Here is a 144,179-nt window from a genome sequence, read left to right as displayed (position 1 = left end):
TCAAATTATCTTGTATTTACTTATCTTTTTATTTGTTTGTGCTCCCCAGTAGAATCTTAGCTCTTTGAGAATGGTTTTTAAATTTCTGTCTTTCTTGTCCCCAGTGCCTATCGTGGTGCCTCACACATAGCATTTGTCCAATATGTTCTCTTTGAATTGAATTTTATGTTAGAGATGGAAAGGGCTTTAGAGATAATCTCATTCAATCCTCTCAATCCAACAATTACCAAAGATGTTTTAAGTGCCTACTGTGTGATAGACATTGTGCTAAAAGCTAGATACAAAGAGGAAAACGGAACAATTTACATATGAGAAATAATAAAAGCTTTTTCCCTTCCTTGAATTATGTTGTTTAGTTGCTGTCATTTCAGGTTTGTCCAAGTCTTAGTGACCCCATTTGATGTTTTCTTGGCAAAGATATTGGAGTAGTTTGCCATTTCCTTCTCTAGTTCATTTTACAGATGAGGAACTGAGGCAAACAGGGTTAAATAACGAGCCCAGGGTCACACACAGCTAGTAAGTGTTTAAGACTGGATTTGAATTCACTTCCTTCTGACTCCACCATCAGTGCTCTATGTGATATCTAGCTGCCCCTTGTTGTTAAGTACAAGTTATGCAGGAAGAAATTTATTTGCCTATTTTGTATATAGTAGCCCCTTAATTTAATTTAATTGAATGAGTTTCAGCCTTAATTAGTCAAAGTTGGAGCAGAATATCTGTTCTGGTTTCTCTGATGACTGGTTTAAATGTGGCGAGTTGCCATGTCTCCCCCATCAGACTGAGAACTCTGTGAGGGCAGGAACAAGTGTCCTCTTTTCTTTGAAATCTCTCCACAGCCTTGCCCGATTCCTCCCTGAACCAGAGCCTCAAACTGTCCATGGTGCTGAAAAAAATGAAGTCAAATTTGTCCAGAGACAATAGATTAGATATCTCTATTTAACGTTAGGCTGGAAGAAGAGTCTGAAACTGATTAGGATTCAAAGGAATTTGTCCTGAGGACAGAGGCCTAAGGAGACAGCCCTGAGCCCTGGGTAAGTGAAGGAGATGGGGACTGAAGTGGGGAGGAATGGAGTCCCTGATAAACACATCTTCCATAGGGAAGAGATATAATATGACACGATCATTGTCGGGCACTGAGCTGCAGAACACGGAGAAGCCTAAATATTTCATGGTCAAATTCATCAATAATGAAGACAGAGACTAAATTACATAACTGTCACCTTTCTGTTAAATAATATTTCCTACGGGGAGGGGGGCTAAGATGGGGGAAGGGAATAGAAGCTTTTATTACAAATCATAAATGATTTAGGGCAGCAAATAAAAGGGGGTTAGGAAGGAAAGAAAGAAGGATTTCCCCTTCCAGGATCCCCTACTGCTCCAGGCAGGAGACCCTGGAAAGCATTTTTTTTTTTTTTGGTGAGGCTCTCAAGGGAGAAGTTCCAGGTGGTAAAATCCTAGGACTCAGAATTGGGAAGGCTCCCAGAGATCATTTTGTTTAACCTTGGCATCTAACCCAGAGAGGGTAAGCAGCTTGCCCAAGATCACACAGCTAGTAAGCAGCAGAGCTGGGATCTGAAGTAAAATCAATTGTTCTTTTTATTACACCATAAGAAAGTGACAGATACAATGGGAATTGAGAGACAAATATCTCTACCATTCCCTTCCAAATTATATTGATTAGCATATTCATTTGCATTTTATTTTCATGTTCATTTTGCATCTAGATGAATAGGAATGCGTACAGGAGCTCCCTGAGAGAGGGGCTTCCATTTCCTCCATCAGAATGAGAGGGAGATCCTTGGGATCAGGAACTGTGTCTCCTTCTTCAGACCAGGGTTCTCTGAGGTCAAAAGACCATTTATTGGAAGCTTCCTAGTGGTGATGGTTATGCCTTTTTTCTTCCATCATTTCTTTTGCTTAGCACAGGGCTTCATACGTAGTAGGTGCCCAGAACAAGAGGGTGACAGATGGATTGGCCCATTGGCTCATCTCAGCAGCACATTTCCTGCTGCCTCCTTCTCTCCTGCCACCCCCAGCTGTTGTGTTTTGAGAATGGGATTCTGTTCTTCTCTTCCTCCCTGGACTAGATAGTGTGGGCGAGTGTGCAAACTCACCCTGCCTTGCTCGAAGCACTGCGTGGGAAGGGCGAGGGCTGGGGAGCACCGTGCCCGCTAAGTGTATAATTACACAGTACTTGGGGTAATTTTCCTCTTCCTTGAGAAGCACACGTTGGCCCTGATTTTTCTATCTGCAGATTGTAAGCTCGTAATTAGCAGCAAATTACCCACACAAGTGACAAATTTTTGTGCTTTCAAGTAAACAGACAAAATACCCACGGTTCCTAAATTGCCTCTCGGTGCAGCAGGCACCTGGTTCCTCCCGATGCCCAACCAACCCACATGTGGTGGGAAAGGGAGCCAAAGAGGGAGGGGCAATAGGCTGAAATTGCAACCAGAAGGAGTGAAGTCAGACTCAAAGTGGTATAATGTGATGAATGAAGGACTGGGCATTAGACCTGGGTTCTAGCACTCAATCTGCTGCTTTTTAGTTGTGTGACTTTGGACAAGTCATTTCATCTTAACTCTCTGAGCTGTGGTTTTCTCCTTTATAAAATAAGGTGGTAGGACTAGATCAAGACTAGGTTTCTTCCACCTCTTGTATCTGGTGACTTCTCAAAGTTCAGTAAATTTACTTCTTGCTCTATAAAGGAGGATTTCTGTTTACTTAATCTAAAGTTATTTTGGGGGAATTTCAAGGAGGAGAAGGAGTAAGTATGTTTCTATATTTAGTAATGGTGTTCCCCTAACCCCATTCTCTTCATAGTTTTATTATAGAATCATAGAACAAGATCCCTTTAAGTCTGTTTATTTCAGTCTGTTGTTCAGTCATTTCAGCCACATCCAACTTTTCATGACTCCATTTAAGGTGTTCTTTCTTTCTTTTTTTCTTTCTTTCCTTCTTTTCTTTTTCTTTTTCTTTCTTTCTTTCTTTCTTTCTTTCTTTCTTTCTTTCTTTCTTTTTTCTTTTTTCTTTCTTTCTTTCTTTTTTCTTTCTTTCTTTCTCCTCCTTCTTTCTCCCTCTTTTCCTCTTTTCTTCTCTCCCCCTCTTTTTAAAAATCTTTTTCCTTCCTTCCTTTTCTCTCTCTCTCTTTCTTTTCTTTCTCTAACTCTCTCTCTTTCTTTTAATAAAGACACTTGAGTATTTTACATTTCCTTCTCCAGCTCATTTTACAGATAAGGAACTGAGACAAACAGGGTTAAGTAACTTGGTCACAAGGTGGCCTGGTGTTCTACTGTGCCACCTAGCTAACCTAGGTTTCCCTATCCCTATCTTTAAGTGTATCATAGAAGAGGATTCCTCTGAGTCTGATATTTTAGTCTGAACTCTTTCTTTTACAGAGAGAACAGAATCCAACAGAAAGGAAACAACTTACCCCAAATCATGCAAGCTATTCAGTAGCTTAACTGGAAATCAAACTTCATGGTGCCAAACTTCCCTCAGCACTCCCTGATTCTTACCCTCAAGGAGCTTACTGTCTAATTGGGGGAAACAAAATTAATGCCTGTAGAACAACTAAGTGACAATGCAAGACTATATTATAAATTAATAAATATGAGATAAGATTTAAATCTGTGGTATAGAGAGCTTTTTGGAGTATGATTCCATGCTCCATACCATGCTATCTACCATCTCTGCAAGGTAAAACTCATACTTAAATCAGTCTAAGTTTTTCCCAACATTAAAATTGATGACTTTGTTTTCTCTTCAAGGGATGCTCTTAGTGTTTGACATAACATGATTTTGAAGGATCAGAGCTGGAAGAGAATTTTTGAATGATCTACTCCAGGGGCATAGTAAATAATTTTCAGCAGGCTCTCAAAAATAAAAATAAAAAAACAACTGTGGGTAGGATGCACTTTTAAATTTGATCTTCATTATTAACATGTTCTCGGCCAATTTCTTTTATTTATTTATTTTATTTTTTTGCTGAGGCAATTGGGGTTAAAGGGACTTGCCCAGGGTCATGCAGCTAGGAAATGTTAAGTGTCTGAGGCCAGATTTGAACCCAGGTTCTCCTGACTTCAGGGCTAGTGCCACCTAGCTGCCCCACTATCACTTTCTTAAATGTAGAAAATCAACAAAATAATAAATTAAACCTTTATTTGTAATGTTTGCTGATATCTGAAGTGTAAATGCCCACACTGAAAATTTAATAATCAGCTTTCCTGATCTTGCAAGAGTTGGCTCCAGCATACCTTCATCTGTTCCTCTCTTTTCCCTTTATAGATGAGAAGAATGAGGTTCATGGAGATTGACTTGTTCAAGCTTACTCTATAATAGGGATAGATTTTCTAACCTAAAAACCAATTCTTTCCTTAATACAACATATCTGCTCCATTTAATTGGCTGAAAAGTAGGAGTTGGGCACATTGTATTTTCTCTTCCCCACTTCCTAATCTCTTGAACTCTGCCATGTCTAGGCCACCTGAATCCTGAAATCATAGATTTAGAGCTGGGGGAATCATAGGATTATAGAATTACAAATTTAGAGCTGGGATTTTCGAGATTGTCTATTTCAGCCTCTTCATTTTACTGATGAGGAAACTGAGGCCCAGCGAGATTAAGTGATTTTTATCTTACTTATAGTAAGTGACAAAACTGAGAACTTCTTATTTCAAATTCAGTGGTCTTCCTACTGTATTACACTGACATCCAGAACTATATAAAATATCATTTTTATAGTCAACTATAGTTTTTACTGAGAGTTATAAAGGTCAAATGACTCACCCAAAGTCACATGGGAGCTGTGGTTTGAATACAAGTTCACATAATGGGGCTGGAGGAGAAGGTTTGAATCCATTTTTTGAGTCCCTGCTGAGTCCAGGATGAAATCAGGATAAGCAGATAGAAAAGAAGGGGAGCATTTTTTTTCTGGGAAAGGTGAAAGAAGGGTAGGTGAAGGAAGAAATGCCCTCCTCTTTCCTCCCTGTTGACATTTGAAAAGAGCAAAATTAGGAGAAAGGTAAATGTTACTCTTCTATCACTAGAATCAGGGAACAAGGGGGTGGAAACAAATACTTATTATTGCTCAACATTTGTGGGCAGGAGAATCCCTGAAGGACACTGGACACAGACAAAAGCCTGCCTTTCATCAGGCCAAGCAGAGATATAAGTCTCTCTTTTCTTGTTGTGATTAGAGTACCGCTGAATCATGCTCCCTTCTGTCTTATTGGGGTTTTTGGTGTGAAGGGCTGAGAGAGATAGAATAGGAATCATACCCTTAATTGGTGAGAGAGTGGGGATGCTCAATACCTTCCTTCCTCTTTCTAGGCATGCAAAGTGGTGGGAAATTAGCAGATGGAGCGTAGCTATCCTCCCACCAGACACTATGAGGTCTGGGTTGTACTATTGGAGGGAGAGTAGGACAAAGATGTAGCCTTAAGTATTCAGACAACTTATAAGATCTAGGAGGTACTGCCAATGTTAATGAAAGCCTTTCTCATGTCTTAGCTCTTAGCTCAGCAACTTACTACAACTCACTAGTATTTGGCTCCGATAGGCAGCCTGGTTGAAGACAAAGGTGGCAATAGTAGTGGCAAGAAGAAAAATTTAGAATCTTCAGAAAATCTTCTCAGATTTATCAAGAAAATATCTTTTTAGCTCTCAACCTGCTTACTCATGAAGTTTCTTCCCTTTCTCCCCAAACATTCTCCAAATATTATAGACCTATTGGAATACTCTTCACCTAGTGTGGTGAAAAGTATGATAGTAATGATGATACTAATCATTGAGATTACAATATTGGCAAAGTTAATGATTGTGATCATGAAGAAAAGGATAAATGGGTATTTACCAGTAAGGATGTTGATAATAGTTATGAGGATGATCAAGAAAATAATGGTGATAATGGTTATAACAGAAATGGCAGTGATAATTTATTATGGTAACGGGGATGATAAGGGTTAAAAATTAGAATGCTAAATCAGTGATATTGATTTTGATAACAATGATGATGATAATGGTAGTAATGATTAAGGAGGTGAAGTAATGCTAATGATGGTTATGCTAATGATGATAGTCATAATTCTGATAATGGTGGTGGTGATTACAGTGATGACATTAAAGGTAATGGTAAAGATAAATCAGTGCTAATAGTGGTAATAAGATTGATCATGAAGGTGATAGTAGAGATACTGTTGAGTCAGTGGTGAAGACAGTAGTGTTACTCTCTTGCTTTTCTCTTTCCTTCATTTAATACCATTCTCTAGAGAAGATAGAAGGTGAGAAAAAAAAGAAGTAGGTAGAAGGCAGGAGGGCTCCTCATTCTCAATACTTATTTAGGAAATTCAACCAGAACCCTATTTCAAATCTCATACTTAGAATATGGTGCAGTGGATAGATGCAATTTGGAGTCCGGAAGACTTGAGTTTGAATCCTTAGACACTTATTAACTGTGTGATCCTGGGCAAGTCATTTGACTTCTCTTAGATTCAGTTTCCTTGTCTGAAACATAGGGATAATATTAGCACCTATCTCATAGGGATAGTGTAAGGATCAAACAAGGTAATATATGTAAAACACTTTGCCAACCTTTAAACACTATATAGGGGCAGTTAGGTGGCGCAGTGGATAGAGCACCAGCCCTGGAGTCAGGAGGACCAGAGTTCAAATCTGGTATTAGACAGTTAACACTTTCTAGCTATGTGACCTGGGCAAGTTACTTAATTCCAATTGCCTCAACAACAACAACAAAAAAGCCAAAACACTATATAAATTCTGGTTAATGTTATTAGGGAACCCTCTTTAAAGAAAATAATATTAGGAAGAAGGAGGAATTAGGAGGATCCTGTCCAGTCTACTCTTGCCCTGAGTATCAGCAGAGGCTTAGTCCCCCCAAAAGACCATCATCATCACTGCCATCACCATCCCCAATATCTCCAGTGTCATCATCATCATTAGGATTAGCAGCTTCACTATCATCTTGTCAACATAACCATCATAACTATTATCATAGTCATCCCTAGTACCACCAAGATCATCATCACTCTCATGACCTCTATACTTATTACTATCATCGTTATCATTACTACAATGGCCATTATCATTCTACGCATAACAACTATTATTATCACCATCTGCATTACTATCACTGCCACTATCTTAACTGTAGGCATCCTGACCACTACCATTATCATCTCACCACAGTTATTATCATTATTACTCCTACCATCAATATTACCATCATCATCACCATTATTTTCATCTCTTTTCACAATCTTCACTGTTGTCATAATTGTTATCATCATCAACACTGATTCCAAGTTGTATGGGTCCTCCCTTGTCTCTGATCCATTATGTGTATGTGGATATGTATCTGTCCTTTTTATGAGCCCTTGATCTTATTCATGATTATCGAAAACATTTACATAGTGCTTTAATGTTGTGCTTTAATGTTTGAAAAGCACTTGACATGGTTCATTACTATAGTTTCACTACTATAGCTCTCTGGACAATCTTATCTTGTTCCATTACAATGGGAGTAGCAAATGGTGAGAGCTGATATTCAGAACTCTACATTTCCCTCTGAGTTGCTTTTTCTGGGATTTTCACTGAAATGCTGAGTCTAAAACTGTATTCTTTTATAAAACCCATAATGATACCTAATTTGTTTTCCTTGTTAAGCTTGCCCTCCATCCCTTAAATCATAACAAAACAAGCATTAATTAGTTAATGGAGGAAAAAGGAACAACTAGCTCTGGAGCCAGGGAAGGTAAAGCATTTTTAGAGGAAAGAGGGAAATAGTCAACTATGTGTAGCAGGCGTAGATTGAGGAAGTTGCCCCTTCTGGGGGAGGAATAACTGAATAGAATTATTGTTGGCATAAGGTAAGGTCTGGGCAGTGACTTCTGCTCAGTGAGCTGATCAAATTTCTATCCATACAACTTAATCCTGGGAAAGTTTCTGGGTATATAACTTCAATGGAGAGGGTAGGACTTCCCAGGAATGATATTATCATCTTCTGTAATGTCACTAGGAAGATTTCCTTCCATACCTCACTTCCTACCATAGGATGAATACTATGCTGCTCTTATAGGGAGAGACTTGTAAGAGATAAAAGAGTAGAGCCACAATTGTAGGGCTGGGCTCTGATTTTAGAATGAAGAGTTTTGGACTTATTGACATTCATAGAAATTAGAGTTGGAAACTTTAGATCTTCTAGTCCAACTTTCTCATTTATCTGATGAAGCTGGTAGAACTCATTCTCATAATGATATTTCTAAAAGTCTAATGCAAAATAAATAGGATTACAAAGCAAACATGATTCTCAAGCCTACCTTTTCCTGTCCCAATTTTCCACTGATCTCTAATCTTACATCTTCAACTACCTTTCAGAATCTTGAACTGAAGATATTAGTTCATTAGATATCTAATCTAATTAGATATTTTAAAGTCCATATATTCAAAGCAGAACCCAATATCTTTCTTCCATGCCATCCCTCCTTCCTTCCCTATTGCTATAGAAAACAACACTATTCTCTCTCCCCAATCCTTTAGGCTCCTAACCTGAGTCATCCATGGTTCTTCACTATCTCTTATGCCCTATATCCAATCTGGTTGCAAAGGCCTGTTGATATCACCTTTGTAACAATTCTTGAATACTCCTCTTCTCTCTTGACATTGCCACCACTCTAGTGCAGGCCCTCATCACTTCGTGTCTGGACCACTGCAATAACCTGCTGCTGGAGCATCATGACTGTCCCATTTCGGTCCATCCTACACTCAGCCACTAAAGTGATTTTTCTAAAGTACAAGTTAGATCATGTCACTCCCTGCCCTCCCCATAAAATAAACTTTTGCTTCAAGGATCAAATATAGAATGTTCTGTTTGGCATTCAAAGCCCTTCATAAACTAGTTCCCTCCTGAACCTTTCCAGTTTTCTAACACCTTACTCCTTGACTTCAATTAAATGACACTGGCCACCTGGCTGCTTTACAAATAAGATGTTCCATCTCTCAACTCTCAGCATTCTTTCTGATTGTCCCCATGCTTGAAACTCTCCCCTCTGTTTTGATTCTTGACTATTTTGGCTTCCTTTAAATTTCAATTAAAATCCTACCTTCTATAGGAAACTTTTAATTTAAGTGCTTTCACTCTCTTAAATATTTCCTATTTATCCTATATAACCATTGGTTTTTCATATTTTATTACATATTGTTTCTACCATTGCATTGTAAGCTCCTAGCCTTTTTTTTGTATCCCCCCTTTTAGCACAGTGCTAAAGCACATAGAAGGTACTTAATAAATGTTTATTGATTGATTGATTAAAATATGCATTTTCTCATGTAAATTCATGATCTCTGAGTATCTGGGGGCTTCAAATTAAGAACAACTATTCTAAAGGCAATTCAGTTTTCCTGCTGCTAATCCATAAAAATAATCATTCACGTATACACTTCCATATAACATATTCATTCATATAGATAAATACCTTCATTCACAACTCTGCACATATATTCAGTGTGAGTATAGGAGAGTGTCTAGAGTAAAGAGGATGGCTGGTACATACTGAAGCATATTAGGATCTAGATATTGGAGGGAAGACAATATTCTGAACTGGGCTGACCCTACCTTCTTTCCCTGATTGTCTTCGTGACCCTTCTTCTGTTCCCCCAGGGCATAGAGGAAGGAGTATATTTCCCTAGAAGGAGAAGAGAGCTTGGAGCCTGGTGGAAGGTGCCCAGAATTTCTGGGCTCTGGCCCAACCAGGAGCAATGCAGGCTGCTGTTAATGGAGTTAATCAAAAGGACAGGAGGCTTTTCCCATGTAAATAAATGAGAGCAGGAGGAGCTCAGAGACATAGCTCAGGGAATGATTCCCCCCACCCTCTCCTGGACCCCTTCCTGATAGTACAGAAGTGTGCAGTCTGTGTGCAGTCTCCTGCCCCTCTCAACACTGGCAATCCACACATTAGCCAATCAGCTGGGCACATTCCCAGGGCACAGTTCATCTTCACAGCATATACTGGGGGAGATGTAAAGGGACTTAGGGGACACTGGAAAAGAGATGGAAGGCAAGAGACAAGATACTAGAGATTGGAAGGAGCTGGGAGAAGAATGGAGAAGATATCTGAAAACCCTTAGGTTTAGGGAGGATGCTGGAAGACTTTAGAGGAAAAAGAAAAGAAATTAGTACTTTTTAATACCCATCACATATCAGGCACAATGCTTTACAAATATTATCTCATTTGATCCACAAAACAACCCTGAGAGGTAAGGGCTATTATAACCCTCACTTTACAATAAGGGAAATTGAGGCAAACAGACTTGGCCAAGGTCTAGTAAATATTTAAATCCACATTTAAACTCAGGTTTTTTTAACTATCCACTGTGCCATTTGTCTCTAGGGAGGGATGGAATTGGTGATTCCTATGTATTTTGCATGTAGGAATAAGACTTCATGCCTTTTTTTTGAATTAGAATTGTAGACTAAGAGAATGCTATATACATAGGATAAGAGTAACTAGGTAGTGTAGGGGATAGAGAACTGGGCTTATAATCAGTAATATTTTTTTTCCTGAGGTCAAATCTGGCCACAGATACTTCTGAGCTGGCCAAGTCACTTAACCCCATTTGCCTCAGTTTCTTGTCAGTAAAATGAACTGGAGAAATACATGGCAAACCATTTCAGTACCCTTGCCAAGAAAATCTTAAATGGAGTCATAAAGAGTTGGACATAAATGAATTTACTGAATAACAAAAACAAGACCTCCTCAGAACTATATGGAGAATCAGACACAACTAAACAACAACAGAAATGTATAATGCCATGTACATATAATGCCTTCTTAGACCACATACTATATTTAGTTGTTTGCTTAGTTTTTTTTTAAGACTGGTCTCCCAATTTGGGAATACAGAAGCCTTTCATAAGCTCTATCCCACTAATTACTGGCAAAGAAGCTTTGATTTGTTCCAATTCTGACCTGGGCTGGTTTGTCTCTCCTCATGCAGTCTGGTGACCCTTCTGCCCTTAGAGGATCATCATATTGATGCTAGATTTAGTGCAGATGTCCAATTGGCTTAATCCATTGCAATTCAGAACTTCAGAAGTCCAGGAATCTATATACTTTGTGCCATTCCAAGAAATAGGGATTACAGGCATAGGCCCCCATGCCTGCTATATTCAATTCTAGGGACTCCATTTAAGGAAGGATATAGATCCAAAAGAGATCAACTTAGCATAATCAGGGGCCTGGAGACCATTCGGTACACAGATGACTTGAAGGAACTGAACATGTTTATTCTGGAAAAAGGAAGACTTCGGCGGACACATTGATACCAGTTTCAGATATCACAGGACTTAAAATTTTTCTGTTTGGTCTGGGAGGACACAACTGAGAAGAATAGGTGGAAGGAGTGGGAGATGCAGAATTAGGCTATAGGACTAACTCCTCTACCAGTGAGCTGTCTAAAAGTCTAATGGGCTTCTAGGGGATGTGGAGGCAGGAGCGTGTAAGTCTTAAAAACCTTCATTCAGATTCTGGTAGATGATGACTTGCCAGACATATATTGGAGGGAATTCTAATTTAGGTATAGATCGCATTAGATGGTCTGTGAGGTGCCTGCCAATTCTGAGTCTGTGATTCTATGGTTCTGTAAAGTTGCCAGACAATATGAAATCAGTTAGTTCTGGGAATGGAACCAGCAGAGGGGGCAGCTGAGTGTTGTTCTTGAGAAATCAATCAATCAATAAACATTTAGATAATAATTTAGAAAATAAATTAGAGGCAGCTAGATGACACAGTGGGTGGGATGTTGGGCCTGGAGCCAGCTAAACCTGAGTTCAAATTCAGCCTCAGACACTTATTAGACAAGTGACCTGCTTTGTCTGCTTTGGTTTCCTCAACTGTAAAATGGGGACAATAAGAACACCTACCTCCTAAGGATGTTGTAAGGATCAAGTGGGAGGTTTATAAAGTGCTTAAGAAATGGTTGTCTTTCCCTCTTTACTTCCTTTACCATAGCCTAACAGGTGGAGGGAATTTATAAAAAGATAGCATTTTATTCGATGAATCCTTTCTTGGCAGAAAGGGTGTGTTAGGAAACTCAGGACCCCCAGACATTTGAGTTCTTGCCCTTTATCTCTGCTCTCTAGGCCCAGACCTTCTAGCCTTCTCATAGTTTGGATCTCTGAGATTCTCTTTCCTCCTCTCCCCTCTCATCTTTAGACCCTGGCCCTGATCCCAGTTTTGCTGAGCTTTTAAACATTTGATCTGCTTTCTCGCTGAGCCAGAAGTGGGGGAGAAGGTAAAAAAGAGAAGACCTCAGCGAAACTGGATCTCACCCCATCAGTACAGGGTGGGCAGGAACAGACGGGGATGAGGGGGGTGGGAGATATCAAGTAGGGCAATAAATGAGAAACAGTGAGACACAACCTCCTTCAAAAATATCCTTGGTCCAAACTGAGTTCATTTCAAAATGACTTGGGATTAATTTAATAAATTTTGATTGATCAATTGATTGATTAAATGCCCAGACCTATCTTTCCCTTCAGACTCAGCTGAGTGTCCACTATTTTCAAATTGTCTTTGCCCTGAACTTCTATCACTTTCACAGGAAGCCTTTCCAGATCAAGGGGATAATTTCCCTTACCTTACCTGTTTAAAAGAGAATTTTTCAGGATTCAGCCCCAGTCTTCCCTCATTTCCCTTCCCCACTAGCTTGTTTAAATAAAATGCAAACATTTACTGCATTTTCTGTATTCATTATAACAATCCTGTCTGGTCTTGATGGAAGGCAATTTCTTCTACCAATGCAGATGAACAACTGTTTTGTAACTTAGAATATTAAAGAGGTGTCCAGGCAATCAAGGAATTAAGTGATTTGTCCAGGATCAGAACCCTAGAAGTCAGAGATGAGAACTGAACCTAGATCTTCTTGATTTCAAAGTGACTGACTCATTATACAGTAACTCAGGGCCAGTCATTTTACAGATAAGGAAACGAAGGTTCAGAAAAAGTGAAGTGATTTGCTTAGGGCTACATGGTTAGTAAATGACAAAACTAGCCTCAAACTTAGATCTTCTGAATCCTTCGGGCAATGGATTTCCTACTAAACCATTATTTATTTACCTTGTATCTAAATGTACAAAGTGCCTAGAAAGTTTTTCATTCAATTTCTGGGTAATTCAGGCTGTGCCCACTTTCAACTTTCATTTTTGAATAATTCAATAAGGAAGCCAATGGAAAGAGACCAGAACTTGAAGTCAGGGGATGTAAGGCAGTTTGCTCTTGAGCTTGTGTGACCTTGGACAAAGAATTTAATCCCTCTAGGTCTCAGTTTTCCCTTCTATAAAGGGAGAGAGCTGGATTAGATAATCTTAGGCTGTCAAGCCTCTTCCAGCTCTAAATTTCCTTGTTAATCCATGAACAAGACATTCTACCCCTCAGGTCTGGGGATTTTTCTCTGGCTATTCCCCATGCCTGGAATTCTCTCTCTCTCTCTCTCTCTCTCTCTCTCTCTCTCTCTCTCTCTCTCTCTCTCTCTCTCTTCATCTCTGCTTCCTTTAATTTTCAATTAAAATTCTATCTTTGGGAGGAAGTCTTTCCCAAAATTCTAGGATCTTCTCTACCTTAATTATTCCTTATTTTTTCCTTTATATGGCTTGTTTGTATATATTTATTTGCTTGTTGTCTCCCTCGATAGATTGTAGATTCTTGTTGTTTCCCTCAATAGATTTTTGAGGGCAGGCACTGTCTCTTACCTCCTTTTGTATCTCCAGCACTTGCAGCAGTGTCTGGCATATAATAGATCCTTTATAAATGTTTATTGACTGACTATGATCTATGATCATGTGATTATAAATCTATGATACTTATTAAAGACAGACTTAGATGATTGTAGAAATATTAATTGCTCACAGGTAGGATGAGCCAATATAATAAAAGGACAATAATACATGAAATAATTTACTTGTCATGTCATGTCAGTATCATGTCAAGTTTTAAAGCCAGAAAAAATAAAAACAAAATGAAGGAACAAAAGTTCAAAAATCTTAAGGGGAATAATGAAAAAAAAAGATAGGAAAAAGATTTAGCATTAGTAGATTTTAAACTATAATACAAAGCACTAATCATTAAAATAATTTTGTACCAAGTAAAAAAATAAAGGCCCATCAGTGATAGATATATGTATGTATATATATATATATATATATATATATATATATATATATATATATATATATATATATATATATATATATATATATATATATATATATATTAGATACACAACACACAGAAGTAAACAAATTAGTCTAGTGTCTGATTAAAACTTCAAACCCCAGTTACTGAGGTAGAACTCACTATTCAACAAAAGTTGTTGGGAAAATTTGAAAGCAGTCTAGCAGAAACTAAATATAGATCAACATCTCACATTATACAACAAGATGAACTCAAAATGTGGGCATGACTTAGAAATAAAGGGTGACATCATAAACAAATTAGAGGAATAGAAAGAAATGATCTTTCAGACCTATGGAGAGAAGTAGAATTCATGACCAAATAAGTGATAGAAAGAATCACAGTGGACACAATTAAAAAAAAAAGGTTTTGTGGAAACAAAATTGATGCAGCTAAAATGAGAAGAGAAACAAGCAACTGGGAAAAAATCTTTGTAGCAAGTTTCTTTGATAAAGATTTTTTTTCAAATTATATAAGGAATTGAATCATACCATTCCCTAATAGATAGTCAAAGGACATGAACAAGCAGTTTTTGAATGAATGAGCTATCAATAGTCATATATAAAATATCCAAATCCCCAGTAATTAGAGAAATGAAAATTAAAGTATCTTTGAGGTTCCATCTTATACTTATCAGAGTGGCAAAGCGACAAAAAAGAAAATAACAAACGTTAGAGGGGCTTTGAGAAAACAGTGAAATTAATGCACTACTGATAGAGTTGTCAACTACTTCAGCAAGTCTCTAAAGATGATCAATCATAATTTCAAAACATTTATGATGAAGCATGCTGCTCATCTCCTGACAAAAACGTGATGGACTTTGGGTACAGATGTAGACATACATATTTTGGACATGGCCAATATGAGTATTTGTTTCATTTGACAATATACATTTGTTTACAAAAGTTTTCTTTTCTTGTATTTCTTTTCTTCTTCTCTTTATTCTCCACCCCACCCCCTTTTCAATGAAAGGGCATACCAGTTAAAAGGAGAGGGAATAGACTCACATGATGAAAAAAACATTTAAAAAATCTATGATCCTTTTATCCTATGGTCAGTGCCAGAAGCAGAGAAAGAACACATGGTTCCCTGCCCTTGAGTTTTTGGGTTGGAAACATGGGAGTTGTACTTGGGGAAATAATTAGAGGAAGGTCAAGTGCTGAATGGTATAGGACCAGGATGAAGCATTATGTTTGTGTTGTGGCCCCTCAGAATCAGGACTCTGTGAGATCAGTTTAGTAGAATGTAAGCTCCTTGAGGACAGGGACAGTTTTAATTTTTGCCCTTTTATATCTCGTGTCTAGAACTGAGTTAAAGACTTGTTGGATTTAATTGACTTACTTGAGACAGTTGGGGCTATGCCCTGGGTGTTCCCAGCTTGTTTAGTTGTGGTGGTTCTTGTTATTTAGAGGGAGGAGGATAAGAATTAACAGAGACAGTTAGATGGTACCTTGGATAGAGTATTGATTCTGGAATCAAAAGGACCTGAGACTCATACACTAACTAGCTATGTGATCCTGGATAAGTAACATAACCCTGCTTACTTCCCCCCAAAAAAGTTAACCAGGGAAGTCTTTATAAAGAATGAGGGATTATGGAATCACTTGATCACAGATTCAGAACTAGAAGGGAATCATATAATCCATTCCCCTTCTTTTACAGATGAGGAAACTGAGGCCCAAGTGTCAAATAGGAATTTGAACTCTATATCCAGCAATTTTCTTTCTTTAGTATCAGGATATGCATCTTGGAAATTAAAATATAATTGGTGATTCCTGGGATCCAGATAATAAAGGTGTGGGGGCAAAAATTTTAGGCTTCCTCAAGGCATTCTAACAGATCTCAGGATGAGGCTATTGAAAATGAGGTGGAAATGGTAATTCTTGTGGGGTGAAGTGGTATCAAAAAGAGAACTGAGTTGTCTCTTTAGGGGGATTATAACCAGTCTTCTTGTAGGTTTTCCATTTCTCTCCCTGCAAACATTCTTGTTTCCCAGAAGCACATGGAGACATTTGCATTAGAAGAAAATATCCAAATGAAAACAACAGTTTGTTCCCCCTGGGTCTAGCTGCAACTTGGCAGTCTAAAGTCAACCAGATTTGAAAAGTATGAAACAGTTGTGTGAATAAGCACCAAGAAATGTGAACAGTAACAAGCTCAGTCCTTGGCTTCTAAGTCCTTCAGCACTTATGAATCTAGTGGACAACTAATCCATCAATCAGGGAATTGTGTTTATTTAGAATTTAGCACATGCTAGGCCCTGTGCAAGACAAGCATGCAGAGACAAAAGGGAAATAGCTCCTGCTCTCATAGGGCTTTTAAACCAATGGGAAAGAGAAAAAAAATATATATATATATATACACACAAATATATATACAGAAGGAATACAAAGTTAATACAAGGTAAGTTGACCAGGGAAGGCACTAGCCATTGGGGGAATGAGGAAATATTTCAGGTTGAAGGTAGTGTTTTTAAGTAAGTCTTGAAGAAAGTAAGATACTCTATAAGGCAGAGATGAAGAAGGAGTGCATTTCAGGCATGGGGAACAGACAGTCCAGACAACTGCAGGAGGAGAGGAGCACTACAGTAGAGGAACAAGAGAAGGACACTTTGGCTAGACCATTGAGTACAGAGAGCAGAGTGATGTATAATGAATGAGCCAGGAAAGGAAAGTTGGGTTCAGATTGTGAAGGACTTTAAAAGCTCAGCAGAAGAGTTTATATTTTATCTTAGAGGCAGAGCCACAGTAATTTATTGAGTGGGGGAGTGAAAGGATCAGACCTTTTGCTTCAGGAAAATCACTCTGGCAGCTGTGTGAAGAATGGATTGGCAAGGCGAGAGATATGAGACAGGGAGACCCATCAGGACACCACTGCAATAGTCTAGGTGAAGGCCAAGTAAATAGTGAGAAGAGAGTAGATGTAAGAGATCTCATGGCAACTTTTGTCAACTGATTGGGTATATGGAAGAGCTGAGGATGACATTCATATTGCAAACTTGTGAGCCTAGCAGGGTTAGAGATGCCTTTGATAGAAATAGAAGCAATTAGAAAAGAAATGGACTTCAGGAAGGGAAGATGCTGAGTTGAGTTTTATTTATTTATTTATTTATTGCTTGTTTTTTGATAGATTGAGGTTGTGTTTCTGGTTCAACCATTTCTGAAATGTGCAAAAGGTAGTTCCTAACTTGGGATTAGAATTTAGTGAAAAGACTATTTGGATATATAGATCTGGAAGTTTTCAAAATAAAGATCATTATTAAACCCACAGGAGGAGATGGGCTCACCAAGTGAGATAATGTAGGAAGATAAGAGTCCTTAAACTTGGTTTAAGTTAAAGGAACATGATGAGGAGCTAGTAAATTAGGATGAGGAGGAACAATCTGACAATTAGGAGGGAAACTAACAGAGAATAGTATTACAGAAATCCTGAAGAGAGTGTAGTCAGAAGGAGAGAGTGGCCAGTAGGGTCAATTACTGTGGAGAGCTCAAGAAGGATGAGTATTGAGAATAGATGTAAGACTTGCCAGTGAACAACTCATTGGCAACCTTGCAGAGAAAAGTTTCACTTGAGTGATGATGTCAAAAGCTTCTTTGGAAAGGATTGAGAAGTGAAAGAAAGGGAAGCAGAAACAATCAATGTAGATGACTTTTATAGGAGTTTGGAGAAAGATAGGAGAGATATAGGCAGAATTGTATTATAGCTCTCTTTAACCAGAAATTTGAAGTGTGAGAATTTATACTTCAAAAATGAGCAATTGCTACAAAGCATGGCTTAATTTATTATTTTGATGATTGTATAGATTTAATAAAGAATTAATAAGGCATCTTAAACTTAGAAGTTTGTGTACATATACATACACATATGAATTGGGAGAGTTCATTGTTAAATGTTTACCTTCACATCCTGTATTACTCTATAAATATTATTTGAACTCAGCAGAAATGCAATAGAAAGCTCAAAGAATGAAATTATCACCAGACTGATACAATTATTATTATAAAATGATATATAATAAAGTACATAATAATAATAACTTGTATTTATATAGTACTTTAAGGTTTGTAAAGTGCTTTAAAACACAGTGTTCAGGGGGGCAGCTAGATAGTGTAGTGGGCCTAGAGTCAGGAAGACCTGAATTAAACCAGCCTTAACTATGTGATGCTGGATAAGTCACTTAACTCCAACTGCTTCTCCCCAAAAAATACATTGTCTAATTTGAGCCTCAAAGTATACTTGTATATAGAACAATAGTGCGAGGGAATGGTAAAGTGTAATGAAGATATTTTAAGAATTGGAGAAAATTTGGACATGTTTGTAAACAGTAGGGAAGGAACCTGTAAATGGGGAGAGATTGAAGATTAGAATTGGAGGGAATGATTGAGAAAGCTATCCATTGAAGAAGATAGGAGGAAAAGGAACCATTAGGTTGGCTTTGTAGAGCAGAAGGATCACCTCATCATCAGAGACTTGAGTAAAAGAAGAGAGAGTAGGGATGATCAAGAAGTTTTAAGATGACAAGAAGAGAAAGCTCATGGGAAATGGTCTCTGTTTTTACAGTAAGTATAAGGTAGCATCCTCAACTGAGAGGGTTGGAATGAGGGAGAGATTTGCCCAGAGAAGTTTGGAACAGCCACTGTGGAGAGTTGGGGAGGAACTTGTTTAGGGAAAAATGCCATCATTATTGTTCTTGGTTTACATCAGAATCTTGCATCAGTATCTTCTTTCTCTTGCTATATCAGGGATTCCCTAAGAGCAAGGATTGTGCTTTCTCATCAGATCTAAAGTTGACCAAAAGCAGGAGCTTTTTCCCCCTACCTCATCAGATTTTCCAGTCAGGTGCTATTGAGGAGCGGGGCTGGGTCTTTCCCACAGACTAGGAACTCCCTGGAGATGTGAACCATCTATGCCTCTTCATCCATTGCTCTGCACAAGGAGGATGCATATTATGGCATAGGCAGAAAGTTTCCTGACTTTCATAGTCTGTGTCCACTTCCTAGATATATAAATAGTAACAATAAATAATGAGAACAGTTGTGCTGCTCCATACTTGTAGTGGGATTTAAAGATTTCTGCGATCTTTTGTAGACATTGTCTCATTTAATCCTTACCCTGGGAGGTATGTGAGACGGGCATTATTTGGTCTCATGTTATAAATGAGAAAATTGAAGTTCAGAAGCACTAAAACCACAAAGATAGAAAGTAATAAGTTGTATGAGTCAAGATACAAACGGAGAATCTGACTTTCATCTGGTTTTTCTACTTACTGCATTGTGCTTCCTCTAAGTAGGAATGGTGATGCAATGTACAGAGATCCAGACCAGATTCAAGACCTGAGTTAAAATCCAGCCTTGGATATTTATTAGCTGTGTGATCTTGGGCAAGTCATTTAATGCCATTTGCCTTCTTTTCCTCAACTGTAAAATGAGCTGGAGAAGGAAATGACAAACTCTTCCAGTATCTTTGCCTCCCCCCAAAATTCAAATGATGTCAGGGAGCCAATCAGTCACTACTGAATCAATTGAAAAACAAATTCTCCTTACAGCTGCCTTGTCAATTGACATATATCTGCCGATTTCAAAAGCCAATTTGAGTTTTAAATCTCTGAACAATTAACTATTTTATTTAAAATTTTTTATTTTATTGATTTTTTAAATCTTAGATCATCTTCATCACTGAGTATAACCTTTTCTCCTCCCCATTTAACCATGCTTTATTACACCGATATAAAAAAGAAATCTCTCTCTCTCTCTCTCTCTCTCTCTCTCTCTCTCTCTCTCTCTATATATATATATATATATATATATATATATATATATATACACACACACATACATATGTTTATTTGTATATATATAAACACACACATATATAATATTATATAGAAATGTAAAAAATTTTAAAAAGAAGTGGTTTGGCAAAACTAATCAAAACATCAATTATATCTGACAGCCTTATATTCCAAACTTAAAGCCTTATATCTCTGCAAAGAAGGGAAAGAGATACATTTTCTTGATTTTTCTCCAGCATCAAGTTTTAGGTCTTTTGCTCTTTCCATGTATATTGTTAGAGCAGACATACACATTGTTTTCCTGGTTCTGCTTACCCCATTATTCATCAGTTCATATAAATTTTCCTATATTTTTCTTCTCTTCAAGAAGCTGTAGCATGCACAATGGCCCACAATCTGGGAGTAACTGACAGACTTCCAAACCGTTGATGAATTAAAAGTATGTCTCCTCTAATCAAGCAAAGACTTTCTGTAGCAAATGGGCACGTGAAAACAATTTGTTCCAAGAGCCATGCAGGTGGATGAAGTAGGTACTTTGGAGCATTTAGAGCTTGGTCACTTTTGTGTTCCAAGCCATCTATTGTGTTCCAAGCCATTGTCAGTCATCCTGACTTTTGTTCTGCCATCAGATTTTGATAACTCTGGAAGAGAGAATGAGGCTGAAAACTTTGTGCAACTCTATTTCACTTAAATTCAATTCACTCACAAGTCAAGATATCACCAGTGATGTTATTGTTCCTCTTTAAAAATGAAGGACAAACAACAACAGCCATATTACATAATTTCTTTGGCTAGTCCCCAATTAAATGATATCCATTCCAGTTTTCCTCCATAAAAAGTGCATATGTTTAACAACAAAACATCAACAGAATTGTCCCCAAAACAAAAAGGCACAAAGGACCAGTGGATATGGGAGAAGCCCAGAAAATTTCAGAGATGAGAAAAAAATGACAGAATAATTAAACTTTAGAGTCAAGTCATCAAGCATTTATTAATTTTATTATGTGTCAGGCACTGTGCTAAGCAGGGAATACAAAGAAATATCAAAGTCCTTGCTCTAAAGGAGTTCACTGTTTAATGTGGGAGACAAAAGGTAAACAACTATGGGCAAACAAAATATACACACAGAGTAAATTAGAGATAATCCCAGAGAGCTTAGAGTGCAAAAGGGATCTCAAAGCAAATCATGACCCAGAACAGTTGTGACTTGTTCAAGGTCAACCAGCAGATTTGGTGAGTAGTGTGATTTAGTTGGAATTATAACAACTACAAGAAACAGAGAAGACCTCAGAACTAGTCTTAAAGTCGGGGACTACAAAGCACAGATTCACAGAATTGGAAGCATATCACTAGAACTGTTTTGGACCTATTGGAGATTGGTAAATTTTTAGTGAGAACAGTTACATCTTGGAAAATAGTTAACAGCTACAAATTAGAATTAAATTTATTATTTTGCTGATGCTTTAGACTTAAGAAAGTGATGGAGGAAATGTTAATGAGGCATATTAAATTTAAAACTGTGTCTTGCATACATTCTCCTGGAGCTGCTTATCGAACATTTACCAGCACGCCCTTGATAGAATGGAGCTTTGTTGTTATTTAGTTGGGCCTGATTCTTCTTGATTCTGTGGACTGTCTATGGGTTTTTTGGGTTTTTTGGGCAAAGATACTGAAAGGAGTGGCTTGCTATTTCTTTCTCCAGTGGATTAAGGTAAATAGAAGTTAACTGATTAGATTAAGATCTTTGTGACTCCAAGCCCTGTGCTCTATCCACTGGGCCATCTAGGTGCCTCTTGGAATAAAGCTTAGATTCCATAAATGGAAGTAGTTTTAGATATCATCTAATCAACAACCACATCCTCCCCCCAAATTTGTTTTACAGACACTAAGGTAGGTGGAGAGACTTAACCTAATGTTGCACAATATGAGCCTGATAACTGAATTTTTTTCTTGCTATTACAACTTACTTTGTGTCTTTGTTGTGTTATTGTTACCTGTCTTTGTGTCTTTGTTATGTTATTGTTACCTGCAGCCCTGAGTTCTATTTCTAACTCTGCCATGAAGTTATTGGTGATCTGAGTTACTGATGGATTGATAACAGCTGCCTTATCTTTTCACAAGTCATTGTGATGCTCAAATGAGATGATGGATATGGAAAAACTATACAAGAAGCTGATAATATTATTAACAGCTCACAGTTTTCTCTAGCAGTAGACATTAGCTGCTTGCTGACTGGCAGGAGGGAAAGAGTAATCAGGAGAGAGGGAGGAGTTGAGGGTCATTTTCTCATGGTTTATTTCTATAATTATGGGCTTCAGGGCAGGAGTGGAGGTACAGGGCAAGGAAAGGGGAGGTGGATAGGGTTCACTGTAGGTAAAAAAATAAGACCCAAGAATCCCAGGATACATCCCTTCTCCAAAGGAGTCTTTTGGCTCACCTCATTGCTACTCTCCGGCTGCCCGATTTATAATGGGAGTTAACTGCTTACTAATTAGCAGCTGGAGCCATTAATTGGCTATTTGTTAGAGCCTGAATTAATAAACCTGGTATTTCTTCGGGGTCATAATTCTCTCTCTAACTCCCCCTATCAGCTACACTCCCACCTGACTGGGAAGATGTCTTATTCTAGGCATGAATCGATACCTTGCCCCTGTATCGTTTTCAAAGACAATTTCCCTCACCCAAGGCTGTTCCTCCCTAGAAAAGTCTACTGTCTCTCCCTTTCTCTGATTCTGGGAAGTGAAGCAGCAGAAAAAAAATTTACAATCCTGAAGATTAGAGCCTGCCTTTTAATTAATGTTTTAATGGTAAACAGAGGAAGGATCATATTTCTGGAGCTAGAAAAGCAACTCCCTCATTTTACAAATGAGGGAATTTAGGGTCAACCACTTGCCCATGGTCATACAATTATTGTTAAATGGATAGAATTTGGTGTCACTGTTTCTTTTGCCTCAAAGATCTAGAATTCAGGAAGGGTCCAGTGAAAATTAGACCCAAAAACATATGCTAAGTCTTATTTCCTCCATCCTCCCTAGACAGAGATGAAAAAGTATTAAGATTTGGATTGAACCTAGGTCTTCTTGAATTCGGTCAGAATTCTATCTAATAATGTGTGTGTGTGTGTGTGTGTGTGTGTGTGTGTAGACACACATACATATACACGCCTTCTTTCTCTTAGGACTTTATATTCCTAGTCATCTCTACAACATCTTTCCCATCTCTTGCATCATAGGAGGCAAAGTGGTTTTCTGAAAAGAGCATTGCTCTAGAGCCAGAAGACCAGGGTTCAAAACCCAGAGCTCTGCTATTTAAAACATAAATGATTTGGGGCAAGTAATTTCATTTCTCTGGATTTCAATTTCCTCTGTAAAGTAAAAGGGGTGGGCTAAATGACCTTTAAAATTCCTTCCAGCTCTAAATATTGTGAACTAATATGTATTGAGTACATGGTAGGCTCAAAGCTGTAAGTTAGGAATATGCTCCCTTTCCCATCATCAACGGAATGTGTGTGATAAACACATATAAAATCCTTCCCACATTCTTACCTGACCCAGTAGTAGGGATGGGTTTCCCTTATTAACCACAGTGTTGGCTGGCAAGTCTTAGGAATTGAACTGGTTCATCTGGGCTTGAATTCATTGCCTAGGTTCAGAGCTGAGACAAGGCAATTATTTTGCCCTAGGCAGGGTTTGAAAATTTCATCTTTTGTGTTACTGGTTTAGTGCCAGCATTTAAAGCTAGAAGCTCTTTTCTTATACATAAGAAAATGGAAGTTCAGAGAGGTACTTTTGCCCAAGGTCATGGAGACTACAAAGGCCTACAGGCACAGATTGCTTGACCTGGAGTTAGGAAACCCTTCTTTCAGACAAGCTATGATCCTCAGCCTTTTTTTGTGCCTCAGTTGTGCCTCAGTAACTGTAATATGGAGATAATATCAATTCATATCTCCCAGGGTGATTGTGAGAATCAGTTGAGCTAATATTTATAAAGTATTTTGCAAATCTTAAAGTGCTATATAAATGCTAGTTATCATTATTATTATTATAAAATAAATATTTAGAGGACATGTATGAAAATAAATCTATGTATTTGTAAAAATTATAAAAACCAAAAATGAACTTTGTGTGAACTTTCCATATCATGAAAAGTTCGGCTGTAGGTAGGTGCCTACTCTGAGATATGGCTCTTTTTCGATCCTTTTAGCAGCTTTCACAGATAGCAGCTTTTTGGTTAGAAATGCTCTAATCACTGAGTCACACAAAGTGGGACAAACCTGAGCTACTTCACAAACCTATGGGTCATCCTCAGGAAAGAGTCCTGGCCAAGTTTTGAAGTGCTTCCAGGTCTATGCCACTCAATTTGGCTGGTGGGGAGGGAGGAGAGGGAGAATAGTTCTCTTTATGTTAAGGAGATTAGAGGAACTCTTTTTCATTTCTATCCTTGAAACATGGTAGTATGGACTCTGCCCTCATTTTGAGGCAGATGCCTGGGAATAGATAGACATAGGAAGGAAATAGCAGGATTTAGAACAAAGAGACTTTTTTTTAAACCCAAACACAAAAATAGGTTATAAAGGTGTTTACTCTGCATACAACCAGTTCTCCAAGATTCAATATGGATTATTTGCAATAAATGTACAGGCGCAGTCTGACTACTTTCTATCCCTCTTACTTTCCCTCCCAAAGACAAATAACAAGTCTTTCTCCAAATCATAGATAGCTAAGTGTTCAGAGAAAACAAATTCAATCTAATAGTCAACTGAGTCAAATAGAATTAGGAAAGGAAATATATTTCCCCCCCACCCCCCCCAGTGAAAAAAGAAACCACAGTGTGATAGAGCTAAATATAAATGATATTTTAAAAAAATTTCCCATGGGCTTTTTTTTGGTCTTTTTGATACCCTGATGACTGAGAAGTAGCTTCACATGACAAGAGGTAGTGATTTTCTGAGGTGAAGAAAAAGGAAAGTTGCCCAGGGAAGGGGGAGGAAGAGTGGATAGGGATTCTATACTTAGATCAGACAGAGGTAAGTCAGAAGCTCTCACTCTTCTGCTTACTCTAAAAGGCATCTTGGAGACTGGATTTCCAAAGCTGTTTGAATAATGAAAAGAAAATGGTGGGGGGGGGGGGAGCAGTAGAGTGTCATGACATCTTTTACAGGTGTAGGACCATCCCCACCCCTAGTCTCCAAACAAAAGATGTCAGGAATATGAACCCAATCTGGGATTTCACTGGTATAGGAGTGAACTCTCAGGTAAGGAAATTCTACCAATTCAATTTGTAGTCTTGGAGAGTTACCTAAAACACAGAGGGGTTAAATGATTTGCCAGGGTCACACTTTTAGTGCATTCCAGAAGCAGGACTCTATCGTAGGCCTCCAGGTCTAAGATCAACTATGTCTTAAAATATATTAGATGTAACTTTCCCTTTTTAGTGGAAGGAAAACAATCTTTTGGATGTTAGAACAATAACTTGAAAAATGATCCTAGATTCTTGATGTCTCTGTATTGGGATATTATGGTTCTTTGGGTAGTCCCTCCCAGTTCTGGATGTGAAGGCTGTGTGTGTGTGTGTGTGTGTGTGTGTGTGTGTGTGTGTGTGTGTGTAGTCCAAAAGGCAAAGCTGGGCAAGGAAGTGATGTTAGTGATAGTGGAGGAGCGGTGTGGGAGCGGAGCTATAAGCAGAGAAAGGTCTGGGTGATCACCCCCTTTCTCTGGGGTGTGGGGGAGAAGGAAGTAAAGGCCAAAGGATTCAGGGCATCTGCTGGATTTAGAACGGGGAAATTCAGACAGGTGCTCCGAGATTTAGGATAAGCCTGTGATCCTACATTTAGGAGACCCGGAGTCAGGTATTCGGGTGGAGATGTGTGCAAAGACGGTTCTTAATCCTCCTGCTTGTTAACGACTCCCTGAGCCAGAGCTCCCACGGGCCTCCCTAATAAAAGCCCTGTAGGTACGCAGAGATAAATAACAGCGACAGGAGAAGCAGGTGAGATTAGACCAGACTGCTTATGTGCATGTGTATAAGGGTAGAGGCAGACACAGAATGGGATTGGAAAAAATAGAAACCAGTACTGAGAGCAATGCCAGGCAACTGGAGGAGAGTGGCCTAGCTGTCCTCTCAGTGATCTCCTGGGCCGCCCCGCCTGCTCCCTTGCCCCAGGGAAAGCGGGGATACCAGCCCTAAGTGCAGCTCTCCAATGCCGCCCTCCCTCAGGCCCCAGAACCCCGGTGTGCTCTCTCGGCCCTCAAGACATCGATATAGGCTAAGGGGTGGGGAGGGGGCGCTGGACTCCCAAGGACCGGGAGGGTCGGGCGTTCCTTAGGTGTCTGTCGGGAGGTGGAGGGAAGGGTAGCCTCAGAAAAGGTACCCTTCCTAAGCCAGCTGCTAGAAGTCCACGGAGAGCGTAAAAAGATACGAGAATGCTAGAGAAAGGGGATGGCAGTATGAGATGGCCGGGTAGAGGCGAGAGCCGGGCCCCGGGCAAACCTGTTGGCATCTTTGGGGCAGCAGCAAGGGCGAGTGCCGCGCTCTGTCTCCGCCTTCCAGCTTCGTCCCTTACTCTGATGGCTTCAGAGGCTGGATGCCCGCTGCCAAAGCAAGCGGAAAGAGCCTGCCGGGGCTGGCTGTAGAAGTGACAGGGACCCAGACCTAGGTCAGGGCCCTGCGATGGCCCGCGAGAAATGAGAGCTGTCAGCGCCAAATCTCTGGCCTCCGCGAGAGCGCGTACAAGTCCCCAGGAGCATTTCGGTCCCTTGGTCACCATCTCTTCACCCCTACCCCCTAGCGGCCCTCAATTCCCAGCCTCTTGTCAGAAAGACATTCAACCTTCTCCATCTCCACCCCACTCTTCCATACAGAAAAAAGTGGACAAAAAAGAAGGAAGGGGAAAAAATAGTGTTCAATATCCCGCGGACTCCGGTTCCTTGTCCATGCATTCACACGGAATATGCTACGATTGCACACACGTTCCGTGCGACCATGCAATGCAGCTTGCGTGTGCAGCAGCAGCTCGGCAGTGTGTGTGTGTGTGTGTGTGTGTGTGTGTGTGTGTGTGTGTGTGTGGTGTATGTGTGCGCGCGCGTGCGAATGTAGCTTCCTAAACCCGTTCTTCAGCTTGCTAAAACCCACGTCCCTTTCTCTCCCAGTGTCCTCAGGATAGATGGATCCATATCTGCTTTCTGACATTTCCCTGCCCGGGGGAGGGGGGCGAGGGGCAGCGAGGCAATGCAAGAGCAAGAGGAGGGAGGGAGCAAAGGGAAAGAGAGGGAAGGAGTGGGAAGGGAGGGAGGAGAGAGAGAGAGAGAGAGAGAGAGAGAGAGAGAGAGAGAGAGAGAGAGAGAGAGAGAGAGAGAGAGAGAGAGAGAGAGAAAGAGAAAGAGGGTAAGAAGAAGCCGGCTGCTACCCCATCCCTGTTTTGTTTTCTCTAATTGGTCCTGGGGGAGGCGAGGAAATTGGACAGAGGCAGGGCTCTGCGAGAGCTCCGCTCATTTTAATTGGCTCCTTTTTTTAACTGGAGGGGAATCAAACAGGAGAACGAGCGACAAAGGGAGGGAGAGCGAGAGACCGAAGGAAGGAGAGAGAGAAGGAGAAGGGGGGGAGGCTGTTGAAATAAAAAGCTCGAGGGGAGGGGGGCGGATGAAAAGAACCACACGGAAGGTGAAGTTACTGAAAAGGAAGGTCTAGTACGATTAGGGCTCGCGACCCGACTGGACTGCTCTGCTCCGCCCTCGGGGGGAGCCCCCAGCCAGCGCCTCACCCCGCCCGAGAGGGCCCCCGGCAGCTGGCCTGGGAGAGAGGCAGGCGGGGGCGGGGGCGGGGGGAGCTGGCCAACTTCGGGGAAGGCTAAGCCCTGTTCTCCTGAGAGCTACGGAGCCAGCTAGCGCCAGTCACGGACAGACAGAGGCGGAGGAGAGCCGAGCGGAGAGAGAGCGAGCTCGTGAAGCTCACTACTGCCGGTACAGGGTCGGGCCCGAGGCTGCAAGAGGAAGAAACCGATCGTTTTCATATATTTTTTAGCAACTCAAACTTTTCTTTCCTTTTTTTCTTTTTGGGGGCCGTCTTCACTCTTTAGCGCGGGTCCCTGGAGGGGACGAGACCTCGGATTTCTCCGGAGCCGAAGCCGCTTCTAACTTTGCTCTCTGAACCTCCAGGACCAGGGAAGAAGAGTTGAGAAGCTCCGAGGACAGACCGAGGTGAAAAGCTGCCCCTCCCTGGAAGAAACCTCGGTACTAGTTCCAGAGAGACTGAAACGCCTCCTTCATTCCCGCCACTCCGGGAGCGGAAAAACTGCGGGCCTTGGAGGCTTTTCGGTTTTGAAGAGGTGGGCTTGCCAGTGTCCAGCGGTCTCCTCCTCTGCTCGGGCGTGGATGTTTTAGCTCAGCTGGGCTGGGACTAAAGCTATCAGATTAATCTGTTTGGCACACGAGACACCTCTTTTCTCCCCTCCCTCTTTCCCCACAGGGAGGTATCCCCTCTGGGAGTGGGGGAAGACCGCCAAGTTTGACGCTTTTTGATCACCAATTTATCAGACGCTCAGCAGAAGGGGCCCACTGACCTGTCCCCTCCCACAGAAAGGGGAGGAGTCCTCCGCCTCCCCAAACTCCCATTTCTTCGCACCCAGAGTGGAAGGGGCCGAGCTTTCCATACTCCCTCTTCACTTCGTCCCTCCCCGCCAGCCCCCAGAGATCTGCGGCTGAGGCTCGCTGTCTTTAGACCACTGCCGCCCCTGAGCCAGACTCTTCCTGGAGAAGAGGCCGGGGCGCTGGCTGGATTGTCGGGGTGGACTAAGCCGCCCTGCTCCCGGCCAGCGCCCCCTGGATCACCGCTTTGACAACGGCGTTTCTGGAGGAGTCCTAGCTGCTGTCGCTGCCGCCGCCGCAGCTGTCGCGGCCCCAGTCTCTTACTCCGGGTCGCGGCAGCCGCGGTCTCCAGCGCAGGTTTGGGGGACAAACGGAAGGCAAGGAGGCACCCTGGTGGATGCGCTCCTCGCCGCCTCTAGGGCTGAGCTGCCCCGCGGGGATGAGGCACCGGCGGTGAAGATGGAGGTGACCTGCCTTCTATTACTGACCCTGGTCCCTATGTACTGCAAGGGACAAGGTGTCTACGGTAAGATTTCCCTCCAGACTGTTCCTCACCAGCTGGGCTGCAGAGAGCGTAAAGTTTGCCGGGGGCGCAAAGTGCGCGTGGTCTTGAGGACTGGCAGGGAATTGCTGTTCTGGTCCTGGCTCCCTCTAAGGCGCCTAAGGAAAGGAAAGCTTGGGAACTGGCAGCCTTTGAACTCTGCTTCCAATTAGGGGTCGTGCTGACCAGGGTAGGCTGGGAGGTGATTGCAGGTGAGAGGTCCTTAATGTCCGTCACTCCCTGGCACTCCCTAGCGAGGCGCAGAGAGCCGGGCTCAGGAAAGCATGTTAGCTCAAAGTTGGCGAGCGCGTCTAGATTCGTTATTCCACAACCTCTCCCTCCTCAGGCCTTGCTTCCACAAGATTTGGACTAGTAAATGAAAATTGAGGGGAATCTGGGGGTCATGGCGACAAGATTGTGTGAGGTGGGGAATAAATAAGAAGGCTGCTGGGCGAGCCAGTTTCCAGTTTCCCGGGCCAGTCTACCTCTGTTCCTCTCGCTAGTTACCTCTGCACCCCGATTTCCTCCCTAGTACCAGCTAGGAAAGGCAAGCTTTGTTTTTTTCAACTTCTCCTAGGTTCGAAAGGGCAAAGGACACCTACTCCGAGTCTCAGCTTCCCTTAGCATCGTTGGAACAATCTGCCCAGATACTCCTTTACCAGACATCCCTGTTATTTACAGAACATATCCCGATACTCCCTCTCCTTACTCCCCATAGCCTAGGAAAACACACACACACACACACACAGTCCTTCGAAAAACAGGAACACAACATGTACCCACAAGGTGGGTACTACTTATTTGTGCAGACCATAATGCATCTCTCTCACACACGGAACCTTCCTGAAAATGTTTTCAGAGATCTTGTCAAGAAAAAACCAGAAAACCTTCTTTTCCTCCTCCCTCCACCCCATCCCCGCCCCAATTAAATGTCCACTTAGATTTCTCGAGAATATCAGGGAGTTACTGCAGCCCTTCTCTTTGCTTCTCTGGCCCCTGCCTTCCCATTCCTCCGCCCCTTGGATACATCGATAAAGTCATTCTTCCAGGCAGGCCTTCTCAGAGACTAGCTGAGCTCCCTAGTTCAGGGGGTGGGGTTAGGTGGTGGTTGTGGTTCGGGTATGTGTGCTGTTGGACAGTTAGAAAGACATGAGGGGGGTGTTCTCCCCTGGAGTCCCAGGAGCATTGGCAGTCAGTCACCCCATGGCTCTCTCTTGCTTTGTTTTCCCTGATGCTGTGGCTGTGGACACTTTTTAATGATGTGTTGCTTTGATAGGAGGAACGAAGCTTTTGCTTGTACTTTCTTTTTCTCTCACTCTGTCTCTAGGGCTAAGGGAACTGATAATGTGAGCCTCACTCTGATGGTGGTTAGGTCCAGTTTAGAATGTGTATGTGTGTGTATGTGTGTAGGAGAAAAGAGCTAAGTTGCTGTCTTCCCAGAAATGCCAGGCTTGAGGTGTAAATGAAGTCCTGTTTCATGGGATGTGTGTGTGTGTGTGTGTGTGTGTGTGCGTGCGTGTGTGTTCAGCCGTCCTGGTGGGGACACCGTGCAAGGAGGAGTAGGCCAGCGTGTCTGGAAGTGCAGCTGCGATGTAATATGTTCGCAGAGACACTAACGGCCAGTGCAGGCTTAATTCTCCCCAGGGCGGGGCTGGCTGAGGCTCCCAGCCAAACTCTAAGCTTCTTAATTAGTTTGCGCTTCTCCTGCTGCCAGGTCCTCCTGAGTGGCCAGTGTAGGCAAAGAAGGAGGAAGAAAGAAGCTGGAGGTGGAAAAGCCAGTAGGAGACCTCCACCCACTCAGTGGCCTAGAGTGCTGAGGTAGAGAGAAAAGAGAAATCCAGGAACAGCGCCTGCCTGCCTGTCTGCCTTCTTCCTTTCCTTCCTTCCTTCCTTCCTTTTCCTCTCTCTCCTTCTTCTTTATCTCCTTGTATCTCATCATTTCTTCTTTCTTACTTTCTCCCTCTCTTCTTCTCCCCCCCCTTTTCACTCTGTTCCTTCTTTCTTTCTTTATCTTCTGTCCTTTCTCCCCCCTTTCTGCCTTTCTTTCTCTTTTCCCTTCTTCCCTTATCCTTCTCCCCTCTCCTGCTTTACTTTTTTCAGTGTCCTTTCCTGGCTTGCTTTATTCTTTCTTTCCTTTTCATTTCTCCATCACTCCATTCTATCTTTCCCTTTCCCCTTTTTCCCCCTTTCTCTCCTCTCTTTTTCTTTCTTCCTTTTCTTCTTCTTTCCTCCTTCCTTTTCTTTCTCCCTTCTTTTCCATTATCACAATTTTTTTCCTTCATTCAGTGTTTAAACCTTACTTTACTCTTCCATAAGGAGGAAAGGAAACTCCAGATTTCCTCCAGCCAGTCTGCTTGCAAAAGGAGTCTGGATGAGAAGGAGGAATGGGAAAAGCCATTTTTTCCTTCTTTCTTTTTTTCTTCTTAATATTATGGTAGATGGTCTCAAAGTCTTCCTCTCAGTACTCCCTGGTATTATTCTGTGACAATTCTATAATATTCATCCAGTAACTCTTTCACATCTCTCTGCTAGGTTAACTAGTCTTTTCTTCACCTAAAAGCTTCTTAAATTGGAGAACCTTGGCCATTACAGCTTAGTAGACAGTTCTTCTGGGAACATGGAAAATTTGCAAGGTGTATAGTTTCAGGGGACTATCACTTTGGAGAGTTTGGAGGTGGGATTCAAGGGGAATTTTATTAACTTTTTTTTTTGATGTTTCCTTCCCTCCTGCTATCCATCTTGAGCAAATCAGGGAAGAGACAATTGAATGGAGTTAGTCCCAGCCTCTTTGATGTTGGGAGCCACCACCTCCTTTGAGAATTTCCATCTTGTAACTGAAGGCAGGGCAGAACCTTAAGAGGACAGGCTAGGCTGTAAGGTTTTATTAAGATGGATGGGGAGAGGGGGAGCTTGTATGCATTGGGTGGGGATGACAGGTGACAGCACATTTAATTGAGATACAGGAAACTCTAGACAGGGAAGGGAGATTCTCTTACTGAAATTTGGCTTGATTTTAAGAATTGTGGGTCAGAGCCCAGAATTTCTGTTTTACTCACTTCCAAATGGTCTCTCATCAAAATAGATAGAGCTACCAGGGTGAAAAAAGAATGTGTGAGCAGGGAGCCTAAGACTTGGGTTTGGGGTAAGAAGGGCCACAAGATTCTTAGATTCGGCTATGAAGCCAGAGGTAGGTGTGACATTTGTTTGGAAGGACTGGACTGGGGAAAGACCTCAGACTGCGGCAGTTTTTTCTAAAACCAGATGAGTTGGGCGAGGTTGGTGGGAAGGACTCAGGCAAGTCAGTGGGGAGGAAAGGGGTGACAGGACACTCCTGGATTTTTTTTTTAGGGGAGTTATAGAAAAGTCATTCTTATATAGCAGAATCTATAGGGCAATAGGGAATTGGGACTAAGACCCAGAAAATCTAGGCAAGGGAAGAAATGAGGAACTGTCCAGAGCTACCCGCCCATTGACTTTGTGCATAGAGATGTGGATAGGGATGTGTTTTTTGAGAGACAGATGAGAAGCAGCACATCTCCATAAAAGAAGCCATCCGGGTCTTCAAATATTCTCTCACCCAGTGTAAGGTAGAAACAATGTTCCGCTCTCCCCAAGTGTAGGAAGAAAGGATAACTATAAAATAAACATTCATACAACAAGTTGAGGTTTGCTAGATGAGTCTTGGAAAAGATAAATGATTTGTCCAGGGTCATACAGCTAAAAAGTGTCAAGTCTAGGATTGTAATTAAGATCTCCTGACTCTCATCCCACTATTTTCCATTACCCTGCTTTGTATTTCTCTCTCTCTCTTTCTGTATACTGATTCTATATGGCATTAGTGAGGCAAATGTCACTATCTTAATCTTGGGGCAAGGGGTCAATTTAGAACATTTAGGGATTTCTGTTTAGAGGAGAATTTCGGTAAATGGGCCTGACTCAGCTCCTGATTACACGGTACAATAGAAAGAGAGCTGATCTTGAAGTCAAAGGGTTTCAAATCTTGCCTATTATATTTATTACCCATTTAGTTATCGGCAAGTCTTTTTACTCTGACAGATCTCTGTTAGCCAATCTACAAAAGGGGAAGATTGAAATAAATGCTTCTAAAATCTCTTCCATTTCTAAATTTGCTGATTTTAAGAACCATTGGAATCAGAACTATCCCCAAGAAGGGGTACGGTTGTTGTTGCAAGATCTAGGAACTCAAAAATTAGTTTTTCCTTAGCTTAAATAGGATGCTCAGCCTGCCCTTCCCAATACTTTGATCCACTTCTTGACTGTCATAATCTCTGTTGCCATTTCATTTGATAGCAGCTCCCTTGGACTTCAGGAATTATCATTTGAGATCCTTTTCCTCTTCCCCCTCCTTCCTCCTGGATGTAATCCTGAGTGGGGAGATGTAGAAGGGTAGGGAGAATGAAGAGGGAATTTTTTCACCAGATGTTTTATTTTTTCCAGCCTTATTCCATTCTCTTCTCTGGCCTGGTACAGATGCTATCCCAGCTGAGTTTAGGTCACATAGTCCTTTGGTGACTGGGTCCCTACCCCTCTCCTTCCTCAATCCCTCCCAGTCTTTCTTTTCTTCTAGGGTCAGTTTGTTTATTTGACTTCTCAGGAACTGGTTAATAGGGAAAGCCAAGGTTTCTTGTGGGGCTCCGGTCTTGGAGAGAATAGGCTGGCTGGCTGGGGTGGAATGGAGTAAAGTGAGGATTAGCTTCTGCTCAGGAAGTTTCCTTTCTTAGTCCTCTCCTCCTTCCCGCATATCCACCCCCGCAGGCCTTCCAGCCATTTAGAGGGCAAGGATTACTCTCCCCCACAAAAGCACAACAAACCTCTGGATTATTTAATATTCAGGAGTGGAAATTGACATTATCCTTACGACAGGTTGTTTGCAACTTACTGGTAGAAGTCAAAATATTTCACCAAAGGTGTCATCAGAAACTACTCTCCTATGCTAATTTTTGTGGGAACATGAAGACAGATGTTGAATAATTTGACAAGAGCAACATAGCTTATAAAATTATCACCATGTCAGGGTTTGTTTTTTTTTTTTAAAGGAGGATTGGGGGAGAAATAATTTCAAGAAGTATGTCTCCCAGGGACCTGGGAGGATAGACTGTGGTTCCCATTGCCACTCCCTCCCTCCCCCAATTCCATTCCCAATCTCAGTATATCTATTTAAGAAAACATCCTGAGGATTTTCCATGGTGTTTCTGTACCTCGCAATTGTCAAAGTAGTCTTGAAAATTGGCCCATCAGTGAGCACTGCCCTCTGAAATGAAGCGATGCTTTGCCACAGGGAGAAACGAGGGCAGTGGCGATTCAGGGAGTTCTGACTTCGGAGAACAGGGTTGCTACAATCCTATTTCATTGACAAAGCAGAGTTTTCTTTAAGAGCTCTAAAGCCTTTCAGCTGGAAAAAAGACTCCATCCTTTTTACCCTCCCCCTCCCTTTGCCCTCCAGTTGTGGCAATTGTATTGATGAGTGAATTTCAAGGAGAAGGGATCTATCTCCTCACAAATAGAAAGGGTTTGGGGGCTCTGGATAGGAGGAATAGTATTCTGTGCCATTCTGCACAGTTGTCTAATACTCTCAAGAGAAAGCCGTGAACAATGCCTTTCAGCTCAACCTGTTTGTGGTAAGGAATAAAACCTGAAGGATGGGGAGAGGAATCTAGAGCTATTAGTGCAGTCCCATGTTTACACCTGTACTATACTGTGAATATAGCAGTCTTTTCTCCCAGCAAAGGTGGTGAAGCGGGTATTCAGCGGCTCTGTTGCTGTAAAAAGTAAGAGAGGGAATTTAATTAGAGGAAGACACCCTGGGGAAGGGGAGATGGGACAAGCTGGCCTGGCCCTGTCTAGGGACCTGGCTTAATTGTTCAGCCTGGCTATGATCCCAGTCTCACTGGGGATGGGTTTCCTGATTGAGAGTCCTGTATTAACTCTGCTTTTCGGAAACAAGGGAACTGTATTCAGGCTTTAGTGGGAGATGGGAGGGAGCTAATCATTCCCGCCACTCCTTGCAAATAAATGATGTGGGAAATCGATTGATAGTTGGAGCTGGGAATGGAAACTCAGGGCTGTGACTGGAGCCCAATCAGAGACTTCTTGCTCCAAAAACTATTGATAGGGAAATAGGAGGACCCAGGGTTTAGTTGGGTCATTTGGAATGAAGTAATGGAGACATATGAGGCACACAGTCCTATGCTTGCTGTCTGGAGTCAGGGACTTATATCTTCCTCAAGCTCCTTCTATGCCTTGATCTGGGAAGGATACAGGTGTGGAGCTGCAATATCTCTATCTCTTGGACCCATGAGAGAAGGAACTGGCCTAACCCTAACCCTAACCCTCCCTCTCTTTTTCCCTTCCTTCCTTCCTTCCTTCCTTCCTCCCTTCCTCCCTTCCTTCCTTCCTTCCTTCCTTCCTTCCTTCCTTCCTTCCTTCCTTCCTTCCTTCCTTCCTTCCTTCCTTCCTTCCTTCCTTCCTTCCTTCCTTCCTTCCTTCCTTCCTTCCTTCCTTCCTTCCTTCCTTCCTTCTTTCCTTCCTTCCTCCCTTTCTCTCTCCCTTCCTCCCTTCTTCCCTCCCTCCCTTCCTTTCTTCCTTTTCCCCTCCCTTCCTCCTTCCTCCCTTCCTTCCTTCCTCCCTTCCTTCCTTCCTTCCTTCCTTCCTTCCTTCCTTCCTTCCTTCCTTCCTTCCTTCCTTCCTTCCTTTCTTCCTTCCTTCCTTTCTTTCTTCCTTCCTTCCTTCTTTCCTTCTTTTCCCCTTCCCTCTCTCCCTCCCTTCTCTGGCCAGATGTGCCTTCCAGAGCCTTAAGGGTTGTACTGGGCTGGGCAGTTGCCACTGCTGCTTTGACTCCATATGTGGCCAGCAGGGGGAGCGCTTGGCCACTATATTTCCTCCATTGTCTTTCCTGTTTCTCCCCCTTTATTCTGCCTCAATCTTCCCCCGACTACAATCAGTATATAGCATCATTCCTGAGCCTAGGTCAAGACTGAATGTCCTAGGCTCCTCTGAAGCTCTTATTATAACCCCATTTATCTTGATTACCCCTAAAGGATCCAGAATGTGTCCACATCCACATTGGCTATATTCTTAACACAGACCTAGCCCTAAATTAGAGAAATTTGTGTTATTTTCTAACTCAGCGTGGTTCAGGCTGACTCATATCCTGCACTATGTTTTCACGCCTCCCTTAGAGGCTTATAGACAATATTTCTTATTTAAAAAACAGGATACAAGGATTGATAAAAGGCTATAGCCTTGATACCAACTGCATCATCTCCCATTGCAAATTAAGATTGATTGAGAAATCAGTTAGATGGTCTGGGGACTCATACATACATTCTCCTAGTCTCCTCTCTCATGTCTTCCATCAGAATACCTGAAAATTATTTCCTTGTATGCAGAGCTGGTCCTTGACAAAATTGTAAATTCAATGAAGGCCAAAAAAACTTAAGCCTCTAGACTCATTCTTCTACAAACTCCTTTCCTTCTTTCTCTTCCCATTTTTCCAGGAGGTCATTGATCCAACAGTTTTTGTTGCTCTTGTTCAGTCTCAATAGATGGAAATGTTTAGGTATTTTAAATGATATCCTGAGGTATTAAGAAATTATTATGTTTTATATTTATATTTTAATGGAGAATAGTCAAGAGAAAATGCTTAGTCAAAAGAAGTGAATATCTAATGTAGAAATTTCAAGGAAAAGGCAGTAAGAAAAAAAATTGGGGGGGTGATAAGGAGAAAGCATTCATGATGCACCTTAAATTAGGTAATGCAAGATAATGCAGATCATGATTGCAGGCTGTTGAATATTTGAATTTGTACAGAGAAATATTTTTCAGCATCAAAATGGTAGAGAGCTTTTCTGAAAGAGAGGGCAACTCATCAGAACAACAAACAAAAAAATTGTTCACATTTAAATAGCTCTCTGAGGCTAGCAAAATACCTTATTCGGTCCTTTTAAATGACTTATAAGGTAACCAAGACGAGTACCATTATTCCTGTTTCATATACATAGCCTCATAATCTGGATATTGCTTCTTGCTATCAGCTTCTTAGCTTCATTTCTTCAAGTTCATATGGCCTCAACTATAATATGCTACAGAATAGTGGTTAAAATCTTTTTCTACAGAGAAGTTGACAACTCTTTAGTCACAGCCACTCTAAACAGGTAGACACAAAAACCAGGTAGACTTCAACAAAACTAATATTATATCTTTGTCATTCCTATTTCTGGGCAAAGAGCAGAACCCTCTATTTCAGACAATTGTTTTCATTGAGATTATATATTTCCAAAATCTTTTAGGGTTTAGGGCACAAACAACAAAACCCTTTTACCCCATTGTGATATTTTTAACATTGAAAAGTCTATTGTCTCCCTACATAGATGAGAGAACTAAGTTCTCTGAAACTTGCTTAGGCACCCAATTACAGTCATGGGTATTACAATCCAGGACTCCCTGGACCCCCAGCTCTCTTGAGCTCAGAATCTTTTTTTCATTATATGAAACTGTCTTAAGACAAAATAGGATTTTTTTCTTATTCTGGAATCCAGAACCATAGATTTTCATGATCCCCAAAGTGAAAAAGGGTTTCAAAGGCCGTGTTGTACAATAGCACCCAAAAGTTGATGGATGTAACCTTCACTTGAAGACCTCAAGGAAAAGGGATACTACTTCCTTGTCAGACAGTCCATTTCTCTGTAGTATAGTTCTAATTGGAATGAGGTTTTTCTCATGTGGAACCTAAATCTGTTCTTAATTTCTACCTATTTCTGCCCTTGGAAGGATAAGCAGAAAAAGATTGGCCCCCATTCTATGTAACAACTGATTAAATTCTTGAAAGAAAAAAACTCTAAGCATTATGTGTTTAATATGTTCCATGTGCTTTTAAAAATCTCATTTAATTCTCACAGTAACTCTCTGTGGGAGATGCTATAATTACCCTCATTTTATATTTGAAGACACTGAGGCAGACACGAGTTAAATGACTTGCCCAGAGTCACACACTAAGTATCCAAATAAGTACTAGAGATTCGAGTTTAACTCAGACATTCCCGACTGCAAACCCAGAGGATTATACCTTGTAGCATTTCACTGCCTTCTTGAAGGAGAGTCATCTCTAGCCTTCCTGATCTACATCTGGCTACTGGACCCAGATAATTCCAGAGGAAAAAGTGAGGCAGGTGACCTTGCACAGCCCTCTCTCACTTAAATCCAATTCACTTGCATATCATGACATCATTTCCCTGATGTCATGGTCCTTTTTGAGAATGAAAGACAAACAACAACCTTTGTGAGTTGTAGGAATTGCCCTACTGGGGACTCAACTGGAACTAGTCAGTTGGGCAATATAGCTTTTCTGTCCTGTCTTGTCTTGTCCTACCTGTGTTTTTTTGTTTTTTCTATCCCTCTTCTTTTCTCTGTCCAATGAGAATATCATACCCTTACCTTTTGATTGCTGAATTCTTACACAATATCTTACAGTTACGGGCTAAATTTCTTTCTTAAGAACCAAGCTTTAAATCCAAATCACTCTGGCTTTCATTGATTGACCAACAATAGGTCACAGGCCAAGTCCCACTTAGTCATTGTTTGGACCTTAATTGTCTCAGAGTAAATGTAAGTAGCAATTGTTTCAGTTTTGGCCAGAAACCCTGAGGATGTTCCTCTTCCAGACTGTGATATATATATATATATATATATATATATATATATATATATATATGCATGTATGGTTGCTTTATGTGTGTGTGTTTATATATACATGTATAAGTATATATACCCATATATATGTGGTATGTGTGTGTGTATTTAACAAGATAAAAGAGGCATTCTTTATCTTATTTCTTACTTAGCTTTAATCACTGACTGGGCATTACATCAGTCAAACTGAAAATTGTTAAAAGATCATGCCTTAAAAAGACCAAGGCTTCCCATTGTATCCAGGGCTATCACCAGTCGTACCGATCTATATATTGTCACTAATCCCAGATGGCTCTGCAGGAGAAAGTGAGACTGGTGACTCTGAACAGCCTTCTTTCACTTAAATGCAATTTACTTGCATATCATGGCAACACTTCCTGATGTCATGTTCCTCTTTGAGAATGAAGGACAAACAATAGCCTTCTTGAATATGGACATTATGTCCTCTCTAGATCATCTTTTCTTCAGATTAAACATTCCTATTTCCTTCATTTGATTTTTTTTTTGTGGTGTGATTTTGAGACTTCACCATTCCAGTTATCTTCCAATGAAGTTATCTTTCAGTGAAGATTTATCACTGTAGAGAAATAATGGGATTATTATCTGGTGGTTACTACATGCCATGTTGGTCTTAATGTGGTTCATACTAGTTGTTTTGACTGCCATATTCCTCTCCTGTTGAATTTGCATTATATTAAAACCTCCACACTTATTCATAGAATACATGAGGAGGGAGAATGATGAGTAAGCACTTGATTTTTACATTTCCAGACAAACCATTCTATTTGTTGGTACCTATTTATACCTCCCACCTCTTTATACAAGTCATCCTCAATCCCTGGAATGTTCTTCCCCTTCAGCCACCCTCTTGGATCCCTTTTGTTCCCTTCAGAGCTCAGTTTAAAGTCTTTGTTTATTTCCCATTAATTCTCCATCCCAATTACTTTATATTTATTTTTGTATATATTTTGCATTTATTTATCTATTGTAATCATCAGAATCTGTATATCAGAAGAACATAAGCTGTGTGAGCACAGAGGATGTTTCAGATTTTTTATCTTTGCATCGTCAGTACCTAGTATAGTGCCTGGGACATAGTATCCTCTTAAATTCTTGCTGAACTGAATAGAATTGACCCTTTTGCCTAGTCTTGCATCTTCCACCTTTTGAAACTGGTCATCCCTATTGGGATGGTTTGGACTTTTGAGGAGAGACTTCAAGTCTTTGCTTCTAATAGGCAGAATCAAACCCTGGAACTTTTTTTCTTTTTTTAAGCTACCATTCCATTTTTCCTTTGGAGATGGAATTTTCATTGTAATAGAGTTAATGTTGGAGAAGGAAATGGCAAATCACTTCAGTATCTTTGCCAAGAAAATACCAAATGAGGTTATGAAAAATTGAATATAACTGAACAAGAAGAGTTAATATGATTTCAATTAATTACTAATTGTATGACCCTGGGAGAGTCATTTCATTTTGATGATCTTCAGTTTTTTAAATTATAAAATGGAAAGGATAAAAAGCAAGATTATTTTGAGGGTCAGGAAGGAATGGTCCTTTTTTTTCTCCCAACCTTTTCAGGCAATTTCCATTTTAATCTCAGGTTTGGATGATCAGCCATTTAATTGTCAATGGCTTTTAATTGAAATTTGCAAATTTTTTTCAAACGTGATTATTCCTTGTTTTATTTAAATTTCAAATAGATCAGTTAGAGCTTAGCAGAAGGTCCAACACCTTCATCTAACAAGAGAGAAAAAATGAAGTCCAGAGAAATAGAGGTTGCACTCTATCCAAGGTCATACATTGAGTTTGTAGCAATATCCCAGGCTTTCTAATCTCTAGACCACCCTGCTGTGATTCCTCTCTTTCGACCTCCTTTTTCCTCATTCTCTATACTTGGATAATATATTATACACACAAGATTATGCTTCAGGTCAGTTGCATAGGGAGAACCAGGTAAGTTGCATATCTATTCTTTTGTAGGAATCATAAGATCATTTTAGAACTTTAGAACTGAGAGAGATCTTGGCAGTTTAGTCCAATTTATATCCTCAAAAGAACCCTCTCCCTCCACAATGCCCCTGCTTGGAGACCTCTAAGACCTCCCAAGGTAAGCCATCCAACTTTCAGAGAGCTCAAATGGAGTTTTTCCTTCATTTGCTCTCTTGCAATTGATTGATCCTGGCTCTACCTTCTTGGAGTTCAGAGAAAAGAATAGCACCTTCAGAGTTAGAGAGTCTGAGTTGAAGTCCTTCCTCTGAGGCTTACCTTGGATGACTTGGGTGAGTCACTTAAACTTTCTAAATCTTAATTCCTTCATTTATAAAATAGCGGATTGGTGTCAATGTTCTCTGAGATATCTTACAGACCTAGATTTATATCTGATTTCTCATTACTATCTTTTAAGTACTTGAAGATAGTGATTTTGCTTCTTAAATCTTCTCCAGGTCAAACATATCCTGCTCCTTCAACCAGTCTTTATAAGACATTATCTCAAAGCCATTTTCAATATGCTGACGATTTCTCTGATTAATCTTCAGTTTCTTAAATTATAATATCCTAAACTGAACAGAATCACTGGGTTGTGATCCAAACAGAAAGAGCAGATTGTAGAAAGGCCATCCCTCTTTATTTGTAGATATTATACCTTTCAATACAGCCCAAGATTATATTACCCTCTTTAAAATTTATTGATCTAACAGTTCCTAGATCTTCTCCAGGAAAAAAGAAACAAACCTGTCTAATCATGGGACTGTTTGTTCCCTACCCCATTCCCATCCTGTTCTTGGGAAGTTGATTTCTTGAACTCACATAAGACTTTATATTTATCTCTGTTGAATTTCATATTGTTAGATTTGGCCCACTGCTGTAATCTGTCAAGAAACTGTCTAGTCTTTGTAAAGGAATACAGTAACTTCTTTTGGAAGATTGCCAATGACAATTCAAACACCTCCAATGAGAGGGAATTCAGTGACTCCTAAGGCAAATCACTGCAAATTTAGATAGCTAGTTATTGGGGAAGTTTTTCCTGGCATCAACCCTAAATCTGTCTCTTTTGAACTTCCATCCATTGTTCCTGCTCCTTTCCTTTGGGACTGAACAGTATAAAGCTCTCTTCTATATGACAGCCCATCAAATACTCAAAAATGGCTCTCCATGGCAATGTGATATGATGGATCAAGCTCTGGACTTAGAATCAGAAAGTCTTAGTTTTGCTTCCCAACTTAGACACTAGTTGTGTGATTTTAGACAATTCCCTTAATTTCTCTCAAACTGTTTCCAATATTTGGAGTATTTACATCAACAGGGAAATTATGAGTATCAAATGAGATAATCTGTATATAATGTTTTACAAACCTTATGAATACCATGAGATAATCTGTATATAATGTTTTACAAACCTTATGAATACCAGATGTTACTATTACGATTAAAGGTAAATTACTCTCTGAGATCCTGCTTCTTCATCTGTAAAATGGGTATATAATCCTTGTACTAGTCTACCTAGTTTACAGATATGCTATAAAGTTTAAATGAGATAATGTTTGTAAAGCATTATATAGGAGGAAACTGCTATTTTGATTTATTCTTGTCTGATGGGATTCTCTGAGAATTGGTAAGATTTTTTAGTCTGAATCCAACCTAGATAATTTCTTCCCCCTTCACCCATCCCACTCTACTTCTCCTACAACAAACATTCATTCATTCATTCATTTATTTTTGCTGAAGCAATTGGGGTTAAGTGACTTGCCCAGGGTCATACAGCTAGGAAGTGTTATGTGTCTGAGGCTAGATTTGAACTCAGGTCTTCCTGACTTCAGGGCTGGTGCTTTATCCACTGTGCCATCTAGCTTCCCCAATAAATATTTATGGAAATAAATATACTTCCAGCTCTTGAGTAGAGACACCCATTCTGTGCTAGGATTATAAAGAGACTCTAAAGAAGTGATGGAGGTGGAAAAACTTTGAATTTGTAGTCAGGAGATCTGCTTTTAATATTCTGTCCTTTTGAAGCATTGCTGTGTAACTTGCATCATAGTTTACTGATTTATAAAAATGAGATAATTTGTGTTTTGCTTAATTCCTTGGATTATTCTATAAGTTCTTCAGAACCAAGAATAGGATACTTCTAAGGAAGGTTAACTCCTGAATTGGAATAAAAGGATATAAATTCAAATCCCTATTACCTGTGAGATCTTTATTAAATTAATTATTTTCTTTGGGCTTCAGTTTCTGTAAAATGAGAGGATTTGACCAGGATTAAAATGTCTTGAAACTAATTTATGATCTTGTGACATCTGGGTTCAAATCCAGACTGCCATTTATTAATAGAGTAAATTTGGATCAGTTTATCCAGTGAATCCAGGATCCAGTAAAAATTGGATAAGTCATTTGACCCATCTAGATCCTTCTTTAGTTACAAAATGAAGCAGTTGGATTCCTCCCTCCCCCCGAACTTTGAGGAACCCTTTCTTTTTGTTTTCATATTTATTAAAAATCTATTAATTTTTTTAATTTCAAATTTTTTCCCTCACTCTGCCCCTTCTCCCACTCACTGAGAAGAAAAGAAATACGCCACCTATAGTACACATGAAGTCATGCAAAACATATTCCCAAATTAGCCATATTGCCAAAAAAAGTGATAAAATTTTAAAAAAATGCTTTGATCTGCATCAGTTTTTAATTTAAAATTGGAGCTATTTAATCTTTCATCATGAGTCCTTTGGAATTGTCTTGAATCATTGGATTGAACAGAGTTGCTAGGTTCCAGTTGATTATCACTGCAATATTTCCATTACTGTGTAAATTGTTATCCTAGTTCTACTCACTTCACTTTGCATCAATTCATATAAGTCTTCCTAGATTTTTCTGGAACTACCCCCTTCATTGAGATGACTTTTTAAGACCCTTTCCATCTCAGATGTTCTAGGATTACAAAAAAAGTTGACTTCAACAGTCCTCTGAGGGATGGCTCTTGAAAGGTGTCACCTGGAAGAAGGATGGCACACAAATTGGTTCAGGTGAGTGACTCCTCAGGTTTCTAAAGTCCTCTGGAGAAGGAGGAATTTGATCCCAGGAACCCCTTTTGTTTAGCTCTTCAGTATCTCATTCCTTTGGGGAAAATTTCTCCTGATAGATAACTGTTTTTCTTTCTACTGTATTTAGATGCTCATTTCCTTCATTTCAGCTCTCAGTGAAGTTGAAGAAATGACTTGTTACCATTTTTCTGACAACTCTTTAGAGAAAATGGAGATTTCTTAGTTTTCTTTCAGTCAAATTCTTTCCATTTAACCTTATCTCAGAAGCTTTAGTTTTTGTGCTGAATCTCTAAAGTTACTTTATGCTCTGAGAAGTTTTCTACCTGGGGTGTTGCCCTGGGGTGATCAAATGAGCTAATAGATGCAAAAATACTTTTAAAAGTATGAAGTGCTATGCAAATGTGACTACCACTGTCATAGACCTTTTATTGCCTTCTCAGCTTGGCATTTACATTCTGACACTCTTGATGTGCTCCAGACTTAACTCTTACTCCCTTCATACACTCTAGTTTCTGGCCAAATTGGACATGCTATATCTTGAACCTAGGCCATCTCCTGCCTTTTATCTTGCTACCAGACTTCCAGAAAACATTGAGGCTGACAGCTTTGTGTGTCTGGGCTTCACTTAAATATAATTCACACACAAATCAAGACATTACCCTGTGATGTCATCAGTTCTCTTCAAAACAAAGGACAAACAACAGTAATTGCAAAAGCTGCCTGGAATGCCCTCACAGGATCACATAGGTTTGGGTGTGGAAAACCTCATTTTATAAATGAGAAACTGAGACCCAGAAAAGGTCAGTGAATTACCTAACTTCACACAGCTAGTAAGTAGCAGATCATGGATTTAGATTCAGGTCCTTTGATTCCATGTTTGGAATCTTACCTCTCATATCCTGCTCCCTCATCACCTCCATTAGAATCCTTATTTCTCTCAAGGATTTTCTCAGGGATCACATTCTCAAGAGAAGCTTTGTCTGATCCCCTTAGTAGCTAGTGTACTTTACCTTCTGAAGTTACATTGTATTTCTTATCTAGATACATTTTGTATCTTCTTTGTAGAATGTAAGTACTTTGAGGACCAGACTGCAGTTTTTCATTTTGTCTCTGTATGTCAGTGTACAGTGACTTGTACATAGTGGCTAATTAATGTTTGTTGAATTGTAATGTTTTCCCCTTCAGGATATTGCCCTAAGAAGCTTTCAGTTAAAATGAGCTTTAAACAGAGAAACTTAGGGACAAATTATATAAAAACGAGTCTCTGTATTGAGAACAAGCAGAAGAGGTCAATATATTGAATTGGAGAACTGCAGAATGTTAGAGCAGGAAGAGATATTTAATGTCATCTAGGCAATGATGCAACTCAATTCCACAAACACTATTAAGTGTCTGGGCTGTGTTTGAGGCTGGGCATAAAAAGAAAGAATGAAAAACAGCTTGTCCTATAGGATCTTAGATTTTATTCGGGGTTCTTACATTCTGTGGGGGTGGGATGAGATACAGAATCTATACAGATAAAAATGCACAAAATAACTTAAAGGAGGAGAAAGTACTAACAATGGGAAAGATTGAGGATGGCTTCATGAATGAGATAATCTTTGAAATGAAGCTTGAAATGAGAGGGATGCTGAGAGGCAAAAATGCATTCCAAGTATTTGGATGACATGTACAGAGATGAAATGTTGAGTTTGGAAAAGGTAATAGGTGCATAAATTGAGAGCTGAAAGAGATTCCTAGGGCCATCTACTTCACTTTTCATTTTACAGATGAGGAAACTGAGGTCCAAGGACTTTAAGTGGTTGCCATGGTCATACAAATAGTATGTGGCAGAATGAGAATGAGAAATCAGATATTATAACTGCCAATTTGGAGCTTTTTCTACTCGTGGATAAATAAAAATTCTGAAGGAGAAGAAAGTGAAATTAAAGCCAGAAAGGGAGGATGGAGGCAGATGGGGAAGAATTAAGGAATTTGTATTTTATGTTTTAGTCAATCAAGACCACTAAAAGCTTTTGAGCAGGGAACTGACATGGTTAGACTTATACCTTAGGAAGATTATTTTGATGTATTGAAAAGGGAGGAGACTGGACTCTGGAGGATTAATAAGGAGGCTATTGCAATAGTACAGCCAAGAGGGATGAGGGCCTGAAAAAGAATGATTGTTCTATGAGTGAAAAAAAGAGCTCAGATGTAAGAGATGCAGTATTGGGAGAACTGAGAAGCCATGAATCCTGGATAGAGATAAGGTTCATAAGAATCAAGAAGTAAGGATTAATCTAAGGTTTTGAGTAGGATTATGATGATATTTTTAATATGATTAATTTAGTAGGCAGCAAAGTAGGTAGGGTTTAGGTCCTTCAATCAAGAAGACTTGAGTTAGAATCCAGCCTTAGCTTTCATTAGCTGTGTGATTCTGGACAAATCACATAACCGATGTCTTCCTCAGTTTCCTCTACTGTAAAATGGAATTAACATGAGTTTCTACTTTATAGGGTTGTTGTAAAAGTTTGCAAGGAGAGCCAGGTTGTAGAATGTATGGAGTCTGGCCCTGGAGTTAGGAAGACTCATCTTGAATTCAAATCTAGCCAAAGACATTTCAAGTCACTTGACCCTATTTGCCTCAATTTCCTTATTAGTAAAATGAAGTGGAGAAGGAAATAGCAAACCACTCCATATCTTGCCAATAAATGGGATCACAGAGAGTCAGATAGACTGAATGCAACTAAAAAACAAAAATGGTGTTTGCAAACCTCAAAGCACTATATAATAATAATAATAATAATAAAATAATAATAATAATATATGATATTATTATATGGGCAATTATATATTTTGTAAAAAATATTACAATTAGGTGAGGTATAATATACATGTATGAGGTATAATATGCCTGTTATAAAGATGGAAAAACTGTTTTTAAAATGTTAATTGCCTTGCTCATGTTTGTATAGATACTCTGAAAAAGATTCTGTCAATTAATAGATACAAATAACAAATATTAACAAATATTTATTAAACACCTACTGTGTGCCAGAAACTGTGTAACTACTGGGCTATAAAGACAATGAAGAAAAAATTCTTGCTCTAAAGTGACTTGTATTCCATCAAACTCAAATCTCTTTATTCTAAATCTAGGATTTTTTTTTTGCTATACCATTAGCCAAGGAACTCAGTGTCATTTCCTGAGTACAAAACAAAATTATGTACCACAATAAATCATTTCAAATCAGGAAGACCTGAATTCAAATTTGGCCTCAGACACTTATTACTTTTATGACTCTTGTAAGTTTGTCTGCCTTGATTTTCTTAATAGTGAAAAGGGGGATTAGTCATAGCACCTTTCTTCCAGGGAAGTTTTGAGAACAAAATGAGAAAATATTTGTAATGTACTTAAACATTTCTCATGTGCCTCTTAACAGACAGGCCAAAGAGGACTTGACATTTGACTCTGGAGGTACAAAGATAAAAGTACAATATAATCCCTGCCCTCAAGGAGCTTACTTGAAACTAAATCCTTTCTGTTGGGGTTCCAGGTTCATCTTCTTAAGTTCCTGGTTGAAGTTACTTCTTCAAAGACACCAAATTGCCCACTATGAAAAATGATTTTTCCTAGGGATTTTGAGGGGCATTATATAATGACTGCAGATATATTACTAAACTTCTTCAATTTGTTTTAGAAATCAGACTTAACCAGACCTCTTCCCCCTGCCTCAAAACAGTCATTTATTTCCTCACCTTCACTCACCTCATATTTCTGTAAAGCTTTAAGTTTACAAAAACACTTTTGCCATAACAACCCCATGCTGTCATCCCCATTTTGTAGATTATGAAACTGAGACTCAGAGAGAAGAAATGCCTTTGCCAGCAATCATGCAATAAGTAAGTATCCTGAACTCAAAACAAGAACTTTTTACATAAACTTCTAGGATTCTTGCTGCTATACTACAGATTCCTTTTCCTCTCCCTCAATAGAATGTAAATTCCCCAAGGGCAGGAACTATTTCATATTTGTTTTTTGTCTTTGTATCCCTAATGCCTAGTGTAGTGCCTATCACATAGTAGGTACTTAATACATGCTTACTAAATTGAACGATGCTTCTAGTTCCTTTCCTTAGCTTTCTGTGTTCAAGCCTACCTCCTACCTCACCCCTCTGCCAAAGACAATAATATCTTTTATTTCCCTAGCCTTAATTAATTTTCAGTCTTTTATGACACTTCTGGTCACAGTCTGCCAAACCAGGCTCTTTCTTACCAGGTCCTTCACTCACAGCCCTGCCTTTGAATCACATGAATCACAGAAATCATGAAATGTCAATGTTGGAAAGGGACCTTTGAAATCATCTATTACAATTTCCTTATTTTATTTATTTTTAATTAATTAATTCAATCATTTACTATTTCTTTCTTCTTCTACCCCTCCTCCAAATTGAATAGTTAAAAAAACTCATGTAGCAAATATTCAGCAAAACAAATTTCCACATTGACCAAGGCTAGAAATGTATGACTCATTCTGAAACTTGTCCATCATCTCTTTCTCTCAGAGGTAGATAATTATGTTTCATCTTCTAGTCTCTGGATTCTTAGCTTATCATTGCATTGATCATTGCTCTAAAATTTTTCAAAGTTATTTTTCTCTGATGTTGTTATAATTTGTAAAAAATTGTTTTTCTAGTTTTGCTTACTTTACTCACATCAGTTCATACAGGTCTGTCCAATTTCCTCTGAAACTGTCCATTTCATCATTTCTTATGGCACAGTAATATTCTATTACATTTGTATAGCATAATTTGTTTAGCCATTCTCTAGTAGGTGAGAACCATCTTTGTTTCCAGGTTTTAGATATTATAAAAGAGCTTCTATAAATATCTGTGCATAGATCTTTTTCTTTTTTGTTTCATGGATTTCCTTGGGTTATAGGCTTATAGCTCTCCAGAATGCTTAGATCACCAATGGTGAACCAGTGTGACTTAATTTAGTAAAAAGATTTGAACAGGTCATTTATTTATTCATCCATCCATCTATCTATCCATCAATCCATCCATCCATTTGCTTGTTTTCATTCCATTAAAGCTTTTTAATTTCAAAACATATGCACAGATAATTTTCAACATTCATCCTTGCAAAACCTTGTGTTCAAATTTTTTTCTCCCTCCCTCCTTTCCCTCCCACCCCCTCCCTTAGATGGCAAGTGATCCAATATATGTTAAACATATGCAATTCTTCTATACATATTTCCACAATTATTATGTTGCACAAGAAAAATCAGAACAAAAAGGGAAAAAAAGGAAAAAAAAACCAAAATGCAAGCAAACTACAAGAAAAAAGTGAAAATACCATATTATGATCTACACACAGTCCCCACAGTCCCCTCTCTGGATGCAGATGATTCTATTCACCACAAAATCATTGGAACTGACCTGAAAAGAGCCACATTTGTCAGAATTGATCATTGTATAATCTTGCTGTTGCTGTGTACAATGTTTTGCTGATTCTATTTACTTCACTCAGCATTAGTTCATATAAATCTCTCCAGGCTTCTCTGAAGTCTTCCTGCTGATCGTTTCTTATATTACAATGATATTCCCTAAAATTTATATACCACAATTTATTCAGTCATTCTTCAGTTGATGGGCATCCACAGTTTCCAGTTCCTTGCCATGACAAAGAGGGCTGCTACAAACATTTTTGCAAATACAGGTCCCTTTTCCTTCTTTAAGATCTTTTTGGGATACAGGCCCAGTACAAACATTGCTGGATCAAAGGATATGCACAGTTTGATAGCCCTTTGGGGCATAATTCCATACTGCTCTTCAGAATGGTTGAATCAGTTCACAATTCCATCAACAATGTATTAGTGCCAGGTTTTCACACATACCTTCCAACATTCCATCATCATCTTCTTTTCCTGTCATTTTAGCCAATCTGAGAGGTGTGTAGTAGTACCTCAGCATTGTCTTACTATGCATTTCTCTGATCAATAGTGATTTAGAGCATTTTTTCATATGACTAGAAATGGTTTTAATTTCATTTGAAAATGTCTGTTCATATTCTTTGAGAACAGGTCATTTTGTTTAAAGAAATAAAGCAAGACTACCAAAGCCATATGGACAAATATTCTATATTGTTAATTAGAAAAATACAAATTAAAGTAATTCTGAAATTCCATTGCACATCTATCAGATTAGTTTAGTTTGTATTTCTCTAATTAGTATTAGAGCCTTAAAAAAAAAAAACTATTGGTAGTTTGGATTTGTTTCTTATAAAAGCAACCTGTTCCTATCCTTTTGCCATTTATCTACTGAAGAATATCTTAGTCACCTCCCTCATTTTACAGAGGAGGAAAAGTACAGAGAGGAGAAGCAATTTTCCTGAGATCATACTTTCAAATAACCTTATTCCCAGGCTAAGGGTCTTTCCATACTCTCTTCCTATTCTTGGCCTTCAGTTCTCTTGATGTCAATCTGTGTCATGACTGCTTCACTCAACCCCTCATGCTTATCCTGTCTGCTGCTTGTCTGACCTTGTTAAGTATCTCTGAAATCCAGATTTATGTATTCTGTGTCATATCACATTCATAAACCAACTTTGCTTTCAGACGGACAGAAAATTCACTTAGATTATCAAAATGATAGAAAGTGAATTATTCAATATATTCTCTGTTAGGGGTTCTTAACCCTTTTTGTGTGAGTCCAGACCATTTTGACAGTTCAATGAAGGTGATAGACCTCTTCTCAGAGTGTTTTTTTAAACTCCTAAATTAAAATATGGATTACAAAGCAAACCAATTCTATTAGAATTCAGTTAACAAAATATATTGAAAAACTAGCTTATGGACCTTTGGTCCCCATATTTTATGAGCAAGAACCCCACTTTGGAATGAAGTATTTACCAATTGTCCACATGATTTCTGTGACTGGTGAAACTGTCAAAAATAATCCCAAGGAATAGTTATTTACACATTGGTGTGATCTCCCTAAATCCTTCTTTTTTGTCCCCAATCCCACTTCCTTACTTGTTCCTGAGATAAGAAAATTGAAAGAAGAAGTAGGATCTTTCCACAGCACACTTCATAGACTCATGAAGTATGGAACACCAAATGTAAGAACTAGAAGGATCAACTAGTCATGACGTGTCAGGATTATACCATTTAGAACTGGAAAGAACTGCAATGGTTTTTAATCCAATCTCTTCTTTCCCTTCCCTCCCAGTTCAGTCATTTTTCAATCATGTCTGACTCTTCATAATAGGGTTAAGTGACTTGTCCATGGTCACACAACTAGTAAATTCTGAGACCAGATTTGAACAATAGAGGAGGATTAAGTCAGTGTGATACAGGATGATGATGCTGAGTTTGGAATTGGATGAAATAGGTTCAAATCCTGCATCAGATGTTTATCACTTTTGTGACTTTAAGCAATTAATTTAATCTCCTTGGGTCTTACTTTTCTTATCAACAAAAGGAGGACTAGTTGGCCTCTAATGTCCCTTCCAGCTCTGAATCTATGATTCTGTGATACTGGGGTTCAAGAAAGACTAAGTGAATTGAATCAGGTCATATAGAGAACTTAATGATTGAACAGAAATGGAACTTAGAACTAGACTTAGAACTCAGTCTAGGCTTTTCCCCATCACACCTTTTTTTCGCCTTCAAAGCCAACAATTATATGCATTTTTGACAAAGTCTACCTTTTATCTAAAAACATGTAAAACACTAGGAAAGCAAAAAGGAACATTTTTAATTTTACTAAAAGTAACTTTATTGTTACTCATTCTTATTTAAATCTTGGTGACCCAATTTGGAGTTTTCTTGTCAAAGATAGTGGAGTGATTTGCCATTTCTTTCTCCAGTTTCTTTTACAAATAAGGAAATTTGAGAAAAACTAGGTTAAGTGACTTGCCTAGGATCACACAGTTAGTAAATGTCTGAGGCTGGATTTGAATGTAGGTCTTCTTGACTGAAGGCCCAGGTCTACTGTGCCACCTAGCTGCCCCTGAAGTATTACACACAATAAAAGTAATTTATACATTTAAAAACATTTTCAACACAACTTTTTTTGTTGTTTTTAATTTTCTGTGTATTTAAATGTTTGTTACTACTTTTGGGAATTTTTTAAATGTTGGGGATTGAAGGAGAGGGAACCTCCACTGTATTCTCTAGGGCCCAAGATCTCCAAGGATGACTATGATGAGTATGGCTAGCATTGACCCTTGAGAGGACCCCTGAAAATTCTTAGTGCATTTGTTCATAGACCCCCATGAGGAGGGGAGAGCTGATAAGTGATATTAGAGCAGTGCCTATTACTACCATAGCACAATATGATATTATCTACTGTATAATAGGTATTTAATAAGTTTGTGTTAGCAACAACATTATGTGATGATCAGTTCTGGAATTGATGTGGCTTTTTTCAACAAGGAAGTGATTCATACCAATTCCAATAGACTGGTGATGGAGAGAACCATCTGCATCCAGAAAGAAGACTATGGGGACTGAATGTGGATCACAACATAGTATTTTCACCTTTTTGTTGTTGTTTGCTTGCTTTTTGTTTTCTTTCTCATTTTTTCCCTTTTTGATCTAGTTTTTTTCTTGTGCATCATGATAATTGTGAAAATATATATAGAAGAATTATACATGTTTAACAGATTACTTTCTGTCTAAAGGTGGGGAAAAGGAGGGAGAAAAGTTTGGAAGACAAGGTTTTGCAGGGGTGAATGTTAAAAACTATCTTTGCATATATTTTGAAAATAAAAAGCTATTGTTTTTATTTAAGTTTGTGTTGATTACGTAGGAAACGGAGTCAGTCACAGACAGCAAAAAGTACCTGGTTCTTTCCTGACTGGTCCATGTCCTTGACCCTGAACTGTACTATTCTGGTAGGCAGCTTGACCCTGAAGGAGTGGAGAGGAAGTTAACTTTTTTCTTCTTAGTAACATGATTCCTTTGGCAGTTTGGTGAAACCTAATGGAGTTGGGGGAAATTTAGCAAACCTAATAACATACAAAAGTCAGTGTGATAGAATATAAAGAGTCTTAGCTCTAGAGCCAAAGAACCTTGATTTAAATCTTGCCTCTGAAACTTAACTAGCTATGTAACAATGGACAAAGTCACTTAATTTCTCTTAAGCCTTGGTTCCATTGTCTATAAACTGAAGAGGCTGAAATAGATGTCCTCTGATACCCTCTCCAGTTCTAAATCTATGATCTTATGTTGACAATTTACATTATTTACAGTGTTCTATGCCCACAGAGTCACACACACACACACACACACACACACACACACACACACACACACACCTCTGCAAAGAAGTGAAAGGAAGTGAGATGTTTTATCTAACTTCTTTCTTGGTGCTGACCTTGGCCATTGAAGCTTATTGTAAATAGAGCTTGCTTTATTCTTTGTTCTTGGATCCCTAGTGCCTACCATAGTGTCTGGCACATAATAGGTGCCTAATAAATATTGATGATGATTAGCAGCATTCAGTTTCATTGTTAATGTTTCACCATTGTTCCTCTCTCTATTTTTATCTCTTTCACACATGTTGATTCAGAAGGGAAAGATGAAAATTAAGAGAAGATCTTTGCTTTCATGAAAACTTTTAGGGGGCTATGATTTGAACAAATAGCTATGATACAAAATAATCCATTATGAGAAATGATCCAGAATGTTGTCTTTGCTTAATTGTGCCTTTTTCTTACAGGCAAAAGTTCTATTGCAGAGTATGGTCAGTTGAATCATTGGTGGATAATAGTGATGTAAGAAATAAAAAAAAAATCAATGGAACATTTCTAAACCTTCAAATAATATACAATAAATGCTTCAGAGTAGTGAACAAAGCACTATGTTAGAAATAAATGAAAACAGAACATTACTGATGAGAAGTATATTTGAGTTGAATTTTAAAGAATAGAGAATTCAACAGACAGAAATGGGAGAGTATCTCTTCTTCTGGTTCTCCTTCTTCCTCCTCCTCTTTCTTCTTCTTCTTCTTCTATTCCTCTTCTTTTTCCTCCTCCTCTTTTTCCTCCTCTTTTTCCTCCTCCTCCTTTTACTCCTTCTCTTTTTCTTCCTCCTCTTCTTTCTTTTCCTCTTCCTCTTCTTCCTTCTCTCCCTTCCCTCCTCCTCCTCCTCTTCCTCCTCCTTCTACTTCTTTTTCTTCCTCCTCTTTCTCCTTATCTTCCTCTTTTTCTTTTCTCTCCTTTCCTCTCTTTTCTCTTCTCTTCTCTCTCTCTTTCTCTCTTTTTCCTCCTCCCTCTCTCTCCCCCCTTTTCTCTCTTTCCCCATACATATCTATACACATGCATATTTGTGTAAGTATATATGTAGATATATATATTAAAAAAAGAATTAAAAGGAACCATAAGAGAAGGGGAACCAGAGATTTCTTAGAAGCCATGGGAGAGATCAGTCAGGAGGAGAGAATGGTCCATAATGTCACATGAAGAAGAGATCAAGGTCCCCTTAGATACAATTAAAGGATTTGGCAGTTATAGGGTCTCTAGGGATCTTGTAAAGAGACATTTCAGTAATCTGTGCTGTAATGGAAAGAGGAATTGGCTCTTCTTACTACTTATCACCTGTGTGACCTTGGATAATTATTTAGTCTCTATGAACCTCAGTTTCCTCATCTCTAAAATGAGGCTATTAAACAAGATGGCATCTGAGGTCCCCTCTCATTCAAAATCAATAAGACTATAAAAGGACCTGGCAACTTAATAAAGACAGATTTCAAATTCATAATGGCTCAGATGCACATGTGGATGATAAGGGTGCAGGAGCAATAAGTATAGACTTCTTTTTCTAAAAGGTTGGTGGTGTAAGGGAAGAGAATAACAGAATGAGAGCTTGAGGAGGTAAGGGGACAAAGGAAGATTTTGTTTTTTAGGGAAAGGGACTATATTTGTTTGAGAGGTGGAAGAGCTGGTAGGCTGGGAAAAATTAAAATTTATAGAGAAAAAAAAGGATGGGGGAAGACTGAAAATCTGAAGAGTATCCAGAGAAAGGAACCAGGTTGTGAAAGGCTTTGAGTCTATACCATGGGAGAACTGGATGAAGGAAGTGGGATACTTATTCTGAAGAGAAGACTTGGTTGGGGATGCGGGAGAGACATAATAGCTGTGTTTGGGTATTTACCTGAAAGGTTGCCCTGTGGAAGGTGAATAAATTATACTTATTCCTGGGGACAAACCCAAGAGCAAGGAGAGGTAAGTTTAGACATTATGGCTAGAAAATATCTTCTCAACAATTGGGGCAAAGCTAAGTTATAATGGGCTGACTTGGAATGTGGTGGGTTTCCCTTCATTGGAGGTTTTCAAGAAGAGGCTGGATGACCACTAGTCTATAAATTGGACTGGATGGCCATTGAGGTCCCTCACAACTCTTTAATGTGGTGATCTGTGATTGATAGAGCAAAGCCATGAGGGAAGGAATGAGATCAAAAGTGAAGAAGGTATAGGGGTTAACTTTGGCAAGGAGAACAGCCGGCTCATCTTCTGAAATAAGGGAGAGGGAAGGAGGAGGATTTAGATAAATAAAAACAGAATAATTATGGAGTCTTGGGTAGTTCATGTGGGGATGGCTGTGATCTTATTAGTTAAGGAGAAAGTGAGGTCATCCATTAGAAGGAAGCTGGCTAGATGGCATAGAAAATGCTGAAACTGGAATCAGCAAGACCTAAGTTCAATTCCAGCCCCAGGTTGTTGCTAGCTGTATGACCTATACAACTCAACCTCTGCCTCAGCTTGTCTATAAAATAGGGTTAATGATAGCACCTACCTTCTAGGGTTGTTGTGAGCATCAAATGAGATAATATTTGTAAAGTACTTTGCAAATCTTAAAGCATTACATAAATGCTAGCTAGAAGAAGGTAATAATGGAAGTGGATTTGAAGTCTTGAGGATAGAATGAAAGGTTTTGAACAAACATTTTGGGACATATGATGGGGAGTCTATCAGAAATGAATAAAGGAATTGCCTTCCAGCAGTAAGAGCCTAGGAGAGGTCAGATAACATGGATTTGTAGCAAATGCAGCCAAGAGCCCTTTGTGATTTCTGGAGTAGGAGCAGAGACAATTGGTGGAATTTAACCAGTGTTAGTGATTAGCTGGGCCAGAACATTAGAAGAATAAGGATTTTGTAGGATTTACAGATCTAGGAAAATGCATTATTGGTTTAGCTAACTGGAGGTTTTAGGCTCCAAAAGGAGGTGAGTGAAGCCAGAATAAGAAGAGCAAAGAATTGGAAGAATGGGAATATAATGTGGGGGTGAAGACCGTAAACAAAGAAGTGAGACGCTGAGAGAGAAGAGAGGACAGGTGGCAATTTCAGTTATGGCATTTTTCATTCTATTATTCTATATTATGAAGGGGTCTGGGTCTGGGAATAAGACCCTTAAGCTCATTTCCCTGTAGCAGGATTCCTATGAGCATTTTTCAGGTTGATGTCTGAAGATTCAAGGGTAGTGCCCCTGGCTGTGGGGAACTGGGGAACCTCAATTTTACTGGCTTGGATCTAGCCCTTCCTCTGTTCACGCATCTGAAGATTAGGTAAACAAGGTATTAATTAAAGTGGATGGACTGACAAATCTAACTATCTGGGTGAAATGGGCGCTCTCATTCTAGAATTCAGGGTCTTGGAAGGTCCTGGGGCTATTTTGACATTGTTAGTGGCTGATTCTTCTCTCCTTCCCTTTTCCCACATGTATCCTGTCCAAGTTCAGGAGCCATGATCAAAGCCTTATAAAGTCTGATCCACAGCCTGGGCTAGAAGGAAATCAGTCAGTAACTCCAAAGGTCATTTTTATAACTATCTCTTCCTTTCCCCGTGGAATTCTCTTACAAAGCTTGGTCTCTGGTGGTTCAGGCTGTCCTGAGACAGCCTGTGGGATGTAGAAGGAGTTCTGTCTGCCACTGAGTAAGTGGCCTGAGGCTACTGAGAGCACTGAGCGCTCTTCACTCACTGGCTTTGGACCTCAGACAGGTGATTTCTTCTCTGTGAGCTTTAGTTTGCTCATGCAAAAAAGGGGGAGTATAACACTTGCTCTGGCTTTGTTAAAGAATTTAGGAAGGAAGGAAAGAGAAAGATGGAGAGAGGAAAGAAGGAATGAGGAAGGGAAGAGATAAGGGAGGGAAGGAAGGAAGAAGGGAGGGAGGAAGGAAGGGAGAAAGGAAAGACAGAAGGAAAGGAAAAGGAAGGGAGGGAAGAAAGAAAGAGAAAATGGAGGAAGAGAGGAAGGGATAAGGGAAGGAAGGAAGGAAATAAAATAAGAAGGAAAGAAGGGAGGGAAGGAGGGAGGAATGAAGAAAGGAAGGAAGCTCTTTTTTTTTTTTTGTCTTTTAAAACTCTTTTCAACTTGGACTCTTCATACATTTTCTATTCTTTTTCACCCTGTCATGGAATGCTCTCTCACCTTATTTCTACCCTCTTAGGTTCGATAGCATCCTTCAAGACTCAGTTCAAATGTCAAATGCTATAGAAAACCTTTCTTAAGAACAAGAAGCTGTTGCCCTCCTTTCCAAGATTACCTGCCATCTACTCTGTGTATATCTTGGACATATTTTTTAATGTATATGTTGTCCTCCCCATTAGAATGTAAGCTCCTTGAGGACAAGCACATTTGTTTTTTCCTCTTCTATCCCTACCCCTTAGCACAATGTCTGGCAATAGTAAATGCTTAATAAATGTTTGTTAATTGCCTAAAAAACTATGTATAAACATGAGCTACTTTATGGTCCCACTCCCTCTTTCCATAGGTTTGCCTGTTATGTCCTTGGGAAAACCACTCAGCTGCCTCATTTCTCTAACTGAGCCAATAAGCAGAGCATCCTGGGACAGATTTATCTCAGTCACTTCAGTCTAAACTGAAGTGGGAGGGAGAAGTGGATTTAACCTTGGGGCAGGGTAGCAGTTAAAGGCAGCATCACAGCATCAAAAAGAGAATGATTAAGGAAAGGCTCAGACTGTGGTTTATCTGGAATTGTACCCATTTCTTTTGTTCCTGAAGGGTGGTGTGAGAACTGTTTGGGCAGAGATGATCACAATAGGGCTACCCCTGTCTTCCAGCCATCCCCTTGCCACTACTGCTAAGTTCCCAAGTCATACCACGAAGCCTTGAGAAAAATGCTTAGGAGATTTGCACTTTGTCTTCGGCTCTTGTGTTCTTTTTCCAACCTCTCTTTCTTTGGAGAAGGAGGAAGAATAGGTAGAAGAGGACAAGAATATCATCCAGAGAAATCAGAGGTGGGGCGGAGAGGGCCAGGAAGGGTTGGGATTGAATTCCACTATCATGGTGCTCTTGCCTCCTCAAGTCAGTGTTGATGATGGGTGGTAGTTGTAGGCCACAGGGTAGTGGTCAAGGAATCTGTTTTTGACAGATTTGTTGGGAGATGGGGAAAAAAGGAACAAGCATTTATTAATCATCTTCTATATGGTAGCACTATGCTACACATTTAAAAAAATAATAATAACTAACACAGACACCGTGTTAATCAGTTTATAATTGTACAACTCAAGGAGGTGGGTGCTATTAATATTCCCATTTTACAGATGAAGAAACTGAGATTAAATAGGTGATTTCTCAAAGTCACACAGCTGTTGTTTGTTGTTGTTTGGTCATTTCAATTATGTCCAACTCTCTGTGACCCCATTTATGATTTTCTTGGCAAAGATATTAAAGTGCTTTGCCATTCCCTTCTTCATTCCTTCTTATTAGAGAGGGAAATTGAGGTAAACAGGACGAGTCACTTGCCCAGGATCACATAGCTAGAAAGTGTCTGAGGTTGGATTTGAATTCAGGAAAACAATTCCGGACCCGGCACTCTATCCGCCGTGCCATCATGTCTGAAGACAGATTTGAATTTGGGTCTCCCTGACTCTGGGCCCAGTGTTACTGCATCTCCTAGCTGCCTCCAGTGTCCCTTGTGGTAACTTGTCTTTGTGTTGGGTAAGAGGACTGGAGAAAACGTTTCTGGAGATAGAATGCCCTGGAAGGCCTTGGAATGCATTCCTCCCCACCTCTGTCTCTATCTCTGTATGGGGTGTGTGTGTGCAATATTTACATGTGTGAATATACATCTGTAGGGTGAATGCATGTGGGTGCGTGTGTAAATGAAGGTGGATGTTCATGGGTTCCAGATGAATGGATGCATTTATGAAATACTCATCATATGCAAAGCACTGTTATAATTTCTGGGGATTCAGATGGAAAATCCGTCCTTATTCTCAAGAAGTTCACATTCTAACTCAATGTCTATTTGTGCAGTAAACCTTTTGGAACATTTTCAGTTTCTCCCTTATTCTAAAATCTCCCCCACCAAAAGCCTTTTGTTTCTCAAATGATGGTCTTCCAAAACAGGGTGAGTCAAACTGTTTTGCTCCCTTTTTCCTCCTGTCTTCCTAATTAGAATCTGTCCCAGCCCCAAAATCGTCCCCTGCTCCTCTCTCAGAATTAGTTTCTGCGTGCCTGAGTCTCACCCCTTTTCCTTTCCCCCCACAATGTGTAGATTCTCCCCCACTCAGCCTAGCACATTCGCACAGGTTTCCCGTGCTGGAAAGTCCTCCAGCTCCGTGTAGAATGAGGGGTAAAGTAAGAGGGAAGATAGGAGGAGCTGGGGAGCCAGAGTGGGAGCTGGCCCGAAGCCAGCATTCATTTGAGTTTCTGGCTAATCTTCGTATTGGCCCATCGATCCGGCAGCTTCTCTTGAGTCTATTAGCAGTCAGCGAGTGAAAATATTCCCCATCGGGAACCCTGACCTGAGACAGGGGGGAATCCATAGCAATTTGTTCAAACAGGGGAAAGCTTTTGCTTCTGATTTGTATTCTAATTTATGCCGAGCAGGAACGGGGCAAAGGAGTGAGGTGGACATTGCTGGTCAAGCTCTTTGCAGGGAGGGTGACCTGGGCTCTGGTGGGGTTCCTGTTCTTGGCCCTGCTCCTGCCCGGAGGAGCAGCTGGTGCTCCCTGTGGGTCCTGAGGAACTTGAGGGTAGGGACTGCTTGGAGGGTAGGGAGTGGAACAGCCCAGCAGGGGAAGAGGGGAAGGTAGTCTTGCCAAAGCTTCCTAGCAGGCTCTGCTTGGTTGGAGAACACATTATTGGATTTGGTTTTCACAAAATACACAGCAGCCCCAGGAGTTTTCCTCCCCAGCATCAGCTCTCATGCTAGTCCTGGGCTAATCCATTATTCTGGTGCCAGCATGAGAAATGGGGCTGGGCCAGGATCAGGGGGACCTCCTCCCAAGACCTCCAGTCAGCCAACACCAGAGATTATTGTGGCTCAGTGAGGGAGAATAGGAATCTCTGAAATGTAGCTTCAGAGGAGTCAGATGTTCCTGACCTGAATTAACCATTTGCTACTGGCAATCACGTTTTATAGCCCTTCAATCAATGTTTAGGAAGCATTTTCCTCATCACTACTTTATGAAGTAGATAGGGGCAGCTAGGAGCATGGAGTCAGGAATCTCAGTCTTCCACGGTTCAAATCTGGCCTCAGACACTTACTAGCTGTGTGACCCTATTTGCCTCAGTTTCCTCATCTGTAAAAAGAACTAGAGAAGGAAATGGCAAGCCACTACAGTACCTTAATCAAGAAAACACCAAATGGAGTCACAAAAAATTGGTCATGATTGAAAAACAAGTAAACAACTCTAAGAGATATATGTTGCTGTTATTGGTCACCCTCTCTGACAATTGAAGAAAGGGCTGAGCCCCTGAGAAAGAAAAAGACCTGTCAGTGTTAGAAGTAGGATATGAATCCACTTCTGACTTTAAATCCATGTCCTTTCCATCGAGTTACCCTGATGTTCCTCATTGGTATTTCATCAAAACAGTATTACTCTTTCTGTCTCTCTATCAGTCAATCAACATGTCAACAATGTCCCAATCAATACAGGGTACTTGCTGTATGCTCAGCCTTGGACTAGGAGGGATATATAAGATAAGTCAGAGGCATTGTAAAGATCTGACTGTCTTTAACCTTAAGATTTACACATTGACTTAATAAGATCTTGGCCATATCAATCACCTTCTTCCAGACTTAATTTTCTTTTCATCCTTTGCTTTTTCTTCCCTTTCCAGTGGCCACCAATTTCACTACTTTCTACACCTTCTTCCCTGATCTTTTTTTTTTTTCTGTTTCCCTTCACTTTCCTCTACTGTAGTAAAAAGTACACTGGACTTAAAATCAGAATTGGGTACCAGTTGTTGCTGTGCCAGCTATATAACCTTGGGCAAATTGCCATATCTCTAAAGCTCAGATTCTGTTTTATATTAAGTTTTATTTTATTTTCATATCTGCCTTCTCATCCTTCCCACCTCACCCCATAATTGAAAAAATAAGAAACCAAAATTCTTGTTACAAACATGTATAATCAGATAAAATAAATTCCCACACTGACCATACTAAAAAAAATTCACAATCTATACTATCTCTCTATCAAGATAGGAAGCATATTTCATCTTGAGTGTTCTGGAATTGTTTTTGGTCATTGTATTGACGAGTTTATAAATCTTTCAAAGCTGTTTCTCTTCACAATATTGCTAATTATTGTATAACTTGTCCTTCTGTTCTGTTCACTTCACTCAGCCATCAGTTCATACAATACTTCCTATGTTTTTCTGAAATCTTCCTCTTTTTTGATTTCTTACAGCACAATCATCTTCACATCCATACACTATTACTTGTTCAACTGTTCCCAGATTGATGGACCTCTTCAGTTTCCACTGTTTTGCCCTCATAAAAAGATAAGCATTTTTGAACATATGGGTCAAATAGTTCCAGATTGCTTTTCAGTGTGATTGGACCATGAACTCCAGATTCTGAATCTGTAAGATAGAAATGTAATACATGTCCACCCTACCTCACAGCATTGCTGTGAGGATCAAATGAGATTATAGATGCAAAGTGATTGATGACTAACAAGTTTCATAACTATAATTTTTATTGTTGTCCTATCTTGTCAGCTTTCAGCTTCAGCTGCAGCTTTCCCCACAAACCTGAGGGGCTAGAGTAAGATGAAGGTCAGGCAAGTCTTCCTTTCCTCCCTCTGATTGGGTTCAGTCCTTCTTAGCCCCATGCTACTTCTTTCTCCTCTGCCTTTTCAAACTTGGAAAATATATAGGGATTCCTAAATATGAGCATTATGCCAAAGATTCAGCAGGAATCCTCTCTCCTAACATTTCCAGGTTGATTCCTAGTCCTTTCTTTTCCAGCTTTATCAGTCTGGGGAGCTCCTAGACTCTTTTCTTATACCTCATTCTCTGAGGAAGACTAACACTAAGTAGATAGAACAGTGAATAGAATGCTGAGTCGGGCTGAGTTCCATCCAGCTTCAGACAGTATCAGAACTAATTAGCTATGTGACCTTGCAAGTCACTTCATTCTGCCTCAGTTCTCTCCTCTGCAAAATGAGCTGGAGAATGAAAAGGCAAACCATTGTAGTATTTTGCCAAGAAACCCCCAAATGCCGTCACAGAGTCATGCTTAACTAAAACTATTCAACAACCACAACAGGATCTCTTCAGAACTCTAAGAGACTTTTAGAGAGGAATAAAAGTTGGTAACAGGCATCTAGAGGGGAAAAATTAGGGGCAATCACCTGGTTACAAGAAAGTCTCCTTCACATTAAAGGACCCCTCATAGGGGTGTTTGTATCTTAAAGGAGAAAGGGCAATACTTAAACTAATGAATACATCTCTAATGGTAGAATTCCAGGTAGAAGCAGCATATTGACTCACTGCAAAGTTCAGAACTTGTTTGGTGGAAGCTATTTTGGAAGTAGGGATGGAGGAAGCTTTCTGAAACTCACAGCTACTTATAGGCAAGGTTAACCCTTCTCCCCATGATAGATACTTGGGAATTTTGAGAGGCAGCTAGCTGTGGCAGTATTTTTTAAAAAGGAGATGGTCAGGAAGACCTGAATTGGAATTCTTCTCCGACATGTACAACTCATTTAACTACCTCAGTTTCCTCATCTGTAAAATGGGAATAATAATTGCACCTACTTCAGAAGGTAGTTATGAGAATCACATAAGATGATATGTAAAATGCTTTGCAAATCTTTAAAGCATTACTTAATTCTAGCTATTATTATCATCATCATCCATGTAAGAAAACTGGAGGTGATAGGAGTAGGAGAGTGGGGGGGGGGGACTGGACTGGGGTGGGGATAGGCAGCAGTTGCAACTGCTAATGATTTAGGGCTAGAGATGAGGGGGAATGAGTGCGTGAGGGAATAAAGGTAAGGAGGCCATTAAATCTCAGTGCTGCTCAGTTTTAAACCTCAGAGTTTATCCTTTTCTTTGCCTTGGCAGCCTGGGCCAAGGCCTGGGGGCCCTGGGAGAGCTGTAACTCCCCACCCACGGCTTTATGAGGTTTTAAAACAGCCTGGCTGAGGAGCCCCGAGCTGGGCTGTGGATCTGAGGAGGTAGGGAAATGGGGAGGGTTTAACAGCTTCGGAATTGAAAGTAGGTATTGGGGGTTGGTTATGGGCCATTGAGGGCTTGTTGGGTTGGCTGGGGGGATGGGAAGAATATAACAAGAGAGTTGTATCTCATCACATTCACCTCCCAAAGAATCCCTGGGCCTGATTTGCTAAACAATTGGAGCTTCCAATCCCCACCTCTTGAACCCAGATTTAGAGCTCTCAGTACATCTGGGGTCTGCTGAGCCCTGTTTTTCCCCTAAGCGCCATATTTCAGTCTGATCTCCCGTTCTTATTCCTGGGCTCTCTAGCAGCTGATACTTAGCTCCTAGTGTCCAAAACTACCTTCCTCTGAGACCAGCAAATGGTAGAGGGCTCAGTTATGAAAAGCTGCTCCTAGAGAGGCCTGGGAGGGATCCAGAGTTTTATCTCTGCCCATCTGGACTGAGAGAATGCTGGAGTTATTGAAAACCTCTTCTCACTGGCAGCTTCTCAAGCCTTGAGACTATATGTCCTCATTACATTGGAAGTTCTCTGAGGACAGGAACTATTCTCCCTATCGGACTGGAGATTCTAAAAAAGCAGAGATTATGTATTCTCATCAGACTCAAGGCTCCCTGAGAGCAGATATTGTGCCTCTCCATAAGCAGGGGCTTTTAAAATAGGGGGACAGTTCACTGTCCCTCAGGCTGTTGGAGGGCCGGGCTATAGTAAAAACAAAAATTTAGAACACAAGATTTTGCAAAGGTGAATGTTGAAAACTATCTTTACATGAATTTTGAAAAATAAAAATCTATATATTTTTTTTAAAAATAAGAATCTAAAGCAATATTTAAACTCTGGTCTTCCTGAATTCAAGTCCAGTGCCCCTATCAATGTAGTAGAATTGATTGTATCACCCTGGTCAGGTCATTTGACCTCTTGGTACCTTAATTTTCTCATCTGTAAACCAACAGAGTTGAACTAAATGACCCTTAAAATCCCTTTCAGCTCTAATCTTGTATTCCTATAATCCTATTTCCTATTAGCCTGAGTAGGGAAGGGTGCCTAAAGGCAGGGATCTTGTCACCCACATATAGCTGAGTTCACTTAAGGATGGGGACTGTGTGTCTCTTCTGACTTGGAACTGTCTGAGTGTAGAAACCTGATCTATTCATCAAACTAGGGGTGGATAGGGTGCTCTCAGGGTCTGTCTATGATAGAAACATCGGGACCTTGAAGAATTTCACAGCTCCCAAGAGTTACAGATAGTTCCACTAAATGTGCCCATACTTGTTTTGCACTTCTACTGACTGGAGACACCCTGGGACTTGATCCTCATAATGACAAGGGACATTTAATCCAGTAGGGACAGTGTTGAACAAAACAGAGCAGTAAAGAGCTAGTCATGAAGGAGGTACAGAGGGAAGAATGTTTTTCTTCTCCATGTACTTCTTTTATAACTTTAGGGCAATTTCTGCAGAGAGGAGGCAGGAGGAAAGATAGTATACCTGTCAATTTCCTAAGGATATTGTGAGAATCAAATAAGATAATATTTGCAAAATGCTTAACATAGTGCTCAGTACCTAAGTGTCTAATAAATATTAGTTTAGAGGGTAGGTGTTACAGTGTGTAGAGCACTGAGCTTGATTGAAATGGGGAAGACTCATCTTTCATTCATCATTCAAAGTTCAAATTTGTCCTCAGACATTTATTGGCTGTGTGATCCTGTACAAGTCACTTAATTCTGCCTCAATTTCCTCATCTGTGAGATGAGCTGGAGAAGAAAGTGGCAAACCATTCTAGCATCTTTGCCAAGAAAACCCCAAAATGGAGTAAGGAAGAGTCAGGTAAGACTGAAAAGACTGAGCAACAACCACCACCACCAACATTCTACATTATTGATAATGCAGATTTTTCTAGAAATGACTGGTATATGGCTACTCCCAGGGCTTATTCCCCAAGCTGAAGCAAATCTTAGACCAGGAATTATCCTGGAAACTAAGGCAGAACTGAAGATGCACTGAGTTCTTGGGTATGATCACCAAGGGAGGGGTTAAGTAGGTGTAAAATTACTGAGAAGTTAAAATACACCTGCTGGAGAAAGCAGGCGTTCACTGACTTGAGTAGCATCATAAGTCATGGAACTCCTGGGTGCCCATGATTAAGTGCTCTGGGAAGCTGGAGTAAGACAGGTGGCCTCCAGATTCTTTTCTGGTCATACATTAGGACAATCTGTCCCATAAGGGATAGAGGATTATTCATGATCTAGTTCTACTAGCTCAATGATCACCTGAATCTCAGTAGCTGGGTGCACTTTAAGTTCCCGTACCCCACCAATTCCAAGGAGCCTTCTTGTGAGTTTTTATGATGTACCTAAACTCTCTTCCACGATAGCTAAAGCTAGAGCTATATCTATGGCACTGATCCTGGGGTAAGAAGAAAGGTGGATTAATTTAAAGCAATTGCCCAACACTCAGAAGATAGTTCACTAACCATGAAATTCACAGATACGAAGCATTTTAAGTGTCATCTCTGTGCAAATGACTCTCTAAATAGTTAATGAAAGGAGTTTTGAAAGCCCTAGACCTAATCACAGAAAAGGGGCAGACTAGGAAGTGTTAAATTAACAGTAAAAGTGATCCCTTTATGAGATGTGAATTGGTCCCTTGAATGAATCAAAAAGGAATCCACAGGACAGAGTGAGTAATGATAAGCCACACCTCAGGGTGACCTTTAAAAGTCAGCTCCTGATGGGATGCATGGAGCTGGAGAAAGGGAAATTGTAAGAAGGCATGTGGAGAAGGAGAGGAGTGCAGGCAGAAGCAGAGACGTCAAAGAAAAAGGCCAGGGCTATGGGTACAAGGCTACTTGGGCAGAAGAGTATTGGAACAGATTGTTGGGTTTTTTTCCTTTCTGAAGCCCCTGGATTACAAACCCCAAAGCAACACTCCTCTATTTTGTTTTTCCCTTTAGGCTTTCTCAACAGCAGTCTGAAACCTTTCCCTCTAGGCATAGAAAAGTCTGTTTATCTTTCTTTGTTTTAGACATTTACTTAGTCTTTATAAATAGTCATCAACCAAGGACCTTTGTTAGTCTGGGTATACTTATTGGAAATGCAGTTGGAAGGGGGAAACATCCCCAGAGGAGGTAAAAGATAGAAGGAGGTGTTTTTTTTTTTCCAGAAGCCTAGTCTTTAGCTGGGGGCTTTGAGCTAACAAAATGGTAAAGAGAATTATAGATCTTTAATACTATTTCCCAGAATGGAGAAGGAATGTTTATTTGGATAAATGTAGGCAATGAGTCAGTGGTAGAAAAGTATATACAATTCTGATTACCACTCTTCTCCATTCCACCACTGATATCTATATCTATATTTTTCTCTATATATCTGCTGTGTCTGTCTGTCTTTCTCTCTGTATCTGTCCCTTTCTATTTGTCTCTGTGTCTGTCTAAATTTCTTTCTGTCTCTTTATCTCCATCTCTGTTTCTATCTGCTTTGTTCTCATATTTCTCCTGAATTCTAATCCTGTATCCAATAGTTAGTGGATGTTTTCTGGATGTGGACATCTCAAACTCAGTGTGTTCAGAACATAAATCATGACCATCTACCCTAATCAGCCCCTTCTGAAGGTTTCCCAGGTTTCTTTTCAGAATACTAATATCCTTCCAGTCATCTAAGTTTGTATCTTCACACATACTCGACTCCTCCCATATCCATTCACTTGCTAAGTCTTGTTGATTCAGACTCCACAACCTTTCAAATTTGTCCCCCTTTCTTTATTTGCTTTACTTCTACTTTTCAGGTTCTCCTGGACTTATGTAATACTGGTAACTTCCTAATTTTTATTTCTAATTTCTCTCTTCTCCATTCATCTTCTGCATGATGCTTAGTGAATGCTAATTGACTGACTACCTTGACTGACTGCCATATTTACATACTACCTACTATGTGCCAAGCATTGTGCTAGGCACTTTATAATATTATCTCGTTTGATCCTTACAATACTCTTGGGAGTTAAGTGCTGTTATTATCCTCGTTTTACAATTGAGGAAACTGAGGCAAATAGTTTTTTTCCCCAGAGTCACACAGTTAGTCTGAGACTTGAACTTCCACTGCATCACTTAGCTGCCCCATATTTTCATCGTAAAGATATCAATACTTTTTAAAAGGATATAAGCTTTTTGAGGTCAAGGTTTTTTTAGCTTTTGTCTTGGTATCCCCAATTTCCCCCTCATAATAAATGCTCAATAGCTATTTATTAAATTAGATTTTTGTTTAATTGAATTTACTGGCTCCTGTTAGTAGTCTCTTCTATCTCCAAATTTTTAATACCAGACTAGAATCACTAGTTCTCTGGGGAGCTAAGCTACAATTCAAAACAGCTAGAAGGTTTCCCTTCCATTCTCTCTCCCTCTCCACTCTTTTCTGCCATCATCTCATGACTGCACTGTTGAATAATCTCTTGGTTGGTCTTCCTTCCCCTGCTTCCAATCTTTCCCTACTCCAATACACTCTCAATTTGACAATCAAAATGATTTTTTTATAGTTCCCCTTTATTCTCTCCCTCTCCCATCACATGAGCTACCATGTCTCTTCCCTATGACATCCAGGATTGAATATAAAATCCTCTGTTTGACAGTTAAAGCCCTTTATAACCTTTCCCTTTCCTAGTTTTTCAATCATCATACACTTTACTTGTCCCTTCATGAACTTTGTAACCCAGTGACAGTCTTGCTGCTCTTCACATAGGAAGGACACTTTGCTCACATGTCTTTGCACTGGATATCCCCTCTCCCGATGCTCCAAAATCTCTGTTCAAATTTCACCTTCCTTGAAGTCTTTCCTATTACTTCTACCCTTCTCCACCACTGTTAGTACCCTAGACCACTAGTTGTTTCCATCCATCATTCAGCCAAATAACTCCTATGGAGAAGGGGTTAACAATCACCTTCAATTGCCAACCACCTGCTGTGCATAAAGGCAGGCAAGTCAGCCTAGCTGAAGCAGCACCTCATGACTGCACTGTTAAATAGCCTTCTGGTTGGTTTTTCCACCTCAAGTCTTTCCTTAGTCCAATCCATTCTCTATTCAGTTGCCAAAATGATTTTCTTAAAGGTCAGATCTGACCAAGTAACCCTTGCCCTCACACATACACAATGAGCTGTCCTTGAGCTGTCTTGAGAGAGATAAAAGGCAGCACGTACCAAACAAGTCAGACTACCAGCTCTGCCAGCTTAAACACTCTTCAAACTTTAACAGAGACACCCAGGTCCCTGAACTCAAGAATCTTGTATCCCTAGCCATTGTCTTGGGAAACAGTCTTTAAGATTGCAGCCTGGCCACTGTGCTGGTAAGTGCTATAGCCACACCTACTGAAGACTCGGGCAAGAAAGTTCTTAGTGCCCCTAATATTTCAATATCAGAAACTGATATTCTTTTACCTGTGGAAATGACATTAAAGAGAAGGCTTATGATCTGTTTTTGCCACTACTCCCTAAGGACCATAGGGGTCCTAGTTTTCATTAGTTTTGTCTCCTCCATTAGACTTCATGGTTCTTGAGAACAGGAACTATCTTGCTTTTCTGCTTGTATCTCTAGTGCTTAGAATTGTGCTTTTAAGTGCTTAATGGGCAGCTATGTGGCTAGAGTCAGGAGAACCTGAGTTCAAATATGATCTCAGATACTTAATTAGCTGTGAGATCCTGGATGAGTCACTTAACTCTGCCTCAAAATCAAAAATATAGTACTTAGGAAATAGGAAAATTCATTTATTAGTGCCTTCTCTCTGTATGTATTTTCACTGTATTTATCTTGCTTGTACATAATTGTTTTCGGGTTGTTTCTTCCTCTAGATCATAAGCTCTTGAGGACAGGGACTTTGTTGTTGCCCCTCTTTGTATCCTGAGTACTTAGTACAGTTCCTCGCTCATGTAAAATATTTTGCTTGTTGCCTGGCTAACTTTTTAAAACGTTAGCTCTAGTGAAGTTGGGGACCTGTTTTAAACATAGCTTTGCATCAGAGCCTTGTTAGCTGTAGGTCTCTCTTGAAGTTGTCTGGTTCATCCCCTTGCCTCCAGGCAAACCTGTAGTTCACTGCAATGTACCTTATATGGGGGATCCGTGCCAGTGTGTCCTGGCAGCAGTGAGAAGCACAGCTGGACTTAGACATTTGGGCCAGGGAAGGGCTTATAATCAGTCTTGCTACGGCAAGGATGTTTTGATGGGGGCAGGAGGGCTGAGTCCTCTGATGAGGTTTAGGGCACCCTCTCAGCCTGAGTTCCTGGGCTTCCTCCAATCACAGGTCCAGAAAAATTTTGGCTGGGTGCCCTTCGACCAAGCAGCCTCCCAAGCTCGTGACTGGTGCTCACTCCGCTACTAATTAAAAGAGAAAAGCCCGTTAATATTTCAGCACCGTTAACTCAGTTAAATTATTAAGTGTCCATTTGCATTACATGCATAAAAGGATCAATAAACATTTTAGCACAGAGGAACTAGGCAGGGGAGGGGGGCCAAAAATAGGAGGGGAAGTTTCTGAGAAAGGCCAGTTCATATGCCTCAATGGATTCGTCCAGCAAAGTCTAAAGAGCGGGAGCTTGATGGTGTACCCAGACCTGTGTTAAATACCTGGGGTCAGGGAAGTAGGGTGGAAACTAAGAAATATGACAAGATGATATGAGCATATGGTCTCTAGCGTACAGTGATTCTCCCTCCTCTTGAACTCCTATACTCCTATGTTCACCTATGCTGCCTCATATTGTTATTTCATCTTTTTATGTACCTGTTTCCCCCTGTCTCCCCAGCTAGACTGCTAAAGGACAGGCATGTCTCACACTTCTCTGCCTCTTCAGCACCTAGGCTAGCACCCTGCTGCACTGTATGTGTTTAATTAATGTTGATCAAGAGCTCAATGACCTTTGCCTTCAAGGATCTTATAATCTAGAAATCACATGGACTTTTCCCAATCTCTTTAATTTTGCTTGATCTGAGATTTCAACCAACTGTACAAATACATTTAACTCTCCTTTATCCAGATGATTATTCTGGCTATAGATTATCCCTACCCCTCATGTCGTATAGTCATAGAATCAAAGAATTCCCTAGAATGCCTAGTTTCTTTCCAAACTCAGCTCAAATGTTGAATGTCTCCCATCTTCACTTTCTTCTGCTTATTTTGCATATATTTTATATACACTAATTTTGCATTTAAATTAGTCCACATTTATTAAGATCCTACTATATGCTGGGCACTATGCTAAGGATTGGGAATACAGAGAAAAGCAAAAAATAAAAACAATTTCTGCTCACAAAGAGCTCACAGTCTAAGGGTTAAGACAACATTCACACAACTGTGTACAAACACAATATATACAGGATAAATTTGGAGTGGTTTCAGGAGAAAGACAGTAAGCTAGACAGGGAAGGAGGATTGGGAAAGACTTCTTGAAGAAAGTGAGACATTAGATTACAATCGAAAGAAGTGAACAGAGGTAAGGAAGGAGAACATTCCAGGAAGGGGCATAGTCTATTCTGATTGGAATTGAGAGCTAGGCTGTTACATGCTGTATATATCTACCTCTCAAATAATGTAAGTTCCTTGAGGTAAGAGAATGCATCACTTTTAGTCTTTTGTATCCTCAGATCTTAATCCAGTGCTGGCACACAATAGGAACTTAATAAGTACTTTTTGATTGATTCAAGGGACCTAGGGGTCAATTCAGTCTTTACCAGATACCAAAAATTCCATCTACAACAATCCCAATAAATGGTCAACCAGCTTCTGCTCAAATACCTTAACAGATAGAAAACTAATTTTTCTTTACCTGAAGGCAGCGCTTTTTATTTCTAGAGTATAAAGAGGTGGGGCTGTTGAACCAACATATTTCTTTTTCTTTCTTTCATTTTTCTTTTTTTTTCTTTTTTTGGTGAGGCAACTAGGGTTAAATAACTTGAGCAGGGTCACATAGCTAGAAAGTGTTAAGTGTCTGAGGCTGGATTTGAGCTCAGGTCCTTCTGGCTTCAGTGCTAGTGCTCTATCCACTGTTTCATCTAGCTTCCCCGGATATATTTCTCTGTAAAATCTAAGAGGTTAGAGATAGAGCCATATCTTAACATATCTCCTCAAGCTTCTAGTACAGTGCTGTACAATGCCTAGCAAATGTTTGTTGATTAATTTAGCAAAGCAGGAACAATAAGATTTTATCTCCCAAGCTAAAGAAATTTCCATCTGAAGACCTTCCAGTCTGCCATGGTAAGTTCCAAGAAAAGGAGATGAGTAGAATATAATTGAAAATCAAGTCTGGAGTCTCTCCCCTCCCTATCACTCCGTGTCTTCCTGCTATCTTGCTGTCAAGTTATCATAAAAATTATATCAGCAGTTATTGTCTGAAGAAGAAAATTCACACAGGAGCAAGTGATTAAAGGAAATAGACATGCTCCTTGAGGGATTTCTGGCACCATGGACAGTGCATTTCTATTCATAGCCTTTCTACATATTCTAGCAGGATGAAGCCCAGATTTATGCCAACTAAGTTACAAACTTGCCCAGTCATACCTAAGCACTGTATATAAGAACTTCCCTCTGGCAGAGAGCATAGTCTTAATGGAATTCATCCACTAATTTGGGGATTGGACTAAATGGCCCTTAATAAGGTCCCTTCAACTCTAAAATTCTACAGGCCTTGTGATTCTCACATTCCATGAATGTAAGATTCTAGGACTTTGGGTTCAATATGGAGGATCCCAGCAGTTAGTATAGAATACTGTTTGACACAAAACCTTGAAATTGGTGTTACTGGGTAGAATTATTGCGAAGGAAGTGAAGGCCCTGATAAACTAGACATGTTTTCCCTACTGGGAGCTGCAGTTTCCTACCTCAGCATTCTACCTTTAGGTTTTACACTAAGCTTTTGATCCTTTAGGGGCTGGCCAGAGTGGACTGCCAAGAGAGAGATAGGAATGGGTTTGCTGCCTGGATCCTGGAAAACACAGCTCTGGTGCTTGTCTCCCATATTGCCTATCTGTGATAAGCCTTCTGCTTTCCTAATCAGCCTAGTACAAAGGAAGGAGTTTTGGGCTGGGAATCAGGAAACTTGGGGGTTTTTTCTCATGTGACTATTAATTCTCTGTGGCTGGGGACTGTCATTGTTTTCTTAGGCCTCAGTCTCCTCATCTGTAAAAAAGGGAAAGAGGAATACATGCCCTTGCTTCCCTCAAAGAATTTTTATGAGGCAAGAAAAAGCTTGTGGAAATAAAAGTTTTGAAAAGTGTGAAATCCTTTAGAAATGTAAAGGGCTATTATATTTATCTGTGGATTTTGGCTACCTAGAATAGAATGAACATGGCCTTTATCCCTAAAGTCTCCAGGGAAACAGAGAGGAGAGACAGAGAGAACACGTGTCCTTGGTGGCAAAGTGGGTATTGCCGAGCAGCTGGAGGTGAGTGAATAGAGCAAAGACTTGAGTTCAAAACAGTTATTAGACACCTACTAATTATTTAACTCTGGTCAACCTCTATTTACTCAGTTTTTCGACTGTAAAAGATAATCAAAGGGGAAAATATTGAGAAAGAAAAGGAGGAAGAAGAGGAGGAGGAAAAAGAGGAGGAAAAGGAGAGGAGGAGGAAGAGGAGAACTACAACAATATAGTATGGTGCCCAGTACATTATAGGTCCTATATAAATGCTTCTTCTTTTGCTTTCTCTTAACCCCTCTGTGAACTAATCCTTGGGTTAATGTAGGGAACTACCAGGTGTGGAAACTCCTTCCACATATGCAAAGCATCAATTCCTTTGGTATTTTATGGTCTTAGAGAGTGCCTGGGGGTGGTGATACTTTGCATATGGTCATACAGCTATCATGTGGCAGAATATGGACACAAGTCTTTGAATTTCAAAGTCAATGCTCTTTTGACTATGTTAGACTCCTATTCAGCTACATTCCTATAGTGTGTTCCTGATGTTCATTTATTATCCATCCTAAATGTTACTATAAATTCTGTGTCAGGATTTGAGGCAACCAAGCCTCTTAGGGTAGGGCTCATTTTCATATTGATTTATTTGTTCAGTCCATCACCATACATAGTGCAACAATTATTTGTATAAGGCTCTAGAGATACAAGGCTAAAGAAAAAGAGACAATCTCATCCCTCTGGTGGCTTATATTCCATATAACACACAGAAATGGTTCCTATTTTCATGGAAGGATTCTTGTTTTACAGATTAATCAATCGATAAGGATTTATTAAGCATCTATTATATGCTAAGTGCAGATGAGGAGACTGAGGTTCAGAGAGATGAAATTATTTGCCCCAGTGAGTGGCAGAACCAGGATTAGACTTCAGGTTTAATATTCTTTCCAATATACTGATTGGTTATTTAGTTGGTTGATTGTTGTCCTTTGTTCTCGAAGAAGATCAAAATGACATCACTATGTTAGAGTCAAGTTACAGTGTGTCTGACTGTGGCTGCTTAGACCAATATAAACTCGGAACGCTCTGCTACCGGTCAGACACAAATTGTCCATATGAACATTTGGGGTCCTTCTCTAATTTTGTGCATCTTGAGTTTCCCATGGGCTAATTCAATTCTGCTTTGCTCATAGAGCACAGCACCATCCCTATTGAAGGCATACCATGCTGGACCATCCTTGCCAGGGTGTCCCATGTCATAAATGAACTCTAAAGTTCTTAAGAGCTACCTTGAGAGTGTCCTTGTATCACTTTTCTGACCATCTTGGAAGTGCTTGCCCTGTGTGAATTCTCCATAAAATATATTTTTTGGCAAGTGTACCTCTGGCACTTGAACAACATGACCAGACCAACAGAGTTGTGTTCTCTGCAGGAGAGCTGGAATGTGTGACGGTTTGAGAAAGGATCTTAGGGTTTGGTCCCTTATTCCACCAGGTGGTCTTCAGAATCTTCCTAAGACAATTCAGATGGAAGCGATTCAGTTTCCTGGCATAGTGCTGGGATGCTGTCCAGGTTTCACAGACATACAACAATGAGGTCAGCACAATGGCTCTGTAGACCTTATTATACCATCCATAATATATTGCCAATTATACTATCTTACCCTGGGAAATAAGACTTTTGTGTAAAGCTGATCCCATTGAATCTTCACCCCCAGCACACTGCTTCCCCCTCCCCTCCTGCTCCAGGTCTATGTATACACACATATATGTATGTGTATGTATGTATGTATTGTGTGTGTGTATACAGTTGTGGATTGTGTGCAGAGCTGTTGTTTCAGGGTTCATCCCAGTTTGGAGATCCTTAGTCTATTGCTGACTATCTTTCTATCTACCTCCAAATGAACCTAAAGGCTTTGCTCCTCCAGATTTCCTTCTTCCCCAATGCTATCCATTCCTCTCCTCCATCTCAGCTGGTGCTGATGTTGCTCCGTCTGCCCTCCAGACTTCCTTAACAATGACCTATTGTTGGATACTGGACTTCAGGGCATCCTGACAGCATTTCTTTGACCCTCCCTGCCAGGCATGACAGGCACTTAAAAGCTTTTTGCTGGAGGCTGAGATCATGACCCACAGCATTGTAGAGCACTTGTACTTTACAAAACACTTTCCATCTCGCCTATGATTTCACTGTCACTGTGATCCCCTTGGGTCTTCAGATCATGCAGGGATGAGTTTCTCTTTCTTACAAATAGGGAAATCAAGGCCTTCAGGGAGTCAGTAGTTAGTCCTGGAGACAAGTCTAGATCATAAATCTATGTCTCCTAGGCAAGGGCAAAACACATACATTCCCAAGTGCATATTTTTTCACTCTAAGATTTCAGACTTAGAAGAGATTTTGGGGGTCATCTAGTCCAATACTTCCATTTGGGATTCCAGATGGGGAAACTGAGATCCAGGAATGGTATGACTTTCCTAGGGTTATTCAGTGAGGTAGAAATTAAATTCAGGCTCTAAATCCTCTGTTCTTTTCACTGTACTGCAATGCAACTTCTTTAATGGGGAGTAATTATAATAGCATATGTAATGTTATTATAAATAAAAAAGAAAAAATAGAGGGATAAGAATTTTTTTAAAGTGCTTTAAGGTTTTGCAAAGCAGATTTATATAGTACTTGAAAGTTTTACTAAGCAGATTATACATATCATCTCATTTAATTCTTACAACAATACTGTGATGTAAATGCTATTATCATGCCCATTTTCAGATGAGGAAATCAAGGCTGAGAACAATTAAATAACTTGCTCAGGTTCACATATCTAATATATATGAAGCAGGGTTTGAACACTGGTCTTCCTGACTCAAGACTAGCTTTATGACATCAAGCCAAATCAAATGAAAGAATGTATATAAAATACTCTTTGATTCGGCACTCTCACTATTGATTCTGCATCCTACAGAAGTTATAAAAGAGAGGGAAAGACTCACATGTGCAAAAATGTTTGTAACAGCTCTTTTTGTAGTGGCAAGGAACTGGAAATTGAGGGGATGCCCATCTTTTGGGGAATGTCTGAATAAATTATGATATATGATAATAATAAAATATTATTGTTCTGTAAGAAATGATGAGCAGGCTGATTTCAAAAAAGCCTGGAAAGATGAACTGATGCTGAATGAAGTGAGCAGAACCAAGAAAGCATTGTACACAGAAACAACAACTGTGATGGACTTGGCTCTTCTCAGCAATTCAGTGATTCAAAGCAATTCCAAAAGAATGAGAATGGAATGCATGGAAAATGTCATCTGTATCCAGAAAAAGAACCATGGAGACTGAATGTGGATTAAAGCATAGTATTTTCATCTTTTCTCTTTTATTTGTTTAGTTTTTTCTTTCTTGTAATTTTTCCCCTTTTGGTCTAATTTTTCTTGCACAACATGAAAAATATGGAAATACATTGAAAATAATTGCACATATTTAATCTATATCAGATTACTTGCTGTCTTGAGGAGGAGGGGAAGTAAGAAAGAGAAAAATTTGGAACACAAGTCTTGCAAAAATGAATGTTGAAAACTACGTATATTTGGAAAAATAAAATACTATTAAAATGTATATACAAGTATCTATATAGATTTAAGTTGGAATTATTATTTTATTATCACTATTATAGTTGGTATTGCTCCATTTATTAGGTAGTAAAGAGTGTTTGTCCCTGGGCTGGGATGAGAGTCACCTTCCTAGAGCATATTAAGGGTCAGGAGGATAACCAAGGGAGAGGTGAGAAATACTGTAGGTTTCTGAAGTTGGGAAAACCATTTTAAAAGTAAAGGATTTTATGAAGAATGGGGAGGGAAGGATGTTACTGGGATGCTAAAAATTGAGGTTTGAGCTCAATTGAGCATTGAGCATAGCACAATGGGGAAACTTCAGTTATTCTCTTAGAATTATTATTCTTCTTGGGAGTTAGGTTTGGATTGGTTATCCTGACTGCATCTTACCCAAGGTCTTTGAACTTAAGGAATACATTCCATATCATTCTCCCTTATGGAGTGGAGTGAGAATAAAAGAAGGAAAGTTCCTGTCTTTGGGGAGTCCCTAGTCTGATGGAGAAAGAATGTAGTCTCTTCTTTTCTATATTTCTCCCAATCTGACAGAGAGACCTAGTCTTTGTCATCAAGAGACTCTTCATCTAATTGAGTAGATACATTCCCTGCCCCTAATGTATCCCTTAATATATTTGGGAGCCATAGTTCCTGCTCTCAGAAAGTCTCCAAAATGAAGAGACAAATCCCTTGACTTCAAGAAGACAAAAGAAGGATAAGATGTGCTACACTTCCTACCTTCAAAGAGTTTACAATCTATGAAATCTTATGGTGCTGCAAAAAAAGATAAAAATGAAGTAATCACAATGAAATGACAGTGAAATTGGTAGAATCAGAATTATATACACATTAGTTATAGCTACATTTATTTAAAGTAGAAAGGAAGGAAGGTAAGAAAGAGGGGAGAAGGTATACACACTGGCCATAGCTACATTTATTTAGAGTAGAAAGGAAGGAAGAAAAGTAAGAAAGGAGGGAGAGGGTTGGTTAGGAAAACAGAAGGGGGCACAGAAAAAATATATCTTCCTTGCTTTCTTGTTTACTTATTTGAAGAGCCTAAACTAGGGCAGGGTGAATGGGGCTTTGCTGGAGGGTACTTAATTTAGAGTGTGCTGACAGCACTTTCAGTCTTTCAAAACCTTCGTTAGCAAGATTAATTAGTTAAAATAGGAAGATGCCAGATGGCAGGCTGGAATAATTTGCCTTCTCCACTCTATATGCCCCCTCCCCCTCCATTTCTCTCATCATGGCAGCCACTTTAACAGCAACAGGTGTCCTGAGGTCATATTGGATGTAGGAATGAGGTTGAATAGGACTAGGGAATAGGAAACTAAATGACTCCTTCATATTAGGATTACTCACTGTAAGGGCAAAAAAAAAATGTTTTCTTTGAGATGATTATATAGAAAAAAAGATAACATTTAAATTTAAGTGAAGATCATAAACTTTTAAAGGAGGTACTATGATATAGTGGAAAGAACATTGGCTCAAATCAGAGGACTTCACTTTGAAGCTCACTTCTGTTACTATCTGTGACTTGGTCAAATCTCAATTCAAGACTCAATAATTTCCTCAACTATAAAATGAAAGGGTTCTATTAGGCAACTCCTGAGATTTCTTCCATTTCTAGAACTATGAACTGTGATGCTATAAGATTCAGAAGAAAGAAGTGGACATGTTTATCCTGCAAAAGAAAAGACTTAGAGGAAGAAGTAGATACCTGTGTTCCAGCATTTGACTAGCTTTCATGTAGAAGGGGAATTACACTTATTTTGCTTTGATCCTCAAAGCTGAACTAGGAGAAATGGTGGAAGATTCAGGGAAGCAGATGTTGATTCAATAGAAAAATCTACTTAACTATTAGAGCTATTTAAATAAGAAACCAGCTACTTCAGGATATTATAACTTCTAAGATAGCTAGTTGATTCAGCAGATAGAGGATAGAATGCTGGACCTGGAGGCAAGTTTCAGGACAAGAACTTATTATCTGCCCCATTAACTTGAGAGTTCCAGCCTCAAGTGATTGTCCACCCTCCAAATGAAGACCCTATACACACACACACACACACACACACACACACACACACACACAGAGTCATAGAGTCTGAGGCTGGATTTGAACTTACTAGCTATGTGATTCTGGTCAAGTCCCTTAACCCTTCTCTGCCTTGGTTTCCTCATTTGTCCAAAAAAGAGGATAACACTACGACTTTCAAAGGATTGTTTTAGAGACCAAATAAGATAACATATTTAAAACATTTCATAAATCTTAAGGCACTTTATAAATGCTAACTATTATTATTAGCCTGTTTCTCTCATGAGATGAGGGAGAGAAAAACAGGAGAGATAGGGAAGATTGTCATTTGGAGGCTGAATGATCATTTGAAAATGATATAGAGGGGATTTCTAATTCATCTTTGTGTTAAAGCATCTGACTTCTGAGATCCCTTCCAATTCTGAGATTGATTCTGAGTTCTTGAACTTTCAGTCTGATGGGGTAGATAGCAAAGTCTCTGTTCTTAAAAACCTCCCCTTATATGTCCTCTTTTGAGGGACACATTCTACTACTTCCCAAACCTTCTCAATTGTGAAATGAGTGACCAGTGAATTAATGACTCATAAGTTAGAGCTTCTATCTATAAGTAGCTTCTATCAAGGAATCTAAGACTTTTCCTTTTTCCTCAGCTCATACAGGTGCAATGGGATATAAATAGTTTCTTTCTAGGACATTAGAGATGGGGAGCAAGGAGCTTTGCTTTGGAAGATGGTGAACAATTTGAGTGCTCAGTGAATGTGCAATAAGACATATTATATCATTGGGCTTGGAATTAGGAAGTCCTGCATTCAAATCTCATGTTAGCTATATAATCCTAAGAAAATAACTTGACCTCATTGATCCACATTTCCTCATTTATAAAATGGAGGGGTTACTTAGTCTCAGAGTTACTTTCTAGCTTTAAATCTTCGCTCCTATCATCCTATGACAATATAAAATGTCCAGTCTGGGCCAACTCAAAGTTAACTTTGGATTGAACACCCAATGAAAGAACCCTGTCTGCACTAGACACGGTGTGACTAGTATAGATGACATTAAGGATTAAGGAAGAAAATAGAAAATATTCTCTGCCATTAGCAAACCCTAAACTAATTGATGAGAGGGGATGTAATGTCTGCTTTTAGGGATCTCTCACTTAGGGAGAGAGATATCATTTCCTACCATTCCAGACTTAAGAAAGGACATCATCACATCATATCTCATAATTGAGGATGTTCCTGAAGTTTTATCCTAAGTTTTCTTCTCCTGCTATATTCTCCTTCTTGATAATCTGTTTAGGGTTTAACTATCTTCTCTGTGCAGATGGATCTTCAGTCTCATATCACCATTCATCTATTGGACATTTCAAATTGGATGCCCCTGAGACATTTTAACTGTATTCATTATCCTTCCCCTGATCTAACTCTTCGCTCTTTCAAACTTCCCTATTTTTATTGGATTTATCACCATCCTTCCAATATCCCAGGTTCATATTGTAATTATCTTCAATTCCACACTCTTTCTCTCACTTCATATATCCAATCAGTTGCCAAATCTTGCCATTTCTATCATTACAGTATCTCTAGTATCCAACTGTTTCCCTCAATTTACAGTTATCATTTTAGTTCAGATCCTCATTTCCTCTCACTTAAATAATTTCAACAGCCTCTTAATTGATCTTTCTGCCTCAAGTTTCTTCCTATTCCAGTTCATCCCCACACTGCTGCCACCATATGACTCCTCAACTCAATCAACTCTAGTGGCTTCTTATTGCCTTTGGGATAAAATAAAGACCCTTCTATTTATGGTTTAAAGCCCTTCATAATCTAGAGCCTATGTATCTGCCTAGCCTCTTAGACATTACTCTCTTCCCACACTCTTCTGTAAATCTTGATAACCTAAGTCAGTCATCAGTCAACAAACATTTATTTTAATTTAAAAAATTATTATAGCTTTTTATTTACAAGATATATGCATGGGTAATTTTTCAGCATTGACCCTTGCAAAACCTTCTGTTCCAACTTTTCCCCTCTTTCCCCCTACTGTTTCCCCCAGATGGCAGGTAGACCCATACATGTTAAATATGTTAAAGTATATGTTAAATACAATATATGTATACATATCCATACAGTTATTTTGTTGCACAAGAAAAATCAGATTTAGAAAGAAGGTAAAAATAACCTGAGAAGGAAATCAAAAATGCAAGTGGACAAAAACAGAGGGAGTGGAAATGCTATGTTGTGGTTCACACTTATTTCCCATAGTTCTTTTGCTGGGTGTAGCTGGTTCTCTTCATTATTGAACAAGTGGAACTGATTTGGTTCAACTCATTGCTGAAGAGGGCCACATCCATCAAAACGGATCATCATATAGTATTGTTGTTGAAGTGTATAATGATCTCCTGGATCTGCTCATTTCACTCAGTTCATGCAAGTCTCTCCAGGCTTCTCTAAAATCATCCTGCTGGTCGTTTCTTACAGAACAATAATATTCCATAACATTCACATACCACAACTTATTCAGCCATTCTCCAATTGATGGGCATCCACTCTGTTTCCAGTTTCTAGCCACTGCAAAGAGGGCTACCACAAACATTTTTGCACATCAGGTCCCTTTCTCTTCTTTAAGATCTCTTTGGGATATAAGCCCAGTAGTAACACTGCTGAATCAAAGAGTATCCACAGAACAAACATTTATTGAGCACTTATTATTAACTAGGTTCTGTGCTAATTGCTGAGGATACAAAGAAAGAAAAATAATCCCTGACATCAAAGATCTATATAGATCGGAAGGAAGACAATCTGAGAGAGTAAGTCATTAGAAGCTGAGAGAATATTGGGAAAGGTCTTTGGGCTTTGAGAGGCAGAAAGTTAAGGAGGACCATTCCAGGCATAGGGGACAGCCAGTGCAAACAAGTAGAGATGAGAGATAGTATGTGAAATACTGGGTACGAGGAATGAAAGTGGGTCAGTAAATTTGGATTGTAAGGTATTGTAAAGTATAAGAATACTGGAGGTAAGAAGAAGCTATTAGAATTCTTTAAGCATGGGCTTAAAGTCACTTTGTCACTGAAGTGGAGGGTACATTGTAGTAGAGAGAGACTTGAAACAGAGATAAATTCAGGTAAGAGGTGATGCCCTAGAGAAGTGGCAATATGAGTAGAGAAAAAAGAATGCATTGGGGGAGCAAATGAAAAAGTTTGACAGTGAATTGGCTATGGATGAAGAACCACAAAAGAAATTGAGAAGGAACAGTCAGATAGAATCAAAACCTTGAGAACAGAGAGTATCTAGAAGGTGATCAACAGAGTCAAATTCAGCAGAGAAGTCAAGAAGGCTATAGATTGAGAAATGTCCACTAGGTTCTGTAATTAAGAGATCACTGATAATTTGAAAAAGAATTGTTTCAATTGAATGAGGAAATCAATTCAGATCACCCAGAGTTAGAAGGGAGAGAAGTGAAGGTACTTAGTGTTGATTACTTTATCAAGGAGTTTATTCAGAAAAGGAAAAAGAGATAAAGGATGATAGTCATCTATCAGAATGATAGGATCAAGTGTGGATTTTTTTAAAAGGATAGGTCTATTTTGTAGATATCAGTGTAAGAGCCAGCAGATAAGGAGAAAATAAAGATAAAAGAGAGTAGGGAGGATAAAGGGATCAATATGTTAGAAAGATTGGAAGAGGATAGAATCAAGGATGCATGAAGAGGTTGGCAACCTCTTTAAATAAGACCAGCATAAAGGAGATAGTGGAGGAATATGTCTTAATGTGAGATAAGGAAGAGGAGAAATGGAGAAATACTTGGGGAATAGTACCATTTTTTTTTTTTTTGGTACTAGTGTTCTGCATCCTACCTTGTGCCCACTTACTTTGAATATTTTTGTATTTATTCATAGTATATTTATGTTGTGTATGGTTGATATATTCTATATATAGTTTCTATGTGACCTATCTACATCTATATATGTGTATTGTCTCCCCCATTTAAAAATAAGTGCCGTGTGTAGAGATTGTTTTATACTTTATAATTGCAGCTCTACTTATAAATATTTGTTGATTGATTTGTGATTCCCCTCAGGGAGCTCCAATCTGTTGAAGGAAATACATCTCCTGTCTTCAAGTGCTTTTTGTTCGGAGGGGGAAACATAGACCCTGCCTTCAGAGAGAGTATAGAGTATCCATTGTCCCATCCTTCTTTCTTCACTCCCCACACCTACATGGAATAGGTGATCTACGATAATGATGAGTCCAAATGCAAATGGTCATATTTCAGTTTGAGTCTATAGGGGAAGCAGAGATGTAAAAATAAAAGAGAATTCTTAAAAACTCCATTTTGAGGAGGGGCCCAGACCAGCCATCCTCCATTCTTTAGACTATGATATAGTGACTCAACTGCCTTCTCCCACCACCCCTATGGCCCAATTTTCTCATTGGTAAGTTTTTCCTAGAACGGAACCATTTTTCTTGCTCTGGGCTTTGACTTCACACCACTGCTAGGGTACCTTCTTTATGCTCTTTCTTTTTCAGCTCCCTTGTATATACCTTCCCCTACTGGAATACCAAATCCTTGAGGGCAGGAATTAAATTTTTTGGCCGTTCTTTTGCTTAGCACAGTATCTGGCTAATAGTGAGCCTTAATAAATTCTGGTTGACTTGATTTGTTATAGAGAAAGGGGACAGTTTAACCCTAATCGGATTGGGGCTGGTGAGAAAGGTGTTAAAAGGATATTGTTTTTTCTTGGGATCTTGGACCTAGTAGGAGAGTCCTGTGATTCAGGTAATAAAGCAATTGACTACCTGTCATCCTGGGACTTAGATTTATCCTTAGATATCTCCTTCTCCCCTGATCCACTCACATTTTCTCCCTTTCCCCTCCTTCTTTTTTCTAATATTCCATTCCTTTTTTTCCTCAGCTCCAGCTCAGGCTCAGATTGTCCACGCAGGCCAGGCATGTGTAGTGAAAGAGGACAACATCAGTGAACGTGTCTACACTATTCGTGAGGGGGATACCCTTGTTTTGCAGTGCCTTGTCACTGGGCACCCACGACCCCAGGTAATGCTTCCTTCCTCACCCAGGCTGGAGCCGCAGCCTCCGCTCACTCATGATCCTGTTCTCACCCTCATTCCAATTAGGTCTTTGATCAGGACTGTTATAAAGTTTAAAGGTGAAAATGTATGTAAAGTGTTTTATAAACTGTAAAGCATCCTGTTAATGTCAGGTATTATGAATGATATCATCCACACCTTTAATACTTCTCACAGATTTAATTGTCCAACTATTTCCCCATTTCTATGTCTTATAGATTCATAGATTGCTAGAACTGGAAAAAAATCTTAGCAGTCACACCTGATCCAATCCCCACTGAGGAAACTCAGGCTTAGAAAAAGTGGGTGATGTTTATAGTCACATATGGAATTCATGGCTGAGCCAGGATTTGAATCCTTATCTTTTGACTTCTAGTCCCATGTTTTTATATTAAATAATTCTCCCTCCTCTCTTCTCTTCTTCTCCTTAATGCCTCTAAAGCAAGATTGAGCCCATAGCTGGCTCACACTTCACACACAGACCTGGACTCAAGCCTATAGCTTTAGGAGGCTAGGACCAAGAACAAGCCTGAATAAAAGGTTTTTTAAATGAATCAGCCAATTGATAGAGGCTGACAGTTGCCTGGGGCTAATACCTGTCTACAGGAGCTCCAAACAGAGTAAGACTTTAGTTGTGTTGATCAGACCCAAACTTTGGTAAGGACCTTGCAAAGCTCAAACCAGGAAGGCAGCAATCAAACTATACCCTGGATCAGGCTGAGTGGGGCATGTTGAAAACTTAAATTGGAAAATGCCCATGCAAGAAACTGGAAACTGAGTGGATGCCCCAGCTGGAGAATAGCTGAACAAGTTATGGTATATGAATGTTATGGAATATTATTGTTCTGTAAGAAATGACCAGCAAGATGAATACAGAGAGGCTTGGAGAGACTTACATGAACGGATGCTGAGTGAAATGAGCAGAACCAGATCATTGTATATGGCAACCACAATATTATACAACAATCAATTCTGATGAACGTGACTCTAACAATAAGATGATTGATGCCAGTTTCAATGATTTGATGATGAAGAGAGCCATCTATACCCAGAGAGAGGACTGTGGGAACTGAATGTGGATCACAACATAACATTCTGACTCTTTTTGTTGTTGTTCGCTTGCATTTTGTTTTCTTACTCATTTTCATTCCTTTTTGATCTGATTTTTCTTATTCAGCAAGATAATTGTATAAATATGTTTACATATATTAGATTTAATATATATTTTAACATGTATAACATATATTGGATTGCTTGCCATCTAGGGGAGAGAGTAGGGGAAAGGAGGAGAAAATCTGAAACACAAGGCTATTCAAGGGTCAATGTTGAAAAATTATTGATCCATGTGTTTTGAAATAAAAAGCTTTAATAAAAAAAAGAAAAATGCCCATGATAATAAGGCCCATAAAAGCCACCAAGCAGGCTGGATGGGAGGACAAAATGATGTTTTTTTAAAAAAAAAAATCTTAAGTGTTATGTAAAGAAAGGGCAGCCATTACTGTGAGTAATGAGATAGGGAAAGGTCATTGTCAGCTGCAGTTTCACAGAGAGGGTTGAAGAAGTATGGGAAGAATTTGGTACTCAGCTGTTGTTCACCTTTCCTACTGAGAAAATTTATGTAAAATGTATCTCCTAAGCTGTAGTAGAAGTTATCGTTGGAAATAAGAAGAACTTTCTGACCACAAAGTTATGAGATACTAAAATAGAAAAAACTGTGGATTCCCTTTATTTTTTTCTTTTATATATTTTATTGATGCTTTTTTAGGTTACTGTCATTTGCCAAAGATTCCCTCTGGCTTCAGTAGAACTCTCCCATGTAATAAAAAGTATTGGTATTCAAAACATAAAGACATTCATTATTTCCATGGTCGATCAACAATAAGCATTTATTAAGCTCCTACTTGGAATGGAAAAATATTTTTAAAAGTGCTTTCTAAATCAATTAGTCAATAAACATCTATTAAGTGCCAGTTATGTGCCAGGCACTGTACTGAGCCTTGGGGATATAAAAAGAGCCAAAAGACTATCCCTGACCTTAGGGAACTTACAATTTATTCAAAGAGAAAATAAGCCAATGTATATTTATTTATTTATTTATTTTTAAATTTTTATTTATTTTATTTTTAAATAACTTTTTATTGACAGCAATGTATATTTATGAAAAAGCCCACATAAAGGATAAAAAATTATTAGAAAATAATTAAGAGAGGGAAGGCACTTAGAGTTAAAAGGAGTTAGGAAAGACTTCCTGTAGAAAATGGGCTTTTAATTCAGACCTAAAAGAAGCCAGAGAATTTGATAGATGAAGATGAGGACAGAAATCATTCAGGTATGATTTCATTCTAGGACAGCCTGAGAAAAGTCCAGGGTAGAGAGATGGATTGTCTTGTTTAAGCTCAGTATCATTGGACTGAAGAGGATATGGTGGGGACTAAAGTGTAAAAAGAATGGAAAAGTAGGTGGGGGCTAGGTTACAAAGGACTTTGAATACCAAACAGAGGTGCGAGGGACAATGCTAAACCCCAAATTTATACATAAAAAATCTAGACAGTCCCTGCTCCTAAGGAGCCATAGTTGATAGTGTGCTTGACTTGGAATCAGGAAGACCAGAATTCAAATCCTATCTTTGATGCTTAAGTGCCCCAGGGTAAAAATCACTTAAATATTCTAAGCCTCATTTCCTTACCTGAAAATCTATAAATTGTTGAGTGGGTATGGACCTACATTGGTAGAGAGAGTTCTCCATCCCAATGAAATCACAGGCCCAGTCCTTGTATCGATTTAGGTGCCAAGCACACAATGGCTATGTCTGAAAATATCTGCCTTTCTCTGGAGATTTTTGGAAATAGAATTGGAAGGGACAACTTAAACAGATTGACCTTGAGGCAGAGAATTGAATAAAATGATGTATGAAGATCATACTAATGTATCTTCTTTCCTTTGCGTTTGTTTAGAAATAGTGTTGCTAGTCAAAGAAATCTCTTTTGGATCAAAAGCCTCCACTTGTGCAAGAGAGGAGACTATGGGTCTCCATACTCATGTAGGACAGTAGTCCTACAGATTACTGTGAACTCATAAACTTGGGTCCATGAATACGTGTTCAAATGTCTTTGTATCTACATCCATGTTAGTTTATGCTGACTTCAGTATTTCTTTCACTGACATCATTGTCTGTTCACCGATTTTGGACTAGTCCTTTCTCACAGTTCTATCTCCCTGACTCTAACACAATCATTTTCTCCCCTAATTTTTCCAGCTTGCCCTCTATTCATTTCCATGATCAGATATAGAAAGGAGATCATTGTACTGAACATGTCACATTTTCCACATGCTTTCTCTGTTATTTTATAGTTACAAATAGAAGATTTCTTTTTTGCTCTCCACCTGGTTTATTTCCAGTCTCAGTGGCCATCATTCCCTATGGCCTAGACTATTGAAATGGTCTCTTAGCCTCCAGCCTAATCCCTCTAATTCAGTCTAATTCCCTCTAATCTTTCCTCCAAATACCTTTAATCTCCCATTTTAATCTTTCCAAAATCCCACTTTGATCATATCATTCCTTTTTTTTTCCCCATAAATCTTCAATGGCTCCTCATTGCCAACTCCAGTGGTCTCTAAAATGGGAGCTCCTACTCCATAGGTCAGTGAAATGCTCCTAAGGGATGTGTGATCAACCAATCAGAGAATGAAAAGATGGGTCACATTCCATCCCCCACCTTCCCTCACTGTGATAGTCATCTGGAGATAAGTCAGGCTTATCTCCACACAACCCTCCACAGCTTCTTCATTGATTTCCTTGCCTCAAGTCTCTCTTTTCCCCACTCTCTCCTCTACAAAGAGACCCAAGTGATCTTTCTAAAACCCTATGTGACTGTGTGTGTGTGTGTCTGTCTGTCTGTTTGTCTGATCTTAAATTCTGATTTAGACTATAAATCCCATGAGAGAAGAAACTGACTTAAGCCTCCACATATCCCACAATACTAGTGCTGTGCCTGAACACAGTTAATAGCTTATGAATCCTTTTAAATGATTTGATTGAATATGATTTATAAGTATTAATCAATCACTCTAGAAAGTGATTAACTATATACTATGAGTCAGGCTCCATGCTAGGTGCTAGAGAGACAGAAATTTTTAAAAGTTGAAATTTCATCCTGACAAAGACCGTATATTCTAAGGGGGAAACAAGTATAACTGCAACTATATAAGGAACAATACAGATAACTACAAGGTAGTTAGTGGGGGAGTGTGTTATACTAAGAGTAGAGGGATTGGGAAAGATTTTATATGTCTTTTTTGTATATTTGTATTTCTTTCTATGTCTAAGATGTCAGCTCAGAATCCAGGCAGGGTAGATTTAATGGGGGATGTGGGTAGAAGGAGTAGGAATTAGTCTCAATTCTCCTGAGGTACAATTAAGTCACCACTGAGATTGACTCAGCCTAGCACATGGTAAGCAAATAAATGCTTGTCAATTTATATAGCTCATTTTTTCCCCATGGGTTGGTATACCTAATGCCACTTATGAGTCCTTGAATAATTCTGAACTTCAGTTTAGTAATCTGTAAAATTTAGGGGATTAAGTTAGATTAACCGGGGTTCCTTACAACTTAAAAGTTATGAGGGCTATGAAAATAAATGTGTGTTTGTGTTGCTGTGCATCGTTGTAAATACTGTGAAAGGCAGAGTTGGGATGAGTGGTGGGAGGGGGAAGGTGATGGATGATCATGTATGAGCTTCCCACGGATTGAACCTGAACCTAATTCTGATCCCATCCCTTTCCCTTTCCCTCAGGTTCGGTGGACAAAGACAGCTGGGAGTGCCTCAGACAAGTTCCAGGAGACATCAGTGTTTAATGAGACCCTTCGAATTGAGCGCATTGCTCGAACCCAGGGCGGCCGCTACTACTGTAAAGCTGAGAATGGGGTGGGGGTCCCTGCGATCAAGTCCATTCGAGTAGATGTGCAGTGTAAGTCTGGGAGGCAGACGCCTGCCTCCACTTGCCCTCTCCCAGCTCCACCAGCCACCCTCATCCCAGGTCCTCTGCAGCAGCCTGCATTCCAACCCCCTTTCGCCCCCTCTGCTAAGGGGACAAGATATATAGCATCGATGGGGTCCTACATGGTAATCAGTGCTTTGGAGGGGACCATCACCCAGAAAGGGAAGAAGCATAAGTGAATAGGAAGGGCAAAGAAAGAAAGTCAAGTGAGAATAGAAGGTAACTTTGGTTGGAAAGAGCTTAAAAAGAGGGTCATTGATATTGTGGAAATCTCCTTCTCCTCTCCCTGCTCCACTTGCCAAGTCCTGGGTTTACTCCTATTGCCAGGAATCAGTCTTCTACAGGTTGTCCGGTTTTCAACCTTCCATGTCCATAGGAACCTTCTTGCCTCGGTCTACTTGCCAGTCCCTGCCTTCCATGTCTGTTCACAGCTACCTAGCATAGAGCTCTAGAGAATAAGCTAGTACAGGCTGAAAGGGATGAATTAAGAGTTTTCGTCTCTGAAGATTAAGCCTTTATAGGGGGACAGAAGAGAAAAGCCCATCTAGCCGGTACAAGTCACAGGATGGAGCCTGAATATCCAGAGCTAACTTACATGTATCCTCATTGCTCCACTCCTTGCCAGCTCCTGGGCTGGGGGATATGGCCCATGAGAGAACCCTCTAGTTTCTGGCCTCTGCTAAGTCCCTGAGGTTGAGGGGGCCCCATTTGATGCTGGTGGAACTGGAGGGGGGGCCTAGCCAGAGTAACTGGGGACTCACTGTGACTCACACCTACTCTGCTCATGGACTTGGTAACTGCCCCTCGTAAAGATGGGGTGGGTTGTGGAGGGATGTGGCACTGAGCATTGCCTTTTTGGGGTCTAGATTTTTGAAATAGGAGATTGAAGTCTTTGGGCAGGGACAGCTAAATGATAAATGGAGGATGGTTGGGAGAGGGGTGGGATGGTAGGGCTAGAATCCCAAGGGAATCTTAAGAATTAATCAAATTCAGATCCTTAACCTCAGTTTATTTAAGTTCAACATTGATTAAGCACCATTATATGCTAAAAGCAAAGATGGGCACTAGAAAGGGGATCCAGGAATAAGAAATGATTTAGTCCCTGCCCTCAAGGAGGTTACAGACTAATTAGGAGGATACAACATAAACACAGAGAAATGATTCAGGATAGAATAGGGGAAAGGGAGAAATCTGCTCCAGGGAAATTTAGAGGGGGAAGAGAAGATTTCAGCTCAGGGGATCAGAATCCAAGCAGGGCAGTTTGGAGAGGTGGGGAGTTGGACTCAATTCCTCGGGGTTACTCCAATTGACTCCAATTCCCCAATTAAGTGCCACTTCCCTTACAGAAGTGACCAGTGTGGTTGGCTCAGCCTTTCTCCCTAAGGGGTCCAGTAGCTGGTCCTTAAGTTCACCCCAGAGCCTCCTGGCATGACAGCCCCTTGGGGGTCCTGCTCTTCCAGATCTGGATGAACCAGTCTTGACAGTCCACCAGACAGTGAGTGATGTTCGCGGTAGCTTCTACCAGGAGAAGACAGTATTTCTTCGATGCACCGTTAATTCTAACCCTCCAGCCCGGTTCATCTGGAAGCGGGGCTCCAGCACCCTGTCCCACAGCCAGGATGATGGGGTTGACATCTATGAACCTCTCTACACCCAGGTCAGCAGGGATAGTTCCCCATTTCCATCTTCTTCCATTCATATGCAGCGATGTCCAGGATGGAGCTCCATAGAGAAAAACATGGAAGAGATGATGCTACAGTGTGCCAGAGGGAAAGAAAGGGGAGGGAGGGAAACCCCTGCCTCATTTTCCATTTGAAAGGGTGTCCAGTGTTGGATAGGGGAATAGCAGTGACCTGAGGCTTTGGACCTGTGGCTGTTCTCAATAAATTCTGAGTGTGTTCTAGATTATCTAAGTATATTAGAGGGAGGAGAATGGAGGTGGATGCTGGGGAAGTCAGAGTGTGGTAAGGGACAGCGAGGGAGAAATACTTCTCTTTAGCTTCTGATATTTCTTATATAACTGAAGGATGGGCAGGGGATTGGGGTTCATTTATTCACTCCACAGAGGGAGAATGTGCTATAGGGCAACCTCCGATCCAGGGAATGGCTCCAGAGATGAGAGATTGGGTACGGTGAGAGCAGTAGTTTTGGGAAAAGGCGAAAATCCTGTAGAAGGTGTGGTGAGTACAGCATTTCATGCAGGATTGGGGTTCCTTGAGGATGACTGGTGGCTGGGAAAGTGCGGAAGGTAGGGATTAGGTAGTAGTAGGGACCAGTAAAATTCCCTAGATTGTACACCCAGTCCAGTCTGCCCCAGACCCCTCAGTGGAAACTACCATTGATCCTACCACTACATCCTCCCCAGGGGGAGACCAAGGTTCTGAAGCTGAAGAATCTGAGGCCCCAGGACTACGCCAGCTACACCTGCCAGGTGTCCGTTCGCAATGTGTGTGGCATTCCTGACAAGGCCATCACCTTCCGTCTCACCAACACCACAGGTAGGACATCATTTCCCGAGTCCCAAAGCAAGTCCCCAATCCTTAGCTGTCCTAACTCAACTTTCCCCAGCATGCGATCACTGCTCTCTGCCTGTGTTGCCCCCCAGCATCTTTTGGTATCTCACCAGGCCCCCAGGTATTCTCTTCTCCCCTCCCCTCTTGCCTCATTTCCCCCAGACCCAGCCCAGAATCCTCTTCAAGGTATTTCTTTTTAAATAATGTTTTTTTATTCTTCAAAATATATGCAAAGATAATTTTCAACATTAATTCTTGCAAAACCTCCTCAAGGTTGTTCTTAATTCCCTTCTGCTCCTGCTCAGTGTCTCCCAGCTCTCTTTCCTCCTCCTCCTTTCTCCTTTAGTATCTCCCAGTCCTTCTCCTCCTCCCTAATCTCCTCTTCCCAAATTCCCATAACTAGTCTACACCTTTTTCCTGCTGTTTATCCAGCACCTCCTGCCCTGAAGCTGTCGGTGAATGAGACATTGGTGGTGAACCCTGGGGAGAATGTGACAGTGCACTGTTTCCTGACTGGGGGGGACCCCCAGCCGCAGGTGCTGTGGTCCCATGGTCCAGGTGCCCTGCCTCTAGGCAGCAGGGCCCAGGGTGGCACCCTCACCATTCCATCTGTTCGAGCCCAGGACTCTGGCTACTACAACTGCACGGCTATTAATAATGTGGGTAACCCAGCCAAGAAGACGGTCAACCTGCTGGTTCGGTGTAAGTAACTGCTTGTGCTTAGGAACAAGGGTCTAGAGCAGAAAACCAGAGGAAAACTATGATGGGGCAGGGGGAGGGAGATCCCAGTCTGATAGGGACATATAGCCCAAGGCCCTCAGGGAACTCTAGTCTACTAGGGGACATGCAGTCTTTATATTCCAAGAGTTTCCAGGCTAATGGAGGACATCCGGATGCTCAGCTATCCTCAGGCAGCTCCCAGGATGATTATATGGTACTTTAAAGTTTGCACATTGCTTTATAAACATCCCATCTGATCCTTACGGGAACCCTGAGAAGGTGCTATTATTATCACCATCTTTATTTTACAGATGAGGAAACCGAGGCAAACAAAATTATTTGACTTGCTCAGGGTCACAGAGATTGTAAGTGTATAAGGCTGGATTTGAATGCAGGTCTTCCTATTTCTACTGCTTCCTAGCTGCCTCCCTGGGTCTCAGTTTCCTCATCTGTAAAGTAGACTAGATCCACCCACTATCTTATGATCTATAAAATAAAGGAGTGATTTCTAAAGTCCTTTTCAATTTAAAACTCAGTGATCCTTTGAACAGAAAAATAATAAAATTCAGAGTTTGGGAATCTTCTTCTAAGCTAAGAAACCCTTCACTTTCCAGCCTAATCAGCTCTGCTTCCATTTAACTGGTCTTGGTGTGGCCAGTTGCCATGTAACCTGCCTCTCATATCCTCTCCTCCTGACTTTGCTTTCACCCTCTCACTTCCTTGCTTCTTTCAAATTGGCTCCTCTCCCATGCTCCTTGCCCTCCCATCAGTAGCATTTAAAAACATGTCTACTAAAGATCAACAACCGCTCACCCCCCAGTCCTTGCAGCAATCTACCTGCAATTTGGATAGTATTGATTCCTACTATCACAAGTCAGCATTTTTTTTTGCAACTTGTTTTAGAAAGATACCTAGAGGCAGATGTGTCAAACTCAAAACTTGATACAGCCTATTGTTGTTTGTCATTAATTTTCAAAGAGGACCAATGACATCATGGGGTAATGTCTTGACTCATATATAAATTGGATTTAAGCAAGGCAGAGTCAAAGCTCTGAGTGCTGCTGAAATCTGATTAAAATGTACTTGGGAAATGTTTAATAAATAAAAATACAACATGCTATTGATCAATTGTTGCTGACTCTTTGTGATTTCATGGACCCATAGCACATCAATACTGTCCATGGGGTTTTCTTGTCAAAGATAAGGAAGTGACTTGCTATTTCATTCTCCTTAACAGAAGTTAAATTAATTTCTCAAAGTCACAAAATTAAGTATGTAAGGTTGGATTTGAACTCAGTACTTCCTAACTATAGGTCCAGTGCTCTATCCATTGGGCTATCTAGCTGTCCTACATTATCCATAGATAATGTCCATTTCTGGCTTTTCTAAGTCAATATGCAGCCACAGGGATCTGTTTCTATTTAGACTGGATATATCTGGATTAGATTTGTGTCTCCTCCAGAGTTCTTCAGCTAGATATGTGTCAAAAGTGGTTGTACTTGAATGCAGATCTTCCTGACTAACAGGTCCACTCTTTAATTACTTACTATAAGGTTACCTCTCATTTTATATGACTTTATTAAAGTAAAATAAAGCATTAGAATGAACTGTGACAGAAGTACTTTGTAAACTTAAATCATCATATAAATGAGTAATTATTATTACTATAGTGAGAGCAAGATTTAATGAAATACAAAATCAAGATGTTATTAAACACTCATGAATGTTCCTCACTAAATTAAGTTTTTGTCAACAATTAGATAATCTGATCCTAATTTTCTCTATTCTGCTTTCAAGACAAATCTTTTACTTTTCCTCTCATTAGTAGCACCTTGAATTTGGGGGTTACAGATAGTTTGCTGGCTCTTGGTAGTAAATTGCTGTCACAGTTTCTCTTCTGCAATCAGTTGTAACAAAGAGGATACTGATGGCAAAGGCTTTCTTTTCCTACTAGATGGGGATCAGCTACACAGCCCCTCTCTATCTCTAGAGAAACTGTTCCTTTCAGGATCAGAAACAGATAGGGTGATCAGAGTTAGGAACATGCCCCATGATTTTCCTGTGATTGTATATTTCCAATTGGAGGGTTCTTTTTTTTTTCTCCACCTGGCTCATTTCTCTTTCTCTTTGAAGCCTGGATTGGTTTAAAATCTTAATTTACATCAAATACTTAAGGTCATCCATTAACAACTCTAAGCAGACTCCCAGCATCCTTCAAACATACTTTTAATGTTTTAAAAAAGGCAGAACCTTTTGTTTCAGACACAAAAAATTTTTAAGCAGAACAGTTTTCAAAAGGAACTATATCATGGTTTCTGTACAAGAAGACAGTCATGGCATCAGAGAGGTAGACTGGGAAGAGATCTCAAAGGTTATATATTCTAAACTTCTGATTTATAGAGATGAGGAAAATGAGATCCAGGATAGACAGATTTGCCTAAGAATACACAGTGAGTATTAGAAGTGGGATTTGAGTCCAGGTGCTGGAATCCTGGAGCCAACAGTCTTTCCACAATGCAACACTCCTCGAGGGGCTGGATTCCTTAGAACATATATGATCCCCATCCCTTAACAATGTGATGGGAGACACTCATTCTCTCTATACTCTTAAAGCTTCTGGTCTATTGAGAGAGACCCACTACCTGCCCTCCAGGGAGAATGCACGGTATGATGGGCACTGTCCCTGCTTATAGCATCTCTGGCCTCTGAAGAAATGCAATCTTTGTGGTATTTCCCCCATGAACTCTTCTATTGTCTTTACAGCAATGAGGAATGCAACCTTCCAAATCACTCCAGATGTAATCAAGGAGAGTGAGAGTATTCAGCTGGGTCAGGACCTGAAACTCTCGTGCCACGTGGATGCTGTGCCTCAGGAGAAGGTGTCATACCAGTGGTACAAGAATGGCAAGCTCGCCCGGGTATCTGACCGATTGTTGGTGACTCGCAATGACCCTGAGCTGCCTGCTGTCACCAGCAGCTTGGAGCTCATTGACTTGCGCTTCAGTGACTATGGCACCTACCTCTGTGTCGCCTCCTTTCAGGGTGCACCTGTGCCAGACCTCAGTGTCGAGGTCAACATCTCTTCTGAGACAGGTTCGTATTCTGCAGGAAGTGCCTGCAGGTGAAATAGGAGACGCCAGGGCAAGGGAGAATAAAGAGAGATATTATCCAAGGGAATGAAGAATGAGAGAATAATTCTGGGGAAATGAAGGAATTACTCAGGAGAAAGGAGGATGGGGAGTTACCTTGAAGAAAAAAAATTAGGGTGCAACTTAGCAAAGGGGAGGAGGAAAGATCACATGATGGAAGAGAGGAAGAGAAAGGAGAATAAGGAATTACTCAGGGAAGGAATAGAGGGATGTGGGTGGTAGTGGTGGTGGTGGAATCATTTAAGTTCTCAGTCTTGACTAGATCTACCTATCCTGTGTGTGTATGTGGTGAAAGGGGGGCGGGAGGAGAAAAAGAGGATAAGGGAAACTTCCTATTTCCCATGCTAACCTGAATCAGTTTCCTCAAGGAAAAAAATTGTGTTGGGTTTGAATTGGAATTCTTTTTCCTATCTCTGTATGATCTTGGATAAGTCAGATATAGGACTGGAAGGAATTTTGAAGTCACATAGTCCAGCCTCTTATTTACAAATGGACAAATTCAGGCTCAAGGAGGTTAAATAATTTTTATAAGATCACTTAGGTACTGATATAGGAAGCTCTCCATTTGGGAAACTTCTTCTAACCATGCAGGTCACTAACCTTCACAATTTATTGTCTTAGAGAATTATCTTGAGGACAGAAAGAATTAAGTGACTTGCTCAGAATCCTATAGTGACAGATATTATTTTAGAAACAACACTTTGAATCCAGGTCTTCTTGATTCAAAAGCCAATTTTTTTTTATCATCACCAGGATTGGAACCCAAGTCTTTTGACTCCAAATCCAATGTTCTTTCCGTCGCAACACAATATCTCTCTTTGGGTCTCAATTTCCTCCTCTTTAAAATAAAGGGTTTGGATTATAGAATGTCAAAAGTGTCTCCTACCTCTACATTCTTTGATCAATGAATGAGCATTTCAGCCTCTGAAAATAATAGGGATAAGAACTGTAATTGTAATTTCACTGATATAGGAAGTTCTCATTCAAGGAATTTCCTATAATTAGCTTAACAAGGCCAAGGTCTCCCATTGTATCCAGGGCAATCTCCAGTCATTTTGATCTATATCTGGCCATTGAATACAGATGGCTCTAAAGAGGAAAGTAAGGCAGGTGATCTTGCATTGCCCTCCTTCACTTAATTTCATGACATGCATGTCATGGCATCACTTCCCTGATGTTGTGGTATTCTTTTAGAACAAAGGACAAACTCTGCAATTCAGAGTCTCAAAAAATTAATCTAGAGAATTGAGATGTGAGGTGACTTGCCCAGCGTCATGTGGACATTATGTTAAGGGCAGGATTCAAATCCATATTTTCCTGGCTTCAAGGTTGGCTCTTTGTCTACTATATCACATTGCTTCTTGGTAGGGATGGACACAGCACAAACTTATGCCCAAGAAATGATGCTTGTGTTTTGCTATAGTGAGGGGTGATTTCTTGAATGAGTTAGGACTCTTCTGGACCTTGAGAAACAGGCAGGATCCTATTTTATGCATCCTCTATCATTGTGGGGGCAAATCAGCTCAGTGGAATGTATAATGCAACGGACTTGGAATCAGAAATACCTAAATATGAATCTTGCCTTGAGCACTAATTATCTTTGTAACCCAAAGCAAAAGACACAAATCTCAGCTTCTGGTGCTTCAACTGTAAAAAGCAAGAATAATAATCAGACTATAACAATACCTCCCTTTCAGGATAATTGTGAAAATCAAGTGAGATAAGCTATGTAAAACACCTTGAAAATCTTAAAACTCTATGCAAATGTTAGCTATAGGGCAGAGAATGAGTCTTGCAAAAATAATGAAAGGGATGACAGAAATGGGAAGTTCTCCCTCTAATCTTCCCCATCTACCTTTGCAGTGCCCCCCACAATCAGCGTCCCCAAGGGCAGGTCGGTGGTGATGGTTCGTGAGGGGTCCTCCGTGGAGCTACAGTGTGAAGTTCGGGGGAAGCCCAGGCCTCCTGTGCTATGGTCCCGCGTGGACAAGGAGGCTGGTCTGCTGCCCTCTGGAGCTACCATGGAGGAGACGCCAGACGGGAAGCTACGGGTGGAGCGAGTGAGCCGGGAGATGAGTGGGACCTACCGCTGTCAGACTGCTCGGTACAATGGCTTCAATGTTAGGTCCCGGGAGGCACAGGTGCAGCTCAATGTGCAGTGTGAGTGTCTCCTGGAAGCATCTGCAAGGCATCCACTGAACATATCCCCAAGGTCCCCCACCCCAAACTCTCTTGCTCAACAATACTGCTCAATCATTTTGCCAGAAGAGTGTCACTGTCGACCTTTCCAGCTCCTGGAACTCCACTCTAAACAACTTTCCCTCAGTAACTCTTCCATGATCTCCCTTCACTTTTCAACAAACAACTCAATTTGACAAAATATAGGTATCCTTACTACCTGTAGCCCAATTCCAATTCTTCAAAAATCTATCTCCTATCAATATACCTCTATCTCCAATCAATCATTCAAGCTTAGCACAGTGCCTGACACAAAGTAATGGTTTAATAAAAATTTGTTAACGACTGCTAAGCAGTATATTCAAAGATAAAGGTCAGAAAATTCTTGCCATCAAGGACCTCTCAGCCCAAGATATATTGAAAATACCATTCCCTCAATCTAAAATCATGCACACCTGGTATTGTTAGTAAATTCAGCATGGATTCTGGGGCAGAGCTATGGGAAGAGGTCTGCTAGGCAGTGGGAATGGTTGGAAAGGAGTGTATATGTCACTGGAGATTTGTTAGTCAAGAGCATCCACTATGGAGTGGGAACCCTTAACCTAAATCCTAGGAGAGTATTAGTGAATGTGATTGGGGAGAAGTGTGAGGTGTGTCTCTTTAAGCATATGTGTGCATGTGAGCCATCTGTGTGTACTTATGATGTATGTTACAAATGCACAGCACAGCAGAAAGATTGTTATTGGACCATATCTTTTAAGAAAATCTAATAGGAATAAATATAAAATCTTATGTTTGGGCTAAAAAAAAACCCAGCCTCACAGTTCAAGAGATTTAATGGATGAACAGTTCATTTGAGAAAAAAAATCAGGGTTTTTGACAAAAGTCAATAAGAGTCAACAGCATTACACGGCTTCCCCCAAAAAACTGTTGTAATTTTATACTTGTGTTAAGAAGAACATTGTAGCAAACAAGGGAGACAAGAAGTTCCAATACCCAGGTCAACTCACATCTAAAGTATTTTTTCATTCATTTCTGGATACCTCAAAGGAAACTAAGAAACTAGGGAATTTCAAACGAAGCTACTAGAAAGTTGAAAGGCTTTAAATTTATACCATATTAAGATAGGCTGAAGGAAATGAGGCTGAAAAGCTTGATAAAAGAAGACTTGTAGGGTAGCAGTTGCATTTTCAGTATATGAAGGACTGTTTTGTGAATAACGATAACACTTGTTTCTGGTTGGTCTGAGGGCAGAATTAGACAAAATGAGTGAATGTTAGAGAAAGACAGTTTTAGGTTCCATACCCAACCCAAGAGAGAATTTTTACTAGCGATTTTCTTGTTGTCTTGTTTTTATTTCCATTTCATTTTGAATTCAACAAACACCAACCATAATGAACACTTCCATATGCATAGTGGAATAGGAGAAAAATGGAATCTCCATTGAGTACCAATACTTTTTCTTTTAAAAGTAATGTAATAAAGTAAAAAATAACCCTTAATCTTGGAGAGAAGGCTGCACGTCTGCTTGCTGGGATGTCATAGATGGTACAGTTTGGACTAGATGGACTTTTCCTCCCCATCTTCCAGGTTCTGTAATTCTGAAAGTGCTCGGCTGAGTGTATATTTGTTGAAAGTTTTTCTACTTGTGTCTGTCCGCTCCTGCTTCGATCCAGTCTCTTTTTGCTGATTGTGTGCGGTGTGTATTTATCTGTATGTGTGCATTGCGTACCTGAGCACCTGAATGCCCATTCCTACGCTATGGATATATAGGCTGTCACTTCTCCCTAGGGAGTCCTGGATTCTTCTCTGTAGCTGGTGTATACCTACCTAGAAGAATCCCCAACCCCCACCTACGCCAGTCCCCTCCAGTCTAGCGTCTTGCAGAGAGGGAGGAGTATAAGGAGTTGAGGAGCACTCCTGCTGACCCCGCGGTGTACCCCCTCCCCTTCCTGCTCTCCCCCTAGTCCCTCCAGTGGTGGAACCGACCAGCCAGGACGTGCGCCAGGCCCTGGGCCGACCTGTACTGCTACGTTGCACCTTGCTTCGAGGTAGCCCCCTGCGCATCGCCTCTGCCGTGTGGCGCTTCAATGGGCACCTCCTGCCCACGCCGCCCGCTCCCCCCAACGAAGCCCCAGACCACGCGGAGCTGCGCCTTGACCCCCTCACCCGCGACAGCAGCGGCAGCTATGAGTGCACCATCTCCAACGACGTGGGCGCCGCCTCCTGCCTCTTCCAGGTTTCCGGTGAGTGGCCCTCACCTGTCTCCCTTCCCCAAGTCGTGCTCTCCTTTTTCGTTCCCTTCTCTCAGCCTGGACTGTCTTTTCTTGGCAAAGGGCGGCCACTAAGCCTGGTCTCGTAAGCCCCATCTCTATCCCCAAAACAAGGTCTTCACTTTTTAGTCCTGCCTCATCTTAGTCCTGTCCCGATGTTTAAACCCATGTCCCTATTTGTCAATCTTAGCTCTCCCTGTTACTCACTCCACTTGGCCCTTTCCAGTTTTGTCTCAGTCCCGCTCCACTAAATGCTCACTTCAGCCCTCTCCATCAGCAGCTTTCTGCCGGTGCCTCGGACCTGTTGGCCAAAGGAGGAGAATTCAGTGCCCCTTTCCGGTCACCCCTCTTCTCCTTTTTAAATTTCTCTATATGGAAATCCTCCTGCTGCTGCAGATCAAATACCGAGGGTTTAAGCTCCAGAACTGAGCCCCAAAACTTTTAGCAAGTTATTTATTCTTCACACTATAATACAGACACTACTGGTCTGTCAGTCAACAAATGCTTCAGTTTGTACTTCGTTTTACTTCATAATAAAGGATACTTTATTCACGAAATCTCTCTAGTCCCCTCCGGTATTCCCCAACTCCCTCTTTTCTCCCTGTAATGTGCCCCAGCCCCTTCCCTTGTATCTCCCCTGTGTGCCCCTAGCCCCTTCCCTTCCACCCCTCATGCATCCAACCCTTTTCCTCGCCTGTCCTTCCCCCTTTCCTTCAGTGTCTTCAGTTCTGCCTTCTCAGACCCCACTGGGTGATCTCCAGTTCCTTACCCTGTCCCATAGTTGTCTTTCCTCTTCCTTTTCCCTCGTGTCTCCCAGGTCCTTCCCCTCTCCCCATTGTGAACCGGCCTCAGCCCCTCTGTTTTCCCTAGTATTCTATCCTTGTCTTTCGGTGTTCCTTCAAAGCCCTTTTCCTTCTCTCCGGCTCCTCAGTGTAGTTACCCTATCTTCCTTAGCGTTACCTCATTCCTATTCCTTTACCTTAGTGTTTCTCCAGCCTCTTCCTGTCTCCTACATTATCTCCACAACCCCTTTCCCTTTCCTTCTTCCCTCTGATTTCCACAGTTCCCTCCCTTTCTCACCTAGTTTTCCCTTTTCTCCCTTCCCTCTCTTCCTATAGCCCTTATGGCTAAAGTCTTTTCTTCTCAACCTTCTGACCCAGTCCTTGGCAAGTCAGGTTGGAATGGTTGGGTGCTGTCTCTGGGCTGCTGGCCTGGACTTCAACAGAACTGGGGTCTATGGATTGGTGGTTGGGAGTAACAGAGGGATTGGGGAGGGAGGGATGTAATATCCTTGGGGTTGTAAAGAATTGAATTTAGAATTTTGGGGGGCATGCCAGACTCCTCCATTATATCTTCCATTCAAGGAGATTCATAATGAATATGTGACATTATGCCCAAATGGCATTAAATTCTGTGGAAAGGCACATAGTGTGTCTACTCCCACGTCTTCAGTCTCTCAGCCTCTCCTCCTCCCGCTCCACTTTGTCCATTAGTTATGGGAATATTCTCCTTCACCCTTATCCACACACATACCTCCCAGGGTGTTCAACACCCTGAGTGGTTGAGGGACTGGGGCCTTAGATCACTAGTCACCTTCCTCATCCCTTCCCCTCCCTACCCTTCACCAGCCAGAGGGCCCCTGTGACATTTCCCACCTCCTTCCCCTCTCCCCTCTTCTCCCTATACTCCTCCCTATCTCCCTTATTCCCTTTCTGTTCTTTCCTTCCTTTCTTCATCTCTTGTTTCTACTTAATATCCCATCTCTGTTTCCCCACAATTCTCCCTCCTCGTGTCTCTCTCCTATTCTTCCACCTCTTGATTCCTCTTAACCGTTTCCTCTTCTACCCCTTACTATGTCCTTTCCTTCCTTCCTTTTTTCTCCTCACTTCCCTGGCTCCCTCTCTTCCTTCTTTGTCTTCTCTCTTCATTCTTTATCCCCCGACTGTCCCTTCTCTTCCCTCTCTGTCTCATCCCCAAACTCCTCCCTTTCCTCCTCTGTCTCTACCCTGTCCTCCCCTATCCCCAATGGCCCCCAACCCCCTTCCACACACCCGCCCTCTCAGCCAAAGCCTACAGCCCGGAGTTTTACTACGACACCCCCAACCCCACCCGCAGCCACAAGCTGTCCAAGAACTACTCCTACGTGCTTCAGTGGACGCAGAAGGAGCCGGACGCCGTGGATCCTGTCCTCAGCTACCGGCTGGACGTCCGCCAGGTGGGCTGGAGACATACAAGCTAGCACAGGAGGAGGCAAGGGCTATAAATGAGGATGGGAAAGGATGACCTCGATCCCACAAGGATATGGGACTGTAGAATGGAGCTCAATCTTCTCAAAATTCCTCATTGTGTGACTCTGGGCAAGTCATTTAATCTTGCACTGTCCCCAGGAATCTCTTAAAGGTTTATGATCATAAGATAACAGATTTAAAGTGGGTACAACACTTTCATTTACAGATAAAGAAACAGAGACTTAGAAGTTACAAACCTAGGGTCATATAGATATTATAAGAGGTAGAGATTTGAATCGAGGTTTTCCTGGACGCTATACACAACATGACACACTACACTGCTTCTCCAGTTACAGATGGAGAGCTGATCTGTATTAGTATGGGGATTTTTTTTTTTGTTGAAAGTTCTCTGTGCCAATAATACCACAGAGTCCATTTTAATTTTTTAAAAAAAAGAAGTTGAGTGAGGAAGATGATTGTGTCTCGTGATTCTTGGGGTGTTGAAGGATGTCTGAATTCATGGGATTGGAGGGATGGGAATGACCAAAAAAGCAATGGAATAAGCCATAGCATATCTTCTGAGGTTGGCATCTACTCTTTCAGAATTAGATAGACTTAGGGAATGCTGTTATATGTTTCATCACATCTCCACTCCCTCACTTGTGACTAATAGAAATGACATATCCTGGCTTGGAATTAATCTAAGAACTTGGAAAGAAAGATCAGTGATGTGTGTATGTAAGAGTATATTAACTTCTTTTACAGGGCAAAGAGCTTATGGACCATACAATCATGGTTTTGTTTTGTTTCTTTTATTTCTCTCTCTCTCTGTTCTACTGTTTTGAAGACACTTGTTTCATTTCTTAAGTTCAGAATAAAATTAATAAAACTATTTTAAAATTCTTTATATTTAAAAAAGAGAACAAACTTTCAACTCTCAGTGGGTTCTGCAGTTTTAAATTTTAATTTATTTCATTTTCTATGAGAAATCATTTCTCTATGCCTTATTCATTTTAATTTTTATATTTTATTATAAATTTATTCCTCAACAAACATTTCAACATACAGAGATGAACAAAAATAAGGAGAGTATATAAAACTAATAAATGGGCTCTTTCCATTTCCCCATGCCATTGAAGGCATCCTTGGTAAATGGGAGCCCATGTGGGTGGGGGGAAGGAAGGGGAGAAAGGACTCAAGAGCTCATAACTGATGGGGACCCTAATACCTATGTCCTCAGCTAAGCCTTCGGACGTCTGTAACAAAGCCAATCCCAGTTCGCCGAGTGGAGAAGGGGCAGTTGCTTGAATACATACTGACTGACCTGAAGGTGCCCCATAGCTACGAGGTCCGCCTCACACCCATCACCACCTTTGGGGCCGGAGACATGGCTGCCCGCATTATCCGATACATGGAGCGTAGGTGGCTGGGGGACAGTGCATGGAGGAAAGGGGGTAGGAGGAGATCCTCTTTTGTCCCAAAGCACTGCTTCTGCTCATTTTTATGAAGGGCCGGGGCTATTCCATTCCCCTGCTCTATTTGGAGATACTCACACCTCCCCTTGGAGAATCCCTTTCTTTCCAGAGTAGCATCTTTCCCAGGACAGACCCTTCCCAAACCTGTTTTTTAGGCTGCTTGATTCTGAGAATAGGAACAGAATCAGGCTGGCTGGGTCTTTTTGAACAATTCTGCAGTCCAATTACTTTGTTTGAGCCATGGACTTATTTGTACACAGAAGCAAACCAATGGGTGGATTTGCATAATGTTTTAAATCTTATTTGATTTGCATGTTATTTCTTGTGAAAATGTCCTGAAACCTTTACAATCCTGCTCCGTTTGCCCCTGGGTACTGGTTCTAGCCCAACATTATATTTAGCTTCTAAGTGCCCCATTATTCACCCACCTACCCATCTCTATCTTTACAATGCCAACATTTTTAGCCCAAGGCTCTAACTTTGTGTTTCTGCTTTGTTTTCTCAGCAACCAACTCTCCAAACCTATCAGGTGAGGGTCCTTTCATTTTCTTTCATATGAGCAGATTTTCTGACATCTCCCTAATGATAGTGGTGGTGATGGTGGTGATGAAAATTCCCAAATCAGGACAACTTCAGACAGAGGTCTTCATTAGAGACAGGAAAATTTGTTTGGGAAGAAGGGGAGAATGGGTTTCCTCTCTGTCTCCAAGAGATTGAAGAAAGGATTAGGATTGGGTAAAGAGAAGAAGGGATATCCAGAAAACAATTGGGAAGATGAGACCAAGGAAATTAAGTTTAGAATAGAACATTACTTTATTAATGGGAGAGTCTCATCATTTCCTATATTGGCATTGCTCCTTATCATCTAAAGGTAAGGTTTTTTTAATATTTGCCCTACCTTTCCCTGCCAATGATTTGGGGTCATTCTTTATTTCTGCTTGAGTGTTCTTTTTTTTTTCACCTCCTGAACTAGTGAGTCCTGAACTTGACTCAATTTCCTTTGGATATGTGGGTACCATTTCCTTTAGGTGCCATTGCCTGATTTCCTTTAGCCCACAAAATGTAGAAACATGCTAATTTGCATGCTTGTTTCTGAGTTATGGATCAAATAGTACTTGAGAGTGGGTGATTGGATTGAGAATTGAGAAGGGGCTGTGGCAGCAGCAGCTGATCATCCTCTCTAGCTTCCCTCCTCCCCTTTTATGTACATCTTCCTTGTCTTTTTTTCTTGATTTCTCCCCTAGATAATACCTGCCACTTTGAGGATGAGAAGATCTGTGGCTACACTCAGGACCGGGCAGACAATTTTGACTGGACTCGGCAGAATGCCCTCACTCAGAACCCCAAACGCTCCCCCAATACTGGTCCACCCACTGACATAAGTGGGACTCCAGAGGGTAAGTAAGGAAGAAGAGAGGACACAAAATTAAGAGAATATAGGATCATAGAGCTGGAAGGGATCTCAAAGACCATCTAGTCAAACTTCCATATATTATAATTAAGGAGACTTAGACCCCACAAAGTTAAATGACTGGTCAAAGTCAAGGTAACAAGTTTCAAGGGGCAACTAGGTGGTATAGTTCAGACTATGACTAATTGTGTGATCATGAACAGGTTACTTAACCCCAATTGCCTTGCAAAAAAACCGAAAGACAAAAAAACCAAACCAAAACCAAAAAAAAACCCCAAGTTTCAGAGGTAGATTTGAATATGGGTTTTCTGACTCTACAGAATGTTTTCTTTTCACTGTACCGTGTCATCTAGGAAGAAAGGGGAACAGATTTGGAGAGAGGAGGCAGAATTCAGCCATTAGGGAGCTGTCCAGATGATGCTGAGAGACATGATCTTGGGATGGATATAGTCTGAGAAGGCTTCTTGGAGAATGGGGATTTTAAATAGATTTTGGTATTAAAAAAAAGAGATAGAAGGATAGATGGGAGGGTGATCTTTGGGAAAATTCTGAAGGGAGATTTTTGAAGTGGTGATGAGTAACCTCTTTTCTCTTTCCTTTCAAGGTTATTACATGTTTATTGAGACATCCAGGCCCCGGGAGTTGGGGGACCGGGCGAGGCTTGTAAGCCCACTGTATAACATCAGTGCTAAACTCTACTGTGTCTCCTTCTTCTACCACATGTATGGAAAGCACATTGGTGAGTCTAGGGCAGAAGCTGGAGGAGGGAGGGATGGTTTGCTCCACTTGTAATGGTTTCAGAACTGTGAAGTCATTGTGTAGCTGTATGGTCTTCCCATGAAGGGCTAGGAGTTAGCTGTCTTTAGTAAGGGGTGGGGGCTTGTGTTCAACCTTGGTTGACAGAAAGATTAGAAATGTCTGAGGGTAAAGAACATAAAAGGAAGCAGGGGAAGTCAGAGTCAAAGTCATAATATCATAGGATCATGAATCTAGAGCTGGAGGGAACCCTCAGAAGTCTTCTATCAGATGATAAAGCTAGAGATGGAAGAAAACTGAGAGGTCAACCTCTCTTATTTTACAGATAAGGAAAGAAGGGAAGTGGTTAAGTGACTTGCTTAAGGTTATACCTTAGTCAGCATTTGTCTTATTTAACACCTTGTAAGAATCCTTGTTTTAAGTACACAGTTCTGACCCCTAACACCACTTTGCAGATTTTTTTAAACTGGTAACTGGCAAATACTATTCTAGACAAATGCTGACAGCTAGGTGACACAGTGGATAGAGAACCAGCCCTGAAGTCAGGAACTTAAAACTTCCTAGCTGTGTGACCCTGGGCAAGTCATTTAACCCCAATTGCCTCAGCAAAATGAATAAATAAAAATCTGCCAAGTTTTACAAATTACACAAACTTTTACCTTCCAATTGTCCTTATTTTTTTAGAACCTGTAGCTAGCATTTAGATAGTGGTTTAAGATTCTGGAGAGCAATCAGGAACTATGCCCAAAAGGCTAGAAAACTGTGCATACCCTTTGATCCAGCAGTGTCATTACTGGGTCTGTATCCCAAGGAAATCATAAAGGAGGGAAAAGGAGCCCTATGTGCAAAAATATTTGCAAGAGATATTTTTGTGGTAGCAAAGAATTGGAAAATGAGTAGATGCCCATCAGTTGGGGAATGGCTGAACAATTTGTGGTGTATGAAGGTAATGGAATATTACCTTTTATAGAACAATAATTCCATAAAAAAATTATAAACAAGCTGATTTTAGAAAGGCCTGGAAAGATTATATAAACTGATGCTGAGTGAAACAAAGAGAACCAGGAATACATTGTACTCAATAATAGCAAAATGTGTAATGATTAATCATGAAAGACTTGGTTCTTCTCAGTGGTTCAGTGATCCAAAGCAATCCCAATAGACTTTGGACAGAAAATGGCATCTGCATCCAGAAAAAGAATTAAGGAAACTGAATGTGAATCAACACATGTTATGTTCACTTCTTTTTTCTGTTTTTTTTTAAATCTCTCCCATGTTTTTTTCTCTTTTACTCTGATTTTTCTCTCCCAACATGATTCATAAAGCAATATATGTTAAAAAAATAAATTAAAAAAAAGAAAAGAAAAGCAGATAGTGATTTAAAGTCTGAAAAAACACTTAAAATATTATATCATTCAATCCTCAGAACCACTATGAGAAATAGGTGCCATTATTATCCCCATTTTACAGATGAGGAAACTGAGGCAGTTTCCCCATAGCCATACAGGTGGTAAATTTATGAAATTGATTTTAAATTCGGTCTTCTTGACTCTAGAGCTAGTGCTCCAGCCCTTGAGCTTCCCTAGTTGTCTTTTAAACTTTAAAAACGACTTATTTTTCTTTTCTTCTCTTTTCTATCTCTCTTCCTTTTTTCTTTCTTTCTTTCATTTTCTTCCTTCTTTCTCTTTCTCCTTTCTTTTCCGCCCTCCCTTCCTCTCTCCTTCCCTCCTTCCCTCCCTCCCTCTTTTTCTTCCTTCCTTCCTTCCTTCCTTCCTTCCTTCCTTCCTTCCTTCCTTCCTTCCTTCCTTCCTTCCTTCCTACCTTCCTCTCCAACATCTAAACCCTGGGTTCAGAGACAGAACCATAGAGTCATAAGATGAGAATTTCATTGTTATTTAGGGGAATAGAGACTAATTTCCCAACTTGGAACCAGGGAAGTGAGAACTGAGATTGGATCACAGTTCATCCATTTAACGAAGGCCAGTGTGTGTGTGTGTGTGTGTGTGTGTGTGTGTGTGCACGTGCGTGCACGCACATGTGAGAGTACATATCTACACACACACACACACACACACACACACACACACACACACATTTTACTGAATGGATATATGAGAGAGGAAACTGTAACTTGGGCTTGTCTCTCATGGTCAGGGAAGACCCTCTGTAGGAGCTGGAACACGACAAATCCCTAAAGTTGTGAGTGCATGAGTAGGAGGGTGCTCTTTTTCCCTTGGCTCCCAAATATGAATGATAAGCCTTAGAACTGGAAAAAGGGATCCCAAAAGTGGTCATCCAAACCTCTCATTTTTACAGACGAGAAAACTGCAAAGTTAAGAATTTTGTTCAAGGCCACACCCCAGGTAGCACAGTCAGGATTTCAACAAGTAATAGAGATGAGATTTAAACCTAGGACCAGATTCTAAAACCCATGTTCTTTTTCATCACACCATGGTACCCTAAAATCCTTGCAATGTTATTCTTTGTAGCTACCAGAAGATGCAATAAAGCATCTTCTCCCTCCCTGAAGTCTCTAGTGTGCAGAGCTCGCACCCTGCCCTCAATCTCTGTGGAATTCCTCACTTTCCAAGTCTCTAGTTATTTCTCCTTTCCCCCAAGCCTACCATCCACTAATGCCCTCCCTGGCCTGGCAGCTTCAGGGAACCAGCTGTCTTTGGTCTTTGTGTGTCTTTCCACTGCTAACACCCCTCCTCCCCAGCCCAGCCAGATTAAAGCCAACTGCTTTCATCCCCAGGCAGGTAACATTTGGCGGCCCCCTCCCCCCGAGGGGGCCTATCTGGCATCCCAGCTGGTGTGGCTTTGTCTGTGGGCAGCGCCATGTAAATGCCAGCCCTAGTGCTCGGGCACTGGAGCCAGCCCCTCTCTGATAGATGATTGATTTCCCATCCCTCGGCGCCAGCTCTTTCTTCTTCAATCTTAGATGGTGGGAGGGGGAGCTGGGAGTGGAAAGAGCTCATGGGGAAACAGTACAAAGGAGGGTTGATGCTAAAAAGGCTGTGGAGAGACACTAGTTGGGCAGCAGTGCTGCCTCAAACCTCTTCCTCGTGTCACTGTTAGATAGAGCCAGATTAAATTTCTAGCTCTTTATCCCTATAGAACAGCAGCTCAGGTCCGAGGGTTCAGGTGGCAGAACTTAGTGAGAAAGGGGAAATAGGGATGCTTTTTTCCCCCTCAGGTGATTCCTGGGCTCTCTTGCCCCTCAGGCATGTCTTCTCTGCCATCTGGAAGTGGCAAGTGGACAGAATCCTGAACGTGAGAGTTCAAAGAAACACTGGGTTCAAGTGCTGGCTCCACTGTGAACTTGATGTGTGACTTTGGACAAGTTGCTTCCTCAAATGTGAGACTGGACCACCTAATTTTTGAGGTGCTTTACAGCTTTTAGTAATATCCTGTGATGTTATTATTATTAAAGAAAAGGAGACAGAAAAGGGAGATAAAGAATGGATTCTGACAATCAGGGAAGACATGATAAAGAGCAGCCTGTTCTAGGTCATCAGAAGATATTCTCTTTTCACAGACACCATGGAGTAGAGTTTTTTAAAGGTAGACTGGGAGCTTTCTTCCCAAAACACAAGTATTGGGGTAGCTAGATGGCACAGTGGATAGAGCCCTGGAGTCAAGAGGACCTGAATTCAAATTTGGCTTTAGACGCCTAACACTTATTAGTTGTGTGATCCTGGGCAAATTATGTAACCCCAATTGCCTCTCAAGAACCACCCCCAAAAAAATAATAAAAAAAGCAAAACAAAATGCAGTTTCCTGACTTCCCAGTACAATTTTTCTTTCCACTAATAATAGCAACCCATATTTCCATAGCATTTCACAAAGCAATTTCCTCCCACGATCCTGTGAAGTATATAGGGCAAGCTCTATTATTCTGCCCCCTAATTTTACAGGTTGGGAAGCTGAGACTCAGACTAAGTGACTTCCCTATGGTTTCCTAGCCTAGAGGGAATGAACCATTGTACATCTGTGGTCATATGGTTTGGGCTGGAATTCCAGCTTTGTTGTATTTATTGCCTGTGTGACCTCAAGCAAATCACTCATCTATTAAATGAGGGGATTGAACTGGATGATTTCTGAGCTCCCTCTCTACTGTAAATCTGTGATCTCCAATCCAGTGCTTTTTCTTTCTTTTGTGGACAAGACTGGAATTTTCTCAAAGGAACTTTAGTTAAACTATTAAAGGATAGATTGGTATAATGGAGAGATAGCTGGAAGCAGAGCCAGCAAGTTAGCTTCAGGTGTGACCCTGAGCAAGTCATTTAACTCCTAAGTATCCTAGGCTACTCTCTTTAAATTATATAAATTAGAGAACAAGTGTTCATCTACATCAGTAGTGAGAGTTTGTTGCGACAATGAAATCTCCAGGTCCAATTCAGCTTGCTTGTTTATCTCCTCATCTGTAAAAATAGACCAGATGGCCTCTGGGCTCCTTATGCGGAAGTAGTTAGCCAGCACAGTAGAGAGCTTGGAGTAAGGCAGTTCTCAGTTTACATATAGTCTCAAAAAAAAAAAATTTTTTTTTTTAAGTTGGTTTCAGACATTTCCTGTGTTATTCTGTGGAAGCCACTGAACTGCCTCAGTTTCTTGAACCATAAAATAGGATTAATAATAGTACCTAACTGAGAGTTGTTGTAAGGATCAAACAAAATAATATTTATAAGAAGAGCTTAGTTAACATAGTGCTTGATATGTAGTAGGCATTTAATAAATGTTTGTTTCCTTCCTAAAGGATAACAATAAAAAACACATAACTTCAAATAGCTCAAATTTGAATATATACAACCCCTTCAAGGGATTCATTAATCTCAGTAATTGGGATCTAGCTGTATAAAAGCAATCATGTTTAGAGGACAAACTCCTTAACATTAAGCCATAGATCTGTTGTAACTACAAATAAGTTGAGGGGAGGGGGCATATTCTTTTTTCTTAACTAGATTTTGTTTGGAGAACATTACCTCATACCCTTTTCATTTGTGAATCATTTCCTTATACTTCTCTTTCCTTTGGTGTCTTCCTATTTAGGGTTGAAATAAAATTAATATTCTTTTAAAATGTTTTAAAATTATTTATTTTTAGTTTTCAACATTTACTTTTGTAAGATTTTGATTGTCAATCTTTTCCTTCCTCTCTTCCCTCCCCCACCCCCAAGATGACAAGCAATCTGATAGAGGTTATATATGTACAATCATATTAAACACATAAAATTCATTTCCTAACCTACTGGATTAGATGGAGAAGACTTGAGTTTGAAATCTCTCTCAGAAATTTATTATTATTAATAATCATGAGAGCTAACATGTATATAGCACTTTTGCAAAGCCCTTTACAGACATTATCTTATTCTGTTCTCACAATATGAAAGGTAGATGATATTATTATTCTCTCTTCAGATGAGGAAACTGAGGCAGATATAAGGTAAGCAACATGTTCAGTCACAGCTTGCCCACACACAACTAGTGTCCGAAGCTGAATTTAAATTCAAGTATTCCTGACTCCATCTGCAGCATCTTAGCCAACTAGTTATGTGATCCTAACTTCTCTGGCCATAATTTACTTATCTATTAAATGACAGGGTTCAACTTGATGAGCTCTGAAGTCCTTACCAGCTCTCAATCTATGATCCTATGAACCCTGGTGAAGGGTAAATGTTTGGCTGTCAACAAAACTTTCAAACACTAACAAATCTGTTCCTTTCTTTCAAGGATAAAGAGATTCTTCCCCCATCCTCTCTGCCTTGTCCATACTTTCTCTTTTGCCATACGAGATCATAGGATATCCCCACTCCTTCCATTTATCAGGCTGTCTTTGGACTGGGAGTAGAAGGAAAAGGGGTGTGAATGTGGACCTACTCCTTTCCCCAAATATAGCCCCTCAATGGTCATCTCTCCTTTCCCTCCCACCCCTCAACAAGGTTCACTCAATCTTCTGGTTCGATCCCGGAACAAGGGGGCACTGGAGACCCATGCATGGTCCTTGAGTGGTAATAGAGGCAATTCCTGGCAGCAGGCTCATGTGCCCATTAACCCCAGTGGGCCTTTCCAGGTGAGTAGAGGATAGTTTTTATGCATGAGTTTTGGGGATTCTATAGTCTATCACTCCTTCACTCCCACAGTCTCTATCTATTAAGTACCTATATCATGATATCATTCTCCCTCCTCACATCCAGGCATGGGCATTCTCCTGAGACCACTGGGCATACTGTTACCAGAACAAAGTTATAGAGAGGTCATGTTCTAAGGCAAGGGCCTGGCTGAAATGACTCAAAGTAATTACATATAGGAGGAGTCCCTCTTCCCTGTGACTGCTTATTATTTTATTGAGTTTCTTCTGAACATCATGTAAGAAGAAGCTGCTGCTGAAAGGGTGACAGGGGAAGTGGGGGAGCTTTGATGGAAAACTAGCCTCTGCTTGGCAGTATCTTCCTCAACCTCCTCTTCTTTTTTTTCTCTGATCCCATTTCCCACCAGATTATCTTTGAGGGAGTTCGAGGTTCAGGTTATTTGGGGGATATTGCCATTGATGACGTCAGCCTGAAGAAGGGAGAGTGTCCTAGGAAGCAAGTGGATCCCAATAAAGGTTTGGGGCTTGGAGGGGGAGAAGAATTAAGGGGAAAGTTATGAAAATCTGATGAACTTATATTCAGATTTGTATGACTCAATCACCTGTCTTTATTTGACAGGAAGAAAAGAAAGAAGGAAACAAGGAAGGAAGAAAGGAAGGAAGACAGAGAGGGATAAAGGGAGGGAGGGAGGAAGGAATGAAGAAAAAGAAAGAAGGAATCAATATAAGAGAATCAAGGAAGAAAAGGAAGGAAGGAAAGAAGGAGAGAATAAGAGAGAGCGAGAGAATGGAGAAAGGAAGAGAGGAAGGAAGGAAGAGAGAAAAAGAAGGAAGGAAAGAAAGAAAAAATGAAGGAAGAAAGAAAATTTATTAAATGCTTACTGTGGGCTAGTCACTGTGCTGAGTTCTGGGAATACACAAACAAATAAAAAAGTCAGTTCCTGCCCTCAGGAAGTATACATTCAGATAAAAAAAAACATTGCAAAGGGAATCTGGAAAGGGGGGAAGGAGAAGAATCCTTGAGTTGTTGTTGCTGTTGTTTGTCCCTCTTTCTCCAATTGGATTATGACATTGGGAAGATGGTGTCATGATTGCAAGTGAATTGGATTTAAATGAGACAGGGCTATGCAAAGTCACCAGCTTCACTCCTCCAAAACCATCATGATATAGATAAGGATGCTTGGAGATGGCTTTGGATGCTGTGGGGCCTTGACCTTTTTAAACTAAGGTCTTTCCCAGGTCTGTATTTTTTTTTTTTTTGGATTGGCCATTGAGGAGAAGTCTAGAAGAGAATCCAAGCATGAGGACAGTGAATAATGTTGGGGATCCCTCCTAAAATAGGATCCTGGAGAGACAGTAACTAACCATGAGAGTAGGATCTCAAAACAGCAGTTTCTTCAGGGTGGCTATTAAACAAGCACAGTGGCAGAGAAATAGCAGTGAATCACTCCGCTCCTGTCCCCAGGTGCACCGTCTGGCTTTATGAGAGTAGCTGTGTGTGACCGTGTGTGTGTGTTTGCCTGAGCGAAGGCAAGCAGAATCACCAGGGAGAAGGGTCAGGACTTGAGGGAAAGGGCTGGGGACCAGGGTTGGGAGAGCTCCGTAGGGCATCCACTCTCCAGACAGACACATTGCTCACCGTATTCGGAGTCTCTTCCCATGCTCATCGTGTGTCTCCTTTCTCTTTCTCTTGCAGTGGTGGTCATGCCCGGCAGTGGTGCCCCCTGCCTGCCCGGCCCCTTACTCTCTGGGCCCCTCACCATCTTCCTCCTGGCAATGCTGAGATGATGAGCGCCATCCGCTTCTCTCCTGCGCCCCTCCCCAGCCCCCCGGCACACCAAAGTGTCTACATCGTACCAAAGACTGACCCCCTTCAGCCGGGGTGCCCAGGGGGACAGGGCCATAGTGCCATGGAGGGGGGCTTGTGGTGGCTGAACAAGGAAGGAGAGTGTGGGGGACGCCCGTCTCCGGAGGTCCTGGAGACACTGGTTTGACGCACACATGCGTATACACACATACATACACACTTACACACACACATTATATATAAATATACATATATATTAAAGCACAAGTTTCTATCTGAGCTACCAGAACTTTCTTTAACATGGAAACATGGGGGACTTGCCCTATTGTTGTTGGTTGGCACAGCACCGACCCCTGCCTGCTCACACAGCCATCCCCAGGGACTTTGGTGGCAGGGCAGTTGGGCTGTGTTCCCCAGCGGCCTTTTGCAGTATTTTCTTCCTCCTTTTCTCCTCCCATTGCCCTGTGGGTCTCCCAGCTCTCCTTCTGCTACCTACTGCTCTCCCTAAAGGTTAAACAGCAGCTTGGCAGAAACAGGTATGGCACAGAGGCAACTGCCTAACCTGGAGAGAAGCAAGTACCTGGGTCCTGCCTGGGTGTGCCTCAATATCCCCTCCCCATGCCCTTGGGTGAGAGAGGATTCAGTTGTATTTGCTTTATCTGGGGGACCTGGTTCCAGCAACTTTCAATTTTCAAGGGTTATGAGAGTAGCCTGGGGAAGAAGGGCTGGAGTGTAGAAATAAACAAATAACCCCAAATCCCTCATCTCAGCCTGGGCTCTCGGGCTCTTCCCAGAGTTACTCAACAAGGACTGGAGTTTCTCCTTTTTCTCCATGTCCCAGATCTGAATAATCCACAGAATGCCTTGGTAATCACCCAGTTAAGTGAGTTAGCTGCATAGATTCCCAACCTTGATATCAACCAGAAGATGCTGATTTTTCTTGCCCTCCCCTTTAAACACTTCCATACATAGTTCCCTGGACTAGCCTCCATTTGGACTTTGGTGGAATCTGAAAAGGGGTCAAATGGGATGGGAGTGGGAACATGGAGAGAATAAATTGTGTAACAAATAACTTTGAACCCATCTTCTCTAGGCTGGCTACTAAGAGTTGAGGGAATGGAGTTATGTTTAAGACACCCTTTTTTATTTCTTAATAGCATAAAATATGAAATGGGAGGGGTGCTTTGTGTGTTTAGGAGGAATCCTGCTCTGTCTCCCTCCCTACCTCCAATTCCTATAATTCCCTGTTCCATTACTGGAAAACTGAAATCTATTGTGGTTTCAATAGCGGGCCTCTATCTCACCCAGTCTCTGCCTGATCCACTCAAAACAGACTTCACACCATCGCCATTCCTCCCAATTTCCCCCAGATTTATACTGATGCAGGGGTTGGTTCAGTGGCTGCCCTTTATGATCAGTGCTGGTGGGAGTGTGGGGTACAGGAAGGAGGATAGACTTTCAACATTTGGCTTGTGCCCAAGTTTGTGGGGAAAGAAGATATGGGGCCTGCAGGTCAGAAACCAAATGCTTTCCAACTCAATCCTTCTTTTCCTCTCTTCCAACACTCTCTGGGGCAGAGAGAGGACAGAGAGAGACAGGGAAAGAGAGAATGGGGAAATTTTAACTACATGCCATCTCTGTGGGCCTCTGAGTAAGTGGGACTGGGTGTGTGTGTTTGTATCTGTAGGTGAATATATGTATTCATCTCTCTTTGTGTGTAATTCAACATCATCTGTCTCGGTATATTTTTGTGGCTATACTATATATATGTACTGCTAGCTGACCTTACAGACTAATAGGCACCTGGTATGACTTGAGGGGTTTTGGGCAGGCCCCACTATCCCCAACCTATCAACCCACCTTGGTATGAAATTCTATCATGAGTGATTCATTTTCTAAGGTGCTGAAGGATTCTTTTATTCAGTTTTACATAGTACAGTAAGAAGTGACTTGGGTTCAAATTTCAGCTCTGTCACTGTGTGTCAGGCAAATTATTTAACCTTCTGGGTCCCAGTTTCTTCATATGAAAAGTGAAGCAGTTGGATTTTATGACTTCTGAGGTCTCATCTTGTTCTAGATCTAGGATTCTATTAAAAAATACAATACCCAGGAGAAGGAGGTCACATCCCTGATATCATTTAACATCTTAGTTCTTAGTTATTAACCAATATGTTGCTATCAGCTACCTTGATTATCAGCTAAATTCATTAGTTATCAGCTAATGGATAACCAGCCCAGAAGTTTCTCACTTATGTTCCTATCAGCAAATTTTAACTTATCAGCTAACATTACTTATTAGCAAATCTCAGTTATCAGCTGATTGGTTATTAGGGAATCACCTTATTTATCAGCTAACTACCAGAGCCATCAGCTGACACCTTACTTATCAGCTAACACTTGGCTAATCAGCTAATGACTTAGTTATCAGTAAAACTACCTATAGGAATCATACTTTCCCTCCTTTAAAAGCCTTAGGAGAAAGATATTCAAGATAATTGTTTCCCTCAGACCATAGTGAGGGCCAGGACCTGGCCATAGTGCTGAAATGAGGCTGAAACAAACTTGATCTAGAGTTGGTCCTATCTCATTTTAGTCAGCCAATTTCTTTAGCAGCTCATTGGTGACTAGTGCTTTCTTCTTAGAACTCTCCCTAATTCCTTTGTTCTAAATGAATTCCTTTCTTCATTTTCTGCTGCTCTGGCTATGTGGCTATGTTCCTAGAAATCATGTCATTCTTTTCTGTCCCTATACTGCTAAGTATTCTGTCAAACTATCTATTCCTTGGGAGGCACAGTCTAGATCTGGATCTCTCCCTCTCCCCTTCTTTTCCTCCCTCCTTCTCTCTCTCTCTCTCTCTCTCTCTCTCTCTCTCTCTCTCTCTCTCTCTCTCTCTCTCTCTCTCTCCCCCTGTCTTTCCTCTTTTCCCTCTCCCCCTGTCCTCTCTTTTTCCCTCCTTTTCTTTCCTCTCTTCCTTCTTCTTCTTCCCTCTCCTTTACTCTCCTCCCTTACCTCTCTTCTCCTCTCCTGTTCTCGCCTCTCCTCTTCCTCTCTGTCTCTCTGTATCTCTCCCCTCTATCTGTCTTTCCTTCCTCTGTTCTCTATTCTCCTCTCCTCTCCTTTCTCTCTGTTTCTATCAATCCTTTCTCTTCCCTCTTCTTTCCTCTCCTCTCTCTTCTTCCTTTTTTCCCCTCCCCTTTCCTTCTCTTCTCTCTCTTTTTCCCCCTCCACCTGCATATTACCTATGCCTGGGTATATGACAGATTAAAACTCTGGATTGAATAAATATATATTGACACCCTTATATATAGATAGCCCTAAACTGTGCTAAGCCTTTGGGGATAATGGAGACAAGCTTTGCTGCCCTCCAGGAACTTAGAATGTAATTGAAAAGAATAAACACATATGCAAAAAATGAGTTCCACAGGGTATTATAAAGGAATATTTTGGAGTTCATAGAAGAGAAGGAGAATTTTGAGGGTTGATGTAGTTAATCGGGATGAAGTTGGGGAGAAGATGAATGTAAAAAACAGACTTCAGAATCTCTGTGTGTCTATATATGTGACATCTCTGTGTGTACATACATCTGTGTTTTCATGTGCCTGTGTGTTTTATGAGTGTACACCCAAGTCAGTGTTGCCATGGCTGGACCCAAGGCAGTCCCTTTTTCCAGGCTGGTAGGACCTGGGGCATTTTGTGGCCTTAAAATGGGGATTATTCCAGGTCATATTCCAGGGGTATATCGCTCCCAAACCCTCCCCTTCTCTAATGGCTGGGCAGCTGAGAGAAGCATGGCAGGGGGAGAATGTTACAGAACTTAGGAGTTATTACTGTCCCACCACGAAGGAGGCTAAAGCTTAGGTCTAAAAACCTATGCTCCCTGCTTGGGTCGCAATATTTCCTCAGTAGAATAAATGACCCATGTCCCTTCTCCAGGCCTATTGCATCATGGGGTCCTCAGGATAATATAACCCTAGATAGTAAACATTGGAAGGGACATTAGAACTCATCTAATCCAACTTCTGGTTTTACAAGTGAGAAAACTGAGACCCTAAAGGGGGATATGACTTGCTCAGGTTATACAATGAGTTAATGACAGTACCAGGATTAAAATTCTTTTTTTTTCTAGCTCAGGGTGAAGGCCCTGGAAGTCCCATGTAGGTTGCTGGGGCCAGTGATCTCTGTTCAGCTATTTCCTCCTGGTGCTGGTGGACTCTGGTGGTAGTGACAATCAGACGGTTGCTGCTTTCCTCTCTCCCTTCTGCCATCCCATTTAGCCCTTCTTACTCTCAGTACCTTCTATTCCTAATCCATCTTCCAACTACTAGGGTTCACTGGAATGTGAGAACTTTCCCCTGAGATACTCAGTGCTATAGGGATATGACCTGGATTTAGTAACTGTTCATTCTCCACCCATATCTGTCAGACTCTTCTGGTCCATGGCAACTGACCTTCTCTCCCAATGGTTCCCAGATAGCTTTTCTCTCTCCCTCATTTTTCTCCCCTATTACCAACTATTTAAGTTGGGCTGAGGGTTGCAGGTCAACCCTTCCCCATCATATATCTGACCTTCTTTCCTTTTTGAACCAGAGTCTGTTGTGGGGAGCCATGTCTATGTTGCTATGGGATGGAGCATGCCTAGGAAAATCTTCCCTTCTAGGCTATAGTTAATGTGTATGTTAGGTGAGGAGGGGACATTGTGGTCAGCTGAGAGGTAAATCCTACAGGGATCCCAGAGAAAATTAGGTAGGAGTTGTCTTGAAATTCAGAATGTGGGAGGAAAGAAAGGAAACTCTGAGTCTGGAGGACTGGGTAGGTTGCCCCCTCCCTAGCTCTTAGCATTGGGAGGTTTTGATCTGAGTTATAGGGAAGGAAGTCAGACAGGAGCTTGATGTTGGGACCCCCTCCCCTTTTTTAACAGATCCTCCCCTGTCCCTTTCCTACAATAAGGCTCTTGGGAATTCTTGGGTGAAGTAAAAATTCTTACTATTCCTTCTGCCTGTAATGAACACCTTATATCCAATCTTTTACAATTCTCTTCCTTCACCTAGGAAACTCTAAATATCCATCTCATCAGAGGCCTTTATTCTTAACTCCTCCCCCCAAATGATCCATTGAAATGGGGTGAGGGGAAGGGACATGGAGAAAAGGCAGCAAAGGAAGGCTGACCCAGAGAGGGCTACTACTTCAGCTAAGACCAGGACATCTAGGAGAAAAGCCAACAACTCTCATCACAAACTCCAATGTCTCATTGTCTGCCCCACCCTCCTCTCTCAATAGATACAAAGCACAACAGAAATGAAGCCCCCTTATTAACAGGGTGAAATATGTTGGTGGTTTTTTAAAGAAAATAATAAACCACTATTTTCCCCTTCCCCACTGCCCTTCTCCCCATCTCCCATCCCTTTTTACTCTTCATTCTTTTCCCCATCCCTATCTCCCCAGTGTAACCTCTAGTTGAGAATAAAATTATCTCAATCAATAAAGCTGCAGTATTCTACTCTGTCAGGAGTCTGTTTGTCTGTGTTGAGAAGGATGGGTGAATGCAGTCCATTATGCGAGGGTATAGGTGTGGGCCTAGATGGACTAATGGATATGTCTGTGTCTGTCTATGATCCTCCACATCAGTCATATATAATCTGAAGCTTGGCTATCCTGAGATCTGGGCTCCTCTCATAAATGTATGTCTTCAGAGAAGTTGCTATCTCTCCCTGGATTTTTTTTTGGTCAAATGGACAGTAGGGAGAATTCACACTTCCTCGTGAATAACCTGTCAGGGTCTAAATAAAGGAAAATCAGCACTAAAGTTACTTTGGAGATCAAAGAAGGAAGAGCTCAGGCAGTTTGAATATGGACTAAGACAGAGATGATCCTGAGAAAGTCACCATTTCAATTTTCTCATCTATAAAGCTGGTTGGACTAGAAATTATCATATATGATGTGTCTTCTAGTTCTTCATCCTATGAACTTATGAGGGTTATTAATCTTTTTAAAATCAGGGAAGAATATGGACAAATAAATCCTTTAGCTCATGGGTTGGGCTTCATTCTTGGACTATCACACATTCTAGAAGGACAGAGTTTAGAAACAATTGAGAGAAATGATTTTTCCTCCCATATTAAGAGAATTAGAACCAAGGTTTTTCCCCTTTCTATCTCTATCTCTGTCGACTATTCAGTCAGCCTTAGAAGGGCAGGCAAATAAAGAGATGAAATATTGTTCAGACTTCACCTATCAGGAAAACTAATTTAGGTGAATTGGTAGCTTTGGGTCCACTGTGTTTTACTCAAACAAGTCTAAATAAAAATGGATTCTCTCTATTTGTTTACATTACCCTAGACAGGGTGATATGGGTATAGATAAATCTCTTAGATTAAGGTTGAATGACAAGAGTCATGTCCCCCAGATATTAATTCTTCTCATTGTTAACTAGAGTTGATCACCACTCTCAGGAATACTCACTTTTTAAAGAGCATACAAGCATTGAGTAGGTTCCCTGAGGAGTCCTTGGCATTTGAGAATATCACTGACCCCTTTTATTAATTATTGCTAGCATGGTTAATAAAATGATTAATTACCTAGAAACTCTTGTCTCTTGAACTTTTTATACACCACACAACCAAATACTCTAATTTTACTGAAAAGAAAATATTAGAAAGGGGAAACTATTTGTCCAAGGCTACTTAACAACTTTGCAAGCCCCACCCAAATCCCCACCTTTTTTCATACAACTCATAGTTCATTTCCTCACAAACTTTACCTTCCCAGTTCAGCTTCTCTGTATGTACACTTCAGTCTATGCCCCAATAGCCATTAATTAGTCCCACTGTTCTATGTATCTGCCTCTTTCTAGCTCCCCTGAGTTTCTCCCCAACAATGTTAAAGGATCAATATTTAGCTGGAAAGGATCTCAATGATCATAAATTTCAACCTCCTAATTTTACAAAAAAAGAAGATAAGGATCAAGAAGATGAAATGATTTGCTCACTGTCATACAGGTAGCAAGCCTCAGAAGCAGGATTGGAACTCAAGATTCTTGATTCCCTTTTCAATTCAGAAACATTTTTATTCATTATTTACTACTTAGAAGACATTGTACTAGGTTTCAGGAATATAAAGATGAGAAAAGGCCCAGCAGCCTGGCATTGGGTTAAACACCTATAATACTAGGTTGCCTAAGGAGAAGTCAACCCACCCAGGCAGGACAAATCAGACTAAAGCTCCTGTAACAATTTATAATGAAGATTGTACCCATGAATAGTCTCTCTAGTTCCATTTTTATCAGTCTTAAATTTAGACTCAATCTTTAAAAAAGAAGAGACTTAATCCAGCATCTCTCCTTTAGAATTTTACAATTTAACAAGAAGAATATGACATTAGGAGAAGCAATGTGGCATAATGTGTAAAGCACAAAGAGTAAAGAAAACCTGGGTTCAAATCTGGCCTCCAACATCTACTAGCTGTGGAATCTGTACAAGTCACTCAGTCCTGTTTGCTTCAATTTCCTCATTTGTAAAATGAGCTGGAAAAGGAAATAACAAATTATTACACTATTTTTGCCAAGAAAACCTCAAATGGGTCATGGAGAAATGAACATGAACTTCTGACATGAAGAATTGGATATGAACTTGAAAAACAACTGAGATAACAAACAACTGAACAACAACAAAAGTAAGGGAATCTTTTTGCAAACCCTATATTTAAATTCATATTTCCATTGCTCTGTGATCTCATTCAATCTGGTTACAGAGCTCACTGGTCCCATGCCTTCTCATTCTGTGTTGTTCTCTTCCTTGTTTTTTATAAACTCTTTTGATCTCATCAGTACCTACTGCCCCCTCCTTGAAATTTCTTTGTAAAATATATACTGAACATTATTTTACATATACTTATATGTTTATATACTGCCAAGATATTAGGAGACACCCTATTTTCCAGAACTAAGGTCCAGCAAGCAAGCTGTGTCCTGAGTTTGGTATAACAATAATCATTTGCACTAACCTTCTGGAATTTATTGACCCTGAGTTTGGAGTGAGCACCAACAGGCTCAGATGTGAAACCCTGCTAGGAATGGACTTTTTGTCACTAGACTATCTTGTCTCACTGTTGCTGTTGTGTGCCTCATTAGTGTTGCTACACTATATTGTTTGACACTTTGTTTAGCCAAAAGTGTATAAATCAAAGTTCAGCCCCACTACTTTGGGTCTCCCCATCAGGGGCAAGGTCCTGGCACATATCCCCATGTTTGTAATTCATTTCCCTTACTTTGAAATTAAACTGTCTAATTCCTGAATCTAGCCTATTCTGTTCCATTCTGGCCATACACAGGTTAGAAGTCAGTTTGATTTGGTTGACAATATTGTCTTTCTCCAATATAATGTAAGTTCCTCCAGAGAAGAGATTGCTTTATTCTTGTCTCTGGATCTCCAGAACCTTGGACAGCACCCAGATCTTGAGTGTTTTTGTTTTGTTTTGTTTTTGTTTTTCTTCAGTCATTTCAGTTGTATATCAATTTGTGATCCCATTTGAGATTTTCTTGTCAAAAAATACTGAACTGGTTAACCATTTCCTTCTTTAGCTCATTTTACAGATGAGGAAACTGAGCCAATTTTGAATTCAGGAAGATGAGTCTTCCTGACTGTAGGCCCAGCACTTTATCTATTGAACCACCTGACTACCTCACAGAAAAATAGGGATATCCATCATTTCATTGGCATAAAGCAATCCTGGATGATAAAATTTCCTCCAGTAGTACAGATCGATATCTCTTCTGAAGCTTAGAATGGTCTGGATATCATCATTTTAGAGTAGGAAGAGACCTTTGAATCTAACCTCTTCACTTTATAAATGAGGACACTGAGGCACAAGAGAGATTAAATTACCCTAGCATGGAGTTTAGCACATAGTGGGTGCTTAATAAATGCCTGTGGATTATTCCTTGATCTTGCTACATCTGCCAATCTTCCAATACATGATCAAACTCAGTGATATCTTTTCCACCAGTTGGTAGATCATGCACCTTACTTAAGCCTGCCATATATCTTTCTATTGCCCTGTGGATCATCTGATATTCTGAATCTTTTGAAATCATGATGTTCCATATGCAGATCAGACAAATTAACATTACTTAATAAGCCAGATTTGGCTTCCAACACTGATCAGGGTCCCTTCCAGGCACTCCTGGTTTCATCCCCTTCAGTACAGCTAGTTCCTTATGTAATTTCATTCAGGTTCCCTTGTCCCTTCCCTGATAGCTCTCCTCTGCTCTCATTCCTAATCAAAACTTAACTGTTTCTTTCCATTCCTTTGATTCATGAAGAAGCAGGGCCTTATTGATGTACATTTAATACCATACACTAAGATAAAGTCAAAATGTGTTCATGACCTAAGCATAAAGAATGAAATTATAAATAAATTGGAAGAGCATAGAATAGTTTACCTCTCAGACCTGTGGAAGAGGAAGGAATTTATGACCAAAGAAGAACTAGAGAGCATTACTGATCACAAAATAGAAAAACTTGATTATATCAAATTGAAAAGTTTTTGAAAAAACAAAACTAATGCAGACAAGATTAGAAGGGAAGAAATAAAGTGGGAAAACATTTTTATAGTCAAAGGTTCTGATAAAGGCTTCATTTCCAAAATATATAGAGAATTGACTCTAATTTATAAGAAATCAAGCCATTCTCCAATTGATAAATGGTCAAAGGATATGAACAGACAATTCTCAGATGAAGAAATTGAAACCATATGAAAAGATGCTCCAAGTCATTATTAATCAGAGAAATTCAAATTAAGACAACTCTGAGATACCACTACATACCTGTAAGATTGGCTAGAATGACAGAGAAAGATAATGTGGAATGTTGGAGGGGATGTGGGAAAACTGGGACACTGATACATTGTTGGTGGAATTGTGAATATATCCAGCCATTCTGGAAAGCAATTTGGAACTATACTCAAAAAGTTATCAAACTGTGCGTACCCTTTGACCCAGCAGTATTATTACTGGGCTTATATCCCAAGAGATCTTAAAGAAGGGAAAGGGACCTGTATGTGCCAAAATGTTTGTGGCAGCCCTCTTTGTAGTGGCCAGAAACTGGAAACTGAGTAGATGCCCATCAATTGCAGAATGGCTGAATAAATTGTGGTATATGAATATTATGGAATATTATTGTTTGGTAAGAAATGACCAGCAGGAGGATTTCAGAAAGGCCTGGAGAGACTTACACGAACTGATGCCAAATGAAATGAGCTGGACCAGGAGATCATTATATACTTCAACAACAATACTATATGATGATCAGTTCTGATGGACTTGGCCCTCTTCAACAATGAGACGAACCCAATCAGTTCCAATAGAGCAGTGATGAACTGAACCAGCTACACCCAGTGAAAGAACTCTGGGAGATGACTATGAACCACTACACAGAATTCCTAATCCCTCTATTTTTGTCCACCTGCATTTTTGCTTTCCTTCACAGGCTGATTGTACACTATTTCAAAGTCAGATTCTTTTTATACAGCAAAATTACTTTTTGGACATGTATATATATATATATATATATATATATATATATATATATAGTATTTAACTTATACTTTAACATAGTTAACATGTATTGATCAACCTGCCATCTGGAGGAAGGGGTGGGGGGAAGGAGGGGAAAAGCTGGAACAAAAGGATTTGCAACTGTCAATGCTGAAAAATTACCTATGCATATAGTTTGTAAATAAAAAGCTATAATAAGAGAAAAAGAAGCTGGGCCTTTCTCTGGCTGGATCCTAGGTCCACCTCTCAGTTTCAGTCCAGACCTGCTCTCTTCAAACTTGATAACTACACCAGGGCCAAGCCTGCACTCTTGTCAGTAAATTTTCTGCAACAAATAGTTCCTTTCCAGAATCTCCATACCTTGGAATTAATTCTCTTAATAGTCTTTGCTTCAAAGCCTTCTCAATAGACTTCATCATGCAGATCCAGAATCTTTTTTTGTCTCTCCAATTTTTTTATGGCAGCATGGTGTAATGAAAAGGGCTCTAGATTTGAAGTCAGAGGACTTCATCCATTCATCCATCCATCTATTCATCCATCCATCCACTAGCTTACATCTATCCATCCATTCATTCCAGAAGCATTTACAAAGTATTTATTGTGTGTCAGGCACTGTGCTAGATGATGAAAATACAAAGATATATATATATATATCTCATTCTAGGGTAAGATAGGGAGGAGGAGGGATTGAAAACTAAGTTTATCATATACTACCTCCATTTCCTTGGGCAAGCAACTTAACTTCCCTGAATTTAAATTTTTTCATCAGTAAAATGAGAGTCAGATTAGATGACCTAGAAAGTTCTTTCCAGCTTTTAAAATAAATTTAATTTATTTGTGCTCAACTAAAAACACTTAAATTTCCTCTATGTTTCCATTCCCACCTTTAGCTCTCTCCTAGGAGGCAGAGAAGAAACTCTCCTAAGTACATATTGACCTTTTAGAAGTCCTCATTCAACCTCACAAATTGTTCCTAGTGTGGTCTCCTCTTTAGCAGATCAGTTTTTTTAGAATCCCCCACAGACGGTAAAGTTATATCTAAAACCCAGATAGCCTGGAAACCGTTTTTCTGACCCTCCTCTCTTCCCTCCTCCCAATTTAATGCATATCCATTGAGAGGGCAGAAGATGAGCTGAAGTATGGTAGGGGTGAATGGACTGCAATACATTATCAACAATACTTTATTTACAACTGTTGTCCTAAAAAAAAATAATCAGAATTACATATGACTAGGAAAGGAAGTGGGCCATTCAGTCACATAGACATTTGGAGGGATAACAGAAGGACAGGCCATGTGCTACATTGCTATTCACAAAATGAAAAAAAAAGAAGCCTCTTTGCATGTTGGATAGAACTTCTATAGAAGGTTTACAGAAAAACTTAAAATTAAAAAGGAGAATATTGGCTTGCATTCTGCACCAGGGGGATGAGTACCACATCAATAAGGTCAAAGGCCAATGAATTAAGTATTGAAGGAAGGATTGTCAAAACAGGATTCCAGTATTCTTAGGGGATTCTAGTGAGGAGTTAAACATGCACTTAGTACCTACACAAAGACAGAGGCAAAAATAGCTAACAGTAAGCACTAAGTAATACAGTCAACACTTGTTTATCCAAGGCAAATCTTGCCTTCAAGCCCTTTTGACATAAAAGAATCTATGCTTGAATACATAAAAAGGTATTTTATGTAAAATGCAAACAATTTGTTGACATATCAACTCCCTCTGTTAATTGAACAAGCAGAGAAATCTGTCAGAACCTTCTGCCCCAAGGGAAGGTGTGAGAGACAGCAAGCTTTGTATTTTCTGAGAGGTGATGCTTTTTATTCCCATCAGGACATGATTATCCAGGAAAGCTGGAGCAGGGACCATAAGATAGAAATTGGACTGGCTCCCAGTCTCTCCTGAGTAACAGTTTGACTGGTCACCTTTAATATTTTCAGTAAAGAAAATCTCCACATGCCAAACAAATCTATACCCAAATGTATGTGCATAAACCCATTCTACTACCTCATTGAAATGATTTTTGTATTTTTCACTGTTTGGGACTCTTTTTTGAGTTTAACTCTATTAGGAAGGTTTGGTGAAAGAAATATCCTAATCCTCTCCACCAGGCCAGTTATGCTAATTTTTCATTAAACTGTGTTGAAATTATCCATGAAATTTGAGTGGCTCCTGAGACTAAAAGACAGAACATTGACATTGCTTCCTAATCATTTGAGTATACAACAACAGCCAGGATATAAGAATTGCTGGAATCTCTTCCTATGGAGATTATAATGCTGGAGAAACTGAGGCAAGATATTTTAATATTTTATTTGAAAGGGAAAGATTAACTGGGACCAAATGGATCCATGGTTTGGTCCCAGGGATGAATGAGACTATCTTCTCCAAGAATCCAGCAAACAATGTGAGTTCTCAAAAAAAAAAAAAAATATATATATATATATATATATATATATATATATATGTCATCCTATATTCTATTCCTACTCTGATAAGGCTAAGTAAACCTCTTTCCTTGATATGTCTAAGTAAACCTTTTCTTATTAACCATTGGGAGACTCGGGGGTAGACTAAGGCAAGGGCAGAGTCAGGGTGCTGAGATCTGGAACATGGGATTAACAAATCTGGTTCTGATAGGGTAAGGGGAGGCATGGGAAATTCTGATAATTGGGATTACAGAATGGGGCGAGGCATCCAACATTCTGATGATGTCTAAGATAGAAGGTCTTTCTCCTTATCTGAATCATCATGATAAGGAGGAAGGGGTGGTGTTGCAGGATTGGGCAGAGCAATTCAGGGAACCAAGGCATAATTTAGGGAAATTGAGTCAGGACAATAAAAGAGAACTGTGGTACAACAGAGATGATCCTATGACTATAGTCATTTAATAACTTTTCAGTTGTGTCTGACTCTTTGGGACCCCATTTGGGGCTTACTTGACAATAATATTGGAGTTGTGTGCCATTTCCTTTTCTAATTCATTTTATAGATAAAGAAACTGAGGCAAACAGAGTTAAATGACATACAAAGGTCACACAACTAATAAGTGTCTAAGGTCAGATTTGAACTCAGGTCTTCTTAATTATAGGCTCAGCACACAATGGATACACCATGTAACATAGTTCCCTCTTATGTCACAGACCAGCAACAAGGACAAGACTGGAAAGTTGTACTTCATTGAGTCAATGCTTTGTTCTTTTTTTTTTAATTTTTTATTTAATAATTACTTTATATTGACAGAATCCATGCCAGGGTAATTTTTTTTTTACAACATTATCCTTTGCACTCGTTTCTGTTCCAATTTTTTTCCCCTCCCTCCCTCCACCCCCTCCCCTAGATGGCAAGCAGTCCTTTATATGTTGGATATGTTGCAGTATATCCTAGATACAATATATGTTTGCAGAACCGAACAGTTCTCTTGTTGCATAGGGAGAATTGGATTCAGAAGGTATAAATAACCCGGGAAGAAAAACAAAAATGCAGATAGTTCACATTCGTTTCCCAGTGTTCTTTCTTTGGGTGTAGCTGCTTTTGTCCGTCATTTATCAATTGAAACAATTAGGTCTCTTTGTCAAAGAAATCCACTTCCATCAAAATATGTCCTCATACAATATCGTTGTCGAAGTGTATAATGATCTCCTGGTTCTGCTCATTTCACTTAGCATCAGTTCATGTAAGTCTCTCCAGTCCTCTCTGTATTCATCCTGCTGGTCATTTCTTACAGAACAATAATATTCCATAACATTCATATACCACAATTTACCCAGCCATTCTCCAATTGATGGGCATCCATTCATTTTCCAGTTTCTAGCTACTACAAACAGGGCTGCCACAAACATTTTGGCACATACAGGTCCCTTTCCCTTCTTTAGTATTTCTTTGGGATATAAGCCCAATAGAAACACTGCTGGATCAAAGGGTATGCACAATTTGATAATTTTTGGGGCATAATTCCAGATTGCTCTCCAGAATGGAGATTCAATGCTTTGTTCTAAATTAACATCCTATCCCTGCTCTGATATGGCTAAGTAAACCTCTTTCTCTGATGTGTCTAAGTAAATCTCTTCTTATTAACCATTGGAAGTATTCTGAGAATATAATTCCACCTATTAATAGACACTATTAGGTCCAGCCTATTAATAGACACTATTAGAAACTGAAGGAAAGTTGAATGCAATGGTGTTGAAGGATAGGAAGGAAAAGGAAAGGAAAAGAAAGTAAAGGAGAGGAGAAGAGAGGAGAGGAGAGGAAGAGGAAAGGAAGGAGAGGAAAAGAAAGGAAGAGAAGGAGAAGGGACAGGAAAAGAAAGAAAAGGAAAAAGGGGAAGAGAAGAGGAAGGGAAGGAAAAGGGAAGGAAAGGAATTGGGTGAGTTGGGTGAGAGAAACCATTCTATTGAGAAAAATGGACACAAGTTTTAAAAGAGGGAAAGGGTCTTGGATCATCAGCAAAAAGATGGAAGTTCTAGTAATTTGTGTTGGAGTAGTGGGGTGGGGATTGTAGAGTGAGGGATGAGACAAAGCAGGCTGAGAGAGGAAGAAGGGAGAGGAGAGTGAATCCTTAGATAATAGAAAATGGGGAGTTGTCCTGAGATATGAGTCCTAACTTGAAAGTTAGGCTACCTGAATTTTATCCTATCTCTGTCACTAGCTACCTTAATGATTGAGATTAAATAATTTCTCTTTTCTGGGCCTCAGTTTCCACATCTGTCAAATGACAGGGTTGAACTTGGTAATTCTCAGTTTTCCTCCTATTTTCTTTAAAAGGTTGATGATATTTAATGACTAGTCAGCATCATTGATATAAAGCCCAGAAAAAACGATGTTATCTAGTTCAAACCCCTTGATTTTGCAGATGAGGAAACTGAGGCCCAGAAAGGAAATATAATTCCCCAAGATAACACAAAAGCTATAGACAGAACAAAACTCTTTCTATTCTGTCACACACCAGAACATGAAAAATAAGCCATATTTACAACTCCAAAGCTCTCCTGCTCCCCAGTCAGTATAGATACTGTCCATTGAATTTTCCCTTATTGTAGATAACTCATACCACTGTGGATGCCCTGGATTGTGGACAATATGAGAGTGGGACGGGGCACTATTTTTGACAGAGGCTGCAGGGGACAATGGTGTGGTAGTGTTGTCACAGATCATTGTGTGGTCAATTCCCGGTAGCTCGGGTCTTGTTTCCCACCAGCCACGTGTGTAACAGGCTTTGGGGCTTGGGGTTAATCCCACAAATTGAGTTACTAGATGGATGGAGGAGGCTGTGTCAGCAGTAAACCAGAATTTATGGTTGAAGAAGCTGAGGGAAAGAAGGGCCCAGCTATAGAGGGAGGTGAACGGATAGGGAGGGAAAGTAAATGGGTAGGAGGAAGACTCTGGAGGGAAGAAGGAAATGTAGTGTATCAACCTTCATTAGGAAGGCAGGAGATATTCTCTTCTCCTAATAGGTGATTAGATGCTAGCCCTGCCTTCCCCAACATTCGTTCTGTCTCGGGGTCCTCCATAAACAGTACTAATAATCTTCCTCTGCCCTCCTCCCTCTTCTCCCAGCAGCAGGGAGGAGGAAGTTTCTACCCTGTAATAATGAAAGGGATAGAGGATTATGAAAAACACTGACATGTGGAACATTATCTGTATCCTTATGGAAAGAGTGGGATTTTTTCCCTTCAAACTTCAGGGGTGACTTTTGTATTTATTCAAATTATTCTTATTTTTAAGATGATGGGAATACTCTCTAAATGTTCATTCTTGCCCTTTGATTAAGGAGGGATTTAGTTAGGAGAGTGATTGGGAACAAAATGGTGTAGTGGATAAAGCCCTGACATTTGAACCCTGATGCCCTACTCACTAAACTGTGTGATTTTGTTCAAGTCACTTTATCTGTAAAAGGAAAGGGTTAGACAAGCCTCTAGATCTATGACCATGACATAGGAAGAGCCAAGCAGAGCAAGATAATGCAATATATGGGTGTATCAGGATTGAACACCAGACTTGGATGAGACCTGGGTTCAAATTCAGGCTTCAACACTTACTTCTGAATGACCTGGGAGAAGTCAGTTTCCAATTCTGCAAAATGGAGAATAACAAATTTCTACTTCATCTGCTTCAAGATTTGTGAGCAAAGTGCATGATACAATGGCAAGAATACTATATATCTAGAGTGATGGGATATGGGAGTTCAAAATTCAATTCTGCTTCATGTAAACTCTGCCATCATGGTATACTGCTCTTGACTTAAGTCTCCTAGGTAAAGTGAGGTCATTCTGTCTCACATCATAAAATGTATTGCTTCTTAGGATGTCCTTCAAGGCTCAGCTCAAAGGCTGCTTCCTATAAGAAGCACTTCCTGATCTGTATAGTGCTTAGTGTCCTCTCTGCAATATTACTTTGTATATATTTTATTAACTCATCTATATTCATGTTTCTCCCTTTTCCCCAATAGAATGAAGTTCTCTGAGAACTAGGATTGTTTCATTTTTCTCATTGTATCCCCAAACAATTAACATAGTGCCTACTATATAGTTAATCAATATTGTTGAAGAATGAAAATATAAGAACTAAGGTTCCGCCAATACGTTTAACATGATTGCACATATATAACCTTTATCAAATTCCTTGCCATCTTGGGAAGAAGGGAGGGAAGGGAAAGAGGAAGAAAAATTTGGAATGTAAATTCTTATAAAAATGAATATTAAAAACTATTTTACATGTAATTAGAAAAAAATTCCATTTACAAAAAATAAGAACTAAAGTTCCATCATGTGAACAGGAAGCTTCCTAACTGACTGAGGGTGGGTCTGGATTTATAGAATGGGCAGTGAACTTGATTTAGCATCTACCTATGTGGGGAAATCCCTAACTATCCTAGGGGTTTGGGGTGATAGAAGTCATTTCAAAGCCTTTAGATTCTTGGACACTGTCACAGAATTCCCAGCCTAGAGAGAGAACACAAGTTTCCTAAATGGAAGTTTAAAAGTCATGTTAGAGATTAGCTTTCTTTTACATACACTTAAAATTACCTTACCCTGGTGTATTTTTTAATTTGTATATTCTCTTTCCCCTTGTAAATAAATTCTAGAAAATGCACTCCTGTGATTTGAAATGCGTTGAGTTAGGAATAAGAAGAAGCAGATGCCAAATTAGGACAACCAGATGGGGTGGCAGCAGGGAGGGTGCAGTTGGTCTCTGAGGCTAAGGAGACAATTGGATTTAGAGGCCAGGATGGTTCTTCAATGGTTGGGCTTCAGTGATCCAGGACATTAGGTCAATATCCTGGATCCTACGTGATCTTTCCTCCTCAAATCCACTCTCTTCTGAATTTGAATGAGAGTTCTGTTGGAGTTAAGGGCACCTTGCCTCCATCTTCCCAGTTACTTAGACTCCTCATTCTCATTCATACCACAAATCCAACCAGTTGCCTAAACTTACCATTTCTAACATACTCTTTTTCTACTTACATGGCTTTTATTTCAGGCCCTTATAACTTCCTTACCTGAGCTAGTTTTTAAAATGTAAATAACATTTTTTCCAATTATATATAAAGACAATTTTCAACATCCAATTTTATAAAATTTGAGTTTCATTTTTTTTCTCTCTCCCTCCCTGCCTCCCCTAAGCAAGACAGCAAGCAATCTGATATATTACCTGGATTATCGTAATAGCCTTCTAATTGATTTCTTTGACTCATATCTCCCCACTCTGAATCCATCCTCTATACTGAATTTCCTAGAATAAAGGCAGAACATGGCACATACATTGCCTTAATAAATTCCAGTGGATCCTTATTACTTCTAGGATAAAATATAAACTCATGGACTATTAGTTTTTTTTTAGCCTGGCCTTTTCCTAGCTTTTCAGTTTTACATATTGCTCTTTTTTAATGCATTTTATGGTCCAGTCATGCTGACTTTTGTTCTGTTCCTCACTCTTTCTCACACACATTTCTCTTCTCTCCAGTCTTCATGCCTTTGCATCGACTATCTTTCATGTTTCAATGTTTCCCTACCTCCCTTTCCCCCTTACTTCTTTTAAGAATTAGCTCAAATTCCAATTTTTATAGGAGACTTTTCCCAGTTATCTCATCTGCTGATGCTTTCCCTTCTAAGGTTATATTTCATCTCCTCTGTATCTTGTATCTTGCCTATTAGAGTATCAACTCCTTTAAGGCAGAAACTGTTTTTACTTTTTAAATTCTATCTATAATATTTAGAACAGTTCTTGACATATAGTAAATGCTAAAGAAATGCTTTTGAGCAATTCCTTGATGGCTGGGTTGCAAGAAGAGAAGATAGAATTCCCAGAATTTCAATGAAACTTAAAGGGTTCAATTCTTCACCTGTGGCAGCTGTCAATTTCAGGTTCCAAACTGCTAATCACACCAGGGCAACCAGAAAAGCAGAGAACTTGGAAAAGGTATCTTTTAAAACCCACATTACAAAATTTTGGAATCACAAAATCAGAGGTGAAAGGGATCTTTAATACAAGATGATGCAAGTCATCTCCTCTCCCTCTCTGTGTTTTAATTTATTCCTGTGAAAAATAAGAAGGTGGAATTCAATTATCTCTGAGATCTCTTCTAGCTTTGATATAATATGATATGAGAATGCACACACATTATCCACATGCCAATATTACTTGCTGCATTTTTTGACTACTGGGGAAGGAATGCCTCCTTAGGAGAGCTATCTTTCTCCTCTTTGATGGTGGAGAGGGATGTGTATCTTAGTGTTTGTAAATGACCTTTTGAACTAGAATGAGAGCACAGATGTGTGTACCTGTGAGAGTATATGTTCATGAACTCTTTAACTACTCACTGTTTCACTGGCTCATTAAGAAAATGATTAATTGTGGCAGCGTGGATTCTTCATTGAGGCTGGTCTTCTTCTAGGGGGAGCTGAGGGGTTGCAGAGAAGGCTTGGCCAATTAGATTATTAGAGACTCAAGTTCCTTCTTTCTTTCCCCATCCCTATTTCAATATTTCTTGGTTATCTCCTGATCTTTCCTCAGGCTTAAGACCCAGTAAAAAACTAAAGTATATGGTATCCTTTTGACTTTGAATCACCCTACATTTGAATCCCAGGATCTCCCTTTCCCTAAAGTACACTCTGCAGATCACTGAATCTTTTCATTCTCTCTTGTAGTGGGACTCTCCTATTTATTGGAGATGGGGTAAGGTGAGGAGGGGTAAACTCAAAATAGAGCTTGAGCTATTTCAAAGCTGGGATTTAAAAAAAAATTCTATTTCTATTCCTAGTACTTGGCATAGTTCTTAAAGCTTGATATAACAAACAGAGATTAGATCTTTGATTTTATTGGTACAGGGAATTCTGAGTGAGGAAACTACCTCTATCAACTCAGGTTCAAATCTTTTCTCATTGCTTAGAGTATAAAGAATTAAAGTGACTTAACCATGGCTTGAATCCAGGTCTTCCTAGGTCTACTATGCCATGATTCCTCTTACATTCTTGCCATAAAGTAAGCACTTAATAAATGTTTTTCTTTTTTCTATATATTTTCTTTTTTTTTCAATTAACAAACATTTATTTTTTTCTCTTTCCTGCATCCCAGCTCCAGTTTTAAAAACATATTTCTATATTAATCATGTTGTAAAAAGGGAAACAAAACAAAAGAAACAAACTACCAAAAAAGTGAAAATAGTATGTTTTGATCTGCATTCAGACTCTATCAGTTCTTTCTTTGAAGGTGAATAGCATTTTCCATCATGAGTCTTTTGGAATTGTCTTGGATCATTGTATTGCTGAAAAGAGCTAAGTCAATCACAGTTGATCACTGTACTATGTTGCTGTTACTATATACAGTGTTTTCCTGGTTCTGCTTCCATTTTCCAATTTAAAAGAAAAACAGAACCTTTGTAACAAGTATACATAGTCAAACAAAACAAATCCCCACTGTGGCTATATCCAAAAATATGTGTTTCATTCTTCTTTTTGAATCTATTGTCAGGAAGTGAGTAGTTAGCTAATTCTCAGCCCTCAGGAATCTTGGTTGGTCATTGCATTGACCAGAGTTCTTGCCTTTTAAAGCTATTTGCCTTTACAAAATTGTTATTACATAAATTGTTTAATAGTTCTGTTCACTTCATTTCCCATCAGTTCATGCAGGTCTTTCCAGGTTTCTCTGAACCTATCCATTTTATTCTCTCTTACATCACAATTAATTGTGTTCTATTACATTATGATTTCATACTTTCTTAGTTTCCAGTTCTTTATCACTATAGAAATAGGTCCTCTAGATATTTTTGAACATGTGGATTATTTTCCTCTTTCTTTCATCTCTGGGAACATAGGCCTAGTAGAGTTATTGCTGGGTCAAAGGGAATGTACAATTTAATGACATTTTGGGCCTAGCTCCAAATTGCTTTTCTGAATGGCTGGACTATTTTAGAGCTCTACCAATAGTGCATTAATATGTCTGTTTTCTCGGGTTCCCCCCCCTGCCTTTTTGTTGTTATTTTCCTCTTTTTATCATCTTTGCCAATTTGATGTGGATGAAGTGGAACTGAAGTTATTTTAATTTGCATTTCTCTAATTATTTAGAGATTTGGAGCATTTAAAAATATGGCTTTTTAAAACTTAGATTTTTTTTCTTTGAAAACTTCCTAAATTTGAACTTACATATTCCTTATCTTGGAAAATAGACCTTTATCAGAGAAGCTTGTGTATCAGAGAATGCTTTTCCAGTTAATTCTTTCCCTTCTAACTTTAGCTGCATTGGTTTTGTTTGTGCAAAAATTTTTCATTTTTTATGTGATAAATGTTTCTATTCCAATACATGGATGGGAAAAGAGAAAGAAAAGGACTTTGGCAGTAATTGGAGATTTGGCTGGTCCAAACTCATGAGTCCTTATGACAATATAATTGCAATGAAGAACAATAACAATAAAGAAAGAAAGAAAAGAAATTGAATGTTGTGTGATTATAATGAATAAATTTGGTCTCTAAGAAAAAAGGAGAAAGCATACCTTCTTCTCTTCTTGGCATAGGTGGGAGGTTATGAGTTATGAGTATGAAACATTGCAGTTACTGTCAGACTGTTGATGTGTTGATTGGTTTTGAAGAACTTTTTTTGTTCTATTTTTAAAATTCTGTTTCAAGCAATGTTTTTCACTGGATAGGTATATATTAAAAAATGAAAGTTATATAAAAACAAAATGTATCAATAACATTAAAAAAATAAACCTTAAATTCTCTTCTTTCTACTTCTTATTCTCGGCCTTGAGTTATGGATATTTTAGGATAGGATATTTAGATCTGGAATTGGAAAGACCTTAATGATCATCTGGCCCAACTCCTTCACTTTATAGATGAGGAAATTGAGAACCATAGAGATTAAATCCAAGGCCACAAAGATAAGTGGCAAAAATAGGATTTGAATCTTGAATACCTGACACTAAATCTAGTCTTCTTGTTATAACAGAACTATTTCTTCTCCTTCCCTCCTCCCTTTAGCTCAAGTCAAAAGGTCTAATCTAAAGAGCACCAGGTAGTCAGTTAACCATATATGCTATTGGCTCTTACCATCACAGGACAGCAACTACTTGTATTGGACATAAGCTGGTAGAATTACAGAGGAGAATATTCTAAGTTTTAACAAAGTTTCTGAAACATCTTGGTAGAATTTAGAGGGAAGTTTTCCCAAGCTAAGCTAGTCCATCTGATATAAAACAATATTTTGATGGGAGAAAAGATAGATAATGGCTTAGAGAAGCAATGACACAGTTTGAGATTAATGGAGCAATGTGAGAAAGGTCTAAAATATTTATTTTTAAATAATGATAGCTTTTTAATTTTCCAAAATACATGCAAAGATAATTCACCCCTGCAAAACCCTGTGTTCCAAATCTTTCTCCCTCCCTCCCCAACTCCTTCTTCCCTAGAAGCAAACAATCTAATATAAGTTAAACATGGGCAATTCTTCTAAACATATTAAAAACATTTTTAAAGCATTTTACAAGTGCAGAGAAATGGGCAAATAGTGTCTCTAAATAATAGTGGCTGAATCCAAGTAAATTTGTGGTATATCACACATACATCCTGTATTTTGAAGAAATCCAAATTAACCTCCCCAGGAAAGTTTCTATTGCTTGTCCAGATGTTCTAACATCATTAAGTTGTTCACCCTGGCTGCTAGTCAGATGTTTTGCTTGCTCAAAAGATTCTTGTGAAGTAAGGTTCTTTTAATAATCTGGAAACAAAGATGTTTCTTTCCATTAGGAATCTGGGCTCTCTACTTTAGTGATAGACTATGAGTTCCTTAACTGTGTCAGTTTTGTCTTCGTGCCCCCAACCACTGGTATAGTGCCGGACAGTGAATGCTTAGAAGAAATGTCAACTGCTTTTGTTGTTGTTCAATCACATCTGCATCCTTTTGTTCTTTGTTTTTTTTTTTTTTTGTTTGTTTGTTTTTTGTTTTGTTTTTTGTTTTGTTTTGTTTTTGTTTTTTGTTTTTCGTTTTTTTTTTGGTAAAGATACTGGAATGGTTTATCATTTCCTCTCCAGCTCATTTTACAGATGAGGAAACTGAAGCAGAGTTATGTGACTTGCTCAAAGTTGAGGATGGATTTGAACTCAGGAAAATGAGTCTTTCTGACTCCAAGTCCAGTGCTCTATTTTTTTGCACCAGCTAACTGCCCATGTCAACATCCCCGATTATATGAATTGCTCCATCAATACTAGTTCTTGTCCTCCAGCCCCTGCTATCTTCTGGAAGACACAGCTGCCTATAAGTCATAATAAATTCATTTTTGGGAGGAATACAAACTCTTAAGGAACCTATATTTTATATTTGATATTCAAAGAATCTTCAAGATTATCTTGATGCCCAGGTACATATGTAGAGCTGACCTGCAAGATATTTTTATTGATTTTCCATTTTTTCTTTTAATATGTTTATGAGGAGAAAAATACAAGCCCTTTATGTATTATCTGAAAGTTGTTTGCTTTAGTCCTCTATTCCTTAATTTATATGTCATCAAAACAGCACTTTGCTGAGAGAGAGAGAGAGAGGACTAATGAATGTGCAAAATGTTTACAATTCTTTGGGAAATTGTAGTCTATCATTATAAAACGTTACCTGTATTTTAAAGTTACATGCAATTTATTCTTTTAAAGCTTGTAGATATGAATTTGTGATTGAAATTTTTTTTCCTGGCAGACATAGTATCACATATTGATAATTCTAAGTTCCTGGGGAAGGCTGAGTCTGGTGGATTGCTTGGATTCAAAAATTCTGAGCTACATCAGACTTAGTCAAGTAAGAGTCCAAATATAACACCAATATACTGACCTTCTAGCATATGGGGATGGGGACAGAGGGCTGCCTAAGGAGGGGTAACTGACTCAGCAGAAAAATGGAACAGGTTATAGTTTCATTCTTATTAGTGCTGGATTCTAACTACAAGTAGTTGATGCACTTTATCCAATGGAAGGAAGGAAACAAGCATTTATTAACCCATTTGGGTTATTTTTTGTTTTGTTTTGCTTTTTTGTATGGATTTTTGAGGGGCAAAAACACTGGAATCATTTACAGTTTCCTTCTCCAGTTTATTCAACAAATAAGGAAATGAAGACAAATAGAATTGAATCACCCTACCCAGGATCACACAATTAGAAGTGTCTGAGGTTAGATTTGAACTCAGCAAGATGAATCTTCCTAACTACAGCTGGCACTCTATGCACTATGGCGCCATTTAGCTGTGCCAACAATAGAATTTAGATAGAAACCTACAAAAATCTCCCTCATCCCCAATGTAGCTGATTCTTCCTTTCCATTTTTCTTTCTTTTATTTTTTCTCAACAGTATTTTATTTTTCCAATTACATATAAAAATATGTAATCATTTTTGCAAGATTTTGAGTTCCAAATTTCATTTTCCTTTTTTAAAATAAGTTTTATTGTTGCATTTTATTTTTCTTTTATCCACTTTGTGAGTGTTTATAACAAAATCAGTTCAGTAAAACTAATAATAACATTGACCTCATCTGAAAGTATCTTCTCCATCCGCAGCAACCTCTTAACTCTCTATTTAAAAAATTTTTTCTCCCTCTCCCACTTACCATTCCTTTGTAAAAAGAAAAGAAAACCAATTTTCTTATAATAAATACACAAAGTCAAGCAGAACAGATTTTCTTAATCGTTTTATATATGTATATATTTAATTATATATAAATTTAAAATATATATACATACTACATACGTGTGTCTATGTGTTTAGAACATATACAATAAATATGTGTGTATATATATGTATATTCTATATCTAAATCTCTTATCTCTGGGTCATGGTTAAATTGTTTCATCATTCATGCATAGTTTTTTTAGATTAATTATAAGTGATCTACCTTTCAAAGTAGTTTGTGTTATCATTGTTGAGTTTTTTTCTTTCATGTTCAACTCTTTGTGACCTCATTTAAGATTTTCTTGGCAAAGATTCTAGAGTGGTTTACATCTCTTTTAGCTCATTTTACAGATGAGGAAAGTGAGGCAAACAAGGTGAGGTCACTCAGCTAATAAGAATCTGAGGCTAGATATGAACTCAGGAATGTGACTCTTCCTGACTCCGGGTCCTGTACTCTATACACTCTATACACTGTCACCTATGTAACTTACTCCTTTCTATTTTCCTGGTTTTGACTCCTTCCAGGTGGTAGAAGCAGACACAGCACCTGTCACCTTCCTAAGGCCCAAGGGGGCCTTCCAATTCAATGCTCATTGCCCTGGATGATTCTCTTCAGCCCCAGATTTTCCATGTCAGTTCTCCAAGAGGACAGATTTTGAACTTTCATAGTCTGAATTTTGGCTGCCTAAAATTTTTTCTCCCATTTAAAACATTTCTGGGAGTGCATTTTTTCAGATCTGGAGAGGATTTTAGAGATCATCTAGTCCAATCATTTTACAGATGAGGAAACAGGTCTTAGAAGTTATGTGACTTGGTCAGAGTCACATAAGTACTAAGTAGCAGAGCCAAGATTCAAACTCGGGCCCTCCACCTCAGATCTCATGCTATTCCCATTGTCTGTCAATGTTCCCATTGGATTAAATACCCCCTGTAACTAGTATTATTGTGTTGTATGGAGACAGCTGACTATGGTGAGCAAGGCATGACTATATATACATATACTACATATGTAAGGGTCTAAGATTTCTCTCACTTAATGTCATCCCTTCAGCCCTCAATAGTTTATCTTCAGGGATGTGCTGATGTGTTTTAAAATTTCCCAGCTAATTGGAACAGATTTTCTGCCTGTAATCACTTCATCCAATAGAAGGAAGGAAACAAGCATTTATTAAGCTCCTATTATATGCCAAGTGCTTTACAAATAGTATCTTATTTAATCCTAAGGACTATCTGGGAGGTAGGTGTATTATTTTCCTCATTTTAAAGTTAAGGAAACTGAAACAAGGCGAAATTTGAATTCAGATCTATCTGATCACCCACTGCACCACAAAAACCTTTTCATATTTAGTCTAAGATGGATTGATTAAGACTTGTTCTCATCCATCTAAGGTATGGGGATAAAACAGGGTGGGTTGGTCTAGAGCCCCAAATTTATATGATCTATTAAGGGATGATAGACAAGGGTTATAAGATCAAGACCATGGCTTCCCAAAGTAGGCTATTTGTGAACTTTAGAAGGATAGAAGGAACAGAACTTGCCAAAGCCAATCAGTCAATCATTCAGTCAACAATCATTTATTAAGAGATATTCTATATCAGGCACTGTACTTAGTGCTAGGGATACAAAGAAGAGCAAATACATAGTTCTTGCCTTCGAGAAGCTTATATTCCAATGGGTAAGGCAACATTCAAGCAACTATGCATATAAATAAGATATTCAGTGTGAATGAAAGGCACAATCTCAGAGGGAAGATACTAACAGTAGAGGTACAGAAGGGTGTGGAGAAGAAAGAACAAGAAAGGGGAGGGGATGAGCAAACAAGTGGGAGAAAGCAAGTCTTGGATTTTAATAAAAGGACATATAAGTGTTAAGAACAACTTAGAGCCCTGCTTCTCCAACCTTGTGAGCTAGGCTCACCTCATTAGTTATAACCCCTCAGCCCCCACTCCAATCTTCCCAGCTCTTTGCCTCTCTCTCATTAAGGAAAAGGCATTTTTAATTAGACGTTGCATTTAATAAACTCCAACTATGTGAAACAAACATCTTCCTCATCTCAGAACTGAATGAGGGAGTAGGGAAAAGAGAGCTGGAGAGGTCTGTGGATTCAATAGCTCTCGGGCAAATCTCCTAGTTCAGTTTACACTTCCATCTCTGAGTTACCAGGCATAAATGATGCTATCCCTAACTGGGTCCAGATGGGAGAAAGAATTTGGGGCAATTTTGTCCTTTAGGTCCAAAAACTCCACCACACACAGAAAGAGAGAGGGGGGCATTCATACAGTTCTATTCAACCAACAATGAGAATTCATGTTATGATCTTAAAAAAAACTTCCATGACTCACTGAATCTAAATTGCCTACATTTGGCCCAAAGTATCTTGCCCTCAAATGATGGGAACTTAGAATTCTTTCTGTTCTTCAAGTTTTTCCTGGGAAAAAATAATAGAAGACATTCATAGTCTCTTTTATTCCATCCTCAGCAGGCAATCCTGTAGGTCCAGCCTAAGTCCCTTTTGCCTCAGCTTGGCTTATCTGTCATATGTTTAGAGGAGGGGGGAAAAATAAAAATTATGAGCATTTATTAAGCATCTATTTTGTGCCAGCCAATGTGCTAAGCACTTAAATATCACAATTCTGAAAGGTAGGTATCATTATTACTATTGTATAGTTGGGGAAATTGAGGCAGATGGAGGTTACATAGCTAATAAGTTTCTGAGGCTTGATTTGAATTCAGGTCAGGTATTCCTAACTCCAGGTTTTGCACACCTAACTCCCTCCCACAAATCAGTCAACAAACATTTATTAAGCATCCATATTATAGCAGAATTTGTGCTAGACCTGGGAGAAGCTATCAAGAGAGAGAACATGAATGTATCTGCATTTTAAGTATATGTGTATACATACATACATATGTGTGTGTCTGTGTGCATATGTTTAGATACATGTGTAGATAGGTTGATAAATTCTAGAGCTACATACAAAAAGGTATTCTGGCAAGACTAGTTGGGGAGGGGTGAGAAAGGCTTTCAGGTTGAAGGTAGTGCTTCATCTGAGACTCGAAGGACATTAGATATTCTAAGAGGCAAAGGATGGCCTGAAGATCAGCTACAGGTGCTCTCCCACCTGGTGAAATTTTGGTGCATTTTATCACAGGTCTGATGGAGAGACACTTCTTTCCTTCTGCCTAGAAATCAGGGGCAAGTGACTGCCTGAGTCTGATTCTTCATGTGTAAATTAAGGATCTATACTTGCACCAGCTCCTTCAAATAGGAAAATACATGTAAAATAATGTAAGCTATTCTTCCCTAGAGAGAGAGAGAAACAAATAGCTAGACGGCCAAACAGATGGGTAGGCAAGGCAGGCAGGCAACAAGCAGACCAGCCCAGGGCTGGGAGTCTCTTGGAGGTGGGAAGGCGGAGATGGGGATCTTATCTGGTGGCAGGGGGAGAGGCTTAGTCGGGTGGTGGGGACAGAGGTTTCTGTCTGCCCCCAGTTAGACAAGGGAAGGACTAAGGTGGGTAGCTAGGGTGAGGAGGCAGGCAATGAGCCTTGGAAGTGAGGTAGGTGAGTAAGGGCCAGTGCACAGGCTGCAGCTCTCTTGCTCAGGCTCAGATGTGGGAATGAAATCAGTATCTGCCAGTGCATTGAGCATCGGAGAGTATGTGTGGCAGGCAGCGTGCCAGGGAGGGGCAGGGCCAGGCTCAGTGCCTGGCTCCCAGCCCGGTCAACAGTGGGGAGGGAAGTGGGTTTGACTGGTTCTAGCAGCATCAGGGTGAAAAGACCTCTGGGAAAGGAGCCTCCCAATCGCCAGCATCCTTTTCCATTTTCTGGGAGGCAAGGTATGAGGCCAGATAGATTATAAGGACAGGAGAGGGGAAAAGAGAAGGAAATAGAGTGAAAGACTTACAGAAAATGAGGAGGAGGAGGAGAGACAGAGACAGAGACAGAGAGAAACAGGGACAGAGAAAGAGAGGGAGGGAGGCAGATAGAGAGATTGGCAGACAAACACAGATGTACAGGAGATGGGTATAGTGAGAGAAGAGTCGAAGACATGATGAGCAGAAGAAAGAAGAGATTCAGAGAAAGAAGAAAGAGAGAGAGAGAGATACAGAGAGACAAAGAGAAAGAGAGAGAGAGATGCAGAGAGAGAGAGAGAGAGATACAGAGAGAGAGACAGAGACAGAGAAACAGAGTGAGACAGAGGAATACAGCCAGACAGAAAGACAGAATAAAATATGAAAAGACACAGACAAGTAAAACAAAGGAAAGGGGACAGCTACTGGGGCAGAGAGACGAAGAAGAGAGATGGAGAATGAGACAGAGAAAGAGAGCTATATTGGGAAATGAAACTTATGTAAGAACAAAAGATCTAACTAGAAATTTAAATTTTCTAAAAGAATCTGAGAGATTCAGAAAAAGAAAACAGAGGGCAGTGGAGGAGGAGGACTGGTATAGACACGGAGAAATACAGAGATGGTCACAAATGGAAAAATCAGGCAGAATCACAGACCATTGAGCTCTTTGTATCTTGTCTCATGGAGAGCCTTAGAATGGGGGAGAAAAAGAAAGAGATAGAGAGATACCGAGACAGATGGACAGACAAAGACAGACAAGACAGTGAGAGAGACACCCACATCCACAGAGAAAGAGAGAGGGAGAGGGACAGACAGAGGTAGAGAGAGGAACAGAGAAAGAGGAGAGATGAAGAGAGATAGAGAGATAGAGACAGAGAAAGAAAGAGACAGAGATCAGAAAGAGACAGAGAGAGACAGACAATAAGAGACATAGATTCAGAGACAGAAAGATAAGCAGAGATAGAGACACACACAGAAGACATACATATAAACAGAGAGATGAGATAGAGAGATAAAGACAGAGAGAGACAGAAACAAGACAAAGACAGAGAGAGACAGAGAAAGAGACAAAGACAGAGAGACAGAGAGATAGAGACAGTAAGAGATATAGAGTCAGAGACAGAAAGATAAGCAGAGATACACACAGAAGACATACATATAGACAGAGAGATGAGATAGAAAGAGAGAGATAGAGAAAGACAGAGAGACAGACAGACAGACAGAGAAACAGAGACAGAGACAAAAACACAAACAGAGACAGACGCAGGGAATAAGATAGCTGAATTGTGTGATGAATACTAAGGTCCTAAAGACATGAGTTTGATTCCTGCCTCAGACATTTACTAATTGTATATCTCTATGAAAATCTCCCAGTTTCATTTTTCCCATCTGTAAAATGGATATAATAATAGCACTTAACTGCTAAGGGTTGTTGTGAAGATCAAATGAGTTAACATACAAAAAGCTCCATATAATTGCTAGCTACTATTATTATTATAAAAGGAGACAAAAAATGAGGGTGGCAGAGACATTACATCACGTGAGACTTAGAATTAAATAGAATTGCTGTGTTGGATGGGATAGAGGGAGGATGTATTGGTTGGAGTTGGGAGAGAGTTTGTCATGTTTCTTAGCTGGGACAAATAGGAAGGAACAGGAAGAACTTGGAAAACGAATGAGAGAAAATGGGGAGGATAAGAGGAAAGGATGGTAGCCAAGAACATTACTCATGTTACTAGAGCTTCAGTGACTTCAACACATGCCATTCCTTATCTTTTAGCAGATCCCCTTCAACAACTTTAGAAAGGGCCTTCAGGGATAATTTGGACTATTCCCTAACTCTTGGACCATGTGCCAACTGATGAACCTGGATTGGGGGAGGAGAAAAACATGGACTCCTTGCAGTACATTTTTTTGTTGTCATTGATTAGTCATATTTCACTCTTTTTAACCCCATTTGAGGTTTGCTTGGCATAGATACTGGAGTGAGTTGCCATTTCCTTCTCCAGTTCATTTTACAGATGAGGAAACTGAGGTAAGCAAGATTAAGGAACTTACCTAGGGTCACACAGCTAGTAAACATCTGAGACCACATTTGAACTCAGGAAGATAATCTTCCTGACTCTAGGACTGATGCTCACCCCTAATTCTTCCCATCAAATATCCATATGGGCCATAGAGATTGGCTGGGAAGGCTGATGGGATAGAAGAAAGAGATGGGACACTTAGTAACCAGGAGGGTAATTGCAAACAGAAACAGATATAGTAACATAGATAAAGTTGCACCAGGAGAAGAGCAATAGTACCCACTCATTTTCATCCTTCTCTGTTCCCTTCCCCTCTTTGGCCATATGAGAAAATTCATCTTCCTTTCCTGATCAGGCTGAATTATTGCTGTCCTCTACTTAACTTCAGGGTAGCTATGTGGCACAGTGGATAGAGTGCTGGGTCTAAAAGTCTTCCTGATTCCACTCACTCTGCCAGGTCTCAAGTCAGGAAGATTCATTTTCCTGAGTTTAAATTTGACCTCAGACGTTTAACTAGCTATGTGACCCTGGGCAATTCATTTAGCCCTGTTGTTCTCAGTTTCCTCAT

At 40.1% G+C, this 144,179-nt stretch overlaps 1 protein-coding gene across 3 annotated transcripts; it reads left to right on the top strand.

Moving 5' to 3' along the window:
* Window positions 1–27,671: 27,671 nt before the first annotated feature.
* Window positions 27,672–114,112, top strand: MDGA1 (MAM domain containing glycosylphosphatidylinositol anchor 1). 3 transcript variants are annotated; one of them, XM_051996837.1, is made up of 17 exons: window positions 27,685–29,145; window positions 83,266–83,405; window positions 88,232–88,406; window positions 89,897–90,093; window positions 90,802–90,934; window positions 91,382–91,651; window positions 94,433–94,762; window positions 96,682–96,978; window positions 98,964–99,242; window positions 101,333–101,484; window positions 102,738–102,915; window positions 103,478–103,501; window positions 104,217–104,369; window positions 104,988–105,122; window positions 111,078–111,208; window positions 111,634–111,742; window positions 112,923–114,112. In XM_051996837.1, the coding sequence occupies exons 1-17, from the start codon at window positions 29,079–29,081 to the stop codon at window positions 113,012–113,014; spliced, it is 2,862 nt and encodes a 953-aa protein (XP_051852797.1). In that variant the 5' UTR covers window positions 27,685–29,078; the 3' UTR covers window positions 113,015–114,112. The 3 variants fall into 3 exon arrangements, with proteins under 3 accessions (XP_051852798.1, XP_051852799.1, XP_051852797.1); XM_051996838.1 differs by lacking the exon at window positions 111,634–111,742 and having other exon boundaries at window positions 27,672–29,145; XM_051996839.1 differs by lacking the exons at window positions 101,333–101,484; window positions 102,738–102,915 and having other exon boundaries at window positions 27,680–29,145.
* Window positions 114,113–144,179: the final 30,067 nt, after the last annotated feature.

This window comes from Antechinus flavipes, chromosome 4 (assembly GCF_016432865.1).
Source record: "Antechinus flavipes isolate AdamAnt ecotype Samford, QLD, Australia chromosome 4, AdamAnt_v2, whole genome shotgun sequence".
NCBI classification, from domain to species: domain Eukaryota; kingdom Metazoa; phylum Chordata; class Mammalia; order Dasyuromorphia; family Dasyuridae; genus Antechinus; species Antechinus flavipes.
The sequence above is the reverse complement of the archived record's forward strand: the minus strand, read 5'-3'. Positions and strand labels throughout refer to the sequence as shown.

Excerpts from the sequence above, each read along its gene's own strand:
- MDGA1 (XM_051996837.1), top strand. The coding sequence starts at position 29,079 with ATGGAGGTGACCTGCCTTCTATTACTGACCCTGGTCCCTATGTACTGC. Across the intron at positions 90,935-91,381 it reads CCGTCTCACCAACACCACAG|CACCTCCTGCCCTGAAGCTG; the intron begins GTAGGACATCAT and ends CTGTTTATCCAG. Across the intron at positions 101,485-102,737 it reads ACCGGCTGGACGTCCGCCAG|CTAAGCCTTCGGACGTCTGT; the intron begins GTGGGCTGGAGA and ends CTATGTCCTCAG.